This window comes from Homalodisca vitripennis, chromosome 2 (assembly GCF_021130785.1).
Source record: "Homalodisca vitripennis isolate AUS2020 chromosome 2, UT_GWSS_2.1, whole genome shotgun sequence".
NCBI lineage: Eukaryota > Metazoa > Arthropoda > Insecta > Hemiptera > Cicadellidae > Homalodisca > Homalodisca vitripennis.
In genome coordinates this window covers 128,495,056-128,639,234 of record NC_060208.1, presented here as the reverse complement: position 1 = coordinate 128,639,234, position 144,179 = coordinate 128,495,056, and the positions used below count along the sequence as shown (strand labels likewise).

Below are 144,179 nucleotides of genomic sequence, written 5' to 3'. Positions count from 1 at the left end.
GTCCTTACTCATAATTTATTTCTGATTCCAGTTGAACCACCGAACCTGACAATTGTCCCATTGGGTGGGCTGGTGAATGGCACTTGGTGGTGGGAATGACCTCTCGAGGGGCTCCGGGCCGGGAACTCTCGCAGCTGTGTCCAGGCGAATGGACATCTCAAGATTCTGCATTCCGGTTTGGGCTCCCATTGGCTCCCCCCAAGGGTGCCGTCTGCTCCCCAGTCCAGCTCCAGCTCCGTCCTCCCGCACTGCCGCAGACTGAACTGTTTCGATTTGTACCTACAGTTCAATTCCTCATGTTACTCCCTCATTCTCAATCCAACTACCCCAAGGCAACAGTGTTTTTCCATCCAAACAAATAACAAAGTAAGTGTGCTTCCTGTTACCCTAACTAGCTCATTCATTTATGGTGTGCTAACATAACTTGCAAGCTGAAAAGTCACACCATAAAAGGATATCTTTTATATTTTTACTCTCAATTTTTTTATAAAGTACTCCTCAATAAATTGATTTGATCCTTTGATTTTGGATTTTTGAGTGTTTTTTATTCCAAACATAGTCATTTTTATATGTGGTAAAATAAAATTATCTATGAAGAAAAATATTGCAGGAGGCAGACGTTGGGCAGTGGGCAGGTTGACACGCCGTTTTCATCTTAAGTAACACATGAGTGGTAAATCTGTGAGTACAGACAAGGCGGAAGTGATCATTGTGAGTACAATCTGCATGACTCTGTATATTCAATCTGCAATAACTAAGTAGCAAAGTGGTACATATTGGAATAACATATTAAAATATATAATATTTTTTTATAAATAAAAAATAAGATTTTTATTTTCACACAAAAAAAAATAATGCTGATCTAAGTTTTTATTTTAATTGTCAAATTTTATATATGGTATGGTCTCTGTGGTGGTAAATTTAAGCAATCGTGCAAAGTTCACTCATTCACAGTTGGTGGGTTGTAATTGACATGAAAGTAGAAATTTTACCTTAGGAAGTAAAATTAAAAATAGGTTTTTCACATTTAATCTTACATAAGATTGCAACAATTTTATCCTAATTTTTTAAGTAAAAATAATTTGGTAATTTGAGTAATCTAAAAAATTAATTTAAATTCGTAGTAATCCAAGTCCCCTTTTTTGAGTTCTGGAAAATCTGGACTAAGATCTGTTGTAAAAAAGCTTTTGTCTCAATTTATGAGATATTTTGACACACATCTGTAAGAAAAAAAATATAATACTGTTACAGTTTATCAAGCTTTATTTAAAAATACACATATTGGTATTTTACTATAATTTCTTGTAGTATTTGGTTTATATTTGGGTCCAAATGATTTTCTTAAATTATTTATATTTTTTTATATATTTAGTGTGATTTAAATTTCTAGTCAGTGATTAATTTAATTTGTCAGAAAATATTGGAAACAAATATTAATGGGGAAATGTTTATGAAAAATTTCTATAACAAAGAAATAATGTAGTAGTAAATATTTATACATACTATCTATACTCTGTGAAAGGATACTCTTGTTAAAAGGATTGCTCGTTAAAAAAAAAAAAAAAAAATTGCCAAAAAAACAAAAAAAAAACAAAAAAAAAAAAAAAAAAAAAAACTTTCTATACAGGTGGCCAAGAGCCTAGTGTTACATTTTTTTTAATAGTGGTAATGGGCAACCTATAAATGTCACTCAATATAATACAGAAATTAAAAAAGTTACTTATTTCTTGTCACAGACAACACAGAGAAAAAAAAATTTTTTTTATTTTTTTTTTATTATGGAAAAATTTGTTATACAACTTTCATTAAACATTTTGAACTTCACTACCAATTTATTCTACATTCAATTTTAATAAGGAAGTTCAGTAACTTTTAATATTGAACTTTGGATTACCCAGAAATATTAAAATTAAATGCGACAAACAAGAATTAATTTAGGATATAGTTCTTAATCTCTTTATTAACAAATGAATAAAAATCTTTTAAAATGAATGCTTTAGCAAAGCATAATAATGTCTATTAACAGTTCAAAACCTATGTTCTAGTAAAAATATGGTAATTTCTATTATAAATGGCAGATAGTGGTATATTGAAGTACTAGAAGAATCCTCGTATTTTTCACTGGTGTAGATTTTCGCATCTTAAAGTGCTTGCGTGTATGTATGTTTATTTTAAAATATGGTGTTTAAATATGTGATAATTAATGATATTGTTGTTGTAACAGTTTGAGCATGAGTGAGTTCAGTGTCGTATTTTCTTTTATCATCAAGAAACATAAATACTTCTTTAATTAGTTTCAGTTCTAAAGATCTGAAGAATATATTTGTAAGTGGTTTTGGATTGATTTCTCGTAAAAACATGCTAATGAAAGCTCAATATGTGTTCAATTGAATGCATTGTGCGTGCAGAAGAAAACGACTGTCAAATGTTTATCATTTTTTTAGCTAAAGAAGAAAACAGCTGTCAAATATTCTCTGCCAGATAATTTCAAATACCATAGATCTAATGTTCACAATTAATCCTTTCTATGCCTTCCTTTCTATTGTCAGAAATTAATCTTACTTATTTATTTTGTTGTACAAGGATACTGACAGCAACGAGAGGCCAATGGAAGAATTTATCCACCCCTTTTTATATCTTGAAGGTGTAGAATTAAGGAAAATTTATCCAACACTGTTAATTACTTGAAAAGATCTTGTGGCTGATAAAGCCATTGGGCGTTAGCTTCACTGTTGACTTCTACATTGGACACTCGAGTACCGTAACACACTATTGATTTGGTACATTATTAGATATTAGGCTTTTTTATTGGTTTATTTAAGGATATAGTTTTTAGGTAATTTATCTACTATTAATAATGAATAAAAAAATAAAAACAGTGTTCTCCCATTAAGATGGAAAACTTACACAAACTTTAAGATGTCCCTAGGGAGTTTCTAGTCACAAAACTATAAGGAGGTTCAAGCTCACACCACTTTAAACAATTTTGACCACATAATAACTTAAGTTGATTCTGTATTGCAAGTACTATGAATCCTCCTTTATACATATTCAATTATTTTTTCTTCTTAATTCACTTTTATGATTTTTTTTAAATTTTATGATTTCAACTCACACCATTCCGAAAGTGACTCTGTTGTCTGTCGTGGCTCGAGGGGTGCTCTGTGGCCTCACTGTGGTCTGGTCGGCTCTCTGCAGACATGGTCGGCACGCTCTGCTAAGCGTTCATCAGCCCACCTGGTCATCGACCTTCTTACCTTGTGTCACTGCTATGTCTTGTAGCTGCTGGCCACCTCAGCAATGTGTTCTTTCTTGTGGTGGATTATTAGCTGCTGTTCACACAGCTGGTTTACTATAATGGGACATCTGTCACACAGGTTCTGCTACCCTCACGTACCCTAGACCCTAACGGTTATGTTCACACTTACGTCATCGTCGCCTTCTCTCTCAAGGTCAGTTCCATTCATGTTTACAAGGCTCTGACCGTGTATGCCATGAAATGAAATGGTTGTATAATACCATCGGTAATTTAGTATATTTTCAAGTTAAACAATAATTAATGTATTTAAAGAAGCACTTAATACTTTTGAAAATAATCTATCCGGTAATGTTTGTTGTTTTGTATTAATGTGCTATATATGTTATAAACACAAATATATCAATTACACATTAACATAACATTATTGGATAACTTTTTTCAATTTTCTCAAATGCAAGTTTTCAAAACTATTTATGCACTTTTTAAATTAGTTTTTATAAATTATTTTTTTTCAAACAATAAACTAAAGGTTTACTTGTATTCCCCATTTTGTAATAAACAGTATTATCACACAATTTCAATAATTTAGAAATATGTGTAGCTTGTGTAAGAACATTGCTCTTTTAAAGATAAATAAATAAACCTCTAATGATTGTATAAATAATAATGCCAATATTGCTTAAATCTTGATAATGCTATAGCCCCATTTCCTCTTGTAAATTATAGCTCATACACTAAATTGTTGTGTTATTTCCCCCTGTATTCTTTGACTGTAGATGGTGTCTTCTTGCGTGGTGTGTAATGCATTTGAATAGTGTGGAACTTAAAGTTAAAAGTAAAATATGTCTAATTTTATCAGGCAAAGTTAGGCTAAGAAGCCCTACTACACTTTAGCAGAGACCAATGGCTTAAAGGTTACTCCCCGAACAATCCACCAACTGACTGTGCAGGCGGACTGGTTACAAGACAGGATTGCCTCAGGTCACCATCCAAGTAGCAGGCACACTCAACATTGCTTGATATAGTTATCTTGCGATTACCGTGTATCCGCTGGACTTCACCTTTTTCAATTATACTCTCTGTCCACTATACCATTCTAAAGTTTTTATACTTTTTTCTTAAACAACTCACAACTCATGGTCTGTGCAAGCTTGATGAGCGTAGTTGCTCAATCTTATAATTATGTTTCTTTCCTGAGAGATACATCGTTTGCCATTTGCATACATAATACATATACAAGGTGATATCACTCAGGAAATCACATTAATGAGATTTACACTGTTTTTTCATTGCCGAATTACAATGATTAAAAAACACAAGGTATTAAAATTTTCATAATTTTGTAATATCTTTCATTGTACCTACCTATAGTGGTGGAGGTGTGAGCATGGTGGGTGGCAAACAAATGTCTGTGGACATATTTCTAATAGATTGGGGAGCGCCCGAGGGCCCGCCAAGGACAACACACAGCCGGTCTCCATCTGGCGGACCCTACTTTGTGGCCAATGAATGGAATGAGATACAGTCAGCAGAACGGCGGACTAGCCTCAGTGTGCAACTGGTGGGCACTGTTTTGCTCATCAAGGTATGTACAGTGAAGTGAGATCAAAGATGAAAATAGTGATCTCTGCCTGCATGTTTACACACTAACAAGTGTACTGAATTTACACTACATTTCATGTGTAACAAAATTTTACTATAGTTTTAAAAGTAACAATTTCATTATAATTTGAAAGAAAAGCAAACAAATAAGATGAATTAATTATATGTAGAGAATTGGTAGTTGTATATAGTAATGGTTATGTGCGACTATGAACAATACAGTATCTCTATAGCTAAGGAATTATGGATGGGTTCATGGATAGCTTTCTCTTGCTAGCTGCACAAAAAGGTAGATGTTTCCTTTGTTTTATGGAGGTATGGATTTACAGTAGTTAACGTAGTTTTAAAACAGTGCAATATAAAATCAATTCTTTGTTTAAAGTTTGTTTTTGACATTGGAAGGATTGTGAAGGAAGCAGGATTTTTCCGGACATTTGCCATTGTTTAGTGATATAATACAATCAGTAATACTATGTTTCAAGATCTGCAATCTGATCTCTTCTTCAGGTAAATGACCTAACTAATGCATGACTACAACCTAGGTTAAAGTAAACAAAAAACATAACACAGAGCGTTGTGACATGCACAAGTCAGAAACCACAACAGCTCTGTATTCTGTAGTTCAGTGTTTCTAATTAGTGTTTAGTTTTTGTTAAGTGCATATTTTTAGAGTTAGTGTGCATGAAATAGACTAAAAAAATGGCTGTTGTCTGACTTAAGTGTGTCACAACGCTCTGGTATGTTTTGTTTACGTATTACTGATATGCATTAGTTTAGTCATTTACCTGAAGAAGAAATCAGATTGCAGATCTCGAAATGTAGTGTTACTTATTGTATTGTATCACTGAACGATGGCAAATGTCCAGAAACATCCTGTTTCCCTCATAAAATCAATATTTGTATTTACTAGAGAAGACATGAATTGTATTTGGTGGGCAAGTAACAAGTATTTTAGCTCATAGCTAATCAGTTTTTTAGATGTTATGTCCAGCAAAAGCGACTAGGACCACTGACAACTACGAATGGTCTTGCCACCATGTCCAAGCAATCAGGAAGGGAAATTAGCATAGCTGTCAGGCTCTATAGGAAAAAAATTTTCAAATAAGTAGAATATTTTATAAAATGTAGAATATTTATAGAATGTAATAAAGTGTATGGTGTTCTATATGTATTGAGCTAAATTCTAGATCTATTCAAAACTCGAATGAATTCTTGTACTCGTGTAGACAGACATATCAGCACTGGCAGGCTGTTCTGCTGTTTTGCATAGGTCAACACTTACGCTCATTGACTCAATTGGTGTTCATAACTTTAGTGTTTAAATAGGTAACAATTATCCTACTTTAAATAAATGCAAAATGTAGCGATGCTATGCAACCTAAAACCCATAATTTGCTTAAATAATATGAGTAATTTTGACAGGGCTGACCCCAGGTCCTTGGGAGGAGAGCTTAAGCCCCCAAAGCCCACCTCCCCTTGGTGTGCCACTGGCACCAGTTATGTACCATATACAAGATTCTACTGCGGCATCACTGGGTCATAAGGAATTTGTGTTTTTATAACTATTTACAATGCATCAGTTAGTACATAAGAATTCAATTTAATTCCATCATAAGAAATTACTTTTTGAGTAGGTGGTGGTGATACAGAAAACTATCAGTAATTTACCAATAATTTATTGATCTAATGTCCTTATTTAAAATGTTGTCTAAAAGAGTAAGCAGATTCTAATGATTGAAAGTAGGTAGAAGGAAGTAGGTTCTAAAACATATTACCTAGGTTGAATTAGTATAACTATTCAAATTAAGCACTGTTTTCCAGTGTCCTATCTCAAGAGAAATGTTTGTTAGGAAGGAAAATCTAAACAGAAAAACACTTTTTGATTTCCATTATTAACAGTATATTAATAAATTATTAATCCAAAAAGTATTATTAACCAACCATTTTACCTTACTTTTCCAGGTGTTTGGATTTGAGAATTGGGCAGTGTCAGATCCAGATATCAACAGTACTATTACCCCTGAAATGTTTGTACAGGCCTGCCAACTTCACCCTGCAATTTGCTGTTGCCATTCTTGTCTACGTCTTTGTCTACGTAATACAGGTCAGTGACTTACAATAGCATGCAAGAGTATGTTTAAGTTTGTACAATGTTAACACACAGTATGTTTTTCAAGGTGGTGTAAGTTAATAATATATTTTATAAAGACAAGATATTATTTAAATGATGTACAATGGACATCACACAATGACACCTATCATCTCAGTTCTTAAGCTTATAATGTGATCACTATCAATCATGAAACATATATATTTTCAGTTATTCATTGTCTTGGGAAAAGTTTTTTGTATCTTTAAATAGATAAGTAACAATTCAAAAACACATTTTTACAACTTATTCAATTACATGAATGATTAAATATTCAAAAGTACAAATATAATTAATGAATATAATCAAATAGCGTTTTAAATATCTATGCTATTTAATAATGCGTTAGAATTAATTTTGGCACTTTTGTGAATATAAAAATATTCTAAAGTTGATAATAGGTGACTTATTTTCTAACAAAAAATGTATTATTCGATAGACTTTTAAAAGATATCAACTGATCACACATTAAAATTAAATACAAAAAATTTAGTCACCAAGGTAGTTAAAAACGTATGACAATTTGGTTTCAATTACTTACTTACTTCATTTACCTTAACCTACAAGTACTTGATGATGGATTCGTTGAATTCGAAATGTACATTGTACAAATAAAAATCTATAAAAAAGTGTTTGAAAGGTTTATTAATGTATACTTATATCAAACACACACACACACACACACACACACACACACACACACACACACATATATATATACAACAATAATGTATTTGTTGTTGGACAAGTTCTATTAGCCTGGGGTGTAAATATGGAGGATGTAAATTTCTTGTTGCGTAATGGTGTGTCGAAAATTCAAATATACTTCTGCAATGTTTAAAAAAATATACAATATATATATATAGTAACTACTCTAACAACAGTTGTCTTACATCCAAAACATTCATTTCGGCAAACAGCGCCTCCTCCATGCATGTTTTTTCCAAAGCTGCTTAAAGTATTGCTTTATGAGCTACAAACACTGGATTTAAGATACTTCTGTAACTAGCACCCTACATTATGATCCCCCCATCCAAAAGCAATTGAACATATGCAAAGTAAGCTATTCTTATTTCTTCTAAAGTTAAAAAATTCTTGCTGTTGACTAATAGCATAAATAAGTTTTCTAAGTCTACCATTATATGGGAACATCTGCAGATGAATTCATTCTATTGTCCTATATAACCCCTAAATATTTATACTTGTCAACACTTTCTAAAGACCCTCAATTACAAACCAGACTAGTAGGATCACCACACGTATGTAGTTTAATTAAATTAATAAGGATGTCATGCTGTCTCTCAGGACAATGGGCAAAAATTTAGACTTGATTATATTTAGACTGGATATATTTAAAGAAAGCAACTTTTGATCAAACCATTTTTTTAATTAGAAATAGATTACTATGCGCTTTTTGGAAAACTTTGTCCAGTTGGACCCCTAAAAAAATAAAGCAGTATCATCTGCAAAAAGTGAAAGCTTCTCGGAAGTTCTAATTTTATAAATATAATTTATGTAGATTAAAAACAAAATAGATCCTAAAATGCTACCTTGGATTACCCCATAATTTACCGACATCAAAGAAACTATTAGCTCCTTTAATTGTGATTTTTTGTCTACGATTTTCTAGATAGCTATCAAACCAATTAAAAAAATTATTTTTTATTCTAACTAATTGTATTTTTTGGAGTAATTTGTATCTGTCCAACTGAATCAAAATGATTTAGCTAAATCAAGGAATGCCAACAAACAGCTTTGTTAGATGCCATTATCTTGTTCAGATTCTTAGAGATATTAAAAAAGCATCTGAAATATTCTTAGATTGTCTGAACCCGAATTGACAATCAGTTAAATATATCATTCTCTTTAAATAAGAGACTAATTAGTCTTTAGCTACCTTTTACAATACTTTTGAAAATACTCTTAAACAGGCTAATCAGTCTATAGTGAGACATCACGGCAATGTTCATCCACTTTAAATAATGGAATGACTTTGGCTTTATGTCACTAATAAGTATATACATTTTAGTTTTTGGTCAGGTGGGAGTAGTGCCCTATGAGCAGTAAAGTTGTCTAGATTGTTATTCATGACTTCTGTACATCGCTCAGCATGTTGAATTGTTTGTTATTATAAGTTAAGTCCACACAGTAGGCCATGCACATCGCCCAGCTCTGCCTCTTACACCCTAAACACCACATACACACTCTCTCACATACACTAACACACCATCATTCTGATTAGCACCTCTCAACGTTTTGTACCACTTATATCCCTCAAGCTCCATCCCCACTCCATTCTCATCATTTAAAACAATAATATCCCAAAATACTTTAATGGCTTCCAAATAAACTAATAACCTGTTTGAAGTTTTTACCATAGCTTCTTACATTTTGCAATATGAAATTTATGAAACTAATTATGACTAAGAACGTTATCAAGAGAAACACTGTTTAATTGTTCTATAACCATGGATTAAATTCTGATCATCATTCATGAGTGGGAATATCCAAACACACTCAAGTAAATAAAAATGGAAAAAAAATAAAATAAAATTTGATTGAATTAGTATAATACTCGTACTTACACTCTCATATACAAAATTGATACTATTATAAAACTATTCATTTATAAATATAATTGCCTTTGAAACATAGGCTCTTACAATCTATCCTTGGTACAAATGGCATGCTTATACTGTGTGCATAATTTGTGGCTGCAAAATGCAAACTGTATAAAAATTGAAATGTAATACAATTAACAAAAAGATCTAAGACATCATGAATAAAAACCTTACACCCCATTTAAGCTAATTAAAGTGTCCATACTATGAATAGGATATTAAAAAAAAATAATTTAACTAGCCACCTATTTATAGCAAATTAAAACTGACACAGACTTATTGGTTGTGGAATGATAATTTATTAACACACAAAAGAGGGGCAGCTACATACAATGTCTACTTTCCACACCCAGGTTTTCGAAGCTCCTCACCCTTCTGGCCTGTTCATCTGCTCTATTCTTCATAAGTACTTGACCCTCTTTGTTTCAGGCAAACGCCAGCTGACGATCTTTTACCATGGTCTTGGCTCGGTTGAGCAAAGCTTTCATATAGTTGGTTAAGTGTTCGTTAATGTAAAACAGATGAAGGACTAAAACATCGAACTGATGTGAACTGCATTAAGGTTCCTTTTTGGCTTGGTGGCATGAAGCCATTCGGCGGGAATTGTTCGACTCACAAAGTATGCGCTATGTTTGGTGGACATAGTCTTGATGTCCATAGACATAGTATTTATGATTCATGTGAAGATGTGCTGCTGAAATTTCCTCGCATCACTATGGAGTATTGATTGCTGCTGCCAATAGGTTGTAAAACTGCAATACCTTTTCATTTGATTGCACTGGAACCCGGGATATTTCAAGATTCTACAACTGACTGTATTGCTGCATGTCCTGCATCTGTTATTTCATGGTGGAGACTTCCTGTGATAGAGAATTACACTTAGTTTGTAGCTGAGCACATTTGTCCCACCGCAATTCAATTTTTTATGGCTTTTGAGGGAATTGATGGATGACTCGAACGAGCCACCTGTTCCCTATTATGGTATTCCCTATTATTCCCTATTTCTATTATATTATTATTATTTTATTCTGTTTTTTTTTTCTATTTCAGACAGTTTAGAGTTCAAACTTTCATTTATTTTTTTCATTCAAAATCACAGAGTTTTAAAATTAGCAGTTATATTAAAATCGCTTCTGAGGTCCATTATTGCTCGGAGAAAAGTAGACTTAAACTACCTTCAGTCACTACTTTTACTGATGTGGGATCTTACACTTTTTACAGCAGAAATTTGTTAGTCTAGTCAGTTTTTAAAGGTCTAAATTAGTGCATTTTGTGTGAAACACACTTGCTATTCAACACATTTAACTGATTCAACTATTATACTTGCACGCACACTTGCTATAGCGCCTCAAAATAAAATGTGATAAAAGAGTAGCCCACCCACACCCTTCTTGAACCCACACAATAAGCAACAAAAAGATCTATTCCAGTGGTAATAAAAAAATAGGCTTTGATTTTAAGCGTTTCATTTAAGTATTCAGAACAATCGATGACACCTTTTAACCCGCATAACATAAAAAAACCAGATAAATAAAGTGATATTAGCGGATAGACCGTAATTTTAAGCCCTCCATAACAGTAGGGGACAGGTCGTAAGCGGATCGGACATGTATGGTCAGCACTGATAAGAGCAGTGCTCCTTCCTCATCGGCGATTAGATAAGGACTTACACTTTTATAAGGCGTCTCAACTTGACGCCTTATAAAAAATGAGTTTTTTGCCGTATGCAAGAAGATGAGTTCTTATTATTATGCAAACTAAATCACCTATGTGATTGACTCTATCCCCAGAACATAAAAACATTCTGGAAACTTATTAATAGATCTAAATTCATTGGACATTGATTGGTACTTAGAGAAAGAATGCTCTCAAGCAGTGCAGCAATGTGCAATCTCTTGCTGATCACTTTCCTTCTGTGTATTTAGCTCCTGTTAAACTTGGCTTTGTATGGTGATGTTTCATTAGAACTGGTGTAGAAGGATTTGAGGTTGGTTTCCTTCTTCAAGAGAAGACAGCTGTAAGATCTTTTATTCCTACAAAATTTCCTACTGGTGGAGTAGAGTGAGTGACCTGACCTCCTTCATCTTAAGGATACTCAATCTCATCAGATACCTGTTCAAACACCATCATTTTCAAAAAAAATATGAAGTCCATAGCATTGTCCCTGTTATTGCTATTGTCCTTATTTACCTATTATTTTTGGTATTATTTGTTTATTTTTATAGTGTTTTTTAGCATCTGTTTGTTACCATACTGTTACTATCTTGGAATTTTTAATAAGAATATTGTTCGCTGCATATATAAATATATTAATAAATTCATCTTTTTTGTTGGTAAATACATTTTTCAATTTGTTTTTTTTTAAGTATGCTTGAGAGTTGTAACAGTTAAGGAGATTGTTAAGCATTTACAGAAACACCAATTTTTTAGATTTTAAAATAAAGTCTTTTACACATGAGAAGGCAATTGCATGTAAAGGACACAGCAAGTTCTATACCAAGTTCATGAAAAATAGTATGGAAGTATACATTAACTAAAAATAACAAATAATAAATACTGTGGTGCATGTGGAATTATTACATGCTAGTTTTAAAGCCTCTCCATTCAAGCTTTTTTATCTTATTATTCAGTAGTTATATACTGTAGTTATCGGATTCCAGTGGTTACTGCTGAGCGTGGTGTACGAGAGATACATCAAGGACGGGATCCAGGAGTTTGTAGAGACGTTTGCTCTCTTGCCAACATCTCCGTATTCATATTAACACTAGAGAACTTTGGATATTACATACACGGGAGGTGAGCTCTGGTTATTATTTGGTTAGCTCTTAGCCCATTCGCATGTTATGACAGAAGTGATCCTCCAGTAAAAGTGGTACTGAATCGTGCTATGTTAAACCTCATTCCATGACTAAATTTAACTGCCATAGTTAGATTATTGTCTGCTAAGTGTCCAAATAATGCAATTGTGCAGTTTGCTAACTACAATTTTATTCCGGTAGATGTGATTCTTAGTATGTAGTAGACAAAAATTATACTGAGACATGTAACAAATAATTATACTTAGAAATACATAATAGAAATATGAAGTAAATGTATATTTAATCAAATTTAATAAGAATAATTTCATAATGATTTATCTTGTATATTTCAAGTTATAACAAATTTTATTTCAATACATAAAAGGGACAAAGCCCTCTCTCATTCCACTAATTCACCAACTTCACGATATCGCATAGAGTTGAAATTTGGCATACATATGCCTCATGGCTCAAATATAAAAACTAAAGCATTTTCATAAAAATTAAATACCTAAAGGCGGTTGAAATGGGGTTGCAAAACTCCTTAGAAGATCTATATTTTTGTTTTCCAACTACCCAATTTCCTAGAGAGATGAAATTTGACACATACGGGCCTCATGACCAACATAAAAAAATCAAGAGAAACTTCATAAAAATCCAACATCCACATGGGATTGAAATGGCATGGTAACAAAACCCTATATTTTGTTTTTCAACTCCCAAATATCCTACACTGATGAAATTTGATAAACTTGTGTCTTATTCTATTAACAGACAAATAAAAGATTTGTCATGAAGATCAATCACCCATAGGGGTTGATATGGGGTTACAACTCCTAGAAAAAACTATACATTTGTTTTTTAAAACTTTCAGCTGTCCTAGAAAGATGAAATGTGACATACAAGTGTAGTCCCTCTACAGACTACCGGTACCCAAAATACCTTAAACTGGAAGTAGTCATCTGTGACCAAAGAATTTTTAGACCAACTCAATATACATTTTTGTAACCAAAGGAAAAGTCCAAATGCTACTACGGTACCGAAAGTAGTAATTTTTTGTCCAAAGAAGACTTTCCAGACCAACTTCTTTGACCGAGAAACGCTACCATAGCACTGGAATCACCTTAAGACTGGAAGATTATTTTTAATGTAAGTATACGCTTTTTGACTGAAGAAGACTTGTCAGACCTATGTATGTATATATTTTCTTTGATCGGGATCACAACGATAACGCTACTACACCCCAAAAAAAACAACTTAAACCTGAAGTAAACTTCTATGACCAGAATTAGTTGCTTTTTTACCAGACTACTATTTTCAGACAAACATTACATATTTTCTTGCTCGCCAGCAACAAAGCAAACATTAAATGGGGTATCTGGTAGTAATGGAGAAGATTACAAAAGGCCGGAAGTAAACACTTTTTGACTAATGTAGACTTGTCAGACAAAGTATGTATATATTTTTGATTGTGGAAACAAGGATAAACTCTATTATGGCATGAGTTTAATATAATTTATCTGAATCAGAAATGCTTGGTCACATTCTAACCTGGTAGAAGAGCCAGTGAAAGTTTTGTTACCTTTTGAACCTCTTTAATTGTAAGAGGTATTGACGTACCATGAACAAGTCTACTTTCGAATAAAAATTATTATATAGGGCTTCATCATATTACATCATAAGTACTTCCACTAAGATTAATTATAAAAACTGTTTCAACCTCCTACTTCAGGGTCTTAAAACATTGCTCTTTAAACTTAAACTTTAGTTATTCTGGAATTGATCAGGAGATTGAAATACCTTCCAGGACAATCAGTTATTTTTAGGAGAGTTTATTATGCCATAATAAAAATGCCTATGACGTACAGGTATTCAATAGGAAATTGTGTGCAAAGCCATTGGTAGCTGTTCATTTATTTATAAAACACAGCCAAACCATAACAATATGAAATTCTGAGTACTGAACAGCTATTTAAAACTAGCATGGCAATAGATTAAAAGTCTATTACTGTAGTAAAATTTTGTCTACAAAAGGTTTTTCAAATACTTAACCTGATGGTACTTGTGCTATTAATTTTGTCACTTTTATATTATGAAGGTTCTATTAACAGTTTTGACTTTAACAATATAATATTTTTCCTTGTTTTAATATTATTATCGTTATGGCTATGATTCAATGTTGAAAAGTAACATTTCTTGTTACTTACTCATTTTTACTCTCTCAATGAGATTTAATAGTTAGACAATTGTCGCTATCAAAAATAGAAACATAAAGAAGCACACATCATGTTGTATTATTTTATAGAAAATGAAACATAATATTGAGACAACATAACAATTTCATATTAATATTAAATGATTTCATATTTTAAATAAATATAAACATTTGGAAAATAACTTTTAAAAATATCTGAAAACAAGTAGTTTATCTACTCATATGTATTCTAATAGAGTACACAGTAGCTATCATGAGAGAAGTGACTGTCAAATTGTTTCCCAAAATAGTAAGACAAAACAGTGCACAAAAATGTGTAAAATGGTTTATAAATCACAGCATAATTTACTAAAAAGATAAAATATATGCTTAGAGCCTGATGTTTCCAGTAATGCCTCAATAATAATGTGATATTGTGAACTATAATGAATGCAAGCGTAAGCACAATGTTCGCGACTTGACATGTGCCACCACAGAATGTTCTTCACATCGAAAATGCAAGACTTGCCAACACTCAAGTCACTTAGATCTAGGAATAATAAATAACCATTCTTTAATGAATAACCTGTTTGGAGTCAAAACTAAATCAATTTATTTAGGCAGTGTAGATCTTTAACAAATTTATCCTTAAAACTTGTTTTTCACAAAGCAAAACTTGAAAAGTGCATAACAATTAGCAAAACTTATTTTATTTCTTATATTGAGCAAGAACTTATTCTTGAAAAAGTCATAAAATTTTAGTGGAAAACCCCATTGCTAAACAAATTTGTTATTGGTTGTGGCCATGTATACTCCTGGCTGGTCACGTTATCTGTCAATCCTAGAAGTTAATTAATAATCTTGAGTTGCTCTGACAAATAAATCAATTAATGTTAAACTACCTTCCCTTATAGTGAATAGTGGCAGTGTTGCTGATCAGTGCACATAATTTTATCATAAATAATATTATGTTCTGTGTTCATGAATAAAGTTTATTGATTTTTGAAGCGTTCCATAATTTGCACTAAATTACAATTTTATTTGAACTATAAACACATTTTCATTGTAAAAAAAAGTGAGTCTCAAAACAATTCTTTTTGCAACAGTACTAAACTTAAATAAAATTTGAGAAGCTACTAATCTTTCTTCTTTGACAGTTTTTTTTGTTACAATAAAAAACCTGTCAAACAATAAATATACAGGAAATAAGCCTGGTTGTTTCCTATCTAAACCTGTTAGTGGTGAAAGTCTGTTTTATAAATCAAGTCGGTTTGACAGATCTGCTCATGGATTTGCTGACACAGACATGCAGACCATCATGAACCAGTTGCGGAGAGAGGAAGAAGACCTGGTGGGCCATCGTGGCTTGCTGCCGGCCTCAGACCATCAGACGTTCCAGATGTACATCCCCAGCCAGCTGCGTAGCTACTACCATCGGCTCATGCCACCCCCACCAATGGTATGTGTAGCTGTCATTGTGTAATTTATGTTAGGTAGTGTACTTAAAAAAAAAACTTGTGGATATTTTGAGTAAAATAATACTTATTATAAAAGGAAAAAGCTGGTGGTACAGGAATGTAGCGCTTGGCTGGTAGTCAAGCTAGTGATGGTAGCAAGCCACCCTCCTGGCTGGTCACGTTATCTGTCAATCCTAGAAGTTAATCTCCCATTTTGGAAGCTTCTAGGTGTTCTTAATTAGAGTGTTGGTATTTTTATTCCATATAGGACACTTGTATGTTTAGAGATTTCTCTTGGCTAATTCTAAATCTCATCCTGAAAAGATTACAGTGGACTATTGTTGGAGTAGGAATTTTGTGTTTAATCAAAGCTGTCAGCCTGCTCCCTTGATGTCACGGCACAGTGAGCCTCCATGAAGACCCTTGTATTTCCATGAATTAGGATCAGAACCAGTATGTTTAACCCTTATACTGTAATAGATTGTTCAGTAATAAGTTATACTTTTAAATTATTTTCAATTATTTAATAAGTGCACATAATGTAGCTATGTCGGGAAGGGTAGATTCAATGTGAATATTGAGTTTAGTTCCACTTAGTGTAGCTTCTGAAGTCTGATGCTGTCACAGACTTGACTTGTTGAATTTAGAGTCATGTCAGTCTTAAAAGATCCAAAAATGTTAGCGACGAAGAAGTTCAAATCAAACTCTTTGTATTGATTCTACATCAGAGACACCTAGATTACAAAATCAAGTAAAAAGAATCGTAGTGCACTCAATTATGCACCTGATGAGACAATGAGAATGCTTCTTCACCTAGATTGCACTTGATTTTGTAATTTAGGTGTCTCTGATGTTAAAACGATGCAAACAGTATGTTTTGAACTTCTTCATCCCCGACTTTTTTTGGATCGCTTCAGACTGACACGCTTCAGACTCTAGGAGTCAAATCTGTGACAGCATCAGATTTCAGAGGCTGCACTAAAATGTATGTGAACTGGAACTAAACTCAAAATTTACATTGAATTAATGTATTTAAAATTACTTTCTGAAAACACAAAGAATCAACAAAATTCTACTGTTTTTTACAGTACCAACCAACAACTTTAACACACATCTTGACAATTTTCTAACTGTAAAGATGGTACTGTAAATAAGTTTGACATTTTTATCAATTTACATTTAGTAGTTTCAAAACTACTTATTGCAAATGCTTAGTAAATTACCTACAAAATCCAACACTGATAGTAAGGCTGGCGCACTTGAACTACATTTTAAGTCAATTAAAATATAATACATTTTTATTATCAAAGTATAATAATTGAAATAGGAACAGAGCCAAATAAAATTCAATCAAATAATTAAGATTTTACACCAACTTAGTTGTTGCTTTACTTTAAAAGAGGAATATAAGTTTTCATCAAACTAAAGGTTTTTCCTGATTGACTGATGTTCCAGACTAAACCCTTACCAACAGCTGTTTCAACAGCTCTTCGCTTGAAGCTAACCGGATCATCATCGGCTGATTTTGACCGCAGTGTTGTTGCCTATCACAATATGAACAAGTTCCTCGCTGCTTTCCTGGAACATGTAAGTGGTTTTTATTTCTCTGTTTGAGGCTTACTGAAAACTTCTGTGTTCATAGCTTCTACTTTCCTTTGAAACAAGATTTTATGACATTTTATATTTTAAGTAAGCTTGGTATAAAGTAAAAATTCATCAAGCAATAATTTACATAACTTAAAAATATTTTTTTTTTAATCAAAGATTAACCTTGAATGAAGGCTTAGACTTAAATCAACTTTAACTGATGCTCACATGTTTGCATTGTTTACAAAAGCTAAACTCCAAAATGACATAATTTTACATGGCAAATACATATTTTAATTAAACATGTTTCTATTATAGGCTCTTCGAGACTTGGATTATGAAGTGAGAGACAAATTATTCGCCGAAGCACTACTCGACATTGAGTTCTCAGATGTACCTGGTAAAGCTGTATTCTACATAGACAATGGCCACTCCTTCGACAAGGTTTTGTTCTATGGAAACGAATTCACTTTATTCTCCATGGATTTAATGGTCTTCTGCTTTTTCCAAGTGATCACAGGAAATTTCTTGCTGGCTGCAATAGTCACTGCACTAATTGCCAAGGTATACAATGTTTAGTATCTGAGACATTGTTTTAAAAAGTCTGACCTTGAACAGGACTATTTCCCATTAAACCAGTCCAAAGATATGTTTTTTTAACAAGCTTGAATATCCATCTGGTTCTATTATGTGTGTTTTATAAGGTAATAGTTTGTTATGTTTATTTATTGTTACCTCGTAGTAATGTCTGATGGAACTAACAAACACACTTTTAATATGCTGACTTGATAATGATTAAAATATACAATTTCACCAATTCATGTTCATTACCGCACCAATCAACTGTACCAAGCCACTGATTATTAAATTTATTTTTTTTAATTGGAATCCGAGGCACTAAAACGCTATTAAGTATTGCCAAGCCAATGGCTTAAATAGGGCTGTTTTAGATTTTTTATCTTGTAGAACTTTACTAATTAGAAAAATAATCAGCTAAGGATGTTCAGTATTGCATTATTGTACATCAATATTTTTTGAGATGATGACAGGTCTCATCTTTTGAAGAGTGTGCCTGACATGCTATGTATTATGGCAGCTTATCTGAGAGTGTATTTGGCTAGTAACAGTCTGCTGGGTAGTAAATCGTGCCAAACAGTTATACATAATATAAATTCTTACTGCTAGGTATCACCATCAGAACTAGGATTTGGAGAAGGGAAATTTCAAACACATCAATCCTTATCACCTCCTTCTGGTCTAGATATGTGGGAAAACAATGCACTCACTTTGGAGCAATAGATGATGTCAATCCCAAAAGTAACTAATTTGAAACACATACTCCTGTAATCTGCACAGAGTTGTTTTTATTCTTGTTGCCACCAACAACTTAATGCATTGTTATAGCACTGGTTCTGGAAACAATGGGGTTGGGACATTGTGCACATTGCACAATATAGGTGACACTTAATAACTATGCTTACTGCTAATCACTCCTTTGATTCTTACAGGATTGATGGTTTTATAAGCTTTGTTGTAATTGTACCAATTAGTGGGGATATGCAGACCCCCAGCTGTGGACACTAAGAGTGTTTACTTTTCCACATAGGAGAAATATTGATTCATCACAGAATACGGCAAAGAAAAATCTCCTTAGTCAAGGAGACATTTCATTTGTAAATTTCACTCATAGATTGTAGTCTTTAAACAACAGTACTTGTAACACAGTAAATAATTTGGACATAGTTGTAAGCATCTCCTTAAAACTCTCCACAAAGACATTACTGAAACTGCTCACTCACTACACCTTTCAAACAGATTAATTCTTGGAGCTATGACTGAAAGACCTAATTCAATATGTTCAACACATTCTTCAGTCACTCCTGATGGACCCATACCCTTCCCATTTATAAAGATAGCAGAAGTTTTATACCGGTTCTTCCATCTATGGATATTATTGTCACAGATTACAATGGATAAGCTCATTTAGCTGTAACTATTTCAGTTTTATGAACTTTAAAATAAAAAAAAGCTCTTTGTTCACTTGTTATCATCTTCATTTCCAACAACTTATAACAAAATATAGAAGAGGGTGTACTCAAAAAAATGAATTGCTCTTACATTTGATTAAATTTGTGGGTCAAATGGTATTAAAAGTAGAAAGCCTTAATAACCCAACATTAATTTTGAAATGGCTGGTATATATATTATGGTTTAATTATGTTTAACTCAAAAGAACCTACAATCAAAACTTTATATTTTAATAATAAATAATGTATTATTCTTGTTCTTAGGCTCTAATGGTGATCAGACATATTGGAGGACGGAAAAATCTCGCCAAAAAGACATTGATCGATGAGAGATTTCTTATTTAGTATATTTATATACTAATTCCTAATTTACTACTGGAGTTCAATGTATTTTAGATCACAATGTACTGTAACATTAAGTAGTAGGGTAGAATATATTGTACACAAATAAAAGATTTTTATATTTTACTTTCTTTTACCTTATGGATCTTTTTCCAATAATCTTGAAATGTGATTAGCCCTTTTATTAATAGGCTTACCAAAGGAAACTATGAAATTATATTTTAGAACTCTTATAAAATTACAATGTTGTAAAAAGCCATAATATAACCCTAGTATCTTTTCTAACACATGATGAGCTACAAAAGATGTGTTGAGTGAGACTGAACAGTGACATGATTTAGTGGCATCCTGGAAAATGACAAAGATAAGAAAGATATCATCGGATTGGCAGAGAGGAGAGATGGACAATCATAACTGAATCATTATTCCAAATTATAGCTTGGAAAAAACAAATTGTGATTGTTTATAACATAAATGGTTTTTGATTAGTCTACAAATTCAAAGGTTGGTAGTCTAGCTTTACAATAGTCGTTTCTCTCCTGACCCATGAATGTTTCTGTTTTACTGAAATGATTTCTGATTTTGGTTTTGTTAAAGGGTTTTAAGAGAGTTTTTACGTGATGGGGTTTGCTACACATAACATATAGGTATGGTGGGCAGTGACGTCCTTAGGATGGAGCGGCCTCTTCAGGCCTTGCGCTAACATCGTTTCATAGCGGCGATATGACGGAAGCCGAGCCTCGCGCAAGCCCGTGAGTGAGTTATGCTTGACGGCACAAGGGCATCACCACCAACCACTCCGAGCCTATTTCAACACGATCTCCTCCCCGCCGCCTCGGTGTTAACGCACCCGACCCGGTAATTGAGAGGAAACGACATTATTAGTAACTCTACTTGTATCGCGTGCTTATTAATTGTGACTTTTGCATGTGGTGTGGTTAATTATTTATGTGCTATCCTAAATGCCGTCTATTGTAGTAGCGTCTTTCTGTGAACTTTTCTGTTGATTATGTTTTACTGCATTACACAGATTTAAATCAGTCTAGAGTATGAGACAAATTTATAAAATTCGAAATTGGTTATAAAAAAGAAGAAAAAGAACAATCGTGAAAAGTTTTAAAATCAAAACAGGGCGCGCTAGTTAAAGTTTTAAAACAAGAGGGAGGTGAACTTCAAGATAGACGATCAGCTCCTGTTGATTGCATGAAAACTGTGGGTAAGAAATCTGAAATACTAATAAATCAATCTATTCCAAGTACAAATAATAAACAACTAACTGATTTTTGCCGTCTGATAACCCTTCAGCATCTGATCCTCAAAACCTTTTAATTTCTACTGGAGGGTTAGTGTTTGTCAACAATCCTAAAGAACCTAATCCTCAAAACCTCTTAGTATCCACTGAAGCTGGACGGATCGAATTTGACATTGACAGCACAGGTGTTTGGCCTGTTTCGTTTTCAAATAGTAAATTTGATGAAATCGTCCAAAAGGGCCCTTTGAAAGTAACTAATTTTAGTTTTCCTAAAAACTAAGAAAAAAATCAATTTTTCGGCTCAGTATTACAAAAGAGTTACGAGCAACAGAGAAGAGGTGCATAGACAATTGCTTATAAATAGTAAAACTACTGAAAAGGCGTTTTGTGTTGCGATAAGTTAAGTTATTTGGTAACAATACTGGATCTCAATTATCTTGCGAAGGTTATAGTGATTGAGCACATCTTGGCAGAGGACTTGAATCCCATGAGTCCGTCACCAAAGCATGTTGAGAACGTTAGAAAGTGGACGGAATGTGAAATGCGTTTAAATAAAGTTTTAACAATTGATACGAAGAACAGGGAACTAACTGATAGTTAAAAAATTACAGGGACAAGTTTCAGAAGAAAATTGTTTTGGGAATGATTGAAATGTTGGCTACATTCGACCCCGTCATTCAAGTGCATGTTAGTTGAATTCAATCGTCTGAAATTCATGAACACTACCTAGGGGCGAACTTTCAAAACGAATTAGTAAAGCTGCTGTCTGAAAAGGTAAAGTCTAAGAATATTGCGGATATAAAAGCAGCTGAGGAATTCTCAGTAATGCTAGACTGCACATCTGGCCGTAGCCACAAGTCTGAGCATTTATCCTTGGTCATACGATTTCTAAAAATTGATATGAATGCACGGTTTCTTGAAAGTGAAAATAAAGGTGTAAGCGCCGAAGAACTCTTAGATTCTTAGATGTTAAATAAAAAACTGGAAACAATCTAACTGGATGTTCTTCTACAAGAGTTAGATGAAATTGAGTTGCAAATCAAGGATTATATGGTACGAGGGTATGGCAACGGGTCCAATATGATAGGTATCCACTCTGGAGTACAGGAACGGAGCTTAGATATAAATCCATAGGCATTTTATATGCTCTGCGCGAGCCATAACCTCATCCTCTTAATTTGTGATGTTGCAAAATGCTCTTCTAAGGCTTTGACGTTTTTTGGTGTTGTGTAAAGTATCTATGTACTTTTTTCTGCATCAACAATGCGGTGGAAAATTTTTATAAAACACGTACGACTATTAAAAGGTCCTGCGACACTCGAGAAAGTAAACTAGGCAGCGTAAAAGAACTTCAATGCATTAGTTGAACTACAATCCAAAAGCCAATAGTGAAGTACGATCGGTTATGAACGAAAGAAGTAGCCCTATGTATTTGGTATGATGTGCTGTTTGCAGTTAGGTAACAGTATTAGTAAAAACCTATATAAGCTCAAAAATGTACCTTGGAATTGCGTCGCAATTACTTCAAGGGCTAGTTCAGTTTTTCAGAAATTTAGAGATGGTTTTGTGGCGGCAACATTGGTAGGAAGAGAACTTGGTGAAACTCTGGATGGAGAACCAGATTCCAGAGAAAGAAAAGAATAATGTTTGAATATAAGGGAGAAGACGATCTTACAGCAGAATCCACCGAGCAAACGTATAAAGTGGAGTATTTTTTTGATATTGCATATACTGCAGCCCAGTCCTTGAAAAGGTTTGAACAAATTGTGTCAATTACGATACTATGTTTGGGTATTTGTATCATGTCAAAGAACTGTAAGCAGTAAAAGAAGTTAAATCAATATTTCTGTTTCAAAAGTATAAAGACTTACCGTCGTTACTAAGTTTTAAAGAAGAAAATTATGTTTGTGAAAATGAACTTTTTTCTGATCTTGAGATTCTTCGTGAACTCCTACCGGCTGAAGTGGAACTACAAGATTTTGTGATTTATCAACAGGATTCAAAACCCATTTCCCAAGCAATCATTGCATAAAGAATTTTACTGACTAGCTGTTACTGTAGTAATTACAGAAAAGAGTGTTTCTCGCTTGAAACTTATCAAGGCATTTTAGATCATCCGTGGGCCAAGAAAGGCTATCATTCCTGGCAATATTATCAATTGAATCTGATACGACAGCTAAAATCAATTTTGATGACATTATTGACGACTTCGCTGGAATTAAAGCGACAAAAGTACATTTCATATAAGGTGAGTCTAAGTGTATAATTCTTTTAGTGCAATTAAAAATATTATCTAACTCTGGACAATTACATTTACAGTATTATGTTTGTATCGGTTAGCGAGAACTACCTGTTTATATTAATTTGCATTTAAATCATATTTTACCAGGATTCTATTATAAAATAAAATAAAATAATTCTACAATGTGAACACTTATTACATAACAACAACCTACCTATGAGCACCCTTCAGACCGATTGCCGAAAACATTATAAATGCAGTAGTACTATGTGCAAATAACATTAATATTTAGTAATAATAAGTTTTTAATAATAATTGATTATTCGAACTAAGACAAGTATAAAATGGAGAAATTAGGGAAACAAGAACCAATATTCAACATGTGACTCAAGATGTACCTCAAGGATCCATCATGAGCTCTGCACTCTTAATTCTTTTTATAAATGACCTACCTTAAAAAAATTATGAAATTTTCGAATCGTATATCAGGTTTGTGATAATGATCTGGGTGTAACCTTTGTAACTAACCTACAAAGAGTCTTTGACCAGAAAAGAGCAATCAGAACTCTGGCAGGGTTGCAAAGGCTAGATAGCTGCAGGGAGAACTTAAACACTTAGCATTTTGACTGTTGGAGAGCTTTCTTTTATGGAAATGATAATACATGTAATAAAAAGAAAGAAAGAAAGAAACACTTCTTTATTGAGGCGAAATTAGGACCACATGGTCCTTTCTTACATTTAACCTCTTAAAAAATTAATCTTAATAATGTAAATTAAGGCTAATTAACTATAGCTTACACTTACAGTATTCCATTCACTCTTCCATTCACACAGTCACGATTCAAAGAGTAGCCCCGCCGCCCGCCACGATCATCCGGTCCAGGTATAAATGGGGACTTTCAAAGGCGAAATAACGTTTATCATTATATACATTCTAAGAAAGACAATGTTTAACCAGCCTGTACATCTTATAACACTTTTTGAGAAGAAACCATCATACAATGGTAGGAAACTACATAACCAACTACCTGCTAAACTAAGGACCAAGAAAGGAAAGGACCTCAAGTCAGCACTGCATATATGGCTCAGCAACAAGCCCCTTCACTGTATAGAACAATTTTACAACGCAAATTCAGAACCTGTTTAACTTAAATCAGTTACACCGCAGAACACAAGAAACTTTAAAATTAGCCCATGTGGCTCGATCAGGGTATACAACTTAATACCATATTTGTGTCTTTTCCCTTTTATGTACTGGCGAAAGAACAATCTCCCTCGCCATAACACCGTACATTTATGTAATGATAGTTCCTTCTGTGGAAAGTACAGATGTTTCATTTTCTGATTGAAATTATCAATCCAGAGTCGATCTTTTGTAGGCGATCTTCAGCATTGGTCTGATTAGGTGGAATAAAAATAGATACAACTTAAAATAGCAAGGAACATATCACATATGATAGCAAGGTAAATGAAAAGAGTTGAATGCGCAACTGTCTGGACAGTGGCCCGCTGTTTTGGCAAGGGGCACGGCACTGTCCGGACAGTGGACCGCAGCGAACGTGTTAATACACAATAAATTTTTATTGTTTTCCCCTATCTTTAACTACTTATTTAAGAGAATTTCCTGGGGAACATGTGAATATGTCAGAAATAACTGACTTAATTTCAAGATTAAATACATTTTTGCCAAGGCGACCAATAAATACCACATTAAATGAAAACGCCAGTATCAACAATCATACAGGCTCAGGCATCTTGACGAGAACTGTGAATCATTTGAAAATTATATTCAAATGTTTGAAAATTATTTGAAAATGAAAACCACATTACATGAAAATACCAGTATCAATAATCATACAGGCTCAGGCATTTTTGACAAGAACTGTGAAACATTTGAAAATGAAGGGTGTAACTGGGAGTGATGAGGACTCACATAAAACGCGGGTAATGCTGTCAATCAACTGTCTCTCACTTAACAATTTTGATCTTCTTTCAAACCTTACTATCCCAGAACACCCTGACACAAAATTATTACATTTTAATCAATCTACTAAAAAAGTAACTTTTGTCCCAAAAGAAACATTATAACTGAGCAACATCAACTTTTATCCATGCTACAGACTAATGGTATGTTTATTATAGATTTTTTGTCGCCTTTAAGCAATTGTCTAAAACATCTAAGTTCACATGGTCATGTGGTGATTCTAAATGATCTATAATGAATCTACTTTTACATATGCTTATTAAAGGTCTTTTGGACACCGAAAAACGTGTCGAAATCGCATTGTTTATTGACGCTTTGTAAATAGAAAATAAGGAAGTTTATCAAAATCATCTTCATGAAAATTCCGTTAACAAAACCCGTACTGAGGGGAAAGAACCAAACCGCAAGTTACTTAAGTTTAAGTAGAGTAAATCCAACTGCAAACTCTATTACGTGAAACTTATTAAAAAAAGAAAATAATGTAATTTTGAATAATTGAAGCTAGCGGTTTCAACCGTCTAGGAATACTGATTGGTATATAATAGCTATCTGTTTCTTCGCATCAGTTATTTTAAAGTGACGCGCTGGTGCAACCGGTACGGTTATAATATTAATTAATCATTCCCAGTAGCAGGCATGCACATCTTTAAGCAAGTGATAATTCCTGTCGGAATACGAGTTAACTAAATAACGCGTCATCATAAATCTATGATATCAGGGCACACTCCTGATGTCTGCCTTACTTTGGCTAAGCCGCATTGTTTTGCTCCTACACTTTATTCAGTGATCCAGGCACGGGGGGTAGACTTAATAAGTAGCTTACACTCGTTGTTCGGTTGTTTTGATCGAACGATTCGATGTTTTATCCGAAGGAATAGTTCGATATTGCAATTTATTTAATTTAGCATATTTAAACTTATTAGTTATAGTAATTTTAATGTAAACAATTTACACCATGAAGTAAATAATATTTTAAGACTTTGAAAATGGCGATGAATATTAGGAATGTCTGTGACATTTCTTAAAAGTGACGAAATTTGTTTAAGTGGCTTCAACATGTGATTCAATGTTCATTGAAATTAAATTAACCTATTGTCATACTTGATTTTGTTATGTTAGTGTTAAATTTATGTTTTTAAAATTATTGTAGTGTACGAGATTGTTCTCGTTACTGTAATTTATAATAACTCTTATTGTGTACGATTTTTATATATCGTTGGATAATATATCGACTTTTCGGTAAAAACACCGAATAACGAGGTTGCTTATTAGTCTCCCCCATGGACGTCACGCTTTGCCTAGACTTGCCTTCTGTCCAATCGCTATCCAGTATTTACGTTCAGGTTCAGTACTCAGTAGTATTATGGTGTTTGTTGTGACACAGTTTGAGTCTAACCTTTTAATTCGTCGTCCATGAAATATAACAAGAAAGTCACAGATAACTTTTGTGAGTCTAGTTAGAGCTGCGATCTTAACTGCGAATATATATTCCTAAGTTTTGCACAAAAGTGAGACAGCATGGGTTGTGATGGTGGAACCATACCAAAGAGAGATGAATTAGTGAGAACTAAGAAGAAGCCTGAACAAGTGAGTACATTTAACCTAAGTTGTCTTAAATTAGGCTTTTTGTTGTTCATAAGAGAACATTATTGATGAATAGACCTAATGAAGATGTAACTTTCTCCTTAGAGATTTACTCCTGATGAAGGAAATAATAATAAAAAAATAAGTGCTCAGTTCTGGTAGGAGTTCTTGTAAAGCTTTCAACAAGTACATTTTCTCATATACAGGACAAACAATAGATAGAGAATTGGTGTGTAGCGCAATCTACAAATATTGTAACGTATTTCTGACGTATAGGTCTAGGCAATAGTTGCATTTGTCATTTTGTAATGTTAAATTGGGTAAATATTAAGATCAGCGACTACCGCTCCAATCGCTGTAATTCTTTGCATACTAACACAGGTTAACGTAATTTCACCGAAAAAAATAGTCCAGATTATCGTTAACATAATTATAAAAACCAGTTTTTTGGCAATACAATGTTGGCAATACAAAACACATAAAAAACAAGATTTTCGACTATCAAACTAAAAACAATGGCAGACCATGGTCGTTTTGATGAGTTGACAGTAGTCACGTGACAAACAGGAAAGTTTCCGATTGGCCGGGCGGATCACGTGCCCTATAGGACGGCTTCGATTGACCGCCAGGTGTAAACAAACAAACCCACATGGACAAGGAATAATTAGTGAAGTTATTGACATGGCGTGCGATGGTTCTTGTCACACGCTAAAAAGACCCTAGCTTGCCTATTCAAAACTCAGATCACGCGATGCTTGCCTGCTGCGCAGCGCTTTGTGCTGCTTGCTCTTTTAGAAAAAAAATTAACTCGAGCTTGCAAAGTCCAAGCTCAGATCACGCCATGATTGCTTACACACACAAAACTAAGACAGAACTAACGCAGGTTTCATTACAGGCAAAAGATAAGCGGCACGCGTTTATCACTGATAAGATAAGACGAGTTTATACTAGAAGTAGTACCTGGACTACTGCCCTACGAACTTAATAACACCAAAAAAACGAATAAATGCACTGTCGGTCAGGTTTATTTTTAATTTTATTTTTTCAAATTTTTTTGGGGGGTGGAGTAAACGGCTACGGCGACAATCGGGACTATTTTTTTCGGTGAAATTACGTTAACCTAGGTGTTAATATGCAAAAAATTACGGCGATTGGAGCGGTAGTCGCTGATCTTAAGATTTACCTTAAATTGATATTATTTAAAATAGATTTACCTTAAATTGATATTATTTAAAATTGTATTGTATTATTCTTGTTGTTAATGTATTGTAATTCATGTTTCATATGATTTATATATAATAACATATTTGGTTAATATATTGAATAGTTCGATAATAACAGTTGAACAACGAGCGTAGGCCACTTATTAGTGTGTTTCCCTCTGCTGAATAAAATAATATACGGTTCAATGGGTGGAAATGACAAATAACGAAGTTACAGAACATAAAAAGTGGAACTACTTTTCTCATGTGGAGTAATATTTCATTGTTCTTCAAGATGTGGTCTTGTGATGATCGTAAGTCAACCTCCTATTGGTTGCTGCTGACATCAGCTGTTACACCATCTATGGATAGCCTACGTAAAATAACAATAATGTTGAAATCAGAAGAGTCCCAAATAAGACATTTTTCTTATTTTAGACCTTCTAAGAATAAAAGTTCATATCAGCCTGACACAATTGCCTCCGGCAATAAACGAGTGCTACGGCAGCACCTTCGGTGCTCACACTGATGGCAACATATAAAAAACATCCCTCAAGGTGTTACCTATCAGTAAAAATAAAAGTTCTAAATGGTCTGATCATGAATTGCCTCTAGCCTCTGCTTTATAGGAAACGCAACATGAAAAAACATAATTATTAGATTAATAACGCAAATCTTGTTTCAATTGTTGATAAAAATAAATTTGAAAATAATGCTTACAATAACTTACAATTACACAACAAATTTAATACTCTCACTCTGAAAAAAACATGATAACTACGTAATTAAAAATAAATAAATAAATTTCCTAATATTTAACTTAGCCTATTTATTAAAAATCAAAGTTATTTGTGATTTTCACTCCCTAAAACCATATATATATATATATATATATATATATATATATATATATATATATATATATATATATATATATATATTTGTTTGTTTAGGAGAATGAGCAGAAAATGTTAATAGCGTGAAACTCGTTATTAGCAAGGTTGGCCATTAACCCCATACATGATTACTAGAAAATTAAGCTGTAGCCTTTATATTTATCAAATGTAACAAAAAAAAACAGTATAATATTTAGCTGCTTTTAAAATACTATTTTGAGGGATAAATGTGTCTGACAGTTTGTGACACAAATAACACATGTACATTGCCATTGTACCTGAAGTCATTATTCAAATACTGTAAGTTAGGCCTAAAAATGATTTTATTTTGCTTGAATTGAAAAGATCCATTCATGTTCTTTTTAAAAGCTGTTACAAATATAGATCCAGATAATTAAAACCTGCACATTTTTATTAGTTAAATCCTTTGTTTTATTAGTTTATATTGGAAAACTTTCCGCAGTTCTGGTGAAAAAAGAGAAACATCCCTCGAGTTACTACCTAAATTAAAGCTCAGATTACTTGAGCACTTGTAAGAGTTAATTTTAAAATCTATATTATATACATTTATTTATTTACCTACTAATAAATATAATATACTGCTAACCTAAAATAGTATTATAGCCTAATACAAACTAATAAATAAGGATAGAGTGGCCACTGGATAATATCAAAGCACCAAACAAAACAATATTGATTGTGTAATATCAGTGTTATAATAGTTTATGAAATATAAATGAAAATGAATTCATACAAAATTATATTTACAATAACAAGAGAATGAAACAAAAATATAATAAAAAATCAATTAAGAAAAGAGTAATTAATGTGCATGTTTTAATTTACTGGATACATATTTCTAACAGACTAAAAAGAAGATAAATTGATCTTCTCTTGAAAATAAAACTTCCCTTCTTTGCAAGGTGTTGGGTGATTTTATCTGATTTAGGCCTAATACCCGTTTTGATAATTTTTGGATGGTTCTCCATGATTTTATTATTTGTGTGTTGGCTGATGTCAATGGTTCGATGAAACTTTTGCTATGGTTGACTGTGAAATAAACACTTTATTGGTGAGATTGAAATTTGATTTCCATAAATCAGTGATGATTGTTGTTTTTGGTTTGATGTGTTTCATGACTTGTAGTTTTGGTATCACCCTTTATATTATTTGGACAAACTTTTGGTTTTATGGAACCTTTCACATATATGGTAATTTAGATCATCCCTAAAACCCAAACTTCCTTTACCAACCTCCCTCTATTATTTTTTGTTTTACCTATCTTTTATTCATCAATTTCTGTAATAATCTCATCACCTCCTAACAATTCCAGCTCCTACACAACTCTGTCAACCAAACAAAAACATGCTCCCCTAAAATAAGACAGCCAGTTACACATTGTTTGTCTACTTGTTAAGCAAAAAGTTAAATAACTTACTTGTGTCCCTTACAAGGAAATCATAGTCTCCCATATTTATACTAAAAATATCATGAGTGGTAGAATGCATTTCATTCTAAATGTTAATCCTTCAAACTATGGTTTTTTTTTTTTACACAATGAAGGAAACTTTATGTCTATTAACAGTTTTGCATAAGCGAATTACTACATAGTTTTCTCCTTTGATTTTGAACTTCATCTCATCATTGCACACTTAGCAATTTGCAGTTTTGTGTGAATCCGTGTTGTAAAAACTCAACAGCTTTTCATGTGTACTTTTGATATCTTCACAAATTAAATGATAATTCATTATCATTCGATTTTTACTGTTTCTGTACTTTAAATCTGTGGCTGGTTACATGTAAGTCATAACTATTTTTTGTTCAATTATATCATTTTAAATTGGTTACAGTTAAGGTCATAATGTAAAGATTAGCAGAATACATTAATAAACTAAAATACCTTTGCTGTAAAGTGAACTATTGAAATTCATGTGATGCAACCAAAGTTGTGTAATACCAAATTTGTTCAAGTTGCATTTGTAGTCAGTTGCCAAAATAGAAATCACTATATATTATAAAAAGGAGATTCATTGGAGAAAACTACCAAGCTTTCTGCTTCATGCATGCAAGATTTTAATCTTTAAAACTCTGGCATGTAATGAAAAGACTACATTTTCTTATTATATTTATCATAAACTGTATAAAATGGAAATCTGATTATGTACTAATATCTGTTAGCAATTATAATTTTAATGTCTTTCCTTTTGTCCAATACAGAAGGATAAGGATTCAGAATTGTCCTACCGTTGGCGACACTGCAATATTACTCAACAACCGTTACAGAAACCTATTGTTGCCTGCCATCTCGGTCGTTTGTACAGCAAGATCTCTGTCATTGAAGCTTTGCTGGATCGATCACAACTACCGGAAACCGCTCGTCATATAAGAAATCTGAAGGTGAGAAAGATCAGTTGGATTATTGACTCAATAATTAATGCTGATAATAATACAATTTGAAACAGTTTTTAAGAATTTAGTTAAAAATCCATGATTAAGGCTTACAAGTATTTTGTTCACTTTCCGTGTATTGTAATGCTTGTGAGGATTAGGTACAATGAACTATTATTTTCTTGTCTTCTCTTCTTCAACCCAATCTTGAACCAAAATACTAAATAGAATTAGATTGCAACCCTAAATTTGTAATTAATTTCCTAAACACAACAATTAAAAGCAATGTAAAAAATTACTACAATTAAAATTATAAAAACTTGTTAGTAATAAATAAATAGCTATACTGAAGCAATTGGCTTTTTTTAATGACAAAACAGAGCTATAAGAAAATTGTCTGGAGACAACATGTAAAAGAAAGTTGACAGTAAAAACTGTACTTTAAAATTATTTGGAGTTTGTCATACCGAGATTTAACACCCATTATCTGGACAAGCTGGTACTTTAATTTAAAAAAGTTTGTACCTTCATCATCTATACTGTAAATGTAAGGAAAATTTACAAAATTATTAAGAAAACTGTACTAATCTCAGAAAAATATTTAAACTCTAGGTATCTTAAGTTATGTGGCTTAAAAAATATTTGGCAATTATTTAAGTGTTTTTAGGGAGTGGGCTTTTAGGGTGTCTGTCCGACCGATCATCATGTTTGTGTGGGGAAGTAAGTAGTTTGGATGAATAGTTGATCGGAGAAATGATGAGATTTCTTTTCTATCAGCCGTCATCCAGCCAATGTTGCTGTTACAACGAAAACTCATATGTGTGGTAGATTCGGCCTTCTGCAGACTGGCGACAATGTTAAGCTGCGTTTGAACTGGCAAGTAAAGTTGCAAGAGCATTTGTACAACTACTGAACAAGATAAGAAATGCAGTAATTCATTTGTATGTGAACAAGACAAGAAATTTTTCTCGTGAGACTGTTGCAAATACTTGCTGCAGTTGTATCATGAGTTATTATATAGTCTGTTCACACATGCCAGTGATGTCTCGGCAATGTTTATAATTTAAATTGTCATGGTCGACACTGCGCCGCAGTTATTGCAAACAACTGCCCACACTAGTTGTGGCAGCGGTGACGAGAGCATGTTTAGATAAGTTATTATTACTGTCGGACACAAACAATTGTGCAATTTTTTGCCAGTGTAAACACAACTAGTTCAGTGGATGTGACCGTCATATGAAAACATAACATCACTTTCATTGTTTTCATATGTAATCTGACGTCCAATTGAAATGTGTATTGTGAGGAGCAATTGTTCATAGACCTAGTGAGGCCTAGGCCGCGACATAAGCGGTGGGCAGTGACTTAAAGTTTAATGTTTGTATTGCACATACGGAGAAAGCTCGACACTGGCCGTGTCAAATGTGAGCAGCATCGAGGTACACGCTTATTCCTGACATTAAGTTTTTCTCCTGCCACTTAACCCTCAGCTCATTCTGTCATTGCTGTACATTATGTCGAGCCAAACCCCCTCCTTCTCGAGGTTACTTGGTGTCAGAAACTCACTATTTTCTCCAAAAGGTGTGTTCAGGTACAGTAAAATTCAACTAATATTCTTGTGTACTCAAAAAGCTGGATTGCACCTCTTATCAAACCGTCAAACAGACAATAATATTCATAAAGCCAAATTTTCTAAGTCTGTTTATATGTTGACTACTGTAAATTTTAGCCTAGCACAATATATGTAATAAAGTCTTTTCAAACTGCTATTTTCACTCAAGAATAAGAGTTGGACAACTTCGTTCGGAGATCCATTTCGGTGACTGAATAAAGCTTAAACACAAAACCATTGATTATTCAGCGGCTATTACCGCTTTGCCGTCTATAGCTACCGTTCATATAGTGGTTAAGGCCCAAGATGATCGGTCAGCTAACTTTAATTGTCCAATGGATAGTTACATGTTTGGGCTTGCCACAACACAGGTAGAACTAACCAAGAAAATACTCCACTATAATAGTGGAGGCAACCGGTGTCAGATAAGGTTCGCAAACCAATACATTATGTTGGTCTTCTTCATTCACAGTTTCACGGACAACGTTGCATAAAATGCAATGTTTTGAGAAAATAAGGTCCTGATTAAAGGAGGACCCAAATTATTCTTGTTTCATAAGTTGTTGGAAATAGAAAATTGTTTTTGAGATTTTCCTGGTTCTAAAGGAAATTCCTGGCTTATTCATATTCGGGAGGCCACTCTGAATAATAAAAAGCACATAGCTGGGATTTCCTTTTTTTATACTAATAGATATTTATTTTAATGTATTGAAAGTTGGAATAAAACATTGATTAGTCAAACGTCAAAAAGATTTTCAAAAATTTGAGTTATCCACAAATTTGTATTGCAAACATATTTAGAAGGGTGAAAAAAATCACTTTAACTTCATAATATGCATCAAATAAAAACATAGGAAATCTTTATATTGCATAGACCATAATAAATAAAAAAAAATGTTTTTTATGTGATAACAAGATGCACACAGGTGACTCCCAGACAGTCATGCTGAGGAGGGATTATGTGTGAGGCACTGATCTTGACTGAAAACATCATATAATTATAAATATATAGCATGATGAATACATACATTTCAAAGAATCTCAAGCGATGCAAAGACAGATACATTCAGAATGCTCTCATCTTGTTTTGTGAAAATCAAATGGCATGTGGTGTGAATGGGAGGGGACTCTCTTGTAAACATAATGTAAGTGTGTAAACACAGCTATAGTGAGTTAACTATAAGGTTAACTATAAGGAGTAAACTATAACTAACTATAAGGTACCTTAAACTGTTAGTTTCTACACATTTATCTATTTGTAGAAAAGTTTGTCACTATATTTTTCAAACTTATGTAATTTATCGAGAAGATTTTATGAAGTGATTAAGCAAAAGTCTCTCATTGAGTCAGCTGATCAGCTATATATATCTTTAGTTATATGATGATGTTTCAGGATATCAAGGAGCTAAACCTGACACCTAATCCAGCATTCCAGGAGAGTGCAGAGAAAGGAGATGGCTATGTGGATAGACAGAGTGCACCGTACATTTGTCCAGTCATTGGCCTGGAGATGAATGGTAAATTCAAATTCTCATTCATCTGGGGCTGTGGCTGTGTTATGTCTGAGAGAGCTTTGAAAGAAATCAAGACAAAAGTCTGCCACAAGGTAAAGTAAATTTTAATTAATGTTTTTAGTATAGTTTTCGGTTTGATAAAGTTTTTTTTTAATTTGTAAGAAAAATTATAAATCTTGATTCTGGGCCAGTTCTAAGACTACATTTTGTACCAGTTTGGACTAAATAGGTCTTAATAAAAAAAATTATTGTTTATGATTATGTTGTGTTCTAGTGTCAGAAACCATTCACTGAGGAAGATGTCATTATACTAAATGCTCTTGATGAAGACCTAAATTTAATGCAAACCCGTATGGAAGCGAGACAAGCCAGACTCAAATTAGAGAAGAAGATGAAAAAAACTGCTATCAAGCAAGAAGTAGTAGAAGACAACATGGCTGTGAAAGCTGAAGAAACAAGAAATGTTACCTTAAAGACGGAACCTCTTGAAAAACCAACAGTTTCCAAGCTAGCAACAAAAACTCAGAAAGGTAACTTTTAATATAATTAATTTTAAACCTTGGATAAATTCCTCTATCAAAGTTAAACCTCCCAAATCCATGTGACAGTGGTGCAGAACACTAGCTTTCTCTACAAGCACAAAACATTTTCATCTATGGCTCAGAGGTTCAAGTACATTTGGAGTTATATTTTATATTATTTCCATATCTCTCTAATAGTTTTTATTACAAAATTTAAAAATTACAAACACCATTATATATACTCTTTTTTGTAAAGTCTTCCAGCAATGCATCTTCCTCAAACACCACATAAAAATATGTTTATAATTCTAAAACAGTTAAAACTAGTATTTTAATATGTTTTGCCTAGAATGATTTAATTTGTTAAATAAAATTAATGATTTTGAATCATGCTCTATGTAACAAATTTTGAAATTTTATGATCTCTGTGAAAATAAAACAGAATTATTTCATCTTCTTGATTTATTATAGTAAGTCTCCTATGTTTTACTATTTATGTAGGATTACATTACAATGCACATAGGATATTTTCCAATTAAACTTCAAGAACATGAATAATTCTCCATTGAAATACATTTTAAATAAATATAAATGTTGTTAATATAAATTTAAATGCCATTTCAGATAATTGTTCCAATTCTGTTTATGATTTTAGCTTATGAATAAAGTATTAATTATTAATTTGTTTTTTTTTTCAGCTGACAAGCGACCCTCTGACTCCAAGATACAGAACCCTGACTTTAAGAAAGCCAAAGGCAGCTATAGTGTTGCCAAGGACCCTCAAGCCTCTGAAGTCTTCAAGTCTCTGTTCACTACAAGCCAGAAGGCTCAAGACCAAACGAGAGCTCACTGGATCACATATAATCCGTTTTACAATTAATTGCTTTATTTTCTCAGTTGTTTTCAACTTTGAATATATTATTGTTGTATAATAGATTAATGTTTTATATTGCAAGTATATTCCAGTAACGATCCTATTAAATCGATGTTATACAATCTGTTCTTTATTTGATTAACAACTCCAATAATATCAGGTAAATAATTAAAGATGACAAACAAGAAAAATCAGCTTTTAATACAAACAAAAATTATCATGAAACAATTATAATAAATAACATAATTTGGTATACAACAGTCATTTTAATAAAAATATCACAAATACTTAAAAATACCATGTTATCTATTTCAAGCGCAAGTTGACTGTATAAGGGACTAGCAGACAACATTGTTGATACTTATATTGTCTAATGATTGACATTATTTCAATGATGTTAATAAACCAATAAAATATTAGGAAATTGATAATTTTTAATAATGTGTACAATATTTTGTTACGACTTTGAGTGTAGTGTAAACGTTGATTTACTATTTGAAACATGGTCTTGACATTTAAAAAAAGTATGAATATTTTAGTCTGGTCTCCAATGGCTTGATTAGTTTGTTTCTACAAATAAATGCTTAATATAAATATTTAAATTTTGTAGGCACAAAACTAAAAATCTATTCGGTAACAATACTTGAGTGGTAACAAATTAATATGTTAATTAATGGTAACTAACCAATATTTTAGTTAATACAGTGGGACCTTGGTATATCAAACCTCAATATATCGAATTCCTTGATAAATCAAAGTTTTGTCATTCCCATTGAATATATATATGCCGTTTACTTACATGCTAACGTTACCTCTACATATCAAAGGTTTAGCGTAAAAAACCTCAATTTATCGAATTTTTACTCCTAATTTTACCTTCTGTTAACATCTATTGAAGTTTCAGTTTATGAGCGCAATAAACCAAAGTACAGTAACATATTTTTCACGTTGAGGCTTGAAAACCCCACCAATGACACTCCTTTGTTTTCTGTTGCTGCCAGTGGTCACCAGTTCAACCCTCAGTTTGATTTGGATATTACTGAGATTAAGGTGGATTTAAGTTAACTGTGTGCATTAGATTTATAACTGTGACAGTATTTCGTGTAAAAATGTAATGACAAACTTATTGTATTTTTATAACTTTACAATTATTATTTCATGTTCCCATATGTACTGTAATACTGCAAGTTTCATTAAAATTTTTAAATGTAAATTTATGTACAATGCTCGTTACAATTTCATACAACACATTTCCCGATAAAGTACTCATAATCAACCCTACATTATTACAGTAGATGAACTCCTCTTTAAATTGAAGGTTGCCAATTTAACCTTTACATAATGAATATGAGAACAAAATTGTAAACCTCTACATATCGAATTCTGCCCCCAAACAACCTTGATTTATTCAATTCATTATATCAAAATTCTCGACAATCCAAGTTTTGCATTTTTCCTTTGAGGTCCGATATATTGAGGTTCCACTATAGTACAAGTAAATTTTCAAATTTTATTTATTGTACTGATAAGGATTAAACATAGTAAAATTATATAATAAGAAACAAAACCGTTCTTTTTTTCTATTAGGTTTTAAACAGAAAAATTTAATTTATTAGTATTAATATAACAATGTAAAAAAATAAAATAACCATTATTACCAAAACAGTTGCTGATACATTTGTTAACAAAAATACATAAAATATAAATAACTTATCAGGTCACAAGTATAAAACATATACTTTTCAACTAAAAACAACTAATACCTATTTAAACAAACTTTTAATACTAATACTATGGCTAAATTACACATGAATACAATCTGTTCATAATACTTGATTAATTCCACTTAATTTAATGGGCTAGAGATTCATAAACTCTAAGAATAAATCCTGAAAACTAAGCATTCATCTTTAAATGATAATAAAACAATGAATATATTGGGATTAAAGAATAAATGAAGGTCTTAACCCTCCGGCTGGCGCGCATTTGAGCCTTGACTGGCACCCTGTTTTGAAGCTTCGTGCAGAGTTTTTAATTTTTTATCCTGTACAACTAATTATTGGAGAAAACACAAAATTGTTATGCATCAAATTACTCTGCAGAATATGTTGTAAAATATAAACATAATTATAATTTGACTTACCTGAATAATGGTGGATGTTTGATGGTCAGAACTCAAAACTTTTTTTTCAAAAAACACTTTTATTTTAGGCCATTAAAAGAAAACTCAAAATTAATTTTATTTAAAAATCTAAAATATGCATAATGTTCACTTACTTATGCACAAAAAGAAAATACATAGTTATAAACACTTTTATTTACAAATAAAATTACAATTGAAAAAAACAAGACTATATACAAACACTAACAGTTGCCGAGTCACGTCTCGCGGAAGCAGTCGGGAGCTTTTAGCGGCCAGTAATAGAACAAATATTCATATATACATAAAAGTGAATACATTATTAGAAGGCTTGGGATCTTTTGATTAAAGTGATATAACTTTTATGCAATTCGAGCGGTAATTATCGGAACTATGACATAATTAGTAGACAATGTTTAATGAGTCGTATATTACGACTCTGCCAGTTCACGGCGGGAGAAAATGAGTTGTAATTTACGACGTTGCCAGCCGGAGGGTTAAATATTCAGAGTAAAATAGTGGTTCAGTTTGGGCCTTTTTTGTTCAACCTCCAATCTCACGCCAGGCAATTATAGCAGGTCTGCGTTGTGCACAGTAGTCGATCGCATATCTCCCTGTACAATATTTGTCACTGCCGAGTTCAAGTAGTCAGTTAGCGCTGAGCTGCAGTCGTATAAACATGACCAGTCATCTATTGATTCTCACACCAAATGTAAATTGAGGAGTGTTATTGTTTTTGCAAGCAAAAGGGAATACTGCAGCAAAAATTCATTGGAGAATGTGCAGTGTTTATGGAGAAAACATTAAAAGTGATGGTGTTGTGCGTGAATCGCAAAGTATATAATTAAGGACTGTCAAAGCTGAAGGTATTCAGTGAGTTTTGTGGGTGCCAGTCAACATTTTTGGCACCCAACTAGCACAAATCGTTTTGTAGCTTAAATGTTCTGTAACAATAGAGTAAAGAGAAGATTAAGACATTTAACACATTCTACGATAGATTTCTGCTGCACTATTCCCTTCTGCTTGCAAGAAATGAATAGCACTACTCAATTCACATTTGGCGGGAGAATCATTAGAGGTGATCACGTTTATGTGACTGCAGCTCAGTGCAAACTAGCTACTTGAACTCAGCAGGGAAGATGTACGATCGACTACTATGCACAATGTAGATCTGCCACGTGTCTAGCGCCGTCATGGCGTGAGATGGGGGTTGAGAAAAAACAGCCCTCATATAAAGGAGAAACAAATTCAAGAAGAGATATGGTGATTCCTCAATATTCCAATTTATCTTGAGTATTTTCAGTCAGATACAACTAACACCACACAAAGTTTAATATGTCAACACACATGTAGCCCTATACATTGTTTAAATATATTTTACTTTTTTATTCTCAATAAAATACAACTTCCTGAAGTACTGCCTGGGTTCATCCCTGTTCCACATACTGCAGACAATTTTGAGCAATTTTTAACACAACATACAAGTAAAACATAGACATTCTTGTACAACAATTAACCGGTCTTACAAAAATTCTTCAGTAGAAGCTGTTGTAGCTGCTATCAGTAAGTTGAAGTCCAGTTCAGCCAGATTTGCTGTAAAATAAAGAATGCAATAGTGTTATGTTTATGTTAGTTAATGAATAAATATTGTACTTCTGTATTTAACAAAAAAATAATATTGGTTTAATCACAATTTAATAATTATCTATTCATTTTATCATAAGTAATTACTAGCAGATTTATATAATTAGTTTATTTATCTATTTAATACAGTCAAATTACAATATTGTGCAAAAGCATTGAATGTAATTAACTAGAAGATTCAAGATTTTTATTGTTGTAGACTGTACAACATAACAATGGTCAAAGGTCACTAAGGCTAGAATATTTTCTAGTTAAGTTAGATTTAACTACGTCAAAATACTCACAGACCTCATATAAACAGTTTTCGACTAGGAAGCTCTTAACTGCTGATTTAAATTTATTGTACGGCAATTTCTTGATATTATTTGGTAAAACATTGTTCATTTTTATACCCATATATTCAAAACTATTTTGTGTACTATAGTACTATTTTGTGTATTTAGTATACATACATCTTTTCGTCTTTAAATTATTTTGTTATATCTTGTGTTAAAACCGTGAATACTGATTGAGTCATTAAATTTATTAATATTTTCTTTAATATGCAACAAGGTTGAGAAAACGTACAGTGATGGCAATGAAATGACTCCTAGGCATATGAATAAAGGTTTACAATGGGTTTGATCCGGAGTGCCACATATTAATCTGACTGCTCTCTTCTGTAACATAAAAACTTTTTTACACCATCCGGAATTTCCCCATAAGGAGATACCGTAGCTAAGATGGCTTTGAATGTAAGCATAGTATATTTTCAGAAGGATGTCATGAGTAACACTGCTCTTTAGAGATCTCAACAAAAAGAGCCCCTTTGCTAGTTTGGTGGCTACATTGTCAATATGATTACCCCATTTTAAGTCAGTTTGTAAAAATATGCCCAGGAACTTCAAAGCACAGATTTCTTTCCTTTTTGGTGACAAAGTAGGTGCTAAGTCCTGCACCTTCCCAGCTTTCAGACTTAACTTATTAGCACAGCACCAGTCTACAACTATTTTTGTCTTATCTTCTAGGGTGTTATGGGCTTCCTTAGGACTACTTTCCCTGACATTTAAATCTAAGTCATCTGCGAATAAAAAACTATTTACATTGGAATTAGCTAAGTTGCTAGGTAAGTCATTAATATATAAAATAAACAGTGTATGCTCCAAGATAGATCCCTGTGGTACACCACAAGGGACTGGGAGAGTGTTAGAAAATTTTCCATCAGTACATACAGCCTGCTGTCTACCCTCTAGGTAGGATTTAAAAAAATTAACAGCTAAGTTGTCAGACAAATAAAAATCCAGCTTATTTACTAAAACACAGTGGTCTACAGTGTCAAAGGCCTTGGACATATCAAAAGATCTAAAAACTACTTTTTATGACGTTCCAAGCCTTTGTAACAATCACTAATCAGAGATGAAACTGCATTAACTGTGCTGTGTTTTGGTCAAAAACCGAATTGACTTTTAGACTAGAGTCCATTTAATTCAAGGTAATCAGTTAATTGTATATGAATCAGGCGTTCAAAGACCTTTGACACTATAGGAATAATTGAAATAGGCCTATAATTAGCACAAACATATTTTGGACCTCTCTTATGAATAGGCACAACCTTACTAATTTTTAAAATATCAGGAAATACCCCTTGAGCAACACATATTTAAAAGACAAGTTAAAACCTCACAAATGTACACAGAACAAAGTTTTAAAATCTTAGAATTTAAACCATAAAAATCAAGAGATGAACTACTGCTTAAATTATTAACCCATTAGCCTACTTCGACGAGACCATCTCGCCGCTAGCGCTATGCACGGTAAAATACTTTGACGAAACCATCTCGCCACCAAGTAGTTCGCCTATTTCTCACATGATGTCAGCACCATTCAGTCCTAACTTCGTTTCTGTGTTTTATGCAATAATGGGAATTGAATAATTTAACTTTACAGCTTGGCAACACTGCAGTTGGGGAAGGGGAACATAAACAGACGATCGGAACAAGTAAACAGCTGACTCGAGTAAACAAACTAAGCGTGTGTACAATGGCGCGACATGGAGCTTTACATAGTAGTGAAATTGATCGTTATATTGACAATGACGGATTTATTTTAAGTGAATCTGATGGTGAAATCGGTTCTAATCATGTGGAAGAAGAGTGGAGGATTGATGGTGATGAAGAATTCAGCGACGGTGAGTCTGACAATGCCCTCTCAGATATTGATTTTGAAGAGATGGACGTAGGCCTAAACAATGCCGATGATCCTATGAATGATTTACATTTACAGAATGTTGAAGACGTTATTAGCAGTGTGGCTTCTGGTGTAACTGGATTATGGAATTTTCCAATATGGAATGACGAGCCAAACGAACCTAAAAATATTGTGTTTTTAGGCAATCAGGTAGGAGTAAATATTCGAAATCTTGACCAAATAAAAACTGAACTAGATTGTTTTGAAAAATTTTTTACTATTGAGATTTTGGAGCATATTGTTCAGCAAACAAATGTGTATGCTACCCAATGCTTAGCTGATGAAACAAAGAAAAAAAAGGTTGATGATAAATGGGTTGAATGCACAGTAAACGAGATGAAAGCATTTTTTGCTTTGATCATACTTATGGCTGTAGTGCAAAAACCAACACTCCAAAGTTATTGGACGAAAAGGAAAGTAATTGAAACAGTATCTTTACAGAAGTTATGTCATTCAAAAGGTTTCAGCTTCTGAGGTTCCTTCACTTAGCAAATAATAATGATGAGACTGAAACTATTGAAGACGATCAGTTGAAAAAAATTAGACCTATAATAACTTTTTTCAACCAAATTTTCAAAGAAAACTACACCCCCCATAGAGACGTATCAGTTGATGAAATTTCGTGGGAGGCTATCTTATGTCCAATTCAATCGAGCCAAAAGGGCACGATTTGGTATAAAGTTTTTTAAAATTTGTGAGTCAAAAAGTGGATACTGTTCTGGTTTCCAAATATACACTGGTAAAAAGGTTGTTCCTGAAGGAATGATGGTAAGTGAGGAAGTTGTAATGGAACTCTTACAAGCATATTTGGAAAAAGGTTACTGCTGCCACATCGACAATTGGTATTCGTCACCGAATTTATTTCTTAGGCTTTTAGAACACAATACCTATGCAGTAGGCACTGTCCGACCTAGTAGAAAAAACATGCCTAATGAGCTCAAAACAGGGAAGCTAGAAGTTGGTGAGGCACAACGCAGAAGCCTTGGTGGGTTACTAGTAGTGAAATGGATGGACAAGAAAATGGTCTACTGCATTAGCACATGTCATACTGACATCGACTACCAACCAACTGGCAGGTTTACCATCCCAACTAGGAAACGTCCAGAACGGTTGGAAATAATGAAGCCGAGGATGATCATGGACTATAACAATGGTATGTTGGCTGTGGACCGTCAAGATCAAGTACTGGCCTATGACCCGGTCATTAGACGGTACAGTAAGGGCTATAAGAAACTGTTTTTTTTTTTTTATATGTTTGACATGTGCCTCTTCAATGCGTATGTAGCATATTACCAAATAAAAGGAGGGAAAAAGCCACACTTTGTAGATTTTAAAATTGGTGTCGCAGAACAGATGCTTGCATCATTGGAACAGAGAGCTAGGCCATCACCTGGGAGACCATCTACAAACAATCCTATGAGACTACAGGGCCGGCATTTTCCACAGTCCATTCCTCCAACACCGCAGAAGGAATTCCCTACAAAAAGGTGTGCAGTGTGCAAAGAGCATGGACTGAGAAAGGAAAGCAGGATCCAGTGCAAACAGTGTGTAGTAGGAATCCACATTGAGTGCTTTGAAGTGTACCATACACTTCAAAAGTTCTAGGCCCAAAAGTCATACAATTTTGTGTGTGTGTATAATGTATACAGTGTATAGTAAAATGTTTTGAGCTGAAGATAATTTGGACAATTATTCTATGAAAGTAAAAGCTATGTTTCTTCATTTATTCTAGTAACTATGGCAATGTAACAATAAGTATACTGTAATAAGTAATTTTGCACAAAAAATGCAATTTATGTAGAAATTAACACAAAATTAAAAATTTACAAATACTGAAATTAAAAATTATATGATATTTTCTTGGAATCAGCTATAAAATATTTAAAACAATAAAAGAAAATAAATTTGTCTACGAAATTTCCAAAAAAAGATTTTTATTTTTAAATTAACTTAAAATTAACCAAAATTAACATTAACTTACTATTTTTAAGTCGACAGTATTTGTATACTTAAAAACATTGTAATAATAAATAATTGTCAGTAAAAAATAAAAAGTGTTTATTTTGTAATTAACATAAAATTAACACAAATTAACAAAATTAAAAAAAATTAACATTAACTTTTTAATTTTTTTGTGTGAAAAATATAGTTTAGGATGCTTTTATTAAATATCAAAAGTTTTATTAATATCTAAACAGTACAACTAGAGTAATGGAATTTTAAGTAAAATTCTCCATTTTGGGCCGAATTAATTGGATTTACTGTGGAGTTGAGAGGCTGGAAATACTAGTAGGCCAAAGGGTTAATAGCTTTATACACTTCTTCTACTGAGAATTTTCTAATGGTAAAACTTGGCTTAGACAAAAAATAATTTATCTCACTTTTTAAGTTAAATCTATTTAAGTAAAACTTATGGTCATTAGTACTTACAGTAACATTATTACTGATCTCCTGCACAGATTCAACAAAATAATTATTAACCCTCCAGCTGGTACGAAACGAATATTCGTCGCCAAAGGCCCGTCCGATTTGGCAAGAACGAAAAGAACGAATATTCGTCGCCAAAGTAGAGATGTACAGTTATTGAAATTTTAGGCAATTAAGGTCATATAAATAATTGTTATTTGATATATTCTGGAAAAGCATTAATTATAGTACCGATTTACTGTTCTTACTTCGATTATTGTCTTCTTTGTTTACCGTAAAACAACGTTCTCTATGGACAGCTGACGTGAACGTAGTACGGGTCAACCCCGTTGTTGTGAAAATGTAAACAAGTGCCGGGTTTTGTGTTTGAGGTTACGAATCCAGTATATAGTAATATATTATTTGTGGAAATTGTATTTTATAGTGTTTTAGTGTTGTTATTATTGTTGTTTAGCTTTCTTAGGTTATAGTTTTAGTGGTTCAGTATGGGTGAAAACTTTAGAGACCGATCAAGTGATCTTAGAGAGCTCGTATTGGAACATCCAATGTCCAGTGATGACGAAGTTTTTTCTGACATTGAGGTAAACCCCAATAATAGTAATAATGTAAATTATGATAATGATGACAGTTTGACTGAATTTTCCTCTGATAGTGAAAGTGTTTATGAACCTGATAAAGATCTTACTCAATGGAGAGATGGGCATGACAGTGAATTTGGCAGTACACAACCTAACATAGACCTAGATCTTCCTGGACCATCCAATGTTAGGCCTAATCCCAATCTATGTATTATTTCAAATGAAACAAGTCCTAGTGGGCCTACCAACAACATTTCAGTTTCTACTGATGTAGGCCCTAGATGGATAAATATTTTTCCACCCGAACCAGAAAAAGAAACACCATTTTTGGTCAGGGATTCTTGTACCGGCCCTCAAAACTGTCCACCTAGGAACTCTAGTCCTATAAATTATTTTATGTTATTTTTTACAAACAAAATTTGGCACCTCATTTCGAGGGAAACCAACAAATACGCAGAGAAAACTATACATGACACCATGGAATCAGGGAGAATGAACAGACACAGTAGGGTTCAGAATTGGGTGAATGTGACAGTCCAAGAAATAAAAAAAATTTATTGGCATTTACATAAATATGGGAACTACACCTAGAAATAACATAGAACATTATTGGGATATAAATTCCTATCAGTACATTCCTTTTTATCCAAAAACTATGACTCGTTTATGAGACGTTTTCAACTGATAAATTCGATGCTACATCTCAACTCAACTCCAAACCCACCGGTAAAACATCCTGGCCATGACCCTTGGAACAAAGTAAGACCATATATTGATGAGCTCAATACAAATTTCATTGCACATTTACGCCTAAACAAAATATATGTATAGACGAGAGTCTAATTGGAATGAAAAATAGGACCCTTTAGTCGAAAAACTTTTGGAGAGAAACACATTTCTAACTGGTACTATTAGGAATAATTCCAAAGGCCTTTCCAAAAGTCTAATGTCAAAAAAACTAAATCCAAATGAAATTGTTTATTTTCGCAAAAATGAGCTTCTCTTGGTTGGTTTCAAAGAAAACAAGAAACGAAAAACTGTTTACTGTCTTACAACTGGTTGTCATGCTGAAAATGTGCATGTGCGTAGTAGGAGCGGAAATGAAGCAACAAAGCCTCTTCTCATAAAAAAATACAATCAGTACATGGGAGGGATAGATGTCAAAGATAAATCTATCTATCATGTTACATGTTCAAGAGGTACTAGAAAATATTGGAAAAAGATTTTCACTAACTATCTTGACATGTCATTACACAATGCATATATTTTGTATAAAAACAACACTGACAAACCATAGACGTGATTTCTTAGTAAGTGTTCTCTCACAATTGTGTGAGTCAGACAGAGAAGTTGTTGTTCCACCTGGTGATGTCCTTGGACCTGCTCATGAACTCGCGAAATTCCCCAACACGAACTGTCGCTTGTGTGCCGAATGTGAATCTAAGAGCATGAAGAAGAAAACCAATTTCTTTTACCCTGGATGTAATTGTGGAGTTCACCCTAAGTGCTACCATCTGCTTGAACACTATTCCAGAACAAAAGCTCTAAAACATGATTTTATGCATTCTGGGGTACAACTAGTACCTCTATATTCTGTATATGTTAAACTTTGTTATAATAATGGCGATAAAACATGGGTGGGCTGTGGGTTTTCTGATTTTTACTGTCAGTCGATAGTAATTTTAGCAATGAAATTTGAACGAACATTAATTGAACTAATTCAATGTGTTTTTGTTTAAGCTCACGTTCACGTACTCAGCAAAAATATACCACCAGTTCCTTAGTCTCTTGGAATAAATTTTCCCATAAAGTAATTTTTATTCCATTAAAACAGTACTATAACGGCGGTCTGGTGTGTTACGCTACAAGTACATCACTGCTTGCTCAACCAGTTGTTACATAAAAAATAATACAATAATAATAAAGAGTGCCTGAGTTTTTATTGCTCTAATGGATTGGATAACAAATTTAAAATGTATTTAAATTCAGTGTGTAGAGCAAAATTCTGTATTACAAATAGCATCATGTCAATTATCATATTACACAAAAATGTGGAAAAATAAAATCAGTTAAGCGTGCTGCACAGTGCAGTAAATTGGGCCACAGTAGGATCCCCATTTGTGTTTCGTCATTATTTAATAATCGCTTAGATCTTAGACTTCAATGCAATTAAAATTGTTGTTTATAATACAATAAGTAAAGCAATTACATTTAGAGGTACTGAAATACCTTTAGCTGTAAGGAGATCGAGGAATGTGTCTAAGGGAGACAACCTGTCTTCTGACGGAAAGGCAGCAAGACCTGAAATAATTGCAGATAATCAAGTTTCTTAAAGTATATGTTGCTTTCAATAATTTAACCTCTCCCAAATAATGAAGGAAAATTCAATGTGCATAAAGAGTTTATTCTCAGTTGGGGTAGACACATTTTTGTAATTTTTCTTTATTTTTCACTTGATTATAATTAAAGTGAACTATTTACTCATGTGTAAAAAAATAATTTTTTCCCCCAAGTTTTGTGACAGTAAAAGCCTTACGAATATATTTATCAAATACTGTGGAAGTAGTATTAGTAGATATTAGTGATGTGTCAAAGCCAAATTTCAAATTCACCACAACTTCAACAAAGATTTGGATCTGAGAATTGATTGACAACATTCAAATCCCAAATCTATTGAGATTTGTCACATTATTCAACTATTGAAACAGAATGTTCATGCTCCACCACTTCCAGTCTAGCAGAAGGTGAGATCTTTCTTATGCCAAACTAGTAAACAAATTAACAGTTTTGACACGTCTGCAATAGTCTTCCATATTGCTTCATCAATCGGTTGTGATAGCTGATTAATGCTCACTCTTAATAGATTTATTTTAGTCAGTAAAACACTATTTATATATTTTAATATAATTATACTGGAACCGTTCTATTCTTAGATGAAAATATGAAAAAGTTTGTTTAAACAACCCTGCACCAACCTCTGGAGATAACCTGGTTGCGATTACGCTGCGGATAGCCACGTGCTTGTGCACCTTCCACACCAGCCAGGATGTTCTGGGCATGTTGACGTGCACGTACCATAAGGCTGGCCGGGTGCTGCCATTGGTTGAGCAGCCGTTTGCCCCGTGACCGAGGCAACATCTGCAATAGCCTCAGCTTTTGCTCTACCCCCTCCTGTGTGTCAGGCACCTCTGGGAAAAACATCAGCAATATAAAATAAAATTATGAGTCCAAAAACTTCACTAAAAATGTTATGGTGAGATAGATAATACAATTTTCAAGTCTTCAATGGTTTGGAAGTGTCTGTTATTTATACTTTTTTTATTTTATGGATTTTACTACAAATATTAAACTACACAAATTTTTTATGTTGCAAAGAGGGAGAAGAAATGATCAAAGAGTTTCAAATGCTTATATGACATTTTTATAAAATGTAGATAGTATACAGAGTAAGGCCACAAACATATAAACATTAATTCCCCAATCAGGAGACAAGATCAGGACATAATTTACAGAAAAGTACTCTGAACTAGATATATGCAATGGTAATGCCAACTTGTCCACTCTTTAACATCATTTAGCATGTATGAAAAAAATGTTCCTCTCATATTAAAAGATTTTAATGTTGATTACCATTGTGAACATTTATAACTTATCAAAACATACTATAAAATTTATGATAAATATATAATTTTATTTGGCATTCCCAAAGACAAATACTGTAAAGTTGAACATGCTAGCAATATTCAACTGATTGTGACAGACCTCTGTGTAAGATGCAAGTGTGTGAAATGCACTTGACATAGAAGCTGCAGAGAAACACAATGATGTAGTATAAAATCAGTAGTTGATTCAAATTTATACATTTTTCTTTTACTTTGGGATATAAATTTTCTAAGCTAAGTTTTGCCATTTTCGTTAGTTTTGTAGGTATTCCATACTGCTCCATTTTTCCCATAGTTTATTTCGATTGATACTGTCATAAGCTTTCTGAAAGTCTATGAATAATCCATACAATGCTCTATCAAATTCCCAGTGCTTGGCTATTGATTCTTTTAGAACAAATACTTGATCAATGGTCGACCTTCCTTTTTGAAATCCTGCCTGGTGATCTTCAATTATTTCTTCTGTGTACACTTCTAATCTGGAAGAAGCGTTGAAAGAAATAAGAAATAGGAAACTAGGTATAAGCATTGGAACTAAGATAGGAGCACTGGCATTTGCGGATGACGTGGTGTTAGTTTCCAATGACAGAGATGAACTGATGGAGATGACAGGAATATTAATAGACAAAACCCGGTCAATAGGACTAGAAATTAACGACGCTAAGACAAAGTTGATTTATTTTAGGCGAGGAAATAATGGTAGAGAAGATTTGGAAATACTGAACCATAAATTCGAACAGGTTGAAAGATTCAAATACCTCGGATCAATAGTTAATTCAAAGAGTAATGAACTAATAGAAATCCAAAATAGAATAAATTTGGCAAATAGAAGCATGTATTACGCATTAAATAATATTTTAAAATCAAAATTACTGTCTTACAAAATAAAATTAAGAATATATAAGACTGTTATAAGACCAGTTCTTCTTTATGGAGCAGAGACATGGATTATAGATAAACAGGCAGAAAAGAAATTGGTTACATTCGAGAATAAAATTTTGAGGAAAATTTTCGGACCTATTAGAGATGGAGATGGATGGAGAATCAGGCACAACCAAGAAATCAGAGAGATGTTTCAATCTCCAGACGTTGTAGGAGAAGCAAAGAGCAGGAGACTTCGGTGGGCAGGCCATGTGATGAGGAGGGAGGATGATAAATTGATTAAAGAGGTTTGGAAACACAATCCAGTTGGAAGAAAACCTCGAGGTAGACCCAAAAATCGCTGGAAGGACCAGGTGGAGAAAGACTTGCGGAAATTGAGAGCGGGTCAGGGGGATTGTGAAGACAGGGAGAGATGGAGGCAGCTGGTTGGCGAGGCCAAATACCACCTAGGGTATCCATGGCCATGGGAGTAAGAGTAAGTAAGTTGGGATATAAATGGACAGATATATCTTTTTATTTAACAAGATGAGTTTAAATGTAAAAAATTGTTTAACTATTTTAATCATGATTTTTATGGGTATTTTACTAAGTCTCGAATTCTCTCACTGAGGCATGTATCTGCCTCAGCCCTTTCGCTAAAAAATACATTAAATTTTAATGTATGTTACAAATTAGACTATAATATGACAAATATATAGGAAAAACAAAGTTAGCTATAACAAGTTTTTTCAAAATATAATCAATGTTTTTTCTTATATTGCATATGGCGCAATTACTGTTCTTAACGAATATGTAAATAAAGATTGATGACTGTGACTATAAAATTATTTTTAACAATGGTGAAGTAGTTTTTTCAACCAAAACATAATTGCTGTATAGCAGCATAAGAGATGCATTGACATGTATGAACTAATATTTTAGTTCACAAAATAAGAAAAAAAACCATTAAAAAATTAAGATATAATTAACATTTAATGATATAACGGAGGAAACATTTTACAGCCCATATAATTTTTGGGTAGGTGCCACCAATATCATAGAAAAAATTATGGCAATAGCAAGGAAATAATTAGAATTTACTTTTAAGTATATACTAAAGTAAATTTTATCAGAATGAGAGAAATAGTCTGAAACTTATAATACTCCATTGCTCACCCATCATGATGGCTTTCATAACGTCGATCTGCAGCTGTAGAACGTTGGCTTGCACGTACTGTAGGAATGTTGAGAACGAAAGCGTTCTATACCCCAAGTAGGTGAGGAAGGAGGGAAAGCCCTGGGGCAGAGGGAATGCCAGACATTCTACAGCGAGACAATAACGTTCTAGTAGAGCAAACAGCACCCGCCTTTGGTCACTGGACATCTGATCCCTACAAGTACAGGGAGTAAGACTTAATTAATACAGCAAGACAGTAGCGTTCTAGCAACATAAACAGCACCCTCTTTTTGTCACTGGACATCTGATCCCTACAAGTACAGGGAGTAAGACTTAATTAATACAGCAAGACAGTAGCGTTCTAGCAACATAAACAGCACCCGCCTTTGGTCACTGGACATCTGATCCCTACAAGTACAGGGAGTAAGACTTAATTAATACAGCAAGACAGTAGCGTTCTAGCAACATAAACAGCACCCTACTTTCGTCACTGGACATCTGATCCCTACAAGTACAGGGGTGTAAGACACAATACAGTGAGACAGTAATGTTCTAGCAACACAAACAGCAACCTCCTTTCGTCACTGGACATCTGGTCCCTACAAGTACAGGGGTGTAAGACACAATACAGTGAGACAGTAATGTTCTAGCAACACAAACAGCACCCTCCTTTTGTCATTGGACATCTGATCCCTATAAGGTGTAAGACAACCGGTTTAAACAGTGTACACTACCAGTTCTTCAGTACTGATCTGTATTTTGTTATAGCTTAATTCACAAATAATAAAACACAGAAGAGGTTAACAAGAGTGTTTGTTTATTAGTCAAAAGATTTTATTCTTGAAATTAAGATCTATCTAGAAAATTAAAAACAACCATGGACTACAGCCATACTTAAAATTGTGAATGTTCATTGTTTCATTGTGATGTTTAATATCTGAAATTTGTTACATCATTATAAACTTAATTTTAAAACAAAATATTACAGTTAGTTCATAGTGTTCTTAAGAGAATGTAAAAAAGTGAAAACTTAAATATGCTAGCAGTTATACACTGTCATTTTTTAAGTACAGTAGATCATCAACTATCTAAAACAATTAGTGCAGGGGGCTTTTCGGATAACTGATTTTTCGGATAATCGAACATTACTTTAAAAAACGTTTGTCTGAGTTTTTGTAGGGGAATGGGTGGGACAGCTAAGAACACGTTTTTGGACTAGAACACATAATCACACTTTTTAATATCACACGTAAGTATAAAATACTATGTGAAGGAAACACATAAAATAGGGATTGCACATACAGTAAAGACAATTTTGGCTCAGTGACTTAGATATCGTAGAAACAGTACAAAATTTACTTAAAATAAGATAAAATAGGAACAGTACAAAATCATTCCAAAATTAGATACTTATGATAAAACAGTACACAATTACCCTAAAAGAAGAAGTTGAACATGTTTGTTTGCTTAAACTTTGACACCAGTGTTTTGCCACTAAACCTTGTAGGTGTTTTAAATACAGCAACTGCACAGCATCACATTTATCTTGCTGTTCCAACTATTTAATGCCAGTCTCAAAGTACTGGAAGGCGTCTTCATTGGTCGGACCTTTTTCAACCAACACGTTATCTTCATCAATGTCATCTTTAGGCTCTTGTACCTGTGCTCTTGCTAGTTTTTAATATCGCCAGAGGAACTAAATCGCGCTGATTTTATTACGGGACGTGCAACAAGAAATGACCAACTCAAAGTTGTCGAGAAGAGTAGGTTTCTGTTTGAATCCAGGTTTGATGAGGATGTTGACTGTATGGCCGTGAAAAGATATATTAATGAAGGTGCAAACGGTAACTATAGATTTACGAAACTTAAGAACAGGTACCCTGGTTATAGTTCTTTTAAGGTTAGTGTTCCCGTTACCCTCTGGGAAAAAGTGTACGATGCAGATTTCTGGCCAGTTGGGACTTATGTGGCTCGTTTTCGATATAATCAGAAGAATAATTCTCATAATGTTCCTAGTGAGTCTTTTTTGGAATCAAACCATGGTGCGAGTTTGGTAACTTAGGCCTACCAAAGTTTGCAGTTAAGGTGAGTGATCCTATTCCTTCTCAATCTATATCTGGTTTGAAATTGGATGTAAATTTTGTGCACATAAACACTCAGTCAATTAAAAATAAAGTTAACGAGCTGGATGTTTTCCTTGAGGATGTCAATTGTAACATCAAGACATACTGACATACTTTGCATTAATGAATACTGGTGTGTAGACGATGAAATATTGCTCTATCAACCAGCAGGTTTTCTACTAGCTGCTAGTTATTGTAGGCCTACTTCATTTGGCGGAGTGGCAATCTTTGTGAAAAACACTTTTTTAACATGCATTTGAAGTTGTTAACATCCATTGCCTGTGTGAAATTAAGCAATTTGAAGTGGCTATGATAGCTTTTCCTACTTTGCGCTTACTGACTGTGTCTGTATATCGTACACCTGATTCGTCAGTCGACATCTTTACAGAGAAGCTAGCTAATCTTATTGACTTTGTAAATAGATACAGAAATTTCAAGATGATAATTGCTGGCGATATAAACATGGATCCAAAAAGTAAAGACCCTAAAGTGCAAAACTTTGTTAATATTCTACGATCTCTTGATTTTGTCTGTTTAAATTTCCAGCCCACCCGCCTTGCCTCCTGTCTTGATAATTTTATCACTAACCTACACCCCTCAATGCTCACCTGTGAAATTATCCAACCTCATCTTTCTGACCATTGTGCACTACTTTTAAACTATAATATGCAACACCTAACCTCATCTTCTGAACCTTTTCAAAATATTCACTGTACATTTGAAACACATAGGCTTTTGAGCAAACCTTGTCTAGATAGAGTTAAGCATAGGTTAAGATCTGTAACCTGGGATAACATTTTTTTAACAGTAACTAATGTTGAGTTAGCTTTTCAAACTTTTCTGCAAGTTTTATCTGATTGTTTGAATGAATCATGCCCTCTAAAAAAGAAAAGTCTTCTTTTTTTTGGTCTTTGGTTGGCTGTTTGAATTGTAACGAACTTTTGCTAGTGGTTTTTCAATTTGTGTTTATTTGCTATTGGTTGGTACACAAGTTGTCCTGAGTTTGTTTTATTGCACCATACAGACTGAGTGAGTTTTAACTATATATAGTTTCTAACTAACATTGCATGATAAAATTCTTGTAAAGGTTCAACTGCAAAGCCTATCTTTGGATTACATACAAACTGCAGACGATTTAACAACTCACCAACTTCCCATCAATCATGGACAGCTGAAGTATCAATTTACCTATTATAGCTGGTTCGTCATTTTATGCATGCAGCCTTAAAGTATTATTGTGCATGTGAACTGTATTAATTTTATTCTTGCAACCTGCATATTTACTTCTTAATTTATTATTTAATTTAAGTAATCTTCTTATTATCAACATTCTGCACTATAACAACAGCTTAACATCAGTGGTGGATCGAGTAGCTACTGATAAGCATTGTTAACTCAGCTCTATATAATATCCATTATGTCTGATTCTTGCCCTGTCTGTGTTAAGATGGTGTTGGACACCGAAGAGGGGATTGGTTGTGATGGTGACTGCCAGCGGTGGTTCCATAGGGAATGTATCAAAATGTCAAAAGCTGAATATCAAAGTAAATGTGCCGATACGAAAAATAAATGGTACTGTGCTAGAACTGATTGCTTGGGGTCATCTAATCAGCCTTTCAGGTTGCTGTCTTCCCAAATGTCAACTGTATTGACCAAATTGGACGATCTCTTAGGCAAGGTTAAAAAGATAGACGATATATCTAAAGATATTGTTGACATAAAAACCGAGATTACTACAATAAGAGCTAGCTTATCTGTATTGGAGCCCAGAGTGGAGGTGATTGAGAAAAATCTGCTTGCAGCTGAGAATCAAATAGCTGACGTAAAGTCACAAGTATTGTCAAACACTACTAGGTTAAATAAAATTGAAAATAGTCCTGCCACGTCCTTGGACGCTGTTGTCGCTGAAGTTCATGATAGAGCTGGTAGGACCAAAAACATCCTTATGTATGCTATTCCAGAAAGCACCAAGTCACTACCTTTGGAAAAAAAAGAAGATGACCGAAAGAAGATTTGCACTGTCTTTGATGCTGTAAATTTTCAGCCCACTCAGTTTTCCTATCATAGAGTTGGCAAGAAATCTAATCGGGGGCCTCGCCCACTAAAAATTGTTCTGGGCTCCCAGAATGAGGTTTCCATCTTTATGAAGAATTTTTCTGGGGACAAAGTGTCCCTGGCTGATCCCTCTATGGATAATGTTTCAGTCTCCCGCGACCGCACCCCAAATGAGAGAGCCACTCTTACTGCCCTGCGCAAAGAACTTGATGAGAGGGTTGCGAATGGAGAAACTGGCATTACAATTAAGTACTTGAATGGGGTACCCAGAATAGTTAAAAATAACTCAAAAAACTAAGTAAAGGCGGACAACCAAAACTAACAGTTTACTATCAAAATGTAAATGGGCTTCGGAGTAAACTAAATAACTTAAGTCTTTCCCTCTCCACAACTGATTTTGACATCATTGCTCTCACTGAAACAAATCTATCCCAAGACATTAGCGATGCCGAGCTGGGGTTTTCTTCTTATAACGTATTTCTCAGTGACAGATCCTACCAAACTAGTGTCAAGGCCAGCGGCGGAGGTGTCCTGTTGGCAGTCAAGTGTTGTTATCCTTCTCTGCGTATGCCCATCTCAACAGCATCTGTCAAAGCAAACCCTAATCTCAGTAACGACTTCAGCTGGTGTAAAAAGTTCTAGCAGGCGTTGTATACATCCCTCCTGACGCATCTGTCAATTCTTACGAAACATACGTCACGTCAATAGAAGAAGCTGTCACGTTGGATTCCTTCTCTCGAGTGCTACTTATGGGTGATCTGAACCAACCTGAAATTGATTGGAGCACTTTTCCCTTGGACTAATCTCCGTTCCGGTCCAGCGAGAGCCTTGAGCGATCTTACTTCTACTCTTGATTTAACTCAAGTAAATCTCATTGAAAACACTCGTGGTGTAATTCTGGACGTCATCCTTTCCTCGGATATACACACTGTTGTCTCCAGAGATGATGAGCCACTGGTACCTGAGGATGTACATCACCCTGCTCTCAGGATTGCTCTTCCTTCCGTTCCCACAGCTGGCAACAAGACTTCCTACGTCCATAACTTCAAGAAATGTAACCTTATAAATGTCTATCAAGAACTGCAGCATGATATCCCGCGTGTTTGTTACAAAAACTCGTTTTCACCTGATGACGTAAACATGCAATTCTCTAACCTTGCTGAAACGTTAAAAACCTCTGTCTTAAAACATACACCTTTGATTAAAGTCGGATCATCATTCCCACCGTGGTTCAGTCCGGGAGTTGAAGAGACTGGTAACTGAAAAAAAAACGACTTCACTTACAATATAAGAGAACTTTGAATGACTGCACATACTATACTAGGTCTAGGCCTAGTACAAATGTTACTGGATCTATTCAGGTTAAACCTAATTCAGGCAGCAGAGGCCAAACTATATCAGATAAAACTAGAAATGGGTCTAATGGTAAAAAAAAATTTATCACTGGCACAGCGGCCGATGATAATTTATCCGTTAGCAGAGAAGAAACTTTTTCTATTTGTATCTAGGCTACGTCCACCTATTGAATCTAAAGACTTAGAGAAATATATTAAAGATAAGAAGGAAGCTGACTATAATTGTGGAAAAATTAACTTCAAAGTTTCCTCAAGAATATAGTTCATTTAAAGTTGGAGTACCAAGTAGCCTCTATAATGAAATCTATCATTCAAGTTTTTGGCCTAAAAATATGTATGTTACTAAGTTTCTAACCAAGAGGCGGACACAGGCTGAATCTTTAAACGAGCAGCTAATGATACCATTAGAAAGGACATAGGCCTAAGCCCGGACATGGTCAACATGACTGATTTGGAATGTTTGAACTTGCCTAACTTAAAAATGTTTTATATTAATATTCAAGGTTTGCATAAAAAAGTTGAACAGCTTGAAGAGATTTTAAAATCTGATAATTTTAATATTGTGTGTCTCAGTGAACATTGGTTACCGGGATAATGAAGTGACTTATAATGTACCCGATGACTATTTGGTTGGTAGTGCATACTGCCGTGTGACACATATAAGAGGAGGAGTAAGTATACTTTTATCTAATAAATTTGTCACTGAGAAATTGAACGTAAATAAATTTTGTGAAGAATTACATTTTGAGGTGTTGCTATCAGGCTGATTGAATTAAATGTCATTTATTATTTCTCTGTACCGTTCCCCTGAAGGTAAAGTAAATGTCTTTCTGGACAAGTTTTGGATCAACTTCTGAGATTTTTAATCAGACTTAGGCCTAAATGTAAAGTAATAATTTGTGGAGATATTAATGCTGACTTTGATATCCGAAACACCCTCAAAACCTAGTGTAAATGACTTTTTGAACTGTCTCCGGCAATATAATTTGTTTTGTGTAAATAATTTGCCTACTCGTGGAGAATCCTGTTTGGACAATGTTATTACTGACCTCTGCCCTAAAAAATTACGAGGCTGCATATTTTTGAACCTTTGTTGTCAGATCATAAGGCTATTCAAAATTATGGTTTGGTTGGCGGAGAATAGGCCTATCAATAAGAAGACTGATGGCCCCCGTAAAATAAATTCAAGTAGGCCCTTCGATTCAATTTGCAAGAAGGTATACAACTGTGAAACCTGGAGGGGTTTAAATACTGTTTAAGTAAGGTAGACTGGAATTTTATTGCTCCTCAGAATTGTAACTTAACAGCAGAAGAAAAACTTTTGATTTGTTTTATAATACATTTTTTAGAAATTTTTAATCAATGCCATCCAATGCAAGAGATAAAGATTAATAAACCTAATAATAGAACTAAAAAGCAAAATTTAAAATTGGTATACCCCAGTGCTAGAGAACATGAAAAAGCAAATTTTGTGTTGTCATGACATTTATAATAGAACGAATAATGATAATTTACTCAACTTGCTGAGAACTCTTAGAAGGCGCTATAGACTGGCTATTAAAGAAGCAAAGAGACAGAGTAATGAAGATTACATAGAAAATTCAGTCAATAAATGTAGAGCAAGCATGGACAATCATTAACAAGGCATCGGGGAAGGAAACCCTACGCAGTCGGTCCAGTAATATTCTGCCTGATGAATTCAACTCACACTGTGTGACAGCTATTGAAGAGATCAGTGCCAAAGTGAAAAGTTCTGTGAATAGTGCAAATCAATGTCTTAATAAGTTATTGCCTCCATTTGAGGAGTGTGTTTTTTGTCCTGTCACTGTAGATGATGTTCGTAAAATTGTTTTATCTCTAAAAAATTCCCATTCTAAAGATGTGTAATGGATTGGAGTAGTATTTTAATTAAGGCTGTTATTGATTATATAATTGAGCCTTTGACATATTCTATTAATTGTTGTGTATTGGAAGGGATTTTTCCAACATGTTTAAAATTTTCAAAGTTGTACCTGTGTATAAAAATGGCTCACTTGATTGTTCCGAATAATTATAGGCCTATCTCATGTGTACCAATCTTGTCTAAGGTAATTGAGAAAATTACTTAAACATCAAATATGTATTCTTTTTGAAAATCTCAAATTATTTAGTTCTAGTCAATTTGGTTACCGCACTGATTGTTCAATCAACGGTTTAAAGCTGTAAATACTCTTGTAAATAATGTTCTCTTAGCTTTGGAAAATAATTGTTGGGCTCAGATCACACTTTGTGATCTGAGCAAAGCATTTGATTGTGGTTAGACCTGATATACTGGTGAACAAATTGGAATTCTATGGGTTTCGTGCAAAGAATTTGAACATGTTAAGGTCCTATCTTGCAAATCGCAAACAGGTTGTTATGGTTAATGGAGCTTATTCCCAAGTGGCTGATATAAATATAGGTGTGCCACAGGGATCTGTGTTGGGTCCTGTTTTGTTTATTATATTTATTAATGATTTTAAGTTTTAATGTCTCTAGTTTTACTACTATATATGCTGATGATACCACTTTGTTAAATAGTCCACACAAATTTGCTTTACTTAAACAACTTGGTAGAGACTACAATGAATGAAAACTGTTTAACTGGTTTAATGTAAATGGTCTCTATTTAAACGCAGAAAAAACAAAACAAATGTTAATAACTCTTAAGAATATTAATAGGCCTATATTTGAATCTGAAGTTTTTGTTAAGTTATTGGGGATAATAGTGGACAACAGGCTATCTTGGAAACAACACATTGATTATGTATGCAAGAGATTATCTAGGGTTATTTACTTATTGTGTAATTTAAAAAAAATAGTATCACAAAGGTATATAAAAATGGCCTACTTTGCATTTTTTGATAGTATTATTAGATATGGTTTAATAATTTGGGGTAATGGTACAGGCATTGATCAGGTGCTAGTAATCCAAAAGAAGGCTGTGAGAATTTTAGCGGATGCACCTGTGTTAGATCATTGTAAACCTTTGTTTGTAAATATTGGTGTTTTTAAACTGTTATAAATCTGTATATTTATGAGGTATTAGTAGATGTAAGAAAAAAGTCACACATGGTTTTGAAAAGAAATGATGTTTCATCACTATAATACAAGAAATAAAGATAAGTTAAATGTAGATAGAGCTAGATTAGGTAAAACCATGAATTACCATACAACCTTAGGCATTAAAATGTTCAATTTGTTACCCTTATGCTGTTCAACTTTACCATGTCAAGTTTTTAATAATAAATTGTATTCTTGGCTAAAAAATAGACCTTTCTATAATATTAATGAATATTTTAGCTGTGAGATCGTTCATAAGGATTTTTAACTTTAGATTAGGCTAGTAATTTAAGCCTTAATATTTGACGAAGCCTATTGTAATTTTATTGAAAATTATTAATGGCCAATAAATTGTCTATTGTCTATTCTTACTCTCGCACCAGGTCAAATTGTAAACGGCTTTCTCAAGAATGCTTCGAAAATTACATAAACCATGTCCAAAATATCCTTCCTTCTAATCCCAACAGGTTTCTGGAGCTTCGTTGATGGGTTAAAGAAGAACCATGGAACTCCGTCAGCTCTGGTTTATAATGGCACTTCATCGACCTGTGTGAATGAACAATGCGAAATGTTGCTGATTTCTTCTCCTCTGTGTTCACGTCTCAACAACAACCTCCTAACTAGTTTAGACAGTGGTCGACTCTTGCAATGTTATCTCTCATTGTATTTTTTAGTGAAGATGAAGTCAGAAAGGAGCTTCTCAATCTCAACGTAAATAAAGGCTCCCGGGCCTGACATGATACCTCCTGGTGTCCTGAAGTATTGCCACCTCCTTTTATTTTATTAAAAAAAGCTATGTTGTACCCATACACAAATCCGGGACAACATCTGAAGTTACCAATTATAGACCTATTGCTGTCCAGTTAGTGATCTCCCAAAGTCTTTGAGAGATTGGTGCTTTCTAGAGTGTCTCCCCCTACTGCAAAGGTGTATATCTTCCCATCAACATGGGTTTTGTCGCCTGGAAAATCGGCAGCAACGAACTTAGTAGTCTTCCAGTCCGACATTATCTCATCCTTCTCAAGACGGAAACAGGTTGATGCAATTTTTCTAGACTTCTCCAAGGCTTTTGACAGAGTCAGTCACTTGCATCTGCTTGTAAGGCTCTCCGCATATGGTGTTCATGGCCCTCTTTTAGAGTGGTTTTCATCATACCTTCAAAATCGCAAGCTAATGGTGAAATTCTCTTCTTCTTTCTCCAGAGAGTTCGTGGCGATTTCAGGAGTCCCACAGGGTTCGCACTTGGGTCCCGTATTATTTAATCTATTCATCAATAATATATCTGACGTAGTTCCTGCCAATCACCTATTGTTTGCTGACGATATTAAACTTTACTCTGAAATCACATCTGAATGCGACTTTGAAATCCTTCAGCGAAGTATAAAGGCTGTTGAGAAATGGTGCTCTGATAATGGCATGTCCTTAAAACTCAAACGAAATGCTCCGTTATCACCTTTCACAGGATAACATCTCCTCGTTTTCCATGATTATCAATTGGGTGGATGTAGTCTCAAAAGAACAAGCGAGATTAGAGACCTAGTGTGATGTGTGCTGCCTCTCTGAGTTCTGAAGATCACGTGAATCACATTTGTAGCAAAGCAAATAGGAACCTCGGCATGATAATCAGGTACTCACGTTTTTTTCACGGCTCCTTTGGCGTTAAAGACTCTATATTGTTGCCTTGTTAGGTCTCACTTGAAATATTGCACAGTTGTGTGGTCTCCTAATCCAACAATATCTCCAAGACAGACTCCAATTGATTCAGTCTCGTTTCATCCGCTTAGTTGGTTATCGCCTGGGTCATCGTTATGCTGATGTCCCTGTGAACTCTTTGGCAGCTGAACTTGGCCTTCAACCACTTGCTTTGAGGAGAAGAATTTTTGATCTGGTGTTTTTATATAAGTTGGTTAATGGAGATCTCAACTGCCCTCAGTTACTGGAGCGGGTAAGGTTCCACGTTCCTGCCAGTACAAGATCGAGTGACCTGTTTGCAAGACTGCATTACTCTACAAACTACGAAAGGAACAGCACGATGGTCCGGATCCAGACGCTTGGGAATACCCTACCACTGGAACTAGACATTTTTAACACTGGTGCTGTATCGTTTAAGAGACAGATTAACCAACTGCTCTCCATGGAAGATTAAGAGGGGAAGGCTCCATGTAAAATATGCATTGTTTTTTATGTTCGTATAGTAGTTATATTTTTTACTATTAATTTATTATTATTATTTTTAGATTTCTTTATTGCTTGTAATCACTTTATTTAACGCTTCTTACTGTTAATACTTATTTTATTTCTATCTTTTTTAATACAGTATATTAACTATTTTGTCCTTAATCGCGGTTTAACATTTATTGATTCATATCTATTTCTGCTTACTTGCACTGCTCATTAGTACCAAACTGTTCATTTGTTATTTATTTATGTTTCATTGTTCATAAATTATTTATCATTGTTATTTATTATAATGTTTAAAAGTTGTGTTTTTTTTCTCTTTCGTTTGTTGATATTCTAGGTTTTGTTTTATTTCTTCATAGTTGATCATTGTTAGCTCTTTCATATTTTATTGCCTTGTTGTCTGTTAATCATCATGTTATTTTTCATAGTTTATTATTGTTACCTCTTATTGTTTGCTAATTCATTTGGTCTTTTGCATCTTACATGTATTAATTCATCTTAGGTTGTTTTGTATCTATTATCATACTACAGTACTTTGTTAATATTACTGTTTTGTGTTGCAGCTTATCTATATTAGCCATTGTAACTTTGTACTATATTTTGTTAAAATGGGTTTTCCGTAAATAAATAAAAAAAAGTCTTGTCAACCATAGTAGGCCTAGATATAAGTCAAAAAGCTTAAAGTTGAACTGGTACACTCCTCTGCTAAGGGAAATAAGGCTATTGCTAGACTTAAGTCATGAAAAAGGAAGGACTGATCCTCAGCGCATGGCAATTCATGGTAGGCTTAAGAAAATGTATAGGCAGGAAATTATTTTGGCTAAAAAAAGAGCAAATGAAAAGTTTATTTTTGAGTCGCACAATAAATGTAAAGCTGCATGGAAAGTTATAAACGCTGAAACAGGTCGTGTGCCTAACAAAGCCAAAGAAAAAATCCCAATAACAGCTGATGATTTTAATAGCTTTTTTATTAATGTTGTTAATGTGTTAAAAAATAACTGTGATATTTTAAATGTAGCAAGTTCTGTTGATATGTTGAAATCGTCAGGTATTAAACCCCTGGCCTATCTAGTTTTAAGTGGACAGTTGTAAATAGTAGAGATGTATATAGTTCTGTGTATAGGTTAAGTAATTCCAGATCAGAAAATGTCTAAGGACTTTCCAACTTTGTATTAAAGGAAATATTAGATGCTATAATCTATCCTTTAACACAGCTGATAAACTGGGTGCTTACTGATGGAATATATCCACAGTGCCTTAAAATAACAATAACAGTACCTTTACATAAGAAGGGTGACAAAATGAATTTAAACAATTACCGGCCTATTGCCCTAGTACCCGTTATATCAAAGTTAATAGAGACTATTGTGAAAAACCAATTGGAATATTACTTTGAGTACAATAATTTGATTTCTTCATCTCAGTATGGATTTAGGAAAAATCTGTCAACTGTTAAAGCTGTAGAAAATATTGTCTCTTATGTATTGAATAGCTTTGAAAATAAGGAAGAAACAGCTGCTGTGTTATTGGATTTAAGTAGGGCATTTGACGTTGTACCTCATGATGAACTCATTCAAAAATTGAAATATTATGGTCTGGAGAACAATGCTTTGTCTTTGATTATGTCTTATTTGAGCAATAGACTTCAGCTTGTCAAAGTAGGTGACCAGAGATCAGGACTTAAGAGGGTGGCAAGCGGGGTTCCCCAGGGCTCAGTCTTGGGCCCCTTCTTGTTTACTGTCTTCATTAATGATCTCCCTAAATTTGTTCCTGGTAAGGTTGTCTTGTATGCTGATGATACTACTCTGTTATCATCAGACAGAGACTCAAAATTAAATGATGCCATTATGGGGTATATGAGGGAAAGGTCTTATCTCTGGTTCTCTGCTAATAAATTAACTGTTAATAATAACAAGACCGAGGAAATTGTCTTTAGTTTACGTAATTCTGAAAATAAGTCTGTAAAACTACTTGGTATCAATTTAGACTCAAAGCTTAGCTGGGGAATCCATACAAACCATTTATTATTAGATTAGCAAGAGTAATATTTCTACTAAAAAAACTAAAATTGTATACAAGTCTTAAATCTTGTCATTAGTGCATATTATGCTTTTTTTAAGTACACCTTCTGTATGGGGTTTTATTGTGGGGCAACTCTAGTGGAGCCAAGACTGTGTTTAAGTGGCAAAAGAAAGCCATATGCTGCATAGTAGGAATTAGCGACAATGAGTCCTGTAGGCAATTTTTTGAAGAACTGGGTATACTTACGCTTCCATGTATATATATATTACACAGTTTAGTTTTTGTTAAGGAAAATCTCGACTCTTTCAATCTTAGAAGCTCTAACCATGAACACAACACTAGAATTAAAAATACAATTGATGTACAATATGCTAGGTTAAGTAAAACTCAAAAGAACTATGCAATAACCGGAGCTAGGCTATTCAATAAGTTACCATTAAGTGCTAGATCAATTTCTGTTGATAGGTTTAAGAATGTTGTTGCAGAGTGGCTCAAGAGAAAAACATTTTATTCTGTAGATGAGATTTTTAATGCTAATTTTAGTGACTTACAATTTTAAACTTTTAACATAGATATAGATTGTATTTATAGGCTCTGTAGGCCTACTTAGTGATATTTTTAATATCATATTTGACTTTGTCAATACAATTTGTAATTGTTGGACGACAATAAAATGATTCTGATTCTGAATACGTGAGCGGCGCTGCGTGTTCAGTCGCATGGTAATGTAGATTATATAGATCCTATATATCATACTGCCGATCTGCTGATAATCATGTGATTTTTATCAATACAATATATTTATCAATGAATACGAACTTTTCAATGATTTTCAACAATATAACCGATGTGAAGGAACAAGTTTGCATGCACAAAAGCACACAGCGCCATATAGGATTTGGCGACAGTAAGAGAATTCATAATCATAATACACAACTTAGCTAAAAAATTGACACTTCACACCTACAATTCATGGAACTTTTACGAAGTAGATTATGAGTATCACAACGACAAAACAGAGATTATCAACTAGACCAGCAATAAAGTTCCACAGAATTGAATCTGTTGTTTCAAACATTTAAAGTATTATATAAACATATGATATTTTTGTACGAGTCACTTATAATACAAAATGTCTGACACAAACAATTCGTGACTCATAGCTTACTGTTAGTAATTCAATCCCATTAGTAAGCAAGCTAAAATTATCACCACATAGCGGCATAACTGGTATAATTAAAAAACTATAATTAAGCCATTTTGTATTTAGGGTAGGAAATTGTAAAATTAGTTATGGTCTGTAGTAGCAGTACTTACACCAGAGAGAAGCCCCTGTCAGAAGCTGTGTCCACCGAAGCAGCCTTGGTGATAAGCTGACACACAAGTCTGGAGAGCTCCAGTTGTGCAGCCGCATAACGTGTGGCAACCGCGTGAACCTGCATAGGGCTCTCCCGCCCCCTCCCACGCTTCAATAAGTGCATGCTAACCTCCCTTAGGTTCTGAAACACAAATCAGCTTTGTATGGAAAAATTCACAGAGAAATATACATAGTTGATATAACCATTTTAAAGTCAAATAATGAAAGAAAATGAATTTGGAAAGTAAATGTACAAAATGGAAATTCTAATGCCCAGAACCAACTAGTCTATGATAAAGAGGATACTAAATATTTAGAACCAAAATGAACATTCCTTTGTGAGGTTATTTATCAAAACTACAAATAGAAGAGCCTTGGGACACCCCACATTCTATTTCAACTACAAAGTAATTTACACACACCACTGTTTTAGAAATTAATATCTAAGATTTGAACCGTTTTAAAGCAATGCCTTGAGTGCCATAATAGTCTAGCTTTTGGAATAAAACCTCATGATCCACACAGTAAAAGCATTAGGACACAGAAAGTAATGTCCCTGTTCTCAAAATTTTGAAATAAGCCTTGTGCTATGGCATCGACAACAAAATGTAAACTAAAATTCAGAGTAATAAGGTTTTTTTTCAAAGAAAATACTTATCTATTCAAATAAAAAAACTTTCAGAGACGCCTATATAGGAAACAGACTAATTGGGTAAAGATTTGCTGGGTAAAATGTTTTGCATGTCTTAACCCTTTGCCATATGATGGTCACTGCTGGGGCCCATTCCATTTTTCAGCCAACTGTTTTAGTTTGCTAATAAAAATATCTTCTCAGGTCTGATGGTCAGGAACACCACTGGTGCCCTCGATTATTATGCAGTTAGCTATATAAGTGTACTAATCAAAATGTTCTTTCCGATCTGACGGCCATCTCTGGTTCCCTCTTATGTTTTCTCCTCTAGGTCTGATGGGAACCATAGGTGACCAAATGTATTGTTTTCTTGTAAATTACATTTAAATATACTATTACGTATGTATAGTGCTGAAACTTTGTACGTAAGATCTATATTAAAAGAAAATTAATTTTCTTAGGTTGTTATTACTACATGACCAACATTTTAGATGTAAATAATGTAAACAAATAACCCATCTCAGTTGTGTTGCTTTGAGTAAGTCAGGCGTAGTAGTTTTGTTTTTTAATCAAGTTACTTTGTCATTTATTTTTGAATTTAGTTTGTTATTGTTTCATTTATTTAGTGTGCATTTAAAATGTAGTTTATTAGTACTTAAAATGTGGAAGATTTAATTACTTAGATAAATTAGATGATACAGGAGACGTATTGTAAAAGTACGACAGTGCTACTGTTTTAGATCATAAGAGCAATGTTTCATCTAATGGAGGTCAAAAACCTTTAAACGAAATTGGTAATGACAATGAATTGCAAAATAGTGTTGAAGAGAGGGTCGAAAATAGTGAAGTATTGGAAGTTGTATTGCATTGCATTGTATGCAGGGATCCTACAGCGGGAGGAACGTGAAAAAGGAGCAAATATTATTGCAAAACCTGTTTAAATGAGCAAGGTCTCTGTGTGAGTACATGTTTTGGGAAGTACCATACTGAAAAGAATTTTAAAGAGTAAATTTATCATGAAAAAAGTAAATTGAAAAGGTTGATATTTTCTCCAATCAATATTTCTTTTATGAAGTATAGATCAATTAATAATATTGTTCTTCAATTTATAAGGTCTTAGAAAACTTTTAAATCAACAATAATCAAAGCAAATAAGTCTGAAAAATTAGTCAATCAGCATAAACTAACTGAAACAGTTCCAGGAAAACAGTATAATATCAAATACAAATATAGCAAGAGAATCTAATAAATAACTACTCAGTTAAGAGGGATTGAAATAGTTTATTTCTTGAACATTTTCTCACTTTTTATTAGATTTTCCACTAGTAATACTTTACAACCATTTGACCTGCGACTAGCTTGCTAATGACCATGTACAGATTGGCACAGACAAGTGTTATAGAAACTTTGTGAAATGGAAATAATTAAGACAGCACAAAGGTGTGATTCAATGCAAGACAAATCTGTTGTATCCCGAGAAAAATACAGCTTGTCACAAACAATACCTGGCCAGGACCAAAAAGCTCTGATTTCTAGCTCCATTTTTATTCCCAAGAACCAAAAGAAATAAGGACTAACTATTGCATTTTCTATGAGCGTCTTGTTAAAAGTTATCAATTTACCAGTTGTTCATAGCCAAAACTGTATATTTTGTTTTTAAAACTTCTTAAAGTTTATGATGAGTACATTTAATTGAAATGTGGAATTACTTACAACGGAGATGACGTGCTCCTGCTTACTGGCAGCCGAAGGCTCCACCTCAAAGAATGGAAGTGGGTCAAAAGCCAGCTTACTGCACCTGCCCCCACTCAACTCAGGGATATTACCCACTCCCACACTGGTCATCCCACCTGGAGACAGAGGTGTGCTGCACCGAGATAAAGCTTCCGGCTGGAACACGTTCGTACCAGAGTAAGTCAAAGAAATGGCTGAGATTTAACAAAAGATTAAAATCATTCATTTCTTTGGTGATAAAATTTCAATAATTGTATAATTTAAAATATAGTGGATGTGTGCATTTTATTACTGTTGTTAAACATTATTCTAATAAAATATATTAATCATAAAAAAATTAGTCATCGTGAAAATTCTGGTTACATTAACTAACTCTGATTATTTATAATATATTAAAACTCTCAATATCATAACTCTCCGTTTTTGAAAATAAATTCAAACAATGGTCACTATAGAATTTATTTAAAAATCATGAACGAAATAAAAATCTAACTCTAGAATCAATATTTTAAAATAATTAATAATTAAAATAAACATTATAGTGAGCAAAAATTGAAAAAATCAACATCAAAATAGATCAAAATCAACAAAGTATCCAATATCTAAAAAGAATACAAACCCTCATAAATATATTATTAAAATATTAAAACTATTAAAAATTGAGGTTGAGGAAAACAAATCATAACAATTGACTACCTAATAATATATAAAAACACATAGGGACAAAAACTTCTATTTTTATCAATCAATCATATCCAGAAAATAAAAATTAGAATTCCAATTAATTTACACACAAAACACACAAAAATATTGAATTCAATGAAATGGCTAGTGTTAAAAAAGAAATACCAATTCACAGTATACCACCTGAAAGAAACAAAGACTAAATGTTAAATCTAAGTAGATGATTATGATACAATTGTACAACTCTAATGAATTATTTCCTGTGTCAGTAATTGGGTATAATACAAACTATAATAATTTAAAAGGAAAGGAACTAATAACTTTTATATTACATTAATCCATAGAGGGTTCAACAACCGACCTGGAAGCTCAGAGAAAGAGAAGTTGGGATATTCTCTGGGGTCACAGTTTGTGACAAACCATCTGGCTGCAACATTGTTTCAGTCTTTGTACAGTGTGACTTTGTACATTTTAGAAAACAATCTTTCTCTTACAGTAAAAGAATAAGCAAGGTCAGATCCCAGATTTCAGTATTAAATAAATAGAAGTGACAGTCAAAAAATATTTTTTAGTCCCCTATCTAGAGGTAATTTACTTCAATTGGTAAGTAATTTTTGGGCATTGTGTAAGAATATAAAAAAGTATAAATTTGTATACAACATATGGTATATCATTATTTTTGTATAATATAAATGAATAGTCTCATTTCAAAAAATACACTTTTATTTTAAAATACAAATTTTCATTAAATATGTTTCAAATTTGTATATGATAACAAAATTGGGATAACAAACTTTGAAAGTATACAAATCATAAGAAATAAAAATATCTGGGGTATTTCTGATAAATTTTTTGTTGCATTAGGTGCAACCACATCAAAGCACAGAAAAAGAAATAAATGAAAAATTGATTTTCACCTGATAGCAGACAAGTGACACCATGAGCTTGTCGGCAACTGTGGTGGGGCGGAACCTGACCACCTCGGCATGTTCAGACAGGTAGTCCCACAGTCGGGTCCACATGTCCCCACGGTAAGGCACCAAGCGCTGTTGTGGAGACAGCAACATTACTGCTGGGTTCCACAGGCATTCCTGGCTCAGGGAGAGAGTGAACTGAGCAGACAACTGCAATAAATATTATATTTAACTGTCATTAATTTGGATTTAGTAATGAACTTTAAGAATAGAATACACATTTATATTAATGAAGTAAAATTTAAAATAAATTGAATATAAATTAGAGCTTTGTTATGAAATGCATGTTCATTCAACAGGTGAGTCACCTGGTTCTTTGAAATGGTTACCTAAGAAGTGGGGTATTTTCTCAGATATAACAAATTTTCAATTAATTGAGGCATCCTAGGAGAAAGTTGAAGAAATGTTTTTATATAGAATATGTAATATTGAGCAGCTGATTACATTTAACATTAATGCTAAGGTGAATCTTTCTGTTAATTATATGTTTGTAGTAATGCATTTCTTAGGGAAATTTTTGCCACAGTAGAGACCAGTGGGGTGGAGCCCCGAGCTTGGAGAGGTAAACCCTTTCTTAGTGTCTGAAAGGCCAAGATAAACTTATGTATCACCTTTCATATCTCTACATTTTATAATTTTTGCTTCGTGTTGATCAATCAGGAGGTGATTTTAATAGGATATTAAGATTCAAATATCCAATAATGAGAATTTGGATTTAAAACATGGATACATATAGCTAGCTACTCACTTTTACTTCCACAGTTGTATTGGAATTCCATGTTGTAAGGGGTAGAAGGTCAACTAAGGTCAGAGCATCAGAAGGCAAACTTCGGAGCACTGAGGCGTATGATCCCCCAATCAATACTTCTTGAAGAATTTTGGCAACATTCGGATCCATTGACTTCTCTGCCAATGGCATTATTAGCTAAAGGAACAAAAATGGTATGAATTAAATTTTTATTTGAAAAAAAAAAAAAAACTGTAGTAGATACAATATACCAAAACATCAAGTATAAAAGTTAATATTACAATCGCTTTCAAAGTTGATAAATTACTGAATTAACATGCAATATCTGGAGGATTTTATAAGGACACACAAAGGTTCTAATTGTTTTGAGAATTTTTCTAACCAACTTATAACTGTTGGATAAAAAAATAATTTAAAATTGAAGTAAATAATTAATTGTATAAGAACTAAAATCAAACTCTATTTTTACATGTTTTGGTTAAACTCTATAGCATTCTTTTTAAATGACAATGAGGTCTAGAGTAAGGATTAACTCGAGAAAACACGTAAAAACATAAAGTAAAGGATGTCTTATGATACCAAGTTACGAAGTTACTCTAAATACAGGGGTTCTCACCTTTCAGGCTCTGAACCCCCTTAATATTTTGGTATGAGGACACGCCTCCCTTTACAGATTAAGTTAATTTAGACACATATATGATCTTGAAGTTTGAGTAAAATTACTTTGAAGTTGTAAAAAATATAAAATCATGTTTTTTCAAATACAAATTTTAATTCCACAAATAATTAAAAAAATCACAACAAATATCAATAAATATCAATAATGTAACCAGAAAAATGTTTGTTACTTTTGTAGTACTAGTGTGAGGACTGGCACTGTTTCTTGTTAACTATTTTTTGTATGTTTTGTTGCAATTTTGACAAAGAACACTGCAGGTCACTTTCCACATCTAGTCTGGCTCGATATTTAGATTTTATATTAACCAGGGCTGAAAATCTTGACTCGCATAGATAAGTTGATAAAAATTGTACAATTCCCAAGTTTGGGAAATCAACTTTATCTTTGAAATCACATTGCAAGTCAATTGTTTGTTTTTGAATATGATCAGGAAGTATATCCACATTGATTTGGAAGGTGTCTCTTATTAACTTGAATTTCCAGTTTTCCGAGTTTATATCTGGGAAATAGGCACCGATTTTGTTCTTTAGAGACAACAAATACTCAGTTATTAGGTCCTTCATTTCATTTACTAGGTCTTTTGGAAGACTTTGAGTTTCATCGAAGAGGTTGTTTAATTTTATAAAGGAAGAAAGTTCGGCTCCGAATTCTGCAGGTGGCGTTGCCAAAGAGCCATCTTCTCAGTAAAAACTCTTAATTGAATCATAGTTCTTCAAAGTACTTTTCTGACAATGTAGCTTTAGGTTCAGAATATTTATTTTTCAAATATGCCAGGTAAAAGATAAATTTGTCATCTGTAAATTTATTGTACAGTTCTTCACTTGAACTCATCAAAAAGATATCAACTTCTGATTTCAAGTTGAACAAACTTGCAAGCATATTATCTTTGGACAACCAATGAACTTAGGTATGAAAGAGAAGTGTTTCTGCATCACTGTTTAATTCTTAAAACAACACTCGAAAACTAAAAACTTATTTAATTTGTTGACGCCTTCCCTGGAATTCTTCCACGCCTCCATGGAGGGCGCCCCCCCCTCCCCAGGTTGAAAACTGCTGCTGTAACACAACCTGGGGACCAAGAGCTTAAAGTTCACTTCCAAACTACCGCCAACGGCTGGGTAGGCGAGCTGCTTGCAAGAACAGAATTACTCAGCGATCATCCACCCAAGCAGCAGCAACACTCAATGTAAAAAAACATACATGTAAAACCATGCTGGAGTTTTGTAACAGCCATCAAATGTTAGAATAATCACTCTTACATTATGTTCCTGTATAGCCACTCCAAGATGGATTAGACTAGAGATTTTGGAATTTTTTTCTACAAGTGACACACAGTAGCTTTAACCTACTTGCTTGCTGAAAAGTTACAATGTCTAGCTTTTTTATTCTACTAATTTCCATGGAATTCAGGTAGAAATAATATTCATGGTCCATCAGCTGAGGTTCTAATTTATTACTTTGTACATGCACATTATTCTGCGAAGAGAAACAATCTTGCTTACTAACTCAATCTGACATTTTGTATTTTGCATTTTGTAGATATACGGTATCATATTTTTACCAAATTTACAAAAAAAATTATTAAAAATTGTACAAAATTTAATTTTACCACAATATCCACAATTCACTATCATATTTTAGTGGAAAACCTTGAAAATGTACCCACTTCGGTGACCAAATCCATTTCGGCGAGGTGTACAATGAAGTAGTGCAGGATGGCTAGACGATTCTCTACTGCCATATCAGTGTTGATATATGCATCGACCATAGCCCGGGGTGTTACCTGCAGCTCCACCACCTCCAGTGTTGCCAACTCCAGCAGGTGACCACTGCCGTCCAACAATGGTGTCAACCTGAGACTATCCGTCTGCATGGCATTGTCCAATACAATGTGACAGCAAGGTTCATGGTGCGGCCCGATGTCCAAGAGGTGCAGGAAGATACCAGGTGCCATCACAATCATGTGTTGTTCTGCATGTTAAAAATCAAATCTTTTTCAAATAAAACAAAGTTAAATTAAAAGCTTTTATAGATCATCTTGCATAGTTTAATAATAAATGCTGCTTCTACTTAAAACCCTAGGCAGTAATTGAAGAGTTAAAGTTAAAAACAATTATTAAAGCTAAAATTTTGTAGTTAGTCTGAAAATTTTAAAAGGCATATTCAAAGAAAATCTACATTGGCATTATGGAAAATGAAGAGTTTGACTTTCTGGTTTGTGGTAATAATTTAAAGTAGTTCTCTGATGCCGCAAACTTCACACAGCACCATTTTCACTGCTCAAAGCATGAAAAAAAAATGCTGCATCGCATTTTCTTGCATCTCTGTTATATCTTGAAATCAGTGTCCTTTCAGCTAAATTTTTATTTTGATAAACAAAAGGAAGTCATAAGGAACAATATCAGATGAGTTGATGTTGGACAAGTTGTGCCAATTCCCACTTTGATGGGTTTGTGGCCTTTTTCAATGAATGACATCCTGTAACGAACATACCACTTCAAGATAGTATTCATTAGTAAATATTTAACCCACAGGAACACAAACTCATAATGAACAATGTATGACATGACAAGATATGATACCAATCTGGATACTTTTTGAATATACCTCATGAACAGATTGAACACCAGAGAAGTCATGACTACTGCTGAAGTCACAATATGGCAAAATTCTTCACTTTTTTAAAATACGGTTTTTCCAAATACTATTAATGCTAGTGACACTCATGCAGACTGGTAAAGAAAATTTATTAAGATTTTGGATGTTCTGTAAAATACAAAAATGTACTGATATTTCATTTTTTTATGTTTGTCTCCACATTCTATTGGCCTCTAAAGTTTAAATCGTTAATGTTTATTCTTTCAACAATTCTGGTCTACTTATACATAGAAGAATGAAAATAAAATAAGGGAATAAAAAAGGAATAAATAAGAAAACAATAGCAAAAAATAAGTGAGAGAAACTTGTTTACCGCCATGCATGATGAAAGACGGCCGCATACTGGCTGCACTATTCCATGGGACCCCAGGCACAACTGAGTGTACAACTCTACCATGATGTAGCATGGTGACTGAGTAAGCAAAGTGGACAGTATTGCTAGCATCCATCGCCTTGTCACACATCGGGGGCTTCACTGGCTACAGCAACCACATCCCATTCAGTCATTTCCAAAACGTGACTAACTGACTATAATAAACTGTTATCTTAAAAATGAAACACTTGAAGCGAAATAAAACTGAACTTTTCCTACCATTTTGATTTGCCATTATTTAGTGATACAAGAAATCAGTAACACTACGGTTCAAGGTCTACAATTTGATCTCTTCCTCAGGTGGGTAACTAACCGACCACATAACATGATCTAGGCTAAAATAAATAAATCATACAATTGTGACACATGTGTATCAGGAATTACAACAAACATATTATATAAGCTGTAACTATTGAAACAGAAATGAAACATACAGGTCACTATAGTCAGCAGTAGATGACAATCCACTGAAAAATGACCAGAGGGCAATAGTAAATGACAATTAATTGTCATGGTAGACTCAAGATTTACAACCCTATTATATATATTCAGTTATGGTTTTAGGCTTAAGATGTTTAGAATTGGATTGATTGTAAGACACCTTCTTTAAACTCAACTGTTTGTTTAATCTTCAATAAATATTATAAATTAATTCTGTACCTGTAGAATATGCTATATTTTGATTGTGAATGTATTTTTCATACAGAATATAAAAATCTTAAAATTCTTTACAGACAAAAAACCTCTACATAACTAAATTAGTAAACATACCTATGTGAAAATGAAGCTTTTCTTCAGATCAAGTAAGCACTTTGTTTATACAATTTACTAATTTGACACGATTTACAAAATATTTGACATAATAAAATATTAAAGAGTAAACCTTTTCTCTTATATTTCAGGACATAAGCAAGTCAACTTAAATTTACAAAATCTACACAAGAATTAATTTGCGGTTTGCCTTTCAATCCTACTATAAATATATTCTACACCTTTTTGTTTACTAGGACATGAAAGCTGAGAAAACTGAATTTAAACCTATGTCATCTGTGTGGCTTCTGAGTAACAGGATATTCGGGATAGGATAGTTAGGGGATTGGGGATGCCAACTGCTGAGATCTCATAGTACAGCATCCATGAGGAAGGATAGTACCCCTATCTCATTCATGACAACTTGGAAGAAGAGGTTTTTTTTGTTTGAGCCTGTACCACTTAAAGCAGACAGGTAAGTTATCTGTATCATGTTCAGGTTTCCTAAAACCTTTAACATTACTCATATAATTATTCTGCAAATTGAATTACGCCTATCAATCAAATTATTCCATACAAATTTGCATAAAAATTGCAAAGGGAAAGCTACACTGACCTGATACAGGTAATGATGACAGATGCAGACAACTCCCCTGTGGTCAGCCACTATAGTGAGGTCTAGTGAGCAGTCGTGTATGCGGAGAGGCACAGGGTCATCCTCGTACACTCCACACGGGGATGTCACTGTTGGAGACAGCTGTGGCAGGTTTAACGGAATGTTCAGCTGAAATGTTCCAAAGTATTTTAGTTAGTTCTATTTCACTATATAGTTTGAAGTTAGTTTAATATTTTAGTTTAGCACATGAATTTCTAAAATTGTTAGTCTAAAACATTAAGTAAGTGACATAAAAACTGCACTTGGGGAGGTAGTTATGAAATTATAAAAACTATTCTTCTAACTTCTCAGTCAGATCTTAACAAAATGTGTGTTAGAATGTAAAGATCTACTGGAATGTATTTAGGTAACTGAGATTGTTACGTTTCTTTCCATATGAAACCCCAAGTGAAAGAAAGTGCTTGGAGATAATAACCACATTAAAGATGGAGGAAATACTAGTTTCTAAACATAGTTTAGTTTAAATGTTTCATCATTCAAAACATTTGAGCCCATTCCAGTGATGTAACAAATTATCAATCCCCTACTTTACCCACAATAATTTTAAACTTTAGGCCATCAGACTCAATGATATTCAACCATATAATTGTTATTAACCATATCACTTTGTTTAAAATAACTAATATTAATTATTATGAAAAGCTCTAGAAAGTGACTTCTAATAACAAAAATAACTGTATTATAACAATTTTACTTTGTATATGGTTTAATTAGGTAAATATAGTTGTCACATCAAAGAAATATATTTATTGTATTAGTTAAAAAGGTTTTCCTTTTTGATTTAGGATTTACAGAATTATACTCTATTAATACCTTTAATTTGATATACTATTAGACCTATACTGTCATTTAAGATTCCCTCCTGACTCCTGGGCCATACTCCTGACATGACAATAATATAGTAGTAAGTTCAAAAAAATAGATTTATAGGTGCAGTAGTTATGTACCAAGTTTTATTACTTTACCTGAAATCGTTCAGGAATTATCAAACCCGTGGATGACTTTCTTAACACCCTGTATATAATTTACGTTGAGACTAAAACATTTTGCTCTCTCTACTTGTACCTTTGGGATAGTAAATCTATTACCTAATCCTGTGCAGCACCTGTGATTCTAATTGCTATCTTTTTCAATAACTCTTTTCAACACAGTATGAGAAAAAAATTAAAGATCAACTTAAAAATATTGAAACTCAACTATGACATACCACAGTCTCATGAGGAAGTTCGTCATGGAACTGCAATGTTGAGAGAATGGGCATCGACTGACCATCGCCCTCTGGCTCGCCCTCCACCGCCTGGGGAGGCTTGCGGTAGTGGATATAGTAGAGGCACTGATTACCTGCATCCCACTGGGCCCATGTGAACGACTTCAATACCTGCTCTGACACTGCTACTTTCACTGGCTGCAACCACCAAGTACTGAGATCAGGCAAAAATTGTAGGTCTTATATCTTGTATACATATCCTTGACTATACTGTGGATAAAGTTAAATCATTCAAATATAAGTTTTTATTTTTCCTTTGTAATTCTAGTCCAGTGAACTTTTTTGTTGTGTTGATGAAGACAATTATGATTTTAGATTGATAATAAAAATCATACTTGTAGAATGCTAGTCATTTTATTATTGTAATATTTAGCCATTTCATGTTGTAAACAAATGGTTTCAGGTTCAAATTCTATAAAATTAAAAGGATTACGAATACAAGTAAAACACTTCACTTCATGTATTCTAACCTTTTACAACAATTATGCAAATCAGTTAATAATCAATGTGTTCTCACAATTTATTACATCTCTCTACAGATTTATTATTAGAATTTCTTCTTCCAATGTATTACTGAATGCCTTATTCAGCTTACATTAGGAGAATATGTAAATAAATGCTGTAAATATTTTAGAGATAGTTTTACAGTCATCAAACACTTCCGTTAATACCAATAAATGTAAAACCACATGAAAATAATGATTAATAAATAGCTTTTTTATTTCATTACGCCCTTTGAGAGAAGACTGTTTTCATCAGACACTTCACAAAAGAATGTTTAGCCATGCATGTTATGGTTTTGCAACATTTACAAAATAAAATATTTACCTTATTTCATTTTTATTTAATTTTATATGAGTTAGAGCAACAAAAAACATACAAACTCACCGAAGAAATAAATCACCAAAATGGGATTGGAAAAGTGGAAATCTACTTTGTCTGGTTCAGAGCTTTACATCACAACCAGAATGGAACAGTTTCTGGATGTTATCTACTGGGCAAGGCAGGTGCTGGAAAGAGTTGTTGGCATACTATGGCCTGGCCCTTCTTTTATTTGTATCTGTTAATTGATGTATTATTTATCTGTACTTATCAATTTTCAATGTGTGTATGAAGAGAACATGGGTGAAGCTTAGGAACTTACTAAAGAAGGCTTCACTTGGATTTGCAGGAATTTTAGTTTTCAAGGATCATTTACTTCAACTGATTCAGGTCATATTAATAAATCTCCTGATTGGCCAAGAACATTGGAAGAAAATGTGGAGCATTAGAGAAAGTTACTTTTGTGTAACCCACAGAAGTCCATCGCTCGATGCGGTTTGGAACTAGGTATACCAAATCAACAATTCAAAACGTGATTCGTTAACTTCTGGGACTGTACACTTTAAAATTCAGTTGAAGCATCAAATTTAATCAGAAGACCAACCTAAATGCAATGGAACTTGTTGAAACTACTGAATAATAATGATCATAATTCTAGGTATCTAACAAGAATTTTTTTTCATGATGAGGCAAATTTTCACATTAATTTCAAATTTCAACAACCCACTGGTTTTTGAGGACATCCACAATTTAAACAAGGTAAATGTATGCTTTGGCCCCATGCACAATAATCATATCGTTGGTCCTCTATTTTGAAGAGGACATAAAAAGGGCACTAATTACTTGGACTTGCTAGAACTGTATATGTTCCCTCAGACTGAAGACAAAGGAAAAGAAAAGAGAATAGATATGATTTTTCACTCACACTGGAGTGGTGCACATTTGGACTTCTATATGGCAATGGTTACGTGATTAAACTAAAACCATTTTAGTACTGCTAAAAGTTAAAAAAAAAAACATTGTTCAGTAGTGAATCTGTTAACATTTATAATTTGTTTACCTCTTTAAAAGCATAAATTAAAATAAACCTGTGTTTATCTAAAATAATTTGATTTAATAATATTTACTGACAAACTACCTAACTAAAACAGTTGTATAAGACTATTTACTTTTATGCAATTAATAAAATTATTTTAAATGTTCTTGATAATCTGTGTTTTGTAAGAGACTAGAAATGTAATACTTTAAATGAATACAATGTGGATAAAACTTGATTAATTAATTGTAAACAAATTCTGATTAAAGTTAACAATAGAAGAAGCAATGTTCTGTTGTGTTTGGCCATTCAAATGATTAAAATCATCTGTTTGGTTTAAAAAGATCAACTAATTAAAATACAGAAAACACAGTCATGACAAAAAGAGAGAATGATTTTTCAACTTTTTGAAATAGTTCTGACTGATGATAGATCACATACGAATTCTATCTAGACAAAAACTGTGGTAAGTTTGTGGACCGAGATTGATTGTTATGAAAGGACAAAATCTGTCAAGACCAATCAACAAGGACTCATTTAAGAAACACTAGCAACAACATGAACATTGTATAATTCAATAATTTGTTGATATGTGCCAGTGAACATTATTTAATTCTAATTAGTTACACTTTATTCCTTTGGAAATAAAACATCTAGATATGATTTAGCATTATGTTACTTGCCTCTTCACTACCATCAGCCTCTGGCAATTCCACTTGATAAAGAGTTACAGCTAAGGAGTGATAAGAAAGACAGATTAGAAGAAACAGAAAAGCATTTTGGTTTATATTACAGTTAATAACATTAATAGTACATCAACAAGTCTTAAAACGTATGGCCAGATTTAAGGAAGAGAACTATAAGACTTTAGTTTTAGTTAGTATGTAGCCTAATTATATAGAAATCCACCTATTTTATTTTAAATCAAGCTTACACCAGCAATTCCAAAACCTTCATATCTTTGCTGAAGCTCACATTAAAAACGTTTCCTAATTTATACCCAATATAGAATATGAACATTGAATTACTTAAAATAGTCATTATTTGGGCGAATTTAACTTCATGTTTTATTTAGCATTTATCACAAGGCTGCAAATGACAGCACGTTCAATATAAACACAATTGTAATCTGAATGTTTCTTCTTTTTCTATGTACATTACCTTTTCTTAATACAATTTTTAAAATATGTCTACAATTAAAGAAAACTGACATCATCTATTTATGTTTAATTTCATATGAAATTGTTATATTCAAAGAAGATAGCATGCCCACTAACTTTCTATAATTTTAAAATATTTACACTTCAAGAAAAAGATTAGAAAATCATGGAAAGAATGAAAATTTTGAAAATACACAAAATTGTTTTCTAAATGTCTTGTTTTTAACTTTTCATATCTCGTGGATCAAAATCATCCTGTCTTAAGATTATGATTCATTAACAAATTAATAAAAATAAATCCACATATGCAAATTTTGTGGTTGCTGATACAAAAAGGGAACTCTGGAATTCTTCTAGGTCAATGAGATCTACTTTTTGGCATATTCAAAGCTTTGACAGATAAAACAGGGAGAGAGAGGGAGAGGGAGAGAGAGATAAAACACATAGAACCCTTGTTAAGAATTTTCCACCCTAAAAGAGACATCAATAATTGATTTTCATGGACTCTTAAGGATTAAAAACTCTTAATATAGGTTGGTATCTCAAAGTGCTGCAATTCTCCACATAATTCACACATGGTTTATATTTAAAAGTTTTCAAATGGAAGTTATACATTTTCTAAATGAGTTAAGTTAAAATTTTTATATGTCTATCTAGAAACCAAATAAAAATAAAGAAATCTGATTTATCAAGAAGTCCTGAGTTTTTGTATCTTTTATGATGATAAATCTACAAAATCTTTTTGTATTTGAAATAAAACCAATAGTAAAACAAGACAGTATATACATGAAAAAGACAATTGGTAAACAAAGATGCAAAGTATATGCGGTTATAAAAATCATATCGCATAAATGAACTACTTATAATGAAGAGGAAATTAGGAAAATATAGCAATAATAGTTTTATTTTATGGTTTTATGGCTTAAGTGTATGTATCTCTCTAAATATATGCAGGTACATATAAAAAACGCTCCTGTTAATATGTCAGTATAATAACATTTATTAGGATGTCAATGTGTTTATTTTAATTGAAATTCTCTTGTATAAATACTTCAAGTCAAGTGGTTGGCCAACCTGATATACTTGTTTACTATGGTTTTTTGGCATTGTTTATTTTAGTTTCATTGATTTCAAGATCAATTCAGGTGATTGTTATGTAGACTTATGAAGTGTGTTTTGTGACTGAAAACCATGTTTAAGTTTTAGGGCTTGAGTTGATATACTGATTTCCAACCTCCAAATTAGAGGCAACAAAGAACAACCACTCCACTTTGCCCATAAAAATAGGTAAATAAATAACTCAGACTGATATCCTTGTCTATATTCCTTAAATCTGCCCATGCTTGACAAATGGTTAAGCCTAAAAACATGTGTTTAGTTAGTATATAATACAGCAAAATATAATGTACAGACAATAATACATTAAAAGAAAATTTTACATTAATAACACACCCTTATTTTGCAATTTTCATATTCACATAATATTTACTGGCATATAAGTACCACTTATATGAGTATTAAGTGAAAAAAATGTTCAAAAAAAATTATTTATTTGATTGCACAACAGAATTGTTTGTAGGACTTGGTAATTTTATTAAATAACTTACCCCTTTTCAAATAATTGTAAATAATACATATTTTACATCAATATTAGAAAAATAGCAGTTAAAGAAAAAATATTAATGTTTTGAAATTAAAGATATTAAAAATATTAAAGCATTATCATACAATTAATAGGTTAGATCAATCCAATCTGAGTGTTATAATGAATATAAAGCTGTTTTGCAGAGATGTTGTAATATTAGTTATTTTCCAATGTCATCTATGAATATAAAAGATCTACTATAAATAAAGAAAAAATGAATATACTTTCTAATATATACTGATTTACTTTTATATCAATAGTCTGATAATACTGATATTACAATGATATGTACGAAATACCAAACAGTTTTTTAGTAAGTTATTTTTATAGATGCCAAAACATATATACAATAACAATTACTATACTGCAGTATAGAGTCTCGGTTTATCTGAGTTACTATCCTAATTTACATATTAATAAAAGTACCATACATCAAAAACAGAAAAGAAATTACATTGATAAATTGTATTTTTTGGCTTGATACAGTATACACAACGTATTGTTTTCTAACAAACTGGGCAGAACTCGAGAATGGTTGTGATATTTGTTTAGGTCAAGAATTGCTAGTTTAAAAACATTTTAACTACAAACCGTAATGGAATCATTGAGTAGATGTTAAACATATTCAAAATCTGTTGACACATCAGTGCAGTTTCAAATTATTATATCCTATTATTTTGTGAACATGAGTAGTGAGTATACTATTGTTATATAGGGTAAAAATGTGATTGGAATTCCAAAAAAATGATTAAAGACAGAAGGACAATGTAATGGCAAGAATAAATAATTTTTAAAAATCTATTTTTCATAGATGTTTTTATTTATAAAATTATTAGTTATTATTGTTATTTTTACCCAATGTTTTTATTTTATATAATAATGTATATCAGTATATATTAGTGTACACAGTGATTTCAGTATTATTATTTTTTTCCTTATAACCAACTTACTTTATATCTGACTTTCTCTTTGTTTAAGTTACCTTGTATAAACAATTAGTTTTACTTAAACTAACAGTACTTAAATGGTGCTTAAAGCAATAATTGATCTAGAATAGATTTTCTCACTAAACTAGTTCATATATAACTGTAACTTTAAATAAACCGATACAACAACGAAACAAGGACTTGACAGAACATAATCAAAGTCTTACTAATAATTGGAACAAAGTAACTTCATCGCATCATGTATTATATCACAGGATAAAATGTAAAACGCCACATGATTGAACTCGGTTTGTTTATAAATTAGTTTATTCTGAAATTTTCATTGTGGTTAGCCACAAGACAAATGTAAATTTGATAGTTTTATTTTTACATTTAATTTTAACCTCTTGACCCCAAAATTTTGTTTTTCCTTGGACCAGGAAGAACTTACCAAGTTTTCAAGCCTCTACAACCTTTCTATCACAAGTTATTGCTTGGATTGACAGACAGAAAAACAATGATGTGATTTTAAGAACTTTCAAGTCCTTAAGAATATTCAGCTTATTAAAATTACTTCTGTTTTGAATTTGTATAGAAAAGTAATTGACCCAGAAAAACAGATCCTAACTTGTTTTGAGACACTTGCAACAAATTTTAAAACTAAAATATTTGTACAACACAGAAATAGCCATGGAATTTGGAAAATATATATTCCTTGTTTCTTCACTGTTTTAAGAGAAATCTGGTTTTAAAGAATTATAACTTCTGATCTTACATTGTTTATAAATTTTAGAAACATTGTATTCAAAATTAATGTAAATCATTTGAGGGGAAAGATGGCCACTATCACAATTCACGATGTAATTAAATCCCAAGACCTCAGCAACACTGACTAATTTAATTTAGAAACCTTTCGTCACATGCAGAAAAAAGATTTTATAACAAACTCTCAGAATATATTAAATTAGAAACAAATGAAAAATCATTCAAAAGAAACCAGAACAAAGTGTTGATGTCTAGGGCATTTTACACAGCAGATGAATTTATAGAACATAAAATTATATACTGTAAATAACTAAATTAAAAATTTAATACAATTTATAAATTTAAAAAAATTTACTTTCAATTGTTTGGATATCTCCAAGGTAATACTAATTTAAATTAAATGTTTTTCCCCCCAATATATATTTGGAGTAAACATGTAACTTAAAAAATGTTTGTATTCAATTAACATTGATAATAGAACTTAATGCTGTTAAATATCAATAAAATGTTTGCTAATGCTATGTTTCTATTGATATTTGATTAAGGAAAACTTATATGATTATAGAATAGAACCATAGTTTCCTACTAGTTTGCATGGATTGTATAACATGCATTATTAAATAGTAAAAATAATTTTTTTAATTTTAAATTAATTTAACTGTTTTTATATTGTTTAGTTTTGTATTTTGTGCAATTTCATATCAGAGTTGATACTGAGTATGATGCTGTGGGCGTGACACTGGCAGAGTGATGAATGTGAGATTGTGTGTGATAAAAGTTAGGATTCATTAGCAATAAATACTTTAATTTATTAAAAGTATTATTTTATTTTATATGTTTTAAGAATAACAGAAGTAGTTAATTTATTAATGTGTTAAATTTTAATTACAACACGTTAAAATATTATATTAATTTCACCACATCGTTTAAATGTAATTATTTCTTTATTTTATTATCATTATTATTTTTTGTTTTATTCTTAAAGAAATATTTATTTAATGTTTCAAATTTTACGTTGTCGCAGGTTAAGTGTAAGAAAGGACCATGCGGCCTTAACTTTGCCTGTATAAATAAAGGATTTTTCATTTCATTTTAATTTTAATTTATACTCATATAACTCATTTTACAATATCGGAATAAAATTATGTTAACATTACAGCAAAATCTCTTGGTATTTGTTACAAGTTTTATTCTGGAATATTTTCAACCAATACTTGAGATTCCACTATGCCGTTTTAGTACAGTTTGTACAATTTATTATTTTATAAAAGAATTGGTGCAGGTTGAGACAAATTATAAACAAGCAGAGTTATTTTCTAAGCAGAATCATTCCTTTATGGCGCTTACGCACGCACGCACACACACACACACACACACACACACACACACACACACACACTTCCAGTCTACACGAATCAACATATTAAAACAAAGATGAACTTACAATCTTGGTGAATGAACACAAGCAGTTTTTCTTGCCTATTCGGTTTTTTCTTGAAGAGAAACTGAGCCATGATTTGCTGTGGTTTTTGGATCTCTAGAGACTTAGTGTGAGTTACACCATCAGCTAGGGTATGAATGAAGGCCTGGTACTCGAAGGTCGGTGTATCTGTTTTGTTCTCATCATCTTCCATTGATGTTTTAGTCACATAAACTATAAAACACAAGCAATCATCACAATGATGTCTAGGTAACGATTTTTATAGATTAACACTGTAGATGTACATATCTGCAATTTTTTTACATTGTTTTGATGTTCAAAATTAATTAGATATATTACTTTAATCTAGTTAAAGATTAATCTAGGTTCAATAATCGTTATGTTAAGTTGTATGGACACTAAAATTTCTTAAGCAAGAAATTACTGCAGTTTAAAAAGAATATTTACTTACCAAGAATAGATTTTGCAAAATTAACAGTTGCTTGAATAACACTACAGCTTCTGTTATATTGCAATTTATGTAGAACCTGAAACAAGAATTTAAATATATTTATTTATTTTACTGGGTTTTAAAATAAGTGATAGCTTGATAATGTTTTAATGCTTTACGTGTTGTGAAAGTTCAAGTGACAAACTACTTTTATGTACCATAACACTGATGATTCTTCATCTTCTCAAAGAGACATTTTGTGAGTCGTGGGGGTTCTTAAATATAAGCATGATTATTGTGTGTTTCATTGAAAAGGTCTTAATAATACATGTATAATGACTAAATTAACTTCCAGCATAGTTAATGATGTTATAAAAGTGTAAACAATGAAAACACTGACCTGCATTACATCAGTTAAAAGATTACATCTACATTATTTCTTGGGCGACTTTTATGTTTTAAACGTCAAAATGTTTGTAGTAATTAGATTGAACAACTTTTATTATTCTTTAAAAATTCTCATACTTATATTAGCTTTTTGCGGTATTAGGGTTTAAAAACTTGAACTATCCACCACCCATCTTGAAACGTGATATGATAATATAATATTAAAATGTTCTTATGATTTTAAACTGAAAAAATAATACTGTCTAAGTTAAGTTCTATATTTTCACTGGTCCGAAACATAAAACAAAAACTAAAAAACACGTACAAACAAACAGATGATAAACAAAAGAGATAGTTCATGGGTTACACTTAGTTTCTAGCTCCTCTTGGTCTATGGAACAATATTCTAAAGTTTGTGTAGAGTTTTGTTACACTCTGTATATATATATATATATATATATATATATATATATATATATATATAATTTCACTTTATACATGCTTTCAGCTCAATAATTTACTGAAAGTATGGGGATCACTGTCTATGACTATGCAATTCATGTAACACACTGTAATATTATATTAAAACGTTACAGTATGGTAGAAACCATTTTTGTGTGTAACATTTAGTAACCCTATCAATATAAACATATTATGTTCTGTTTATATGATTTTTTTATATAAATGTAATTACATATTTTCAAAAATATTGTTATAGTTCTTTTCTACGTATAATAATCTTTTCATACATTTGGACCACCAGTAATAGTGTAATTTTTATTTCTTTTCTTTATTTTACAAGTATATTTATTAATTTTCTACTTTTTATTAATTATGTCTGTTATTAAATGATTGTTACAAAGAAACTTATAGAAATGTATATGGCAGTATTTTACATAAAACTTAATTTTATACATGACAAAATGTTTTATTTTAAAAGACTGTTGGTATTACATTTGGCCAAAGGGTTTTGATATATTCTCCCTTTTATGATGAACAAAACAAAATTATAAAAATATTACTTCATATAAATATTTTACAATATTTTCTAATCCCCTACATTTTTGGGTAAAACTGGCTAGCACTTTTGGATGTAACAGTTACCATAGGTTTAAACATATAACAAGTTTGCTATTAATAACAAGTTTAAAAGCTCAATGACTGATAAACTAATCACTAAAAATAAAAACAAAAAAATAATAAAAATAGAAGAGAAAGAAGAATGTAGCAAGAAATGAGGTTATGGTAGCATTCAAAACAACCAACAAATTAGGTCCGTTAAATAACTGATATAACCCAGGAAAACATAAAAAATCGGTATTTACTAAATTCATATAGTAACTGTCTGAAATATTACACAGGTAAGACATTAACTTTTCAAATTATAAATCGTTATCACATGAATATAACTGATGATAGGATATGAGCGAAATTTACACAAAGGCAATATACTTACATGGACTTGCTTGTTAAGGCGATCATATGTGCCTATGACTTGAGTTTCTTTTGAATTTTCTTCTTCAATCCACGCAAAAATGAGCAGACCATTTTCTTCTTGTCCAATTACTCTCAAGTCACTGATTTGATCATCTGGAGCAACAAAAATACACATAGACAGATCTTTACTGGTTATTTTTATAAATAAAACTAATATTTAAACACGTTTTATTTAGTGACAACTCAACAGCAAGGTTGTCTTGATCAGGTACTTTACAAAATTAGGTAAATAAAAGGTTTTAATATTGTTTTATTAATATTAAACTTCTAAATAAGTTATTTTATACTTTTTAGAGAAATATAATTTATTTACTCTTTGCATGGCAAGTGCTATTTTACAAGTAACATGTGTTTCAATTTAATTACTCAAAAATTAATTTTACAGTACCCATATATTGTGCATTACAACTCTAAATAATTAAAGATAAATTTTAAATTTAGATACTACAACTAACATTGATGATGTGTGTGTGTGTATATATATATATATATATATATATATATATATATATATATATTATATATATATATATATAAAATGTTATTACTTACTCCACATTATAGGGTCATCTTTATGTTAGAATAATTAATAGTGAACTAAAACCCTTTTTTTGATAATTAATTTTAATTTTATTTCATACACGTGTTTCGGTATAAACCATCTTCAGTGTGTACATTAACCTCTAACTATAAAATAAATAAATACACAACTAAATATACACATGTGTACCATTTAAACAGATGTTAAATTTATATGAAACAGTTGTAATTTTGATTAGTATTCCGTGTTTAATACTTTCTCAAAGATAGGATTTATCTAATTTTTTAGGTTACTATTTAATATGTTGTGAGGATCTTTGTTATAATTTAGATAAATATGTAATTCTTCTTTGATGTTTAACTTTTCTCCTTTCCTTTCAATATCCAAAATTTCCACGTTCTTTTCAATATTTTTGTAGCTATGCACAGTTTCTAATAAATGTTCTGCGAAATTTGATTTTATTGTAGACATGTTATTTGTTTTCAAAGCTTGTATATGTTCTTTAAACCTTTTATTAAAATTTCAGCCAGTTTGTCCAATATAATAACTTTCACAGTCACTACAGTTAATTTTATATACTCCACATTGTTTGTATAATTCTTGTTTGTCACCTTCTTGGTTTAATTTGTTTTCAATAAGTTTGAATGTATTATTTCATGTTTAGTAACTGATAGAAAATTTTGAATTTTGAAAGGTTTTTCGAACAGATTTTTATTTATTTTAGTATTAAAAGGTACGCACACACACACGCACGCACGCACGCACGCACGCACGCACACACACACACACACACACACACACACACATACACATATCCATTCTTGACAGCTAGATATTTTATGATTCTCATTTCTTTTGTTTTATTCTTATCACTCGGTATATTTAACATTCTGTTTATCATTGAGTGAAATGCTGCTAATTTGTGTTAGAGGATGATGGTATTAAAAAATCTGTTTGGGTTGTTTTTCTATACATTTTAAATGAGTGATTTCCCTTAAGATTAGAAATGCTTAAATCAAGAAATTAATTAATTACAATTAATTTCCAAAAAAAGGGTTTTAGTTCACCATTAATTATTCTAATATATCCTAATCAAACTTAATCTCAATAATAATAATAATAATTCATACATATATGCAGACGGTAAAATTGTATTTTAAATAATGGGTTAAAAGCTAGCTATATTTTTGTACAAAAATTACAAAAAAACAGGTCTAAAGGAGCTCCATGATAACTCAAAATCCACATCTGTTATTATAAAGAAACTGAATACAATGTAGACATCCAACAAATAATAAATAACTGAAGAGGAAAATAGACAGCAACAAAACCACAATATTGCTGGCTCCAAACCATGAGGCTAAAACTGGTGACTGGAAACTGCAACTAAGTCTCCATGACCACTCAATTTGGAACAGAATAATAGGGAGTGATCTATATATTTTAAAACCACAAAACCCTGGTCCTTATCACTAACATAGCCAACAAACATTTTATTGATTTATAACAACATTAAGTTGTGTCTCAATGCCAATGTTGAATACATTTGTTAAACAAGATGTGTTTTATACTATCAACTCACACCATTTTAGTTGTTCTACGTAGTGTTTTCAGTTTTCTCTGAACGTTTATAATGTTTAAGACAATTATTGTGAGATTTGTTCTGTAATAAGATTTTTGAATGCAAAGAATGTGAAACCGGCTAAAATTTATTGTTAACTTCGAAATGTTTACGGGGAAGATGTGATGAGTGAAGGAATAGTGAGAAAGTGGGTTAGAATGTTCAATGGCGGTCAAACAAATGTGCATGATGAGAATCAGAGCCGTCAGCCTTCTCTCGTCACCGATGATCTGGTAAGGGCAGTTGACAACAAAATCCAAGAGAACGGTCGTTTCACTATGACAATGCAATTGTTACGGACCACTTTGGTTATCACAAGCTGTGTTCTCAATGGGTTCCAAAAATGCTCACAGACGTGCACAAAACCAAGAGACTTGGTAGTGCTTTGACTTTTCTCACACGGTACAGTGATGATGGTAAGGATTTTTTAAACAAAATTGTAACAGGTGATGAAACTTGGGCCCGTCAATCCCCGAGGAAACAAAAATCTTGACGACAATGTCTGCACAAAAAATTATGTGCACTGTCTTTTGGGATCGGAAAGGTGTTTTCCTGATTAATTTTCTCCCAAAAGGTAAAACCATTAATGCGGTAAGGTAAAAATTATAATATCTAAAAATAACCTGGAACAGATTGAAACAGTAAATTGTCTTGGAACAAAGACTATTACTAATTTGATATGAAATGATGGTATCGGTTTCAGAGTAGGAAACTAGACATTGTTTACAATTTTAGACTAACAGTTACCAGCGGCTTCGCATGCAATTTCGTAGGTTTTGCACCTGTATGAGCACTTCTGGATCGTGTGAATCATATTTCCGTTAACATTGAAGTTACCTTCTTGTCACGATCGAGAAAATATGTAAAAAAAGTGTACATTTATGGCCATTGTAATTTATTCCGGTCTAAGTATTTTTTGTTCCATAACTGATTTTGCCTTTTACCCGATGTAGAAAATATATACACAAACACATCTCTTATAAGCCTACTTTTAACAAAAACAACTAAGATAACACAATAGTGCTGTCATAAAACTATGTTTTCACAGAACAGTTGATTACATTTGACAGACTCTTTCAATTAATATTTCACATCTTTAGACACCAAGATGGGACTTTTTGATACTTTTAAAACCAGAGGGACATAATCCGGAGGGATTCTTGAAATATTAATAGGCCTATTTTCATCCCAGGGATTATAAGAATGTCCATGTAAAATTTCAGTATAATCGGTTTAATAGTTTATGCATAAAAGCAAAACAAACAAAGGCACTTTTGCATTTATAATATTATTACAATGTGTTATAATTGACATATACGATTATAAGGTTAGATTCACTATCCTAGGTGTAACACATGGCTGCAGAATAGGGCCGATCATGTGAGAGTTTCTCACAAATTTTAGTCAACTCAGGAAATTTAAAAGAAAAAAATCTTAGATAATACAAAAATAGCAGGACAACAAAAAACCACACATAAAACTACCCAAAAGCATCAGTTATATATATATATATAGTATATATATATATATATAATTTATCAGGGAAACAAGACAAAATCAACTATGGTACAAAAATATTACGACAAAGTTAATTACAATAGCCATACACTTATCAACATATATTCTTGATTGTGGCAAGAAGCAAAATTAACATTGCCATTGGAAATATAAATTACTTGAACTGGAATTGCTCCTACACGTGCAAATCCTACAAAATTGCAAGCAAAGCAGTGGGCAACTGCTAGTTATTGGTAAAACTGTTATTACTATCAATTAATGTTTCTAAATAAAATATAATATAAATAACTTCATAGCCTAACTTTTTAAAGTATAAACATTTTAAAAAGCCTACTTCTGTTTATAAGTTAAATTATATAAAAAAATAATGGTCTTAAAAAATATGTGTACCAGGGAAATTTAACAATAAAACATTGTGCTCTGTGGAAAATTCAAGTGGTCTAATATATATTCTGCATCCTTGGTGTGAGGACCGAGATGCATTCTCAGATAGTCTAAATAAATGCTCGGTCACTCTCAACTATGAATTGGGAATTAGTTTGATGTGTAGATTTGGTGATTACATATTTTCCAATACGGAAAACATCACTTGAGATCTATCAAATCAAATCCAGGTAAAAACCTGGGGTGTTTATAAGTAGACTTTAATAAGCGGCCTACACTCATTCGGTTGTTTTAATCGAATGGTTCCATGTTTTTATCCGAAGGAATAATTCGATATTACAATTTATTTAACTTAGTATATGATTTCAACTTATTGAGTTATAGTAATTTTAATGTAAACATTAAACAGCAAAAAATAACTAATATTTTAAGTCTTTGAAAATGGCGATGAACATGAGGAAAACGTGTACGATATTTCTCACAAGTGACGAGATTTGTTGTTTGTTTGTCAGTAGCAGGCCGTTTTTGAGCAAATTGCCGTGATCGTTAAACTTATTTTTAGAAAATATTATCTAAGTGATAACCTAGCAACGTTATATATTTTTGTTTTCCTTATGAACTATAGAACAAGAATAAATATAATATTTGGTGCCTTACCATTATTTTCAGATTAATATCATTGTAGATGTGTAAAAAATTTTTTTAGAAAAAATAATTTTTAAGTTCTACTGTCCGTCACTTTGAAACTACTGGAGCTACAAAATAATGTCAAATTCACAGAATATACACAATTTTATTCTAAACAAATTACTTATTATACATTTTTTTATATTTACAAGAACAAAAAAGTTAGATGGGAAAAACTAAATCTATGTATAAACTGGTTTTTTTTACTCCCGAGTCACTAGAAGGGGCTTGTCTTTTCCTCCCAGTAGTGTAGGGCCTATAATAGTATAATAGTGGCTTAGTTTGTCATAGCACAGTATATTTCGTAAATATAAAACAGGAATTGTCTTATCGCAAACCCCTCCCCTTCCTCAGACAGAGGTCAAAGTCGAGCGATCTAGTAGATAACGTGACTACAGATTCTCGCCGCCCGTTCAGCTGGTGTGCCGCATTCTTGTACTTTTCGTGCCCAAGTGTCTGTCGAGTGCGTCGCTTTGTTGTACTTCCGTGTTTTACTGTGTGTGTAATAGATTAGTGATGGGTGACACAATGAGAATTTGGGATTTACCCAGGAGCGAAGAGGGGGCCATTCGTTTTTTACAAGATCATGACTAGTTGCCTACATCTAAAATATGCGTTGCGGTCGGCAGTTGCTGCTGAAGGCGGAAATCCACTAGACTCACTCATCCTTGATATTGCTGCTTTCTGGGCGTCACAGGAAACCCATTAACAATTAATAATCATTGTAAGTTTGTAATTGAAGAGTTGCTTTTTCGTTCTATAATGTTTTTTTTCTATAAATTTATTTGTTTGTGTTCCTCATTTATTTATTTATTTATTATTATTTCAACGGCATCCGCCAATATACAATAATTTCACAATATTTTCATGCAACTTAAATATAACATCAACAAAATAAATAACAACTAATTAAATTACAGAAAGTAGTGATTATGCAGTGGAATAATAAATAAGTATTAAGATTTGTGAAATAATGTTACAATAGTGAAAAATCACAAACATCATCTCCAACTGATATTAAGGGGAAAAAAAACTCTATCACTCATTACTGTTGCAGTCTCTTTTTAAGGTGTGCATACTGGTGTAGTCGGTATAATCCCAAAGTACCCCAACATTTTCCATGACGAACGAATAACCTAAACATTTACCGGTAACACAAACGCGATAAACAATAATATACTGACAATAAGAGTACGCAAAGTCGCCAAACAAAACAGTGACGAGACGAGTAGACAGCTGTTCTCTCGTCTGCCGCCAGGTCAAATGAAAACCGTCGGAATCATTTAGACCAGCAAACATTAGTAACATGAATACACTCTATACTATATGATATGTATAGGAAATTTCATGGAGAATACTATAGTTCAAACTAGGCCTAAAAATAATGGACGGTTGCGGAGCAACGGCCTTAAATGTGAAGCGATGGCTGTGATGGCGCTTGCCACTTACAGGGTTAAGTAGCTTCAACATGGGTTTGGCTCCCAGTAAACACATGGGGAGAATTCTTTCCTCTATTTCACAAAAGCGGTTACTCATTGATATCAAAATGAGCAAGTTATAAATATTGTAAGGTTTCTTTGATATCTAAGACTAGGCCATAGTTGGTATTGTTGTTTTGTAATGATAGTTAAATGTATGTTTTTAAAATTGTAATTTACGAGGTTCTTCTTGTTATAGTAATTTATTATAACTCCTATTGTGTACAATTTTTACATATCGAAATTGCATAATATATCGAACCATTCAATAAAAACAACCAAATAATCAGTTGTTCAAGTGAGCTATATCAAGTGGTTAGACTGTTTGGAAATTATAAGATTAAAGGCCGACCTGGCAAATCACGAATTTGACGTTATCAACGCTTTCTGCTCATCCTCCTGATCAAAAAATATATATGGTTTTAGGGGGTGCAAATGACAAATAACATGAGTTTAGAGGATATATACATAAATAGTTGAGTTCTTAATGTTCTGTTTGTGTGCTGTGTCTGGATATCTGTAAATAGTATCTGCGGCTGGGACTGATAGCGTCGGGGCAGAAATCAGTTCTTCACTAGATATCGTGTACTGTAGTTTGGATCGAGTCACCAACCGTAATGAATTGGTGTGTCGGAGTGTTTTGTCGGGCATGTCAAGAGTTTACGTTTCGACCGAAACGAAATTATTTATTTTTTAATAGAACATGGAATTTTTAATCAGTGTATTTGTTTGTTGTGCGGTTGCGTATTGCTTTTAAACCGGAAGGCTTTGATGTTTCATTGCGACAGAAAAATTGGTAAAAGTTGTACAAAATTAAAATGTTGTAACTTTTTAAAATTGGCCCGGGCAGGTTCTTTTTTAAGAACGCACTTAGAGACATATTTTTGTTTGGTAACCACGTTGTTTGCATTTGAAGCCAACACTATATTTTGTTGGAGTTTGGCGTTTCTGCACATTCTGTGGAACAACACTAATGGTAAGTGTTCTCTATTAATGTCCTTTGCATTACAATTCAATTTATATTTCTGATTAGCCCCTCTAGAATTTGATATTTTACTGATAGGTACTATCTCGAGGGATGTTTTTCTTTCATTGACCTTTGCTGCTTCCCTGCGCTGATGGCTGGAGGCATTTGTCTCAACTCGATAACAACTAATTAATTTGTAGCTCTAAATTAAGAAAAACATTGTTCATTTGGATCAAAATTCTGCTCATTTCAGTATTATTTTTCATTTACATTTGCAAGATGGCGCCACATCCGATGACTCATCACGAGGTTCAATCATGGTCACAAAAGGTCACATGACGCTCAACATGGAAATATTGCTCCGCGCGTGAACAGTTGTTCCATTTTTTGTGTTCTAGAACTTTGTTATTTCTCATTTCCCCATCAAACCTTATATTTTTTTGTCCTATACGACGATTCCGAAGTTATTAACGCGAAAGTCGTATTTTGCCGCTCCGGCCGTTAATATGACGATTACCGATTGTTTTTATCTGAAGGATAATTTGATATTACAATTTATTAACTTATCATATGATTTCAACTTAATAGTTATAGTAATTTTAATGTAAACAATAAACTACAAGAAGTAACTAATATTTTGAGACTTTGAAAATGGCGATGAATATGAGGAAAACGTGTACGATATTTCTCACAAGTGACGAGATTTGTTTAAGTAGCTTCAACATGGGTTTGGCTCCCAGTAACACATGGGGAAAATTCTTTCTTCCATTTCACAAAAGCGGTTACTTATTGATATCAAGCTGGGTAAGTTATAAATATTGTAAGGTGTCTTTGATATCTAAGTCTAGGCCATAGTTGGTTTTGTTGTTTTGTAATGTTGTTTTAAAATTTGTGTAATTCAAATTGTAATGTAAGATATTCTTCATGTTACAGTAATTTATTATAAATTTTTGTGTACGATTTTTACATACCCAAGTTAGATAATACATTGAATTGTTCGATAATAGCAATCGAATAACAAGTGTAGGCCGCTTATTAAAGTCTCCCCTAAGGTTCCTTCAAAATACTTCAAATCGGTCAGCCAATAGAGGAATGAAACTTTTTATAGGCAAGTGCACTGTCCATCTAACACCTCAAAACCGATATAGGCCCTTAACATGAATATTGAAGTTAGGCTTGATGATAAAGGTTTGTCCGTCTGCGACAAAGTAGACACTTGAGTCAGCGTCTTAAAAGGGATTTATCTAAAATGATTATATCTTTAGAAAAATAAATGAGTATACTAATACTTGCCTTCAACAACAGAGAAAATATCATCTTTTAGGTTAGACAAAATGTTTATCTCAGCCATTTTCAATTCCAAACAAAAATTATAAGTCCAAAAAAAATATATTCAGTTATTTAAAATGTAGTAATTTTTGTTATCATTGAAGAATACCAACAAATAAGACATCTCCAAACCAAGTAACGAACAAAAACAATTAAGTAACCTCAACATACTATTCATTCCTTTACGTACATTTGACACTTGACTTGACTCTGACTGACAGAAACAAAAACACATACAATGAAAATTGCAATCTGTTTTTTTTTCTTGACTCTGCTTTCATCTATGCCGGCTTCAATGTACATTGCGTATCATGTATATTCATGTAGAGACTTCCCGGGACTTGAACCCTTGATCTCTCAGAACCTAGATATCCATTTCTATTAAGTAATGAGGATAACTTCAATCTGCCTTTCTTTCTGCAGAATTTGCTGCTGTAAAACCCTGTACATTTCAGATCATTGTGATAGTTATCTATCGATCACCTAGTGGTAACCTGGATCTGTTTATGTCCTACATCGAAAGAATGATTCTGTCTTTAGAAAAACATAAATGCAACTTTCTTATAGGTGGAGACTTTAATGTAAATATCGCCAAGCGTGATACTAATACAGTCAGGCTGGAAAATAATTTTAAAGCGTTAAATATGTATTTTATGAACTACAATCCTACAAGAGGACTCTCATGTTTAATAACCGACCTCGCGACTGAATTGATTGACTCGGAAGTAATTGACTACGGTTTGAGTGACCATGACTCAGTTTGTACCAATGTTTGGACAACAGATCCTAACATACCTTGCAACAAGAATAATCAAACTGTTAGTGTTGGTAGACCCATCACACCTGATAAATTATGCAATTTTATTAACCATCTCCAAACGATTAATTGAGAGTTTGTAGTAAACTCTGTCAAGGACGCTGAAACAAGGTTTAATGACTTCTTTCAAATTTTTATAAATGGATTTCATTTTTGCTTTCCAGAAGTGATTCTTAGGGCTCGGAACAATAGGCCTACTAGACCTAAATGGTTCACCCCTGAACTCAAAGTGATGCGGGAGAGACTAATGTCTTACCGGGACTTTGCTAAGTCAACAGGAAGCTTGGAGGCTAAGCAAGTCTATAGCGCTGCCAGAAAAAGGTATCAGTATTAAATAAGACAAGCTAAACTAAAGACAAATGCTGCTTATATTCAGGGTGCTGTGAACAAATGCTCTGCTGCCTGGAAGGTAATTAGACAGGAAAAGTTGGGTACAAATATAACGACAGTTTCGGTTACACCAGATAAATTTAATGAATAATTCCTCGGTGTTGTGAAAGAGGCCTCAACATGTTCAGGCCGCTCCCTTCAATCCGATAGACATGGCCAGAAGAGCTAATGCTCCAGTGGAAGATTTGATGTGGACAACGGTGGACCAGATTCTGCACACGGTTGGGCGGATGAAGGACAGTAAAAGTAAGGGCATTTATTCTTTATCAAACAGCCTTATAAAATCAGTGGTTGGGTATATCTTGCTGCCTTTAATAGCCTGCTTCAATGCATGTTTAAATGAAGGTGTCTTTCCCAGTAAGTTAAAGGTTGCTCGGATCACTCCAATTTTTAAGAAGGGAGATAGGTCACTGCCGGAGAGCTACAGACCTGTTTCTAATATTCCCATTTTTAGGGAAGGTTTTTGAATCTCTTATTAAGTTTCAACTCCAAAGGTTTCTCGAGGATGGTGGTTTGATCTCGGATACCCAATATGACTTTAGGAAAGGCCTTTCCACGGTGAGTGCAGTCTCTCACTTGGTTAGTGGCGTACTAGATGGTTTTGAGCATAGGCTAAATACGGGGGTAACATTCTGTGACCTCAGTAAGGCCTTTGATTGTGTATCACATAGTATATTGCTTGAAAAATTAAGGCACTACGGTATAAATCACAATAATTTGGAATTGTTCAGGTCTTATTTGGGAGGCCGAGAGCAGATTGTCACAGTAAATGGTCATATACCTCGGGTAGGTGCTGTTGTGCACGGAGTCCCACAGGGATCCGTTCTTGGGCCATTACTCTTTCTTGTTATGGTAAACGACTTATCTTGTAACATCGACTCTGATGTAATTTGTTACGCTGATGACACCATTCTGATTGATGTTAATGCTGATATACATGACTTAGTCGTATCGATGCAGGACTCACTTGACTCTGTATCGAGTTGGTTCCGAGCCAACCTTTTTATGCTTAACATGAATAAAACACAGAAAATGATATTTAGCTTGAGTAATGTAAATATTTTTAAAGGTAGTGTTAACCTACTAGGCATAACCTTAGATAGTAAGTTAGTTTGGCATAATCATGTACATATTTTAAGTAGTAAGTTATTTAGAGTAATATATCTCTTGAGAAAACTAAGGGACTGCGTCCTCATTGAAGATGTTCTGACAGCATATTTTGCATTTTTTCAAGCCTAATCCAGTAAGGGCTCAGTCTATGGGGAGGCAGTTCTGGTGTAAATAGTGTTTTAATACTTCAAAAGAAAGCTTTTAGAATAATACGTAAAGTTAACAGAAGTACTAGCTGTAGACCATTGTTTAAAATCCAGAATATCATGACTGTGGTTAATCTATATATTTTTAATGTTATTATGACTATTAAGGGAAATTATGAAAGCTTAATATTAAGAAGTGATGTCCATATATATATGACACTAGGAATAAAAGTCTTATTGATATTCCATACAAAAGGCTCACTAAATCTAAGTATAATCTGCATCACCAAGGTATTGTATATTTTAATAAACTTCCAGGCTCAGCTCGGACCTTGAAAACAACAAAATTTAAAAGCAAACTGACTGCTTTCTTTTTGGCAAACCCATTCTAAAAACAAAGTGAGTTTCTTGCCTTATCTCAGAGTGACTTTAACCCTTACTTCTAATGCATGGAGTGCTTACTTTTAGTATTTATTAATCCTGCATGGTTTTTACATAGCCTTTGGTTTTTAGTTTTAGACATGATTGTTCTTTTAGCCTCTACTGACTAAACCTATTACATGTCTGCTACTTGTTAAACGGTTAATACAGTTGTCTATTGTCTATTAGTTTTGTCCTACCGAGAAACATATGTTTGTTTACTTATTTTCTTTCCCATTCTCAGCCTGTGTACCTATGTTTATTCTAGTATCTCATTTCTGCACCGGTTCCCGCCATCCTCTCTTTTACCTCATTCTACTTTTTTTATTTTTTACCATTGCCTGATGATAATAAAATGTCTATAGTGTTCCACCCAGAACTGTGGACAGGCCAACTTTAAATGATTTTGCACCTATTCTTGCCATGGTCAGAAAACGTCAAACTATCATTTTTCATTGGGCGTTTTGGGTTACCCGGCTCACGAGAATTTTAAACTCAGTTGCCTTCCTCGAGTCTTTATCCGAAGATCGAATCTTATCACTCCTTGGACACCCCTAAACCCATTTTCTACAGTCGCGAGAGTTAGATATGCCAATAGTTCCTCAGCCAGACTCTGACAACTTTAAATTACCGCTTTTAGCGTGAAGTAGCTGCTTATTAACAAGAACCCCTGCTGGAGTCAATTTCACTTCAGTACTGGCCACCAAGTTTAAATCTGGAGTTTTCATCCAAAACCCCCTAAACAACCCAACCAAATTTACAGGAGGAGAGCTCAAACACTACCCACCTAAAAACAGAGGTAGTAGTACCCTCAAAAGAGGCTACTACCATAATAATTATCCAAAGGGCTAGAGGCTCTTCGGATTTACTTCTGGGCCTTAGTCCAGGGCTACGAGTTAAGAGGGGTCGCAAGATGTGTCACATAATATATTCAATTCAATTCAAATTAACTTTATTCAAGATTTACACAAAGTACACATACAGTATTAATACAGAATAGCGCCAACTATTATATTACAGTATGTCTATTTAGTCACTACATAAATCATTAAATACAGAAGTTTACCTCAAAATGTTATGTAAATGACAACACTGATTTTAAAATGTGGGTACTATTTATAATATGTCATATTAACTACTAAATTGGTAAGATGGACTAAGTTACGTCAAAATGTTCCTTAAATGAGTATATTGATTTTTCAATTAAAAATAATTTTAACTTTGCTTTAAATATGCAAATTTGTGAATTTTGTAGAAACTTTTTTTGGAAGATATAACAAGAATTTGGATCCTGCAGCTGTGGGCTTTTTATTAAAAAGTTCTAAGTTATGTTTTGGAATTGATGGATAATTTCTATGCCGAATGTTATAATTATGATTTGCTCCTAATTTAGGTAAACTATCTTCATTTGATTTCCCAAGCATGATAGTTTGAAAAATATATAGACCATATACGGTAAGGATTCTTAATTTAGAAAAAAATGCTGTTTGACAGATTCATTGCGTTCCAAATTTAAAATTATTCTAATAGCTTATTTTCTTGGTAAATAATTCGGTCTAGATTCCTTTTTGTTGTAGCTCCATACATGCTTATACCATAAGACTTGTGTGAATAGATTAATACAAAATAAATGGTTTTTAAGGTTTCAATATTACATACCCTCGACATTTATTTGTTATAGAGCGTAAAGACCAGAGGACATATTTTTATTTACTACATGGTCAGCATTTTTATCCCAATTTAAGTGTTGGTCCATTATTAGTCCGAGAAATTTTGAGTTTTTTCCTTGATTCAGTTTTGAATTTTGTAGATAAATATTTGACTTTAATTTTGATCTAGTTTGTTTTGTACAGAATGAAATACAATTTGATTTATTTATATTTAGTAGGAGATTTTTTGTGTTAGAAAACTCTTTTACAGTTCTAATACTTAGAAATGATTTAAGCTCAATTTCTTCTTGACTTTTACCTGAAATTGTGGTTGGTATCGTCAGCATAGAAGCACACTGATCCATCCATCTGTATCACACCCGGCAACCCCTTTAAATAGCAAAGAAATAGAAGAGGGTTAAGTATAGATCCCTGTGAGACACGATGTTTTATAGTTTGAAGGGTTGAATAAAGATTTTGTGTGTATTTTACATTTGCTGTTTAAATAAATAAAACATAATTACTCAAACTATTTATACAAAGATTTGAAGAACAGAATTTTAAGAAGCGCTCTCAGAGCTCAGTAACCTTATTAACAGAGAAAGCCCTCAGTAGGTTAATGGCTTCAGTTTGAGAATCTATGCGAATAAGACTGTGGCAAGATATATTTCCATTTTAACAAGTCTTATGAGTATCACAATAACAGTGTCAAAGTCAATAACAATATAAATCAAATTTGTACCTGCTTCAGCTCACGAAGTAGTAACTCTGGAACATTAAAGATGCGAGAATATTGCGATATCTATTTGATCTAATATTAATTTATTTTTAATAAAAAACTCTATAGATGTAACATTATAATTAATGTTACATCTATAGAGATTATAGCACAATTAGAGTCTGAATTTCTTTTGAATTTTGCTGTACAATATTTAGTTTTATATAATAATCTATTATACGATCAGACTTGCGATACCACAATTTTGGTTTATAATGATGTGTAATGTGTTTGCACATAATCCATTTTGTTGAAATGATAAGCGAAGTCCATAAGGGTGGGGAGTCTGATTTTGCAAATCATAGGTAAGGTAGCTTGTGAATGTTTATGTACAGTTTGAAAAGTTGATATATTTGACATGAACACTTTTCACTCATATTACTTGTGTGCCATCGTGGAGATGGACAAATCCATTCTTACTGAATGAGTTTTTTTCCCTTGGGGCGGCCTACTGCCATGCACTTAAGCCTCAAGGGTTTTATGCGCACCCCGGAAACACACCATGAGGCCCACCAGTCTACAATTTCAGCAGTTCCACAAACCGCCGAAAACAACCTATCAATTCCTCTTGGGAAAATTCACCACCCCTGTCCAAACTATCAAAGATGGCAATACCGCTCTCTTGCTATTGCGGGGCAATCAAAGAGCAGGTGCTCAGCACTCAGCAGTCTCCTCCTGCTCATTACCATCTACAGAGCGGATCCTCCTGAAGGATGCCGACTCTGTGAAGATGCTTCCTCAGGTGACCATGCCCCGTAATGAGACCAATAACCTGAGAAGATATTGATCTGTTTAATGAGAGAAGGTCCGAGTTAATTTTGGCATTTCTTCAACTCGATCTAGAGCAGTCTTCTCCACAAAAGCTGTCAAGATGTCTCATCATATTTTGTCAATGGAGAATTTTCAGAAAATGTTATGATAATACGATAATCTAAAGGCATACAGACCACTTCAGGACAGACTGACTCTCATAGACCCATCATTATACCCTTAAGAAGTATTAGTGTATGTTTAAACTAAAAGAAAGTAGAATGATTACTGTTTGGTTAAGAGCCGTTTATTAAGATATTTCACGAAATAACATTAAAAGAATTAAGTGAAATAAATTAAGAGAACAAATGAATATGGAGTATTAAAAAATAATTCATGCTACATTGAAACTAGTTCAACGTGTAATAAGGGAAAAATGAATTTACGGCAACACTGCACGTAGTACATTTTGTTGGGCTGGTCATACTGACAGTGGGTGGATGCGTTGTTTTCGCTGATTGGTGCTGATTGTATTTGTATTGAAATTCTAGTGTCATATCAAGAAGTATATTAGAGTAAACTAACCGAATAAAGAAGAGTAGGCTATGAAGATTTATAATATTCATAGTAAGCACTAAGCAGTTTCCAGAAGAATCAGGAGGATTGTGCCTATTGCTATTTTAGCACTGTTGTATATGCAATAGTTATTTTCTGTGTTGTGTTGTAACAAGATAATCTGTAATTTTTTGAATATTTACGTCTGCATTCTAATTATTCTTAATTAAATTGAGATTGGACCTTTTAATTGACTTTCGCTGATCTTGATTACCAACTGTACCTACTCGTAAAAAAATAAAATGTCTGAAAACAATGAACCTCCACCACTTTTTGATAATGTAGATATTTTTGATAAGGATGATGACAACGATGATTTATTCACTTCTGCAGTTGATGTGAGTACTCAAGCATTTTTATTTAATTAATTTTGCTATTGTTACCTTAGAAGTTATTATAAATTATTAACTAGGTATATAGTTTAATTTTTATTAGACATTCTTCAGAGTCAAATGTATAGCCATGTTTGCTTCTCTCTTATACTCTAAAGGATTGTTAGGTTAATTAATACTAAATTTGTCAATTTTTGAACTTAAAAAAAAAAGGTAATTAGGATGTACTTTAGTCACTTCACACTATTTGTCAAAATTTCAACTTGGAATAAGAAAAGAAATGTATAAGATGTTATTGCAATAGGATAGATATAAAAGAGAGGAAGCCTAAATAATAATGGAGATGCTCCTGGCCATCAGCGCAGGCTACAGTGGCGCCTTTCCATCCCACACTGCTGTAAAAAAAAATCTTCGAGATGGTACCTAAATTCGAGCTTAGGTCACGTGAGAAAGGCTAAACCGAATTGCCTTTGGCCATCAGCACGAGCTTCGGTGGCGTCTCCGGTGACATCCCGCACTGCTGGCTAAAATAAAAAAAGATTGACCTAAATTCTAGCTTAAAAAATGTATTTGTTTTCATTATTTTGAGACGGTCTTGAATATTGATGGTCCAATTGTAATTCGATTGTATTGGTGGCTGCTTAGGGGAGGGTACGATAAGCGGACCTGGTCTTTTATATAGAAATTGGCAAACGATATTACTTAATCATAACCATCAATGTAATCAATCAATATGGATTAATTATTTTGAACAGTTAACTTATCTATATCAATCTATATAATCTATATCAACAGCTGTAAACACTTTCAAATAATACACGTAAGGTAATATTTCAATTTTACATAAGTAACATTTGATCATTAAAAATGGCAGTCAATTTTAGAAAAATACACAACATTGCTTTGAAAAATGATAAGACATATTTTACTTGGTTTCAACATGTTGGACTTGTACCGAAACACCCATTATTCGAAATTTGTGGGAAAGAAACAACTGTAACTGTGAGAGGAGCAAATATGGTTGTCTTCAGTTTTCCTCATTTTTGTTATAATAATTTGTTTAATCACTGTAAATATTGAGGATTATACTTTTATATCGATTGATGGTCTAGGATTAGAGATACGAATATTAGGTATCGATGATTACATACATTCTTCGATATAAAAAACCGGGTCCACTTAACGTACCCTACCCGCTGCTTATTATACTGCAGCCAATTTAAACTGTTATAATATATTTACCATTCTCCTTTCTTTTGTTTGTTGATAAATCACACTTACAGTAATTGAAAGTTTCAGATGGCAACAAATTTTAGCATATTGATATGTCATAGACTATTGGAATAAAGGTGTTACTTTAAAAGAAGGGAGAGTGATAACGTGGTCATCTGTTAGAGGGAGGGAGGGATACTATTTTGATAGTCCTAGAGGAAATTTTCTAATAATTTTTTTCATATCTCTTTGTAGGCCTACTTGGTCTTCTGCATGTAAAAGTAATTTAAGTTCTATACTGATCTATAAACAGTGCTGTACATAATTACTCTATTATGCAGTGTAACTACCTTAGAATAGGCTAGTTTAACTATTATATACAACAAAATCAAACAGTCTAGATATTGAAACTGGGGTAGAGTACGATAAGTGAACCTGGTTATTTTAAATATAGATTAGTACAGTCATCGATACTTAATATTCATTTATACACGTTTATAAATCATATCAACATATCTATAGCCACAATCACAATCATATTTTAAATTAAAATAACTAATACAACGCACATAGTGATTTTTTTTCTTTCCTGAGGGAAAAGGACAGTTTGTCCCCGCGCTTAGTCCTAAAAGGACCTTTCTTTAATTTTGTGTCCTCAAAGTCCGAGGCTTTTGCAAAAACCGATCAGATTTGAGGGCTCCTGTTCTCTGATACGGGGTTGGGGAGATATGCTCCCAGGAATCTTTCCCGAGTTCCTAAGATGGCAGTACAATCTAACCAGATATGCTCTGCTGATTCTTCCTCTTCTCCACAGAGTCTACATTTGTCAGTCTGGCTAAGGCCCACCCTTGTAAGATATATCCTTAGGGGGCCATGTCCTGTCAACGATCTAAGACAGCAGTCCACCCTTTAACGTAAGGAGAGATAAACATTTTCGATAATCTTAATCCTGAGGTTCTACTCCAATTAATGTTTCTTATCCTCTTTTCCCAATTTGTGTCCAGAGCTTTACTGTTGGAGAAGGCTATCCCGCAACCTGGCTCAGGCCCCACCATTATGGACTCCGCTCCCTTTATGGCGAGGATGTCTGCTTTTTCATTTCCATGAATGCCTTCATGACCCAAAACCCAACCGAGTGTTACTCTGTTATTCGTTGCCAGCTCAGCTAGAGCATTCTTACATTCCCAGACTGCTTTCGAGTCAAACGAACAGGTATCGAGTGCCTTTAGTGCAGCCTGACTATCAGAAAGTATTAAGTATTTTAAACCTTTTGTCCTCATTTTTAAAATCCGTATGGAACATGAGTCTATTGCCATGACCTCCGCCTGAAAAACCGTGGCATGTCTTCCCAGGGGAACAGTCATGTCAACTCCTGGTCCGTATATTCCGTATCCTGCCCTAGAGTCAAGGCGTGAACCATCTGTTTAGAACTTCAGGACTTTTGTAAGGTAGGCCTCCTTTTTAATCCATTTCTCCCTACTTTCGATAGAGACTGTATATGGATTATCAAAGGAGTATTTCTTAACCATTGCATCTGACACACTGGTTAGCATTTCAGCCTCAGGAAATACCTGCAATATCTTCATACGCACATAGTGATAATATTATAAATAATAAATGAGCTCTAACAATCAAACAAATTATTAGAACTGAAATAGGAAAAACTAATAAATAATAATGAAATATAAGAACATAAAAACCATTTATAACAGGAAATATGAAATGTGCGTAATTATTTATATGTTTTCTCCTGTATAGCAATGATTAACTGTTTTCGAGAAGTTGTTGAGGCATCTTCTTTAGAAAACCGTATTTCTCTTATACATAAATACTCACAGAGATGATCTGAAACTGTCTGTTATTATCTATAAAAGAAAATGCGTTTATTATATGAAAAAGTGTTTATAGTTGATAATAGTTAGTTATTGTTAAAATCAGTATCGGTTAGTTATATTGAAAGTTATAATTGAGTAATATCATTTGTCAATGTCGATATAAAAAAATCAGGCCCGCTTATTGTATTCTACCCAGAAACTGTATAACTTATGAGCAACCCATATAAAACAACTTCGCTACTGTAAATTTAAGTCTAAAATGAAATACAAACTAATCAATGCATTTTGTTATAATTTAAATATAATTGTCAATGATCAAAACTCACTTACAGCTTTAGGCCTAGTAAAATTAGTTGTAAAATATATATAAATTTGAGAATGTGTTGCATTTGTTTACATGATTACGGCAAAAAAATATTCTGATTCTGATTTTCTTGTCTAGTTGTGGCAAATTCATTATTGTAGAACTAGAAAATAATAGACACAACGTCCAGACAAAATGGCCGAAAAAAGACAGAGCACATCTTTGTCTTGAAATTAACTGCATAGCAAAATGTAACCAATCAGAGGAAACATGAAAAAAAATTAATAACAAGATGTGTAAATTAGAACATGCGTGGTACCAAACAAGACCGAAAGAACAAAGGGAAGAAATGACTATCAAAGTTCATCACAGTGGAAGAAACTGTTGCAAAACATACAAAAAACAGGAATGTAACAACAAAATTCCAAAAGTAAACCCTTAAAACCTCATAAATGATTCTCAAAAGCAATTGGTAGATCTGTTTATATACTCAAATTCTAGTACTTTTTATCGTGTAAATATTGAAACTATGCAGAAACCCTGGTTCCCTTCGGTCCTCTTATTCGATGAATTATTTGTGATAACCTAAATTTCAGACATGTTGTTAATCTTTGTGCAATATATTATTTCTTACCACTTAAAACATTTTTCAGGAAATGAAAATATAGCCTACTAGTTGACGAAATTGTTATAAGTGAATTTAGATTATTTTAGGTAACGTGACTTACGTAGATATTATCCTCACAAGTTTTAGTGCAGAAACTACTTCTTATATAGGAAGAATGATCATCTAAATACAGGAAGAATAACCAAATATGGAATTAATGACCAATTCAATGTTATGTATGAATGTTTAACCTTGTGTGATCAGGCTTTCTGAATCTGTATAAATACTGGGTTTAGAGACACCTATGAAAACAATAAAAAGCCAACTTAAAAATATTCCTGACAATGTAATCTGTATTAATCATGTCTAAACATCATAGTGCACACAATTGTGCACCTGGTTAGATAATGAGAATACCTCTTCATTTAGATTACACCATATTTTGTAGTCTAGGTAACTCTGTCAAAACAATGTAAGGAGTTCATTTTGAGTTTCTTTGTAGCTGATTTTTTTTGGGTCTCTTTAGACGAACATCACTCCACATTCCAGAAGCTGAATTGAACATTCACGGATTCAGAAAGGGTCATTTGTGTCTTCTTGATGAGATTTTGGAGACTTCCATATTTTGAAAACGGTTTAAGATAAATATTTGTTATTTACTTTGGTCTCAGCACTCATTATGAATATATCAAAGTCTAAAATAGTGAGGTAAATATAGTGTGTTGAGTTGAAATGAAATGACCCTTTAGTAGATGTCAAAAATCTTGAACGGGTAGATGTAGTAACTCGAGAAACAAAATGTAAAGCTATAATTAAATGGGTCTATAAGAAAATGTTCTAATTGGACAAGAGTACAATTTTGCAGGTACAGTTAAAAAAAAATATTTTAATTTTTAGGGGTTTTTTATATGTAGGTTATAATTGCTCAACAATATCAGTTGCAATATAATACAGACAAGTTACAGTAGTTACAACAGATACAAACTTTGAGAAAAACAACAAAAAGTAATTGACTTTACTTGGTAAATAATATTTTCCAATGAAAAAAGTATTGTTCTCAGTAAACCTTACGATTAGGCATAATAATATTCACAGATTACGGCCCATGGTTATTCCACTGCAATGTGATACTTACTCAAGAGATATTTATTTGCACTTATCTAATAGATCTTTTTTTCTTAGTTGCATAGTTTACCTTGTACATATCGTTTATTGATATAGGTGTGATATTCTTAATAAAATTACACTTTAGTAAAAATAATATTATAGAGTATTAATTTTAGTATTATTATTGTTCTAGGGATTCAATTAAATAATTGTATTAGTTTTAAATACATTTTCTTAGCATGCCGGGCATTAAGAAAATGACATCTCACTGTAATACTAAAATATATGATGCACAGACTGGTATCAAGTTAGTCCAAATTTAAATTAATGTGCATCATATTAATGTTACTGCTGTGTCAGCACAGAGAGTGCATAATTGACTGCTGATTGTTTTATAGTATAGTGTCAACCACCAGCATTTTGAATGATAATATATTTGAATGACAAACACTATGACCCGCAACTGGGTTAAAGTATCAAAAGGAGAAAATATAAAACACATATACAAGGTATGTTCAAAAAGTAACAGGAATTTACATAAAAAAAAGAATATTATTCATTCTTCTACAATGATGTCACCTTCAAAATAGTCCCCATTAGATTTGGCTAGCGCTTCTTCTAATCCCAGAAACACTTCTCAAACTCGATCTCTGGGATAAGGAATGAACTTTTAATGTTATCTATGGATGTAAAATGGCGGCACTTTAAGATTCTCTTTATTTTTTGGAAATAGAAAAAACTTTTACAGAGCCATGTCTGGAGAATATGGAGGCTAGGGAATTGTCAAACTACTGTTTTTGGCCAAAACTCATGAACAAGCAATGAAGTGATAGCAGGTATTTGATATGGTGTAAAAGCAATGCATTGTTTTCTATATATCTGGACATTTTTTTCGGATTGCTTCACGCAGACATTGTTGAACTTGCAGGTAGTTCTCCTTATTGATCGTTTGACCTTCAAGGCAAGAATTCATGATGCACCATGCCATTAAAATTGAAAAACACAGTATTTTGATTGTTCTACTACATTTGTCGAGCCTTTTTTGTTCTTGGCAATCCAGAATGCCTCCACTGGGATGATTGAGGGAGGCTATTTTGACATTTTATCCGTAAACCCACGTTTCGTCAACTGTTATAATACATTTTAGTAACTCTGCATCGTTGTTTACTTCATTTAGTGATTCCTAAACAACCTCCATTCGCTGCTGTTTTGTTCAGAATTCAACAACTCTGGAGCAAATTTTGCTCACACATGTTTCATACCCAAAACATTCAAAAAAATGTCATGGCATGAACCAATTTATATGCCATTATCAGTGACTTCTCTGATTGTAATACAGAGAGTGTTCATAACCATTCCTTCCAATTTTTTTACATTTTCATTAATATCAACAATATTAACAAATTTTCTGGGGTGTCTAGAGCATTTATTATTTTCAATGTCCTCACAGCCATCTTTGAAACGATTTATACCTCTCGTAAACTCTTGTTTTACTCATAACAGGCTCATCATACATAGGTCTTTGTTAACATTTCCCACACTTTGTTACACTTTCATTTTTCACACAACATTTGATACAAATTCTTTGGCCCATTTTTTAAACAAACCAGAATCACTGAGTTTATAAAACACATAACACAGCTGCCACTGAAAATGTAAACAATGAAATACAGCTGGAAATTTTATCACACTTCAGGAGTATGATTGGTACTCATAATAACAAAATCTTGACAGTCAAACTCTCCAAACATACCTCGTATATACATGAGAAGGACAAAAAGACGAAAAAATTTCTTGTACCCTTTGATATTTCGAGTAATTCAATCAAAAAGGGTAACAATATTGTATATATATATATTGTATATGTATATGTATATATATATTCTTTCTATTCAAATGCATAAATTAATTCATTAAATATTTGTAAAGGAAAATGGTTCTAACCCATTTGTAAATTTTTATTGACCCTCCCAGAAATTGAGCGCATTTCTACTCCTATAAGGTGAAGGTTGTGATCACTACATATTTTTCATGAGTAATACTATTACTAATAAAATGCTTATTAAGACCAAATTTACTACCATATATATATATATATATATATATATATATATATATATATATAATTTCTAAAAATACTGCTGTTTTTGCAAATATGCTTTTACGAAGGTAATCATAATAAATGTATATCCAATATTAAATTAAACGATTACCAAAACTGCTTTTAAGAGCAGATAACTGCTTTAGGATGTAGTAAGCAACATTTATTCATTATTTTTTGTTCATTATTGTTTTTACAATGTTTTATTTATGTGTAGGATTTTGGTCAAGAGAATAGTCAGCCTGCAAAACCTATGTTAACAGAACTTCCCAAACTTCAACTTAATTTTGTGAGTATAACAAGTATCAATTTGATAGGAATAAATTTTTAAGAATAACTTATAATATATTTATTGTTGTGTGCTCTTTGTTTCTAATTCAATGATGAGATAAATTGATTTTGCATGGTATTTTCAGGATAAAGACCAGCAACCAGCACCTACTCCTGTTGAAGATTTTGACTCTGATGAAATTAAACTGCAGAGTCCAGAGCCAGCCACTAAAAAAGTACTACAGATTATGTCAGCTGAAAATGTAAGATTAACAATAACACTAAAATCAAATTTATTGGTACCTATTCAGTGTAATATCATTGTTTTATATTTGAACTGTTTGAAATCTAAATGTTTGCATGGCTAACTAGAAGCAATTAAAAAGTCTTAAATTAGTCATCAATTACAGGAAAGCCTTTAGAGCAAATGTCTTTCTGAAAATGAGGTTCTAGCTCCATAAAGATTTTGTTTTAGGTAACTAGGTATCAAGGGTTTTTCAGACTATGTAAAGTCCGTAAAATATTGATCAAACAATGATTTCGGTATTTAGATCTTAATTTTGTCCATCAGCTCCTAAAAGTTATAAAATATTGTTCCAATTTATATAAATTTTCAACTAACCTAAAAATTGCTATCCTTCTACAATAGAAAACTTATCTTATTTAAATGATTCTCTAATGTAATGGTTATAGGTATAAGTTTAAGATCGGTTAGATATTTTATTTTTGTTATTACAAGTAAAGTTGGTTATTATTTAGTCTTAAGCCCATATTTGTAAAATCTATTATTTTAAAATTATTTAAAGTTAGTTTCAGTTTTCTGACAACACAGTATAATTTGGATCTAAAATTTAAATTTGTATTCAAACGATTTTTCTTTGTTTTTCAACAAGGGTTTTCATGTTTCCAATTAAGTCACTCGTAATAGTAGCTGTGGTTAATTTAATTCAATGTGAATTACAAGTTATTGTTTTTGTTTGTATATATGTGGAATAAAATTCATTATTCATTAATCTTTTAAAATTTCTGAAAAGTGTTTAGGGTAATTTGAAATTCTTTATTACAATCCAAAGTTTATTTTTCTATAGGCTGAGAAAGAAGGCGGAGATCAGTTCTTGGAGATCAGAGTGTCTGACACCAATCGTGTCGGGGACGGCATGGCGAGTTATATTGCTTACAAAATTGAAACGCACACCAACATTCCATTGTTCAAAAAGAAAACTTCCTGTGTCCAGAGGCGTTTCAGTGACTTCCTTGGACTCCATGACAAACTGGTAGAAAAATACCTGCGGACTGGTCGGATAATACCGCCAGCACCGGAGAAAAATGTTATGGGTAAGTCAGAGGCATGAATTGTAGCTTCAAAAAAACTGCCACGAGTACATCGAATGAACTCAAATTTTTTTTACCTTTCATGCATTGACGTAATATTTTTGTACTCTACTGCTAGGTAAAGACACTTTGTAATCGAATGAGAAATCAAGATAAGCAAATTTGAGATAGTTGAAGAAGTTGCATTCTTCACAAGTTTAAACACTCCCAAAAATTATGTAATCTTTATGTTTTTTCGATTAATTAAGTAAATTATAAAATTGAATTTGTACTATTATATAGTTTATTATGTGCAATGTTTCAATTTTATAATGTAAGTAATTTTTAATTTATTTATTTTTAAAGGATTTTTTTTTGGACTAACTAATATTAACAAGGTTATTTTGCATTTAAAATTTTCAAAATTTAGTAATTGATTTTTATCAACCTCCATCGTAAAGTTTCTATATTCTTATATATTTTTTTGAATTTAGTAACAATTCAATCTGGAACAGTGAAAAAGAGAAAGAATTGCACAATTGGACTGCTTGCTTTCACAACATCATGTAACACATACCCATTGTGATTGAAATCCTATAGAAAGCTGGTTGACGTTATTTTCTTACATCATAGGTTATTCGTGGGTGAATTATCGTGCAATAACTAAGATCAACAATGTAAGAAAAAACAAATTATGTAGTCGACGATGCTTGTTTGTCGTGTATAACTCCTGGTCAGCAGTGATGTTTGTACGTGGCATCCAAAATCAAGTATAACATTATGTTAAATTTGTTTACGTGATTGTTGTGTTCGTTTACATTGAGTTATATTTCAAAACTATTTACAAATATTTGAGTAATGATTAAAAAATCAATACCCAAGGATTTGTTATTGATTTTCGATTTTTAATGTTTACAAGTATTATTAGTTTATCCCATATTTTAGTCAATTATTAATAAAACATAGAAAGGCAGTTATAGGACTGACTGACAGAAGTGGCTACTTCTTATAATTGGCTGTGAATACATATATTGAAAAAGAAGTAGTCACTTCAAAAGTTGTTGAAGAGGTGAAATCCCCTAAGAACTCCTAAATAAATTAATAAAAAATGTGTGCAATCAGAGGCCAAAACAAAAATAATAAAACTTTGTAAATAAAAGGCTTGGATTTCGTAATGATTACATAAATGGTTTGAAAATAAGTAGTTTAATTATGGAAAGAGAGTTCTGAAATATTGAAGATTAAAGTGGAATTCTTTGGTGTCTTGTCAAAATGTAGTGCCTCCTGGCCATATTATTTTTCACTATCTTCACTTTTTTCTATAAGAGAATTCAACATGTCTTATTGGCCTGTTGTCGAAATGCACATAAAAAATATTGAGATCAACCTTACGGTCAACTTCTTACTCCAAACGGTTAAAAATTTCTTAATCTTATATTAGATAATACGGATGGATCGAGTCCGATACTCAATATTTAGCAGATGATACCTCGATATCATGGCTCTTATCACACGATTTCATTACCGATATTTTAAAATTATTTTATTACATAATAATTAATAAAATTAACAGAAGTGCGTGATATAAGCGTTGGAAACACATTTAGTTTCAGTTTAACATCTCTTGACTGAAGATAGCTCTCTTCAGTGAAAATTCAAAATATTTTGAGAATTAATTATGTAGCAGTGTTTTGAAATTGTGTAAACTGGCAAACGTAGATGTTAAACAAGAAAGGTAGTTAACATAAAAGTACCAGCAAAAATACTTTCAGGTCAAATATTTCAAAACAAATTGATTGACAAGAGTACTTGTTGTGTTACAGGAACAACCAAGGTGAAAATGTCAGCCCAGAATGAGCAAGGCTCCTCATCAGAGTTTCTTGAACAGAGAAGGGCTGCTCTGGAGAGGTATCTGATTCGAACTGCTGCCCATCCCACGTTCAAGGGGGACCCAGATTTCCGAGAGTTCCTAGAATCAGGTACTCCAACATTTTCCACCAGAAAATCTAGCTAGCATGGCCATGCACGAAATGGACATTATTTATAAATTCTAAGAAAGTTCTACTGTGTACCTTAGTTTCAAGTGATTCAAACACATTATAATGAAAAGTCATAGTTGTAAATCTTTATTCGCATATTTATTGAGAACAGGGATGAGTCGACTTAACCCTTTGAACCCCAGGCGACGAAATATCGTCGCCGAGAAGATATGCGAAAATCCCCGCGGCGACGATGTATCGTCGCCAATGAAGTTGCGAGAATCCCCGGGCGACGTAATATCGTCGCCATGGTATATGCGTTTAATACATATTTATTTGAAATCGTAAAATACTTATTTTATGAGTATTAATACATATTTATATGTATTTTATTAAAATACTAATTTTTTTATTTATTTATTTACTAATTTATTTATTTAGGTAATATCAGTGATTTTTGTGTTGTACGCCTAGAGGTTTTTACAAGTCGCATACTTTTATATAAAAATTCAAAAAAAGTTTATTTTTAGAGATATCAATATAATTTTTTTTGTACATACACAAAACTAATTTTAGAAAAATAAAATGTGGGTGCCCATGGTAAAAATATTTCTTATTTTTTAATTAAAAAATCTTAAAATCAATTTTTTTGCCTAAAAATCTATATACATATATTTTAAAATTATTTTAATGCTGTTAAACATTTTTTTATACTTCAGACTAATCTTTTTCTGTGTATACAATTTCATTCTGGACATTTTGGTGTGTAATACAAGACAATAGCATAAAAAATAGCAAAAGTATTAACCCTTTGGATGCCAGCCCATTTTCCAAAAGTACTACCCAGAAACGCCAAGGGCATTTACAGCAGTTTTGCAAGCTTTCACTAAATGTATCATAACTTTTTTATTTTTTAACAGATATTGATGATTTTTTACCATTATTTTGCTTATGAAATGCCCTTGTTCTGTTGGTAAATTTTAGTTGCATAAATGTAATTTAAACTTATAAAAAAGTTAAAAAATTAAGAAAAAAAAGATTAAAATTTCCAAAAAACTTTTTTTTTAGCACAAATAAGTGGTTTAAAAGAAAATGTATGCTGATTTCCTGTTATATCCTAGTAAACTATATCTAACCCCGTAACCTAATTACAAAATTTCAAAAGTCTACCTTATATAGAAGTCCAGTTATGATTTTTTTCACTAAATGTGACACGGGCACAGTTTTTTGTAATTTGCATGGACGTTGTATGTAATGTTACACTATATTCACAAATCAATATTTGACACTATACAAATCGGTACTTTGGGATTATACCAACCACACCACTATGAAAAACACAAAAGTATAAATTTATAGATATATTATAAACAAACATTGTAGAACGAAAAAAAACAACTTTTTAATTACAAAATTACAAACTTACAAAGATTATCAATTGTTAATGAGGTCAGATTCGCTTAAACTTTTTTCAATGAACTTAGAACATTATAAAACGATGTATTTGAGTAACAGAACTAACATTCCATCAATCAACAAGCATTTCCAGGTATTGTGGTCGCTGTTATCTTATCTTTCTCGAGAATCTCGATTACGGCAGGCTGCGCGGCATCACATGATTATTTAAGTTTTTTGCACGGTACATAATTGCCTTTCCATTACAATTCAATTTATATTTCTGATCAGCCCCTCTAGAATTATATTTACTGATAGATACTATCTCGAGGGATGTTTTTCTTTCGTTGACATCAGCCCGAGCTTCGGAAGCACCTTCGGCCGGAGGCACTCGCATTTTGGGTGGCGGAGTTTGATCAAGAATAATGACAAGTTTTGTGTGTGTTTTTTTTCAATAAAGAGTTTAGTTTTTGTTTGTTAATGTTTGTTTTTGTTGAATTTTTGTGTTTGGAGAAATTTAGGGGTAAAATACGAAAGTACAACAAAGCGAACGGGCGGCGAGACTCTGCAATCACGTTATCTACTACACCGCTCGACTTTGACCTCTGTCTGAGGATGGGGAGGGGTTTGCGATAAGACAATTCCTGTTTTATACTGACGAAATATTGTTCTACGCTAATCTAGTAATCAGTAGAAGCTAAATGTCAACTGTCTGAGGATGGGGAGGGGTTTGCGATAAGACAATTCCTGTTTTATATCGACGAAATATTGTTCTAACGCTAATCTATTAATCAGTTGAAGCTAAATGTCAAATAACGATTCATGTCTAGGTGTGGTCTGTATAATCCCAAAGTACCAATGAATCTAATAAAAGGGGCATAGTAAAAATGCCCTAACATCAAAAGTAATGAGAGAATTACAAACGTAAACAACGCATAGCAACACGAACGTAACCTCAATCTCGACAAAACAATTCAACAGCTGCGAAGCTCAAATACGACCAAACAAACAGTCCATAAACGAATTAACAACTTTGTGGTTACAAAGCAAACTAATCGACTATCGATTAGTCAAAATTTCGCGGCAATAAGATGAACTGTAAGAAAATTACAGGTGAAAAACGTGACGTACCTATATTACGGCCGTTGGCGATTTTCAGTTGAGTAGCCGACGGCCGTAATACCGGTACGTTGGCATCCAAAGGGTTAATTTTTTACAAACAGTATGCAAAACAGCTGTTTCTGCTCCGGGGATTCTCGGTAGTTCTTAGGTCAAATGATTTTGGTACGTTTTTTCCACCATCAATATTTTGGTCTGGGGTTCAAAGGGTTAACCTAAGTGTCTTGTCTAGTCATGAGGACAATCTTAAAATAAAGCCTGTGGTCCATTTGGTCATTGGTCAAACATCATAATGAAAAAAAAAAATAACTGATAAGAAACCAAACATTATACAATGTTTTTAATACCAACATTATAATGTTGATTGCCACCCACAAATCAATTCAGATCAATATCATAATGTCAATTGCCAGTCAATAGTAGTATATAAACTGAAAATAGTACAATTATTTATTATTTGTTACCATGGAAACAAATTTTAGCATATAACATTATAACATAATTATTTATTACACATCTCTTGTTATCTAAAAATACTCTTGAGCACTTATTATAACTATATCAATAAGGATGAATAATTTCAAAACAATATTTTTAATTTGAAACAATTAAGTAAATAAGACTAAGTGCTGCTGAAAAATAGCATTAGAATGCATATAAAAAAGATCTAGATCATACTGGTTTTTGGCGACTGTAACTGATGTCACAATTTTAATAAATAATTCTGATTGTTATAATATGTTGATAATTGTCTAATAGCCTAGAACAGTAAATCAATGTTAAAATATCTAATGTTTCTTTCAAAAATATTTGATAAATATATGATAAATTAATATTTATCACCACAGAAAGTTACCAACATTTAATGTTTTGTCACTTTCTTCATTAATTCAAATAAAGAAGTTATTTTTATGCAGTAAAACGTTTCAAAATGTACTCTTATCCACTACCTTCTTATAGCATAAGTGAGTGTTTAATGTTACAGACTGTGCCATGGTGCTTGGCATCTTGTTTACGCATACACACCATTACCATCCCCACAACCAGAAATGGTAATTCTGATCTAGGAAATCAGTTCAGAGCAGCGCAGACAGCTCTTGCAGTTAGTTTGTTATACTGGGATTGTGTGTACTGAGTGAAAGTAGAGGTAGTCAGCTACGCTCCCAGTCCACACTCCCTTACATGTCCAGCACCATGGCTCAGTCTGTACCAGAAAGAAAAAGAAAAATCAAAAAGAGGAAAAAAGAATAGGATAAAGAAAATTTCCTTTGAAAATGCAGACATTGTTTTTGTTATATTATTTTCTGTGAATCAAATATGTTTCTTTTTAAATATTTAAATAAATGAGGAGAGTTTTGGACAGCTGTTGGAATGGTTGAGACTGATTATTAACCTTATTTTTTATTTAACCATATAAAATGTTCCGAAATACGTGTTTCTTACCAGCTTAGAATCAAGGAAAATTTATACATGTAGTCATGGAAAATCAGGGAAATTAAATTTAGTATTTTTTTGTGAACTTTGTTGGACTTGCCCTATATAAATACTAGAATTTTTTGACAAAATTTCAACCTTAAATTTTCCATTAAATCAGTGTTTCATCAGTGAAAGCTGAACACTTGGTAGGATGTAAGTGCACAGATTCAGCTATAATCCCTTTGGGTGGGGGGGGGGGGGGGTGGGGGGGGGGGGGGGTGGGGGGGGGGGGGGGTGGGGGGGGGGGGGGGTGGGGGGGGGGGGGGGTGGGGGGGGGGGGGGGGTCTGACCACCATTGCAGTATTTACAGCTGTCTTAATAACTTGACTCCTTTCCACACATTTTTCTATCTCTTTTCCTCCATAATTTGGGCCCTCCGAATTCCGTTACAATTATTTTTCAATTTTGAAAAATGCCCCTAAAGGGCCCAATTAGGGGGGTAGGGGTACTTTTTGGGGAATTTTCAAATGTAAACAAAGGGTTCCGTGTGATACATCAATTTAAAAGGTCCTAATTACAAACCTGAACAATTTTGGTCGCAAAACAAAAGTTAATTAATCTTTAACTCGTATGTAACAGGGAGTACCAAAAACGCTTTGAAATAGGACTTTAAAGTAAAGTACCGAGTTACCCTACCTACAATACGGAACAGCTTCCCAGATTTTTAATCCTAACTTGCTATTGACTTATTTTTCAATAAAATATGTGTTACGGACGGGCAATTTTCACTGGATTTTATAAATTATCAAAAATATACAAAATTTAAGAATACAAAAAAATCATAACACTCAAAATTCCTTAAATAGCAACATATAATAAAATTTTATATCAAATAAAAAGGTCCTTATTAAAAACAAACATTTTTTGTATTTTATCTTTTTTTCCTATCTCTTACTGTTTAAAAATGGGCAGCCGAAAAACTGAATTACGTATGTCTGTTTACAAAAATGTAACAAAATTATTTTTAAATGATATGAAATTCCATTCTTTGAATGCCAATAATCACCATGAAGTCAGGAATCCTCACCTCCTAGAACATTGGCTCATACCAGAATACAATAGCTTATTCTTCTAGAAGAATAATTTTGGGTTTTAGTTCAACCGACCGCCAATAACATCTGGTGCCCTATCACTTCTTACATGGCCTTTGCAAGTTGTTTTTTTCCCTTATTGCCTGTCAGGCTGTACCTGTCCTGTTTGAACTCGAATAGCATTCTTTAGTCACTTTGAAAGGCCATTCGTGACTGAGGTACTCTATTTGGAAACCGGTATCGGCATACAACCCTCACAGAAAGCCCCTCCACATAGTTTTGAAAACATTCGCCTAACACCATTATCATAGTCGATTGGCCTCTGCATTTGTGGTACGGCTTTTCGAAAAAACCACAAGCCCGTCCATAACAGCAGACACTAATGAACTGAACTATGGGTAGCCTTATCACATTTTTTCAGATAACAATGTCTAGCCAGCATACCGCCAAGTGAATTACAGCCTGGTTGAGTGGTGGGTACAAAGTACCTTTCTAGTCTAAGACTGCATTGAGATTGTGGCATACATGAATCAATGTTATCTTTAAAAATAACATGGAAACTACTACAAAAAATATTGAGGGCCACATTTTGCAAATTAAAACCAATGTTGAATTTTGGTCCTGATTACATAACAAATTCTGTTTATTTAATCACAAAAAACCTGTTTTGTTCAAATAAAGATAATTTGTTAACATTTTGTAAGACAGACATACGATAATACAGTTTTTTCGGCTACCATTTTTAAACAGTAAGAATAGGAAAAAGCATAAACTACAAAAAATGTTTGTTTTAAAATAAGACCTTTTATTTGGATATAAAAATTATTATTAAGTTTGCTATTTAAGAATTTTAGAGTGTTAAGATTATTTTGTAATCTATTTATAAAAATTTTTTGAAGTATTTTTGAAAATTAGCAAAATTCCAGTGAAAAAATAGCCCGTAACCGACATATTTTATTGAAAAAGAAGGTCAATAGCAAGTTAGGAAAAAAATCTGGAGCTGTTTCCGGTATTGTAGGGATAGTGGTAACACGGTACTTTACTTTAAAGTCCTATTTCAAAGCGTTTTGGTACACCCAGGTGTACAATACGGTTAAAGATAATTAACTTTTTGTTTGCGCCAAAATGTTTCCGGGGGTTGGGGGGGGGGGGGGGTAATTAACCCATTAAATTTGATGTATCACACGACCCATGTTTACATTTGAAAAATTTCCCCAAAAAGTAACCCCTAACTACCCCCCTAATTGGGGGGCCCCTTTAGGGGCATTTTTCAAAATTGAAAATAATTTTAACGGATTTGGAGGTGCCAAATTATGGAGAAACGGAAGATAAGAAAAAGTGGTGGAAGTCAGTTATTAAGGACAGCTGTTAAATACTGCAACGGGTGGTCAGACTCACCCTGGTATATAAGGCGAAACAAAGCAAACTCAACTAATGGAACAAACAGATAGTAAGACCGGAGTAAATTACAATGCCCATAAATACACGCTTTTTGGCATATTGTATGGATTTGTGGCAGCAAGGGAAAAATCAATATTGCATATCGAAAATATAATTCACTCGAACAAAAGAAGTGCTCATGACACGAGCAAAGACTACGAAATTTCAAGCGAAGCCGCGGATAACTACTACTTATACTATAAAAAACATGACAGTCCAATGTTGTAATTATAATCTGATTCCTTCGAAAGCAACTTTCTGGAAAAACTCTTGTTCTCACTGAAAGCCCACGTCCCACCAAACCCGTCAAGATGTTCTTCCCCAATTATTTCTTGACAGCCTGCGAAAACCTTTTCAGTTTAGACCATTCTGCATAGTTATCTTTGCTTGGAATTCCAGTTGTTTTGTATTATAAAACAATCATATAACAGTAATAATACTTTTTTTCGTTCCAAACTTTTCCCCTACGAATATTACCGAATAGCTCGAAGATTCGTTTAATTTTAAACATAAATACACATGGGTTTAAAGGTAATATCAAGTAGAAATATGTTTAAAGATAAATATATTTTCATAGTTATAAACAAAGTTATATTACCATTCAAAACCTTTAAGTTTTGTTTTTTGGGCCATTCGAAAAAACCCCACTAAAATTAGAATAAAATATATGTGGCAAAGCAATATTCTTCAAGCCTGTGTCTACAACTAATATGAAAGGGACACGCCTTATTTCTGAGGCTGCATAAGGCTCTTAATTGTCCTCTCTCTTATGTCGCAGAGAGACTAAAACTGTGTAAATGTTAGCAATATTTCCTAGTTAGTTCAATATAAAAGGAATTAACACTAAACGTTTGGTCCCATCTTTTTCGTGAAAGAACAATATATTTGTTCATATCCTGAAAGTCTCTTAAAAAATATTTATAGAGTTTTTATATAATATATAGAATGTATTTGTAAAGTGTAATGTAAATTTACACAATATTAATATTAACTTTTCATATAGGATATATTTTAATTAATACATTCAGAATAACGCAAATACCATAATTCAGCGGGAGTTTTAAATTTTCCTTACAAAAACGTTTTTTTATTCAAATTTCATAGATCACAAATATGTAGGTCATGTCATAAGTACTTTCGGGAACTTTTGTGTCAATAAAGGGTGTAAAATTTTCGTTTCACTGTTTAAATTGGTAATAACGAATAAACCACTTACAATCTAATTCCACAAACACTTTATAGTAACATGAAATGTCAATAAATCAAAGAATAAACACAAAAAGCACAATAAAACTTAATTCATTGATTTAAATCGGATAAAAAATTACGTAGATAATACGTTTCCAATATTAAGGCATCTCTATATGCGTATTAAAATGTATTAAATTCAACGACAAAAATTTATTTGTTCAGTTATTTTTTATCAGATTTTTAATAGTTAGTTTCCAAATGTTTTTACCAATTTTTTATAATTTAATGTCACTGGACCAGTATTTAGAAACTAATGTTTATCTGTTTTTTGTAAAAACAATCAATAAAAGGAACTGCATGCACAGTTATAATAATTCTCTTAAACCATAATAAGTTTTTAAAATAAACAAACAAAATAAGATTAGTAAACAAAATATACACGTTACCCCATTGTTTGCTTTTGTTTATGAAATCTTTTTACTTGAGGAACATACCCTGAAGATTGTTGGAAAAAGTTTAGAAATATTTTTTTAATTATTAAAAATGTTTATGATGATTTGCGAATGCATATTTTTTGCTCAACACATTGATTTTTTCGTTAAACACAAAAATAAAACACTACAGATTTTTCCAGATTCGTGCGATGCGTTATGCCATGTATCAAAAGATAGATTCGTGATCATAACTTCTGTTAACTTAAATAATGGTCTGCAAGGAAACTTGGGTAGTTTTTCAACTTGCCAAAACAGCGTCATATATTGTCCGTGATACAGAATCAACCAAACAACAGGACCTCAGCAGTATATCCGTTTTGTTCATACTCCGAGCTACATGAGAGCAAGGACATAGGTTACAAAGGATTAGTGAGGTGCTGTGGTCGGATGAGGTTAATTAGACATAATACCACCTTGCTTGCGTCTTGACATGAAGCTTATCATATTTCTTACCTCCTGAAGATATCATAAATTTTGCCATACATTTTAAATCCGCTGATTTTAAAACACTTCTGTTACGTCGAGAACATCATATGAAGAGGGACCGGTATATTCACTATGATATTTTGATATGAAATAATTGAACATTAGTAACTTATATAAAAATGTATAGCTTAAACACTCACTCTGAAGAATACTTTCAATAAATGAAACGCTTTTGTAAAAAATCAAATAATTTTTTCTAGATAAAAAATACAAGACGAATATTTTTTATTTGCTTCAAATAGGACACAAATCTTTAAATCCCAAAATACAATTTTAGAGTCTATAAAATTAAATTAAAAACAAAGTAAACTAGTTTAGTAGAGGACGAATTTACAACAATTTAAATGGGAAATTTAGGATATGTTATCTCTATGATATTGCTATATAAATATTGCTGGTAAGTATGACCAGCAAGTCAATACACAAAATCACTCAATAATATGCTGTAGCATCTAAACCAATAAAGAACACACATGATCTAAAACGTATGAAAATTGCTAAATAGTTTTAATAAAATAACTTTTAATAGTTTGTAAATATCGTATTAACTCAATTTTTTTTATGATTTTTAGTTTATAATGAATAATATATTTTTGTAATGGATAATATTTTCAAGAAACTCTCTCGAAAATATGACAACAAAGTTCTCGAATACAATGCAATAATGAATACAATCGTAATAATTCAAATATTGCTTAACAAAATACAGATGTCTGGAATCTAGATGGATGTACAGATTATCGTGCCATCTGTATTAACGTGGACAAAGTATCCTATTAACCAACTAAATTCTCCTTAACTACTTTAATCTTAGTTGTATTCTACAAATATTAAATTATTATCACCACAGTATTGCAGTATTAACTATAACGGTGGCTAATTCTTTATAATATTTTGGAACGATTTTTGTGAAAGTGAAACAGAAAATTGTTTTTGTACCGTTAGTTAGTTCCATTTTTATATAAAGCAACATTTTCACAACCTAGTTAGCCAGTACAACTTAATATTATTTTTCAATGCCAATGTTCCGAAACTAAATTATCGACGGACTAACTACCTAATCAGGCACGCGTATGAAATATTTTATTATAACCCCGTCGAAGCAGCCCAACTACGTGACCCGATTTCACCTCGCGCGCTATGTCCGTAAGTAAAATTTATATTTATCGTATTATTAACATTAGCCCTTTGATGCCAAACATATAAAAATGAATGTAACATAAAGTAAAGTTGTAAATAGTAAAGTAACCTACCCTTGAAGATCTTTTAATTTGCTTTGACTGAAATGGATACAAGTTGTGGCGTCGTCCTTCTGACGAGCACGTTGTCGAGATAAGTTTTTTTGTCTCATTAAATGGCTAATACCCTCGCGAATTTGTTTTAGGCGAGCTTCACGTATTATTTGAGTAAGATGGCTACCACTTTCATAACTTCTACTCCTCTTCTAGTAATTACCGACTAGAAATAACCCTTCTTAGAATACAGCTTCAATGTCTCGTAGCAAGACGCCGACGCCCGGGTTGTGAGTCTACATATTGCGAAGGGAAGTTAAAAATCTTAAAGTTTTATAAAGTAAAATATCGTAGGCATAATTCCATAGAACATTGGATATTTCTAGGCCCACCTATCAACATATACATTTTTTGGATCTTGTACTCTAATTGGCAGCAACGTGGCAAGGCATACATTTAATTTACCAACTAAAAGTGGTGCTTGTAAGTTTCAATTAATTAAATTGAACTTATAAGTAAACTTTGCAATTGGAGTATTTTATTACTACGACCTCAGAAGTCACCACCCCCATGGTTTTATCGTCATTCGGTACATGTTAAATGTGTCCTTCTGAACCATTTTATAACAGTTCCACTATATTATTTAATGGACGGGGTATAAAACCATTGTCTAGTTGTAATAGAAATGTAAATGTATGCAATAACAATATAAATCTTCATAACAATTAGTGCTACTCTTACGAGACAACACCTTTTATCAAGACTAAGCTGATTGTGAGTTGACCCACAAAGCAGGCCTCTGCACCATAACCACTGACAGTCGACTCAGTACTGGAATACTTTCTAGCACAGAAAGTTAGCTTTATAGGTTGTATGTAGGACACGTATTAGTTGTACGTACGTGGGATAAAGGGAAGTATTAGGTGTATTGATAAAGATGACCGTTTATTAATCACAGTAGTGCTATTTATAGTTTGGGCTTCTCTTTTATCCCAATAATTTTGGCTTTCTTCATGAAACTGAAAAAGGGAAAAATCACCACTCAAAATATTAATTTTGAGTCTACTGAAGATTTGAGGTCTGATTTGGCAAATTTTGACTACTAAAATGTGGTACAAAAGTAAGGTTGGAGAACTTGAGACCCCTGTCTTTTTGAAATAGCGAGCGTTATTTGTCCCGCGTCCTTGCTCTTCAGAAGTGTAATGAAATACTTATAAAAATAAAATTTGAAAATCTGTATTTTATCAACATATATTCCGAATAACGCCTCGGAAGCAGTAAAATATTGCCCCCAATCAACAAACAAAGGGATTCTAGGGGTTCTTCAGTTTACTTTTCTAAAACGAGAGGCCATAAAATAACAAGGAAAAACACATAAATTAATTCTAGGTAACTATATTTTTATGCTTTAGTATTTTGGCTTTCTGAGTCTTCATGTGCATAAACAAGTAGTCAAAATTTGCCAATCAGACCTCAAAAATCTTCAGTAGACTCAAAATAATATTTGAGTGGTGATCCTTTCCCTTTTTCAGTTTCATGAAGATCTAAAATCCAATGGATTGATTTTGACACTAAATTAAAATTTACAAAACCAAAACTAAAAAGGGATGGTAGATATATACATAACACACTTTAGGGTCTATTTAAGTTGAATTTATGAGTAAAGAAAAGAACTTTTCAGGGATTTAAACCGTACCACATGTTGTACTTGTTCGGACCCTCGCTAGCGTTCCTAACCTAACAGCTTCAAGCGAACACTGAAGGAAATAGACATTACTCAATTGAACCTAAAGACATACAGTGATCTCAATTTTTTCCAGAATTACCTAGAGAGCAAAGCCTTCTAATAAAATTTCCATAGATAAAACATTTTAAACGGTTTCGGTGTTAAAAAGTTTATATCAAAATTTATCAATATAAAATCATCATTAATGACACTACTAATATTCTTACATAAAACGGAAGTAATACGTACAGATTTTCTTTTTTGTGTGGAATACAATGATACAATGCAATTCCAGGAAAACGTCAACAGATAGCAGCAGTGTGGTACAAAAGCGGGTTTTTTTGGGTCAGCGCACAATCAGCCTAGTCTGATAAGAGATTGTCTCTCCACTGCCCGTTCTAACTGACTGGGCACTAACTGTTTGATGGAGATTACGTTGTCATTGGAAATTTATCTCTTCACTATACCAGCCAGTGGTTTATTCCCCCCCTCCCCCCCCCCTCTAATTCATAAAAAATTTTAACTTATATCAATTTGATTAGTGAAGGAAGTAAATAATGATTAATTTTTTGCAACTTCCTACAAATTATTGTTGACTATATTAACGTGAAACGGAACGTTATAAAAACAATATGTTGTTGATAATTAGAAAAAACCAGATGAAAAAATTATTTCTAATCGCTTGAAGGATCTTCAGGAAAATATTTGTCCAGAGTGAGCAAAAGGTAACCATCAGTCAGGAGATACGATAAACAGGAGCATTGTGTTGATTGTTAGTAGTACAGTAAGTAAAATAATGTGGAAATATTATAAACATTATTCATGATTTTGTAAAATAATTAACACCATAATGAAATTTAGAAATTTTTTAAATATCTTTTTAATTTGTATTTGCGCTGCTATATCCCCACCACTATAAATCTCGCAGATCCTGTCATTATTAAATGGCAGTACAACTCCTGAACAATCAAGTGTCAAAATCAGCCTAATGGTCAATATGAAAGACTTAGAGAAATGAGGTTTCACTTTACAAAAAACTAAAAGTGATATTCATCAGATTCATATTTCACGTTCTGTACAACTTGTCGTTTCCTTGTAAAATTTTCATGCTCACAAAAATAAAACCAACGCTCACATCGATATAGACAAACTAACGTGTGTTTGTCATCTGCAATCATGGTACTCCCATTAACCTTGCAAGATTGTATAGTAAAACAAATTATAGCGTATGTCCCAACAATATAGACTGAAAGAGCGGAAGATAATATTTCCTTTCGCACATTCAAATATACACATTTCGTTGACTACTTCATAGGAATGAGCTCTGCACAAAGTACTTAGTGTTTGGTTAAAATATTTGAACGTGTAACTATATCCCTCCCGCTAGTTACATAAGTTAACTACCGTTTCTATACCTTTAACAGGACTCGCCTGCATGAACTGCTGCATTATCTCTCTACCTCTCAATCGTCCTACAGCATATGTCCTAGTAAGAACCATTCAGCCTTCTCTGATTACTCAGATATTTAGCCTCTTTTAGGTAATAAAAGCTGGAATGAAATCTACTCATATCAATCTACTCCAACTCAGAGATTTTCACTGATATTTCTCTCTTTCAACTTAACACACTCTTTCGAGTAACTAGAATTACATTATGAATGAATAACTGGTAGTTCTATTTGATTCTATGTTCCAACTGAATATTGCTCATATAGCAAGATTGACACAATTTCTCAATAAAATTTGGTAAAAATGTATAGGCTGTTAATCTTGTAAAAGGAAATTATAATTAATTATATGTACAAAGCCATATCAACTTTTAACTTTTCTAGAAATTAATCACTATGTGGAAATGGTACGAACAAAATTTAAAAACAATGAGTAAGGCTCACCCATGTATCTATTGTGCAATAATAATAATACAAACAACAAATTGATTGAAAATAAAAATACATTTAGTAGACATAATTTTAAACGGTTACAACGTCCAGATAATAACTTATTTTAAAAATTAAGTTTACTTATGCAACATTTGCATGATTAAAATTAAGATCCTACTAGTTAACTCATGAGGATAAATCTAAACAATAAATATTATACACGATTATGAAATATTATTTTACAATAAAATAATCCTCACAATTGAATAAATTCCTCATACTGATATCATTCAAACATCTGCACATTTTTCTAAAAGACATACTACAAAAAAACCCCGGCAAAAACGTAGCCTTCAGGTTTTAAGTATTTAACTTCCCATCCAGCCGAATCAGTTACGTCATCATATGCCCGCGGCTTGATAGGTCTTGCTTGGTCTTAAGACAGCCTGAGAACTAAACCTGCACGAGTATATTGTATTCTCTTGGCATCTGTCTAAAACTTTCAGTGTAGTGACGTAAAATTAATAGAGTGATTGTCTGCTGTCTTTAGCTCCTATCTAACCTTTGCGTTCAAAAATAACAACAACACATTAAATGAAATCACAATTTGTATAAATGAGTATAAAGCAAATTTATTACAAATGGAGTCCATAAATTATTCTTTCAAACTTGAACCCAATTGATTTGCCAGAAATAAAAAATTCATAAATAGTACAGTTCTATCTTGCTTAGTTTAGTATCTCTTTGTTTGTGTTTCTAGGGGGGAAATTATACCATTAAATGAAATAAAAATATAAATTTAGATTTAATTAAGACTTGTTTCTTTAAAAAAACTTTCAGAAAGTATCATATTAGGTTCAAAAATGGCGGTCATAAAGAATATTCAAACTGCAATAAGTGAAAAACCTGGAAATCTTACACAAAAGTTTATAGGAAATAGTAAAGTAGGGGTTTCTCTTAAATGAATATAAAAAAATATATTTTTGCTACGATAAATAATATCCGAATATATTCGCTTACTATTCTACTATTCCTATAAACTTTTCATAAAATCTTCCGTTTATGAATTATTAGTTTTGAAAATGTTGTACGGTCACCATTTTTGAAAATTGATATGATAGTTTGCCTTCCTCAACTGAACTTTCTTCAAAACTGGTATTAATTATACTGAACGTTGTGCAAAATTTGAAACTTTATAACTTTGGGATATTGGGTGGATTCATAGATCCTCACACGTCAACCTGAGCTTATTGTGTGACTTTATAACTTTATAACTTAGTCCTATTTTATGATACAATTTTTTTCTTAAAAACACAAACTGCCATACATACGTAAATTAGGCAAGATAGAAATATACTATACTTGTAATTTCTTACCCATTTCCACATACAAATCAATTGTGAAGTTTGATAGAATAATTTATGGAGATCCTGTACTTGAACCACGGCATCAAGTATACAACTCGAATTCCACGAATAAACTAGTCACAAATAATCTGGATCTGATCTTCGCACATGTCCCCCTACCAATTACGGAAGTTAACTATCATCCGCCACACACTGCAGTGAGGGTCCTCCCCTCATTGCAAATGCCGCACTATCATTCTTCCGTTCAATGTTCCTTCGTCCTACTCTTTATCGAGTTCCTTCAGTTTTTATGGACTGCAGGTATTACAAATCAATTCACAAGAGTAAGTTTACTAATAAATAACGGGTGAATACATCTCATTATAAATAATAAAGGTATACATTATTCAACTAAGAAACACTTGTAAACTAGTCACTAGTAAATGAATATGTAGATTTACTGTATTACTTATAATCAAATCTTTCCCGACGTTTAACATAGGTAACTACCACCACCACATATCGCAAAGAGGGGTCTCCCCTTTAAGCAATAGCCGCACTATCACTCTTCCAATCAATGTTCCTTCATCCTAATCTTTAGCTGATTCATTTAGTTTTCTCTTACTACACAGGTATTAAACAATCTGCTTCACAAGAGTAAGTTACTCACAAAGAACTGGGTGAGTAGATATGATCTTGTTACATAGGATCACATCTCCCCCACCAATTACAAAGTTAACTACCATCGTCACACATCGAGAGAGGGGTCTCCCCTCGCAGCAAATTGCTGCATTATCACTCTTCAATTCAATGTTCCTTCGTCCTCCTCTTTAACTGCTTCTTTCAGTTTTCACTGAATAAATTGGTATTTAACAAAACATTTTCTTAAGAGTAAATTACTCCCAAAGAACTGGGTTCGTATATCTGAACTTGGTAATGGGGTTCATATCCCCATCCCTGCCAATTTTTAAAAGTTAATTAATATCGTAGCATATTGCAGTGATTGCCACATCATCATTTTTCTATTTCAATATTCCTTCACCCTATTATTCAAAAGGTACCTTTCCCAGTACTCTATGATTACTCAAATATTAAGAGTAGGAGTTTGTAATCCCTCAGGGATCCATGCTTGGTTCTTTTATTTGTTTTTATTTATGTGAATACGTTGGCTCATCGCTGTAACATAGTTAAATATCACAGTCGTTAAATACGTATCAAATGACAAGACTCTATTTCAGTACGGAGAAAGTTCTATAAACACATATCTTTCTAGAATTGAACTATTGCGTTTGGTACCTCATCAAAATGAGTCTGAAAACAGATCACTACAGTTATTTTGTGTCAAAATGTGTACTTAGACGTAACTGGAGCATATGCACGCGAGAGCCCAGAGACAGGGACAACTACCGAACTGGAAAACACAGGACGAAGTTGTAATGAACCTTGGCCCTCACGGACAGGCGTATGGTTAGTAAAACTGTTTGCCAGATGCAATTAAATCATATCTAAGGGATTCAAGACTCCTAAAAACTCTTAGAATGTCACAATCCTAAAATGAAAATCGATTAAATCATCTGAACGATGCCGGAACTGGGCTCTAGTATGTAGAAAATTTATTGGAATAAGAGTGGTAAAACTTATTAGCGCAAAAACTTTGGCAGCAAATAAAATGATGTTTGGCTGTAATTATTATCATTTCATAAAACAAATATTTTACTATGTCATCTTTGTTCTTTAAATTTCACACCTCATTTAATTGGTTATTTCGGTTCAGTCAATGGAACAAAAAACATTGTTCAGAACATAACTATCAGTTTGATCTAATATTATTTGAGAACTACACTTGCCCTTGTAACTGACAACAACTGTTAACAAGTCAGCAACATATTCAACAAGTTATATTGTTTAGCCAACATCTGTACGGGGCACTTGCTTATGACATGTAGTACCAGCGGGATTTATGGAAATGATGTTCGGATGTTGCCCAGTGTTGTACTCTGCATAAATCATGTCAAATTGGCATCAATGAAGCTATCCATATCATTAACTTTGTTAGTGTCGGATAGTTTGGGGAAAACCGTTGCATTGCATTCCTGGCCCGTCCAAAATTTACACATTTCTAACAAATTGGTTTGTTTCCAACGTGAAATGCTATATTATACTGAGCTGAGGAAAGCTTTAAATATTCCTTCCAGGACGGATAGATTTTGTTTACGGCTGTTTTCTTGAAAATATGTAATTTATAGTACATTAAAGTTATGTTGCTAGTTAAAAAAAATTATTCAAATAAAAATAGTTATTGTAACAGTAAGGTGTAACTATAACATATTAACCTTAAATATACAAATATATAACAAGACTACGTGCGTCAAGAAATATAAACGGACCTATTAAAACATTTACTTGAACAGATACGACTTACGAACTTATTCTAGGCATATCATACATAGTTATCATAGCATGATTGATTGGACTAATTTCATAGTCGGAAAGTGATCGTGCTTCTTATATTTCTGATATCATTGAGTATGTCTGTAACCTAAGTTTTGTCATCACTTTTTAATAATAAACATGTATTATGTATAAATTAAGAACGCTAAAGATTTCTTAAATTCGTTCCAAATCCTTTATAACTGTGATATAAGTGTTCGTCGTAGAAAATTGAATAAATCTGAATTTAATTGCAATTTAAATCGAAATGAAACTGCTGAGTATTAATTCATCTCACAGTTCTACGGTATTGCTTGGTTTGCGCAAAAATCCATTCTCTGGAAAATTACACCTGATGCTAAGTTCTAATCTAAAATATTTACACAAACATAAACGAGCATGATTTGAAACTTGTAAATTGATAACGAACCCATACAAGATATACGCCAGTCCTGACTTTATATGAAATTTTGTCCTAATCATTTTCAAATAATATTGTCTAAAATGTTAAGATGCCTCAAACTATAAAGATGCGAAGCCTATAAATACAGGGTGAGATATATATTTAACAATCTCCTTGCTGAAATCTCAAAGCTAGCTTGTAGACAAAAAACAAGACTTAAAGTGAGTATTTAAATCAGTGGAATGTAAATAACAGTGTATTAATAGTCAGGGAAAAATTCACAAAAAAGGTGCATCTAAAATCAAATTTTTAAAATATTAACTCCCCATTTTGCCTTTAATCATAATTTACCGTAACAAATTAAAATCCAAGAATTTTTTACGCAAATCTGAAATTTGCTGTTGTTTCTTTATCCTAGATACAAAAGTTTATAATTTTTCACTTCAAAAACATAAATAGCCTATTTTAAATAAAAGACTAATTATGAATATAATAATCTTAGAATTACAATCACGCTTCCGATGAATATAGGTACATGTGGAACGAGCATTAAACCATTTTTACCCACAAACATATATAACATTTAAATTGAAATGCATCTTGTGGGAGTTGGTAATTCTTAGTGAAGGTTTTTTTAGTATCACAATAATATTTGAGCAACCAATATCTTTACTTATAGTTTGCCTCTTTCATTTACATTGTTGTGATATATGTTATATTCTTAATTTTAAATTTACATTGAAAGTACCTAAATAGCAAATGTCTCAACTTTAACCGGGAATCTTTATAATCTATGCCCTGTCCGATAGTTTATAAAAGGTCAGGTTTATTTTAAACATTTTGAAAAAGAGTAGAATTAGATTTAGAATCAACTCCTTTCCTGAGGTATATCCACTAAAATGTTTTTAAATACAAAAAATAAAAAGGTGCCGCAATATTTTACCTAGATTTACTTTTTAATATAAGTTTGTTTAGGAATTGACTGGAGTTCCAATTAATACTTTAGTCACTCTGTATATTGTAAAAATTAATTTTTTTTTTAATTCAATATAATAAATACATATATTTTATTAAATAAATAATGACATCACGTGTCACTATAACTGTCAGGTCTTTTTATTTTAAACTTCAATTGTACCCATGAAACATTAAACTAGCAGATGTGGTTAAAAGACAGCAGCACGTGTACTAATATGAAAAGTAACAAAGTTTTAAATAAGAAAACAGAATTTTTACAAATTACGTCCTATAAGTAAATAAAATTAAAACTTATTGTGTACTAAAAATATCTGAGTGTAAATGGAAAACCTTTTATTCCTCCATGCACAATTCTCTACTTACTTTCCTAAACAACAAGGTGTTTCCTAAAAGTGTCATATTCACTCAGCGTGACGAATTGATACACCGAATTGAAGACCTTGTGTCCACAACGGATAGTTCGAAGTACGGTTAAAAACGAATAATAAAGCAACCAGCAGAAAGAGACTAAGGCTGGGGACACACGGTCCGGGTGACTGGCCCGGACGGGGCGATTGGCCCGGACGGACGATATTTTGATGGAACAACACACTACATCCGAGCAAACTCCCATCCGGAGATTTTAATTCCACTTGTCGTCATTTTCGGCTTGATCATGGACGAAGATAGACGTAAACTATTAGCAGTGATTTGTTTACTGCGTCACAGACGTAAAAATAAACGTGATAGACGTGTATGGATACATCCTGTAGTGCAGAAGAGGAACATACTAGGACACTTCAATACTCTATTTTTAGAATTAAGAGCAGATGAAGAAAAATTCTTCAACTATTTTCGCATGTCTGTCTCCACTTTCGATGAGGTACTCCAAAAGATATCACCACAGCTTCGTAGACAGGATACCAACATGAGGAACTGCATTAAACCAGCAGAAATGCTGGCAGTGACCTTAAGGTAAGAGTTTGAATTAAGTTATCTAGAAGAGATGTTAAACTTAAATAATTAATTTAGGTGTAACTATTAATGGAGAATTTCTTAGTAAACACAAACTAATTTTTACATGTCAGATTAATTCTACAATTAGAGGTACCATAAAAAATAACTATAACGACAAGTTAAAACTATGTTTTATTGAACATCTGTCTCATTTTAAGAACAATTGACATTTTACAGTAAGAGTACCCTACACCTAACTTTATGTTGCTGTACATATGCAATAACGTTTTTCATTAAAACAAATCGGAACTGGAAGAGTATACGACGTCACTGTCATCAGGTGACATATTGTCCATCTGTGTTACATCTGATTCGGGCCGGGACTAGTCCTAGCCTGTTGTACAGCTTGTTGTAGATATGTGGGACGAGTTTCGCTTGCTCTTGGAGTTAGCTGATGGTACTGTGTAACCATGGTGGAACTACATGGTTGTTGTGCAGGTGCAGCATAGCCTAGTAGTATTACAACCTGTGTTGGGTTGATGCATCGGCATGTACTGTTGTTGTTGATCGAATAGTTGTTGTTGAATAAAAAGTGGCTGTTGATAATTGACAATATTATGTGGTACCTGTGTTGGTGGTGTGGTTTGTTTGCATTTTTTGAACCAATTGCAGTACTCCCAACTGAAAACTCTACAATCTGTAGCTCGCTGAATTTGGAAATAGAAGGAATTATTCCTTTAAAAAAGGAAAGATGTCGATCTCCATCTTGTTGCGGAGTTTCCAACACCTTCAGCATCCTTAATTCGAAATCGTCCATTTTCTTCTTCTTTTTTGGAACAACATTAGAAGGTTTGTAGACCGTATTAGGTACAGTATTTTGTTGAGTGTTTTGAGAGTCGACCCCAGATTCATCAACAGTGTCGTCTTGTTGACCTTCCCCTTGGATATTTGACGTAGTTTCGCCATGCACTCTTACCTTTTCTAGGAATTGCAGTGCTTCATGGTATATATATTTTCTTAATTTTGAGGCTCCAGCCCCAGATTTCTTTGAGTCTTTTTCTTTTTTTCTTCCATTTCATCCACTGGTCCCGGATATTGTTCCATCGTTTCAGAATCAATTGACCTGAAACAAAAACATGTAATGTAGACCCTGTTTAATGAAATACGGCATATATAAATTCTAACTAAGTCTTTATAGTGCAGTCATTGAAGCATTATTGGTCCGAATTTTTTTACTGTGAACCGAATTGCATACAATTTTGGAATTAGGTCCATCTTAACCTTAACTTCAAAAGTGAAATGATTTGAACTCCGCAACCACCCTGGGGGTGGTTGCCCACCCCTTCTCGGGGGTGAATTGTTTTTTTCTTCTAAATAACCTCGGATATCGATAGAAGGCCTAATTTTAAGCAATAAATCAATCTATAAAGTTTTTTCGAAAATCCAATAATTTTCAAGTTATTGGCAATTTAAAATTCGCATTTTTTTCACGTTTTTTTATCGGTTTTTTGCAAATATCTCCAAAAATATACGTTTTATCGAAAATATTATAATTAACAAAATTGTGTTAGGTAAATAAATAAAACAATTTGGTTTTTTATAAAGTATTCTAAGTGCAATATTGAGCTATATATTAAAGATCAAAGCAGTTTTTTATTGTGTCTGAAATTTAATCGATGTGGTCAATGCCATCTAGCGGCGAGCAGATGCATTTTAGGCATTCTAAATAAAAAAGGGTTTTGTAGTGCTTGAAATAAGCTTCAAAATGAGCACTATTAAAAGTCTTTTTGCACGTAAAATAAGTGAGCTGTATTGCAAATAAGAGGAGCATCTATTGTTTTTTTTCTTTTTAAATCAATGGGTTTCATAAGTGCCATTTCCACCAAAATTAAAACTAATCGTATTCCGCCTAGAACTAACTTTACTATGAAGAGTTTGATAGATTTTTATCAGTTTGGGTGCTTCAGGATACATATTTTTCAAAAAAGTCACGATTAAAAATAGTTCAATTTTTTTTTTTTAAAACCATCTTTTTTCATAATATCTCCAAAATGACGACATATACGTATTAAAAGTGTAAGAATGAAAAATTTAGGTATTTTTCTGACAAACAATTTGGGTTTTTTTGTTTTTTATGTCAACAAAAATTTACGGAGATATGATTGTTTAAAGAGCGCGTGGCAGCGCAATCACAGCCTCTCTTAAGCCCTTTAACCCTTCACCGTTTGAGAAAATATTTTTTACTATATATTTCAATGAAAGATGTTGTAGCTCTCTTTAATTACCTTTACAATGGTTTTTTATAAATTGTGATAGCATGAAAATTGAAGTAGTTATGGTCAAAAAACTTATATTTTTTTTCTACTTAGTAACTGAAAATTTCGGAGTGTGAATATCTGGAGCAATGTGAAAGTACGCAGTATAATAGAGACCCAAAACTATTGTAATGTGTACATATATACATAATATGGCTCATATATTTTTGAAACGTAGGCATGAATACAAAACCAACGTTCTTATATGTATATATAACACATTTAAGTGAATTTTTATATAATTTGTAAATAATTTAGTCAATAAATGGTAATTTTTTACTCTAAATTAAATTATTTTTAAATATATAATCATATATATTTACTGTTTTTAATTTAGGGGTAGTTTTAAGGGTAGAAAAGCTTAAGAAATATGATAATCATTTTTCGAGAGTGTGGAATAATATTTAAATCCTTTTTCTTAATTTATTTAATTTTTTATCAAGGGGTAGTTTTCAAGGGTTGAAAGGGGTTAAAAAATTTGATAATTATTATAGAGAATATAAAATATTACTTACTCTATACTTACATCTTTTTATGTCATACCAAAGTATTTTTTTGTGATTACTTTCAATTTAGGGTGTTGTTTGCAAGGGTTGTAAGATTTTCAAGGGGTTGAAAATGATTTTAATATGAGGTAATTGTGTTAGAAAACACTTTACAATTTCACCACTTACTATTATACATGTTTTCTAGCGATAAAATGGCTCAATTTTCAATTTTCCCACATTAAGGGGTTGTTTACACCCCTTAAAAAATAATAGGCGGAGTTTCAGATCATTTTCACTTTTGAAGTTAAGGGTAAGATGAGCCTAATTCAAAAATTTCATGCAAATCGGTTCACAGTAAAAAAAATTCGGAGGTAAGACCGTATTTTTCGCTTCAATGACTGCACTATTAGTTGAAGAATCCGTTTGTTGTGAAATAATTGTTATACATACATTCTCATTTCACATGTTTTTGATGCAGCTTTTGTTTTCAGGTATCTTGCTACCGGTTGTACGTTTGTTGACCTACATTATTCATACAGACTGGGAAAATCTACAATAAGCAAAATTTGTTAAGAAAGTCTGCCAGTCTATATGGACAAGTCTTGTGGATGAGTTCCTACCAAAACTCACAAACAGAGTCATGCGAGGCTGTCGCAGAAGGTTTCGAAAAGCGAAGTAACTTTTCCGCACTGCAATTTGGAGCAGTAGACGGAAAACACATCAGAATTATGAAACCAGAATTAAGTGGATCTGTGTGTTTCAATTATAAAGGTTATTTTTCTTTAGTTTTAATGGCAGTTGCGGATTCAAACTATAAATTTATTTATGTTGACATTGGTTCTTATGGCAGTGAAGCTGATCCAAATATCTTTTAATCTAAGTTCTTTGTGGAAAAAAAGTATTGAAGAAAAATCGGTTGGTGGCTACCTTCACCAAGGCCTTTGTATGGCACTCTTACCCCAGACATTCCGTATTTTCTAATAGGAGATGAGGCATTTGGCCTCTCAGTACATTTACAAAGGCCATATGGGGGAAAACAACTGACTGTTACAAAAAGGGTTTTCAACTACAGAATCTGCCGGTCAAGAAGATATATTGAATGTACTTTTGGTATATTAAGCAACAAATTTAGAATCTTTCATCGCCCTCTCAATGTGAATCCAAACTTTTGTATTGATATTGTGAAAGCTTGTGTTGTGCTTCACATGTAATTAGGGAGCGAGATGGATTCAACTATGAGGACACACTGGAAGTTGTTGGATTCGAGGATATCGAGTTTGTACCAACTCAGAACCAAACTAGAGTAGGAGGGAAAAAAGGCAAACCAGATTAGAAATGTGTTGGCAGATTATTTTTTTAGTGATCGGGCTCAGTGCCCTGGCAAATGTCTAGGATTTGAAAGGTTCATATGCAAAACATCATAGGTCTGAGACAGTTTTGTAGTTTTATATGTAGTACTATTAACATATTGATAGTCAATTATTGTTCAGAAGTATTGTATTGAAGAAGTATTCTATTGACTATATTGTAATAAGATTTAATTTGTAAATAAAATAAATGTTACTTACAATAGTTTTTCTTTTCAATATCACTCAGCTCGTCATAATCAGGATGTAATGAAGAGCAGACAAACAATCCAATTCTCCCTTGTCTTATTTCTGTCTTTGTATTCTTCCAACGTTCTGTCCCAAAGTTGGGTCTTTCTTGCACTAGCGATATAAGTTTATCCGCGTCTATATCAGTCGTCATTATCAACTCTCCAATATGTATATCACAACCAAGCACCAAACCACCAACTCAACATGCGCACACCACGACGGTCACAACAACACTGACTGCACGTGTTCGCCCGGACCGTGTGTTCCCCCGCCTATTTGACACAATGCCCCGCTACCTGTCGGACGGGTGAACGCCTGGCCGGGTCTCGGATGATCAGTTTGAGAATACACCCGGGCGTCTTTGCTATCGGACGGGCAAAAGCCCGTCCGGGTTTCGTGTGTTCTTCACTAACTTTCACAATGTACTTCTGGATCATCCGGAGCCCGGACAAAACTCGGACGGGCGTTCACCCGGACCGTGTGTCCCTGGCCTAAGACGGAGGTCGCCGAGATTGCATGTGCCGAGGGCTGCGTGCATGTCAGGATGTGCCACCTGCTCCCGCCAACCAGGGAATGTTCCCGCCAATATAACTGACAGGCTGCGCTAGAACTGAATAAATCAGCTGCATTGCTACATCAATACTGACTCTCCGGTCCAATCAGTAGTAATGGACCATTATTTTACTCATTGGATATTCAGTGTGCATTATTGAGATGAGAAATGTAACGTATTGCTCCTAACGTGATGTTCATCTGCAAGTTTTGAAGAGATTAGTAGTACTAATGGTCGCATTACTATCGTACAAATTGTATACTGGGATGGTTGTTCATTTCTGAATAAAACTCAAGGTTTGATTTAGGAAACTTAGCCATGGTACTTCCAGCCAGCCTCATAAAGGTATCCAACCTTTACTGGAAGAAATTTGGTGTAAACTTTACTGTAGGAACCCACGGATGCAACACGCGCCATTTTCTGATTTTAGGTTCCTCATTTATTATAATACTGATGATGATGATGAAACAAATCAATACAATAATCATTAGAAAATAAAGCGCTCTTATTAAACCTTTTTACATAGTAAATTTGAAATAAAATATTTGTAGTTTAGTACTTCAACAAAAATAATTATGCCCTTTATTGTAAAGTTTTTAAACCTACTAAAATTATACTGTAATGAATTTTGTTAGTAAATAGGAACAAAATAGTTCTACAGCAAAGCAACAATTAACCAATTAAGAAATTTAAATAACCTTGCATCGCATTCTATGTTAATGCTGTCATTTTATTGTATATATATATATATATATATATATATATATATATATATTGGTAAGGTTATATTGAACATAATAACCAATACGCTTAATAAGAGTAGATTAATCTTTTAAATCATCCAATAATAGGTTTTTTAAAACACAGGACAATTTAAAACAGTATTCCAAAAATGATTTAACTAAAAATTTGGTTTTTCATATATTGTATGCATTTTTGCGTATTTTGCTAAACTTGTAACAGTTCGAGGTCAACTTGTACGTTGAGAGCGGAAACTTTATCCTTACCACCCACGTGAGGCAGTTCCTACTCTTGTATCCTTTAAGCCCTAGAGAAACAAGCTTGCATATTAAACGAGTACAACGTCAGCCACTTTACCTTGATTGTTTCCCTGAGAATGGCAATCTCTCGGGTGAGATGTTCATTCTCGGCGAACAACACTTCCATCTGCTGCTGCATTTCCAGACTGGGTCCTCGCATCCTTAGTCTCAATTCTTCCTCGAGCTGCCGCACCAACATCGCTTGTTTCTGGAACAAGAAATGGCATTAAACAGTGTCCAGTACACAACACATCCATCTGCTTCTGCATTTCCAGACTGGGTCCTCGCATCCTTAGTCCTCAATTCTTCTCGAGCTGCCGCACCAACATTGCGTGTTTCTGGAACAAGAAATTACATTAAACAGTGTCCACTACACAACCCTTCCATCTGCTGCTGCATTTCCAGACTGGGTCCTCGCATCCTTAGTCTCAATTCTTCCTCGAGCTGCCGCACCAACATCGCTTGTTTCTGGAACAAGACATGGCATTAAACAGTGTCCAGTACACAACACTACCATCTGCTGCTGCATTTCCAGACTGGGTCTTCGCATCCTTAGTCTCAATTCTTCCTCGACCTGCCGCACCAACATCGCTTGTTTCTGGAACAAGACATGGTATTAAACAGTGTCCAGTACACAACTCTTCCATCTGCTGTTGCATTTCCACTATACATTTTCATATTCCGTAAAGTGACCATAATCCTCAGTATTAACTTTCACCCATCTGTTACCTAATATTAAAAAAATCGATCCTCGTATCCTCAGTTAACTTTTCCTTCCTGTTAGCAACAATTGTTTTTTTTATCATTGATAGTTTCTAAATTACAAAAATGCATTTCTAATGTTGATGATTTTAAGTCCTCGCGCACCGATTCTTAGTCTAATCACCATAACTTTTTATTTATGAACGTTTACTCAGGTATACAATTGCTGTGTCGCTGAATCAAAAACACAGTGATTTCCCCAAAATTTATATCTAGTGTTTTCAACGCATTAATTGCAGTTTAATAAATCCAACATCTCTTACTACAGTATTTTCCATAATCATATAAAACAACGAACAGCCAATAGCAGTACAACAATAAACTAATCACCAGACCTTTTTTTTCAAAACTGTAATTGAACTCAGCAAAAATTTACACAAAAATACAACTAAAAGTATATCCTGATATTTGTTGCGGCCAGATGAATTGTCAAACATCAGTGAGATGCCTGTCAGGTCCGTGACATTTACATCAGATACGATTTTTAAATATTTGTCATAAATAATGTGTTCGCCTCTCACCGAATAAAAACAGATTTACATGTTGTTAATAAATGATTAGGAATTAAACCTCATATGAGAATATAACACATGTTTCTATTCACTTATTTGTGCTAGGATGGTAAAAATTGAAATGAAAATTTTTATGAAAACCTAAAGAGGTGGAGGGCTTTATCAATTATATTTTTTAAAACGAAATAAACTACTGCATTGTAGTGTAATCCTAATGATTAGATTCATAGGATTACACTACAATTCACTTATAAGTAAACGTAATGAAGAGAAGTGTTTACGACATTTGTAAAACTACATTAAATTTACTTATTTTACATTAAAGTGTACAATTTTGGTTAATTAACTAATTGGTTGCAAAAGTAAAAACGAAACTCAGTGAGCAAACAACATGGAATATGCTAATAAATTTCGAAATCATGGGTTATTAGGATGTTACGATATTAAAAAAATTCATAGCACAATTCTACATGGTAGCATTTAAGTTGTTTTTGTTGTTACATAAAGGTATAAATTAAAATGTTAAACCATTAGCTATCAATAAAGAAAGAGTAAGAAAATTTAACTTAATGTTTAGAGAATGTAATTATTCACAAATTGCATCGTGCAATCATTTGTGATAAATTTTTCCTGGAAAAATTAGTGTGATTTGAAATTAATACAATTTCAAATTGATGAAAATCGCTTGAAGTAACTTAAGAAATCAAAATATACTTTTATCACAATATACTTCATGTGTATAAAGCAAACAGATGGACAAGTGTGGAAAAATTAAATGATAATTAATATGCCCAACACCAAACCTAGTATTGATTTGTGATAATCTAAAGCTTTAAGTGCAAACACTGTGAAGTATCCAGGTCAGCAACCATTCTATTTTAGGAATCCAATCACATTTCACTCAGCAACAACGACTGATAGGGAAGATATACAAACATTGTGATTACGCCATCACGTGGGCAGATCCAACATGTGGTGGTCAGGCCGGACTTATTGGCGGTAAACTTTATTGGCCCATAAATACTGTACGTTCCGAGCAATACGGTAGAAGGGAGATAATTAAAAGTTCATTACGATGAGAGAAGCTCTCCACAGGCTGAAGAGTTGGGAATTCGAGATTGCAACTGTTAAACAGTGAACAGCTGAGAAACTTTATTTTTTAAAAGTGGTTACAAGTTTTAAAGTATTAGTTCAACATTTAAAAATCCAGTACTTTACTAACTGTATTGGTCTGGATGCCTGAAAAATTTAATTTTTTTGTGAATTCACTTTGGGAACATTCGTAGTAACTTCAAAGGGCGAATAAATGATTCCGTACGGTAATAGTCCCTAGAACAAATTATGAGAAATCTTTCAAAATGTGATGTGTGTGCCTTTTATGTGTGCATGAGAAGTTGCGCATGGCCTGTGTGTGCTCGTGCGCACTTGTATGGCCACTCTACAGTTTTTTCATTTTTTTCTAAACCTGCACTACCCTTTCTTCTCGTTTATTTTGGAAAGATCATTGGCCAGAGCAATCTGATCAGGGAAAAAAGATTAAGTAGGATTCACTTAAAAAAATGTAATTTTGGGATTTTATTTATTGTAATTTATAGAAAAGTCGTATACTTTTTAAATAATTTCTAGGTAAATACTTATGGAGTATAGTAAAAAAAGGAAAATATTTAAGCAAGAAAATTGTGAAATCGATACTGTCGGATCTTTAAGTTAAATGGGACCACTAAGAAAAGAAATCTTATATGTAAATAAAAATACTTGCACTACATTTTAATCCAGTCAAAATTGGCAGCCTTTAAGACTTATTGGTATGCATAGTTATACTATTAAATACACTCAAATTAAATTAAAACATACAACTCATTATGCTTCTAAGGCAAAGTCTCGTAAAAACCAAATTCAAAAATGGCACGCAGGACTAAAAACACTGAACATACAGTATAAATTGTCTTATGTGAGTGAATACATAGCCTAGGCAAAACACCCTTAAATTTCAAAGTTAAAAAACAATAAAACCGATAAAAGTTTCTAAAAAGGAGAGGTATAAAATGTTCAACAATTGCTGGTCTGAAAATCATCACGGGCAGTGGAACAATAACACACCTTGAAGAGAATTCTTTCAAGCGTAAATTAATTGAAGCTTAATATATAAATCACTCTAATAGAGGTAGGCCACTTAAACAAACTTAACAGTAAAACTTAACAATAAACAAACTTAAACTATAAAAACTTATCAAACTATCAAAGAAACACTATGACTAAGATCAAGAACAAAAAGGTAAGAATGGAGGTGATTACCTCAACCCCCAGCCATCTACATCCGGCTCATTGTATCTGATGTACCGTAGGTACAGAATGTACTGATATTGATTTTTTCGTAGTCTGGAACCTTTCTTGGCGTCTTCAGTATGTTTTGTATAATCTTATGGTTTGTGGTTTTTCTTTATACTTTGTACCTCAGGTATATATTACTTGTCCTAAGGTATTTTTTTTTATATTAGTGAGTTAATCAATAATATTGAGTTATGTGACGCCAATCCTCGAAACGTAGTATTTTATTCTTGTAATTATAAATATAACGATTGCATATGTCGGAAATCCTGTTATTATTTAAATTCAAATAATTCACAATCAAATTATCAATTATTTTTAAACACAGGATACAAACACGATGTTCAATTCTTGTATTTGTTATGTTGTTCTGGATATTGTATTGAATAGGAGTGATTTAGCACATAAATCTCATCTAGATCTAATATTTTTCAGAGATTAAAAAATCAACTAAACCTTTTTATTTTGTAAATATGTACAAGATACGATACCTTAACGTCAATTACTCACATCAACGCGTGAAAGAATAGAACTATGTAAATTTCATTTTATGAATTTAAACTTTTACTATCGACACTCATATTCACTTGCGCTTTAGAAGCGTTAAATTGTATAAGAACAGTGATGCTTATTTCAAAAGAGTATCGCCGTTATGAACAAGAGTCTCAAACCACAATATTTAGTATGATGTGCATAGAACATAGTTTTTCTAAACTACACAGTTTATAAAAAAGGAACTAAATTTTTTTTTTGCAGACTTAAATGTTAAAAAAGGGAGTATTCCTTCCATTTTGAATAAGTCTCGCATCTTTATTTACTAACAGTTCAACGATCAAAAGTTGTTTCTTGAGATCCTCACTGATAAATAATTAAGGTAATGTGTGTTGCTGGACGTTTTGCGCAGCGAAACCAGCGGTTTGTAACGATATTGCCGAACGTTTTATACCTTGTACAGCCCCGGACTGCTATCTTCATGCAAGAGCTGACCATAATTCAACGACCTTCCCTCCATTAGTGAAAGTCGATGTTGTTTTCGACAAAACGACCGAAAACACTCAAGTTAATGTCATGAATCTTATTGTTTGTTCGTCTCCAACTTGAGTTCTTGAGTGCCATGTCAGTCGATTTATTTAATTTTCCTCTAGGCGTCTGCGCAAATCTATTACTCTGATAATTTACAATATATAGTCTTATACATATAAATTAAACTTTACTGTAAAATAACTACATTACTTTTCGGAATAGAGTTATGTTTATATTAAGTTTTAACACTGCAAAATGTTTATTTATTATGAATATGTTATTACGTTCATTTCATATAACTTCTCATAGCTTTTGATTTTTCTTCATCTGGAATTTCGTTGTATAAGTACTTGAATTGTACGGTAAATAATTCTAAAGTTGATTGTTTTTATATACTGTATAATGTGCCACTTATTCGATAACCAAGATTAAAGATGCCTAAAAGTGAAATTATTTATTATTAGTTTATAAATAAAACAATACGTTTTACAACATTTAAACTATGGGGAATGTTGATATTTAACAACTTTTAAACAAAGTATTACATTCATAACTTTTAGATTTTTCCATCACAATATTTTACAGAATAAATTATTACTGTATATATGACTTCCATGGTTTCTGATATCGTTGCAGGTGAATTAGTAACTATGAATTTTATACAGAAAATTAAACAAAGAAATCTTTACAATCTAATTAACTGATACTTCGTAATAATTCTATTACTTGGTTTGCTTAAACTATTTATTATCATCTTGATAGTGAAGTTTTATACCAACGTTATTTATAAACAGTTTAAAAGACAATATTGTGCACTCGGATTGTTTTTAGAGTGGCAAGTGCTATTTTGTTACCCGAGGGAATGGGATTATATCGGCAAAAAGCGTCAGAGCGACAACTTCTTGGGAAAAACAAGGCGCTGTTTGCGAAGATGTACAGTACAATTTCCACATTTGCTTTTAATTTAGAATAAAATAAAAATTAATGTATGACTTACAAAAACGCAACTAATATTTCATATATCTGTAAACTACTACTAAAGTTATGTCTCCGTGCCTTTACGATAATGTTCTACATACGAGTTCTCGTATGTTTTATTTTAATGGAAACTGGTTCTATAACCTTATAGTTCAAGAATACGCTAGAAGACCTCTAACTGCAAACTTAACTGCCTAAATGTAATAAAACTTTTAGAAAGTTTCTTTAGTTATTTCTTCTTTTTAAATTTTTAGTATAAATAATAAAAGAAGTTATTTATTTTATATCTTAGGAATAAGAAATAAAATTTTAATACTAGGAAAATAATTGTAGTTTTGACCAATCAAGAAAAATCAGTGTTTGGGTGATAACTACAATCTTATTATTTATATGAAAACTAGAGTTTCAGTGAATAGGCAACAGTTATTGGTGTCGTAGCCGATGGATAGCCCCTTAGTTATTTGAAAAAATGGCACCACAATTT

At 32.8% G+C, this 144,179-nt stretch overlaps 5 protein-coding genes across 5 annotated transcripts in view; 3 read left to right on the top strand and 2 right to left on the bottom strand.

Moving 5' to 3' along the window:
- The first annotated feature begins 4,646 nt into the window (after positions 1 to 4,646).
- LOC124355805 (meckelin) lies at positions 4,647 to 20,162 on the top strand. The gene is given in 9 exon segments (XM_046806960.1): positions 4,647 to 4,844; positions 6,824 to 6,886; positions 6,888 to 6,965; positions 12,292 to 12,351; positions 12,354 to 12,427; positions 15,902 to 16,082; positions 17,536 to 17,667; positions 17,986 to 18,231; positions 19,959 to 20,162. Coding segments are annotated over 9 exon segments (1,113 nt in total). The 3' UTR covers positions 20,040 to 20,162.
- Positions 20,163 to 26,826: 6,664 nt separating this feature from the next.
- On the top strand, positions 26,827 to 36,227 carry LOC124354723 (replication termination factor 2). The gene is made up of 5 exons (XM_046805380.1): positions 26,827 to 27,101; positions 31,414 to 31,593; positions 34,590 to 34,802; positions 34,985 to 35,240; positions 35,930 to 36,227. The coding sequence occupies exons 1-5, from the start codon at positions 27,033 to 27,035 to the stop codon at positions 36,109 to 36,111; spliced, it is 900 nt and encodes a 299-aa protein (XP_046661336.1). The 5' UTR covers positions 26,827 to 27,032; the 3' UTR covers positions 36,112 to 36,227.
- Positions 36,228 to 38,346: 2,119 nt separating this feature from the next.
- On the bottom strand, positions 38,347 to 95,005 carry LOC124354722 (protein pigeon). The gene is made up of 17 exons (XM_046805379.1): positions 94,767 to 95,005; positions 86,237 to 86,370; positions 84,415 to 84,490; positions 83,967 to 84,176; positions 78,710 to 78,759; positions 76,109 to 76,306; positions 74,842 to 75,009; positions 73,416 to 73,581; positions 72,111 to 72,415; positions 69,766 to 69,942; positions 68,961 to 69,167; positions 67,339 to 67,515; positions 64,955 to 65,136; positions 50,820 to 51,034; positions 48,096 to 48,308; positions 47,350 to 47,421; positions 38,347 to 39,838 (listed from the first exon to the last, which is right to left on the bottom strand). Exons 1-17 carry the CDS (start codon positions 94,822 to 94,824, stop codon positions 39,768 to 39,770), a joined length of 2,679 nt encoding a protein of 892 aa, XP_046661335.1. The 5' UTR covers positions 94,825 to 95,005; the 3' UTR covers positions 38,347 to 39,767.
- Positions 95,006 to 101,351: 6,346 nt separating this feature from the next.
- Positions 101,352 to 112,585, top strand: LOC124354721 (sorting nexin-2-like). Its single transcript, XM_046805378.1, has 5 exons — positions 101,352 to 101,815; positions 109,193 to 109,264; positions 109,392 to 109,508; positions 110,334 to 110,580; positions 112,380 to 112,585. The coding sequence occupies exons 1-5, from the start codon at positions 101,720 to 101,722 to the stop codon at positions 112,568 to 112,570; spliced, it is 723 nt and encodes a 240-aa protein (XP_046661334.1). The 5' UTR covers positions 101,352 to 101,719; the 3' UTR covers positions 112,571 to 112,585.
- Positions 112,586 to 136,932: 24,347 nt separating this feature from the next.
- LOC124355804 (ELKS/Rab6-interacting/CAST family member 1-like) overlaps positions 136,933 to 144,179 on the bottom strand; it is a 151,808-nt gene continuing 144,561 nt past the window's right edge. The window contains exons 2-5 of the mRNA XM_046806959.1: positions 138,464 to 138,560; positions 138,342 to 138,430; positions 138,151 to 138,300; positions 136,933 to 137,103 (exon numbers count right to left, since the gene is read on the bottom strand). Coding sequence (XP_046662915.1) covers positions 136,933 to 137,103; positions 138,151 to 138,300; positions 138,342 to 138,430; positions 138,464 to 138,560 — 507 coding nt within the window. The remainder of the gene's footprint in view (positions 137,104 to 138,150; positions 138,301 to 138,341; positions 138,431 to 138,463; positions 138,561 to 144,179) is intronic.

What these genes read in the sequence shown, in the direction of transcription:
- LOC124354723 (XM_046805380.1), top strand. Translation starts at nt 27,033, where the DNA reads ATGGGTTGTGATGGTGGAACCATACCAAAGAGAGATGAATTAGTGAGA. An exon ending in CTAAGAAGAAGCCTGAACAA is followed by an intron (nt 27,102 to 31,413) that starts GTGAGTACATTT and finishes TGTCCAATACAG; the next exon opens with AAGGATAAGGATTCAGAATT. An exon ending in GTCATATAAGAAATCTGAAG is followed by an intron (nt 31,594 to 34,589) that starts GTGAGAAAGATC and finishes ATGATGTTTCAG; the next exon opens with GATATCAAGGAGCTAAACCT.
- LOC124354722 (XM_046805379.1), bottom strand. Translation starts at nt 94,824, where the DNA reads ATGGCTGAGATAAACATTTTGTCTAACCTAAAAGATGATATTTTCTCT. An exon ending in AACTTCCTCATGAGACTGTG is followed by an intron (nt 75,010 to 76,108) that starts GTATGTCATAGT and finishes GGAACATTTCAG; the next exon opens with CTGAACATTCCGTTAAACCT. An exon ending in AGGAGCACGTCATCTCCGTT is followed by an intron (nt 65,137 to 67,338) that starts GTAAGTAATTCC and finishes TTTGTGTTTCAG; the next exon opens with AACCTAAGGGAGGTTAGCAT.
- LOC124354721 (XM_046805378.1), top strand. Translation starts at nt 101,720, where the DNA reads ATGTCTGAAAACAATGAACCTCCACCACTTTTTGATAATGTAGATATT. An exon ending in TATTCACTTCTGCAGTTGAT is followed by an intron (nt 101,816 to 109,192) that starts GTGAGTACTCAA and finishes ATTTATGTGTAG; the next exon opens with GATTTTGGTCAAGAGAATAG. An exon ending in AGATTATGTCAGCTGAAAAT is followed by an intron (nt 109,509 to 110,333) that starts GTAAGATTAACA and finishes ATTTTTCTATAG; the next exon opens with GCTGAGAAAGAAGGCGGAGA.